Source organism: Prosopis cineraria, unplaced genomic scaffold (assembly GCF_029017545.1).
Source record: "Prosopis cineraria cultivar Desert tree isolate PC_DT_omini unplaced genomic scaffold, ASM2901754v1 PC11, whole genome shotgun sequence".
Lineage (NCBI taxonomy): Eukaryota > Viridiplantae > Streptophyta > Magnoliopsida > Fabales > Fabaceae > Prosopis > Prosopis cineraria.
In genome coordinates, this window is record NW_026555342.1 from 10,459,566 (window position 1) to 10,602,463 (window position 142,898).

General features: G+C 34.4%; 14 protein-coding genes and 1 pseudogene across 17 annotated transcripts; 5 read left to right on the forward strand and 10 right to left on the reverse strand.

Moving 5' to 3' along the window:
• Positions 1-10,879: 10,879 nt before the first annotated feature.
• LOC129287073 (cyclase-like protein 2) lies at positions 10,880-16,771 on the reverse strand. 3 transcript variants are annotated; one of them, XR_008587587.1, is made up of 9 exons: positions 16,210-16,771; positions 15,348-15,392; positions 14,962-15,034; positions 13,734-13,831; positions 13,117-13,187; positions 12,713-12,863; positions 12,539-12,610; positions 11,739-11,785; positions 10,880-11,430 (listed from the first exon to the last, which is right to left on the reverse strand). XR_008587587.1 is itself a non-coding variant. In XM_054923230.1 (7 exons), exons 1-6 carry the CDS (start codon positions 16,634-16,636, stop codon positions 12,738-12,740), a joined length of 840 nt encoding a protein of 279 aa, XP_054779205.1. In that variant the 5' UTR covers positions 16,637-16,771; the 3' UTR covers positions 12,299-12,610; positions 12,713-12,737. The 3 variants fall into 3 exon arrangements, 1 of the variants encoding a protein (XP_054779205.1); XR_008587586.1 differs by having other exon boundaries at positions 10,880-11,785; XM_054923230.1 differs by lacking the exons at positions 10,880-11,430; positions 11,739-11,785 and having other exon boundaries at positions 12,299-12,610.
• Positions 16,772-26,810: 10,039 nt separating this feature from the next.
• LOC129286593 (leucine-rich repeat receptor-like serine/threonine-protein kinase BAM1) lies at positions 26,811-28,457 on the reverse strand. The gene has a single exon (XM_054922540.1). It carries the CDS (start codon positions 28,183-28,185, stop codon positions 27,016-27,018), a length of 1,170 nt encoding a protein of 389 aa, XP_054778515.1. The 5' UTR covers positions 28,186-28,457; the 3' UTR covers positions 26,811-27,015.
• A 2,219-nt stretch (positions 28,458-30,676) lies between these two features.
• Positions 30,677-36,052, reverse strand: LOC129286080 (uncharacterized). The gene is made up of 10 exons (XM_054922112.1): positions 35,871-36,052; positions 35,686-35,787; positions 34,741-34,916; positions 33,876-33,979; positions 32,903-32,962; positions 32,639-32,823; positions 31,485-31,555; positions 31,197-31,316; positions 30,976-31,094; positions 30,677-30,845 (listed from the first exon to the last, which is right to left on the reverse strand). Exons 1-10 carry the CDS (start codon positions 35,914-35,916, stop codon positions 30,752-30,754), a joined length of 1,077 nt encoding a protein of 358 aa, XP_054778087.1. The 5' UTR covers positions 35,917-36,052; the 3' UTR covers positions 30,677-30,751.
• A 2,852-nt stretch (positions 36,053-38,904) lies between these two features.
• LOC129285461 (sodium/proton antiporter 1-like) lies at positions 38,905-44,205 on the forward strand. Its single transcript, XM_054921181.1, has 10 exons — positions 38,905-39,281; positions 40,012-40,188; positions 40,299-40,427; positions 40,763-40,939; positions 41,374-41,480; positions 42,210-42,330; positions 42,590-42,651; positions 42,742-43,044; positions 43,294-43,588; positions 43,771-44,205. The coding sequence occupies exons 1-10, from the start codon at positions 39,018-39,020 to the stop codon at positions 43,888-43,890; spliced, it is 1,755 nt and encodes a 584-aa protein (XP_054777156.1). The 5' UTR covers positions 38,905-39,017; the 3' UTR covers positions 43,891-44,205.
• A 1,239-nt stretch (positions 44,206-45,444) lies between these two features.
• LOC129285460 (D-3-phosphoglycerate dehydrogenase 1, chloroplastic-like) lies at positions 45,445-48,955 on the reverse strand. The gene is made up of 5 exons (XM_054921180.1): positions 48,327-48,955; positions 47,403-47,779; positions 47,205-47,315; positions 47,042-47,137; positions 45,445-46,393 (listed from the first exon to the last, which is right to left on the reverse strand). The coding sequence occupies exons 1-5, from the start codon at positions 48,868-48,870 to the stop codon at positions 45,722-45,724; spliced, it is 1,800 nt and encodes a 599-aa protein (XP_054777155.1). The 5' UTR covers positions 48,871-48,955; the 3' UTR covers positions 45,445-45,721.
• Positions 48,956-52,727: 3,772 nt separating this feature from the next.
• On the reverse strand, positions 52,728-54,112 carry LOC129286824 (probable carbohydrate esterase At4g34215). The gene is made up of 2 exons (XM_054922886.1): positions 53,299-54,112; positions 52,728-53,050 (listed from the first exon to the last, which is right to left on the reverse strand). The coding sequence occupies exons 1-2, from the start codon at positions 53,911-53,913 to the stop codon at positions 52,847-52,849; spliced, it is 819 nt and encodes a 272-aa protein (XP_054778861.1). The 5' UTR covers positions 53,914-54,112; the 3' UTR covers positions 52,728-52,846.
• A 2,776-nt stretch (positions 54,113-56,888) lies between these two features.
• Positions 56,889-59,911, reverse strand: LOC129286823 (receptor protein kinase-like protein At4g34220). Its single transcript, XM_054922885.1, has 2 exons — positions 57,951-59,911; positions 56,889-57,773 (listed from the first exon to the last, which is right to left on the reverse strand). Exons 1-2 carry the CDS (start codon positions 59,569-59,571, stop codon positions 57,115-57,117), a joined length of 2,280 nt encoding a protein of 759 aa, XP_054778860.1. The 5' UTR covers positions 59,572-59,911; the 3' UTR covers positions 56,889-57,114.
• Positions 59,912-63,804: 3,893 nt separating this feature from the next.
• Positions 63,805-67,495, forward strand: LOC129285332 (protein TIC 21, chloroplastic-like). The gene is made up of 4 exons (XM_054920967.1): positions 63,805-64,177; positions 64,407-64,664; positions 65,147-65,350; positions 67,166-67,495. The coding sequence occupies exons 1-4, from the start codon at positions 63,869-63,871 to the stop codon at positions 67,277-67,279; spliced, it is 885 nt and encodes a 294-aa protein (XP_054776942.1). The 5' UTR covers positions 63,805-63,868; the 3' UTR covers positions 67,280-67,495.
• Positions 67,496-68,816: 1,321 nt separating this feature from the next.
• Positions 68,817-71,569, reverse strand: LOC129285940 (reticulon-like protein B11). The gene is made up of 6 exons (XM_054921935.1): positions 71,287-71,569; positions 70,908-71,088; positions 70,428-70,569; positions 70,204-70,273; positions 69,932-70,101; positions 68,817-69,149 (listed from the first exon to the last, which is right to left on the reverse strand). Exons 1-5 carry the CDS (start codon positions 71,345-71,347, stop codon positions 69,932-69,934), a joined length of 624 nt encoding a protein of 207 aa, XP_054777910.1. The 5' UTR covers positions 71,348-71,569; the 3' UTR covers positions 68,817-69,149.
• A 3,578-nt stretch (positions 71,570-75,147) lies between these two features.
• Positions 75,148-76,518, forward strand: LOC129285939 (transcription factor MYB44-like). The gene has a single exon (XM_054921934.1). The coding sequence runs from the start codon at positions 75,311-75,313 to the stop codon at positions 76,199-76,201; it is 891 nt and encodes a 296-aa protein (XP_054777909.1). The 5' UTR covers positions 75,148-75,310; the 3' UTR covers positions 76,202-76,518.
• Positions 76,519-77,468: 950 nt separating this feature from the next.
• Positions 77,469-82,384, forward strand: LOC129287256 (uncharacterized). Of its 2 annotated transcripts, XM_054923457.1 has the most exons (10): positions 77,472-77,731; positions 78,991-79,058; positions 79,312-79,337; positions 79,865-79,955; positions 80,278-80,373; positions 80,475-80,543; positions 80,771-80,829; positions 80,927-81,049; positions 81,843-81,914; positions 81,993-82,384. In XM_054923457.1, the coding sequence occupies exons 1-10, from the start codon at positions 77,642-77,644 to the stop codon at positions 82,055-82,057; spliced, it is 759 nt and encodes a 252-aa protein (XP_054779432.1). In that variant the 5' UTR covers positions 77,472-77,641; the 3' UTR covers positions 82,058-82,384. The 2 variants fall into 2 exon arrangements, with proteins under 2 accessions (XP_054779433.1, XP_054779432.1); XM_054923458.1 differs by lacking the exon at positions 79,312-79,337 and having other exon boundaries at positions 77,469-77,731; positions 79,917-79,955.
• A 1,043-nt stretch (positions 82,385-83,427) lies between these two features.
• On the reverse strand, positions 83,428-96,100 carry LOC129285414 (cinnamyl alcohol dehydrogenase 1-like; annotated as a pseudogene).
• Positions 96,101-96,369: 269 nt separating this feature from the next.
• On the reverse strand, positions 96,370-98,167 carry LOC129285413 (probable cinnamyl alcohol dehydrogenase 1). Its single transcript, XM_054921111.1, has 5 exons — positions 97,982-98,167; positions 97,782-97,895; positions 97,445-97,672; positions 96,759-97,198; positions 96,370-96,681 (listed from the first exon to the last, which is right to left on the reverse strand). The coding sequence occupies exons 1-5, from the start codon at positions 98,068-98,070 to the stop codon at positions 96,479-96,481; spliced, it is 1,074 nt and encodes a 357-aa protein (XP_054777086.1). The 5' UTR covers positions 98,071-98,167; the 3' UTR covers positions 96,370-96,478.
• A 7,269-nt stretch (positions 98,168-105,436) lies between these two features.
• LOC129285258 (RNA pseudouridine synthase 4, mitochondrial) lies at positions 105,437-110,806 on the reverse strand. The gene is made up of 10 exons (XM_054920853.1): positions 110,320-110,806; positions 109,786-109,857; positions 109,443-109,580; positions 109,311-109,358; positions 109,143-109,223; positions 108,472-108,585; positions 108,212-108,310; positions 107,164-107,275; positions 106,285-106,331; positions 105,437-106,190 (listed from the first exon to the last, which is right to left on the reverse strand). Exons 1-10 carry the CDS (start codon positions 110,686-110,688, stop codon positions 105,843-105,845), a joined length of 1,428 nt encoding a protein of 475 aa, XP_054776828.1. The 5' UTR covers positions 110,689-110,806; the 3' UTR covers positions 105,437-105,842.
• Positions 110,807-128,267: 17,461 nt separating this feature from the next.
• Positions 128,268-130,090, forward strand: LOC129284978 (gallate 1-beta-glucosyltransferase 84A24-like). The gene has a single exon (XM_054920502.1). It carries the CDS (start codon positions 128,354-128,356, stop codon positions 129,881-129,883), a length of 1,530 nt encoding a protein of 509 aa, XP_054776477.1. The 5' UTR covers positions 128,268-128,353; the 3' UTR covers positions 129,884-130,090.
• The last annotated feature ends 12,808 nt before the right edge of the window (positions 130,091-142,898 follow it).

Genomic DNA, 142,898 nt, shown 5'->3' on the forward strand with positions numbered 1-142,898 from the left:
GCAATATGTTTAACTTGTGAAATGGTTTTGGAAAGGAAAACCTTTATCATACCACCAATTTATGATTTATGAATTTAATAATTGCATGTTATTGTGGATAGAGAATTGTGATGTGTAATGTATTGAGCAAATGGAGTATTTGAGTGTGAGTATGTGAATTTATATGCTATGAATTGGTTGTTTTGAATGCATATTATGTGTATAAAATATGCATAGCATGATCATTGGTAGGAATTTGCCTAGAAAGATAAGTAGATTGATTTAAACCCATGTAGTATTGGCAGTGTCGGTTGAAATCGAGAACTTGCCTTGGCACTGACCATTGAAATAAGAGGTAGCCTGTGTCTTATGGTTGATTCGAGACTGTCCCACTAGTTTTATGAGAGAATCAAACTTAACTAGTCTCCACCAATTCATGAGGAGGCTATATTAGAGGTACGACATCCTATAATTGTTAATATTAGGAAAAATTGAATTATATAAATGTGTGAGTTAACCGTGAATCAGTAGCTCCTCATAAGTGAAAGGTTAGGTTAGTTCGTGAAAGACATAGTCACATGATAGTCACTGGTTTCATGTTAGAGGTAATAGGAGGATATAAGATTGGCATTTGATCATGTATATAAATTCGACTACATGGTTGTTAGTATTGTGGTCTAACATGTATTAAGGGCATATGGTTGGTTCTATTATGACCCCGTATATGTGTTTTTTGGCCCGATCACATAGTTGTTAGTTTTATAAACTGTGGTCAAGTTTCTCATATGTGTTATATGTGTGGCATCTATTTACAATTGATATGCAACTACATATGTTAGGTGAAACTTGATTACTGAATAATTATACTCACCCCTTAATTTTTAATATTTTTAGGGCCTAACTCATCAAATTCAAGTAAAAAAAACACATACGAAGGCCTAGGCTTGTAGAGTAATCCTTTTTGTATGCCTTTCTTTGTTGTTTTATGTGTAAATGTTGATACAATTGTCAACTAGAATCACATGTCATTATTTTGTACTACTTGCATTACTATAAATTGTGTATTTTATACCCTAAGTTAGAGAGTTTTGGTTGTAAACCTATGAATATGGCCAAATACTTGTACAAGTAGAAGTACGTGTATTTTGAATGATTTAAAATAAAAATGATAGTTTTAATTGCAATTTTTTTCCCTCGTATTTTGTGAAAATTGGGGTTGAGTGGTGATTTTAAAAAATAAGTGTTTTTGGTTGTATGTGATGCGTTGCACAGGTTTGTTAGAATCTATTGAGTGTGGTCGGATGGTTGGGACACCAAAATTGTGCATTTTATGTGAAAAATGATAAAAATGAGCTTTGTTGTCTAACTTTTTGTAGAAAATGAATTCGAGTGTCAAACCTATGTCATCAGTTAGAGCTAGAAAAAAGCTTCGTGTAGATACCGAAACCACCTCAATCGAATATCAGACGAAGATTTAGGATGCGTTTAAAGTTCACTTCTTATGCTGTCATTTTGACAATTGATATCTATCAAATTGTGTAATACGTCGCGACACATGGCACGGAGACAAGTGAGGCCCGACACATATGTCATAGGCCACAACACATGGGTCGTTTTCTGCATAAAATTTAATTGAGATTTAAAAATTAATGTTTTAGGTCTCATGTGATTTTTTGAGCTTTCGCAGTGTTTTAAACTCTGATTTGAATATAATAAGTATTGATTCAGATTGAAATGTTGAATTTAGGATCTCATTGTAAATGATTTGAGAATCCTTCTCTTTTATAAAATTTTATAACTTTGGTAATCCTTTGAGGATTCCTTGCTTACATTAAATGTGGAGTTAAATGTGTTTTAATAAGGGAGACCTTACATTCCACAATGACTTGAGTTCTTTGGCATTTTGGGGAATATTTGAGCTATGAATCACTTGAAATAAGTTCCCCCATCCTTCCTCTTCCTTTCTAGCTTCATTTTAAGGATAGAGTTTTTGAGTTTCCCTCCAATGTGGTCATTTGGTTGATTTCTAAGACATGGGATGGTTATGGCCAAATTAATGGGATTAAATGATGTCTTGACAAGTTAATTTTTTCTCTTAGAATAATGAGTACCAATGGTCTAGGCATTGAATCTAAATTTTTATGTTTTAGACAAACCCTAGGCTCTTTGAGGAAGAAATTGGATTATATAGTGTTATAATTATTGTTATTTAAGTTGTTGCGAGCTAAATGAAGTTAGTAGGAGCTAATAAACTTATTAGATTTAAGTTTGCACTTGTGGTTTGGAATTATGGTATTGAAAGTGTGTGATTGGGAGTTGGAAGTAGTATGTTTGTCGATTATTACTAATGATTGTTTTTATGGATTATAGATTAATATTGTGGCTAGTTGTTTGAGCTCAATTCTAGCTAAGGAAGCCGTTGGTATAAGGGGTAATCTTTGAATTCTTAAAGATTTAGGGTAACTAAGGAATTCTATCTTGTGTAAATGCTTGTTTAAATTGATTAATTGTCATTGTGAACTAAATATATGTTTTTATAGATTATATTGATATTCATATGTTTTGCAAAATGATGCAAGTGCAGCCAAATTGTTATTTGAGTAATATTTATTTATTGAAATGAATATGCGACTAGAGAAATTATGTTCTAGCCTAAGATTTTAATATAGGTAATATAATGCAATGATGTTGCATTGATATAAGTTGGCATGATCGTATGTTTAGGTAAGAGTTCGCCTTAGGAGGAATCAGTGTTATATTATCCACATGGATATAACCAACACTATAGGTAGCGTGTTTGGCTTTAGGTCAAATTTTCATAAATCTCATCTAAAAATAAGTAAGCTTAGGTTGCCTAAACCCTTTGTCCTTAATATCACCTTAGATTGGGTGCAGAGTAGGGCATAATGACACCCTAATGAATTTGAGAATTGGGGGTATTTGTGGTCTGAAAGTAACCATAGCACCTTTAGTCAGGTAGTTCCTCATAATTGGTAAGCTTAGGCTAGTTCATTCACATAGATTCAACCCCATTGAATTGACAGTCGACGGATTCAGTTGGCAAATATGGAGGATATAAGGAACATTAATCATGCATTCTTTGATATCATGAGATGTGATATTACATTGAAAACTCTATTTATTTATCTTAAATGCCCACTTTACATGCCCTAATTAATTTGACTTGCATGTGCATGATTGAGAATTTTTTTAGTTATTGAGTGATTGTACTTACTTTTATCTTAACATTTTTCAAACACTAGCTTCGGGTAGACTAAGGGAAAGGCATCAAAGGCTTAGAAATTTATTATTCCTACTATATACAGTGATGAATTTACAGGGGGCCAAAAGGGGCAGTGGCCCCCCATGCTCCAATTTTTTTAAAAAAATTATTTGTAAAAAATGTAAAAATTATTGCTAGTATCCCGCATTTAGATAAAATTTTAGTTATAGCACCCCCTAAAATTAGATAATATTTCAATTATGGCACCCCATGTGATGAATTATATATTCATCCCTAACTATATACCCCTCATTTTGATATTTATATGTTTAATTTGATAATGATATTGTCAACTAAGATAATTCTTTTGATTACTTATACCATTGCATGCCATATGTGTTGGTTGGTTGTATTTAGTACCCTAGGCTTTGTTATATGAACTGTCACTACTTGATCAGGGTCTAAATACTGGTACAAGTATGCTGATGCTTATTTTGCTAACTATAATTATTTACATTGGTATTTTATGTTGATTACCTCCCCTACTTCTTTTTTATGAATATGGGGTTGAGGATTAAAAATGATATATATGTCCATTATGGTGCATTGTATAGATTGTCCTAAATGCATTAAGCTTGGTTTAGGTGGTTGTTTTGGTTATTGGCACTTTGATTAGAGTTTGGACACCTTGAAGGTTTTAAGTGTGAAAAGAAGTTATTTTGAGTCTAGGTTCCAACTTTTTGATATGATATAATTTGGAAATGGAACCAGTACTAATAGCTATTCACTGTTTGAGCTTTTGTGAACACTTAAATTACCCTAATTGGATGTTAGATGAAGAATTAAGGTGTGTTAAAAGTTTGCCCCCAAGATTGATTTGTGACAGCACAATGTTGTCCTTATGTTGTGCAATGTGCCACGATGTATAGTGCTTGCGTCGTGACACATAATATAAAAGAGGTTAAGATACAGTAGAATGTGTTAGCCGCAAAGGACTCTCTAGAAATTGTTAAAATGACATTTTTACCCATTTTCTCAATAGGATTTAATCAAATGGTATTTCACACTTTCAGTCATTTTGCAACTTTGATTTATGCTTATGTGGAGCTTGTTAATATTTGATTTAATAATGGTTCAATTTGGGACACCAATGATTTGTGAAATTGTATTCCATAAATGATAGGTTTTGCCCCTTTCTAGTATACTAGTAACATTTAAATAGTTTTAATCCTATCTTCTACTATAGGAGGGACTATTTGTTGTTGTTTAGGTTAAATTGAAAATTATGTGTTTATTTATATTAATTATAGTAGATCTTTAACATGTGCGTTTTCTTTTTCTACTATGGTTATTTTTTTAATTTTAGTTAAACCTTTTTTACCTATGGTAAGGTGATTAAAGTAGTTGTTCCCTATTTACCATAGTAATGTTTGGTTATTTGATTATGTTTGTGAAGTTAATTAGGCAATATTATAGAATATGATAGGCACAAGTAAAGTAGCATGTAGATCTTATATCAAAAGAATAAACAAGGCTAGAATGAAGTTGCATTTCTGTATTGGGATTTATGAAAAAAAACACCTCCGTCGAATAATGGATCCTTTCTTTCTAGAGTAGCAACTAATAATAGGATTTAAAAAAAAAAGGTGGATCAAAGAGGAACCCTTGGTATGAATGACATCTTTGCACCTGAAAGCCGATTGAGCTTTAGCCCCCTTTGTGCCCCATTTCTTTTCACATTTGATGCCATTGCATACAAAATCAATATGAGTTCTCCAAACTCACAAGATTTATGCCATATGAAGCTCTGCTCTGGCTTTCGACTTCAGCCTCTTCATTATCATCCCAATCTCGATTACCTAAGATACTAAGTAGCAAGAGAGAAGAGGGGAACTGATTGATTACTAGTCATTTTCACGTGTTCTTAGGTCAAATGAATAGAGGACATATGTAAATTTCTAGTCAAAGCAAATATTTAACAGTTAATAGTTAGTCTACATTAATGATAGGGTGAAATTGTACCCTTTTTTTTAAATTCAGAGGTAACATTGTTATCTTTTTAAAAGTAAGAGTACTAGTTGTTTCTTTAAGAAATTTTCTTGAATATTTTTACTTCTTAACTCTTGATTATTATTTGTAAAATTGTTTGCCAAAAGAAAAAGATAATGACACAAAATGACTGACATGTTCAATAGAGTCTAATTCTTGTTTATTCAATTTCCTCCCCTTTTTCAAAATTTTTAAACATCACGTGCATTTATTTGCTGAATACAAATAATTTAGAAAGAATGAGACTTACATTTCCAAAAAAAAAATCAATTTAATAATAATTAAATTTTTAAAATTTTACTGAAAATTATATTACAAATATAAATTCAAATAATTGTAATCACGAAAGCGGTACTTTTACATTAGTCATTTAAATCTCATAGATCATTTTAAATAATTTACAATTAAGATTTTCATACTTACAACTGTATGATAAAAGTTGCAACTCATTTTTTAATAAATTTTTTTAAACTTAATTATCCTATTAAATTGATCTTTTGGGATTTAAGTGTTTCAGAATATAAATGTCACTTTAAAATTTAGGATGATGATAGTAAAAAATAATTTATATTTCAAACCCTGAATTACTCCTAATTAAAACTAGTGATGTAAATGTACATATATGAGTACATGTATGCATTTTAAAAGATTTATATTAAAAAAAAATAAACCCTACATTACTCCAAATTCAAACAAGTGATGTAAATTTAACAGGAAGTGGGTGCAAGTGATGATGGATTGATGAGACAGAGAGATGAAAAGGTGCACGGTAAGAAGAGTGACTGCTGAATTTTTTTTCTTTTTTTTCCTTCCCAAAAGAGGAAACAGCTTGCTCCCATGCACCGAAGCTGGTGAGATCCCGTGCTGCAGTCTAGCATTTGTACATATGACACCCAATAATTTGAGAATAATATCATCATGCCTTGTGCCTTATTTGTAATTATCATCCTTCTTTTTCTTCCTTTGACCTTGTCTCACTCGTCCCTCTTAATGCTTCTTTAATTAATTAATATAATCCCATGGACTCAACCCAACTAAAGCCCTTCCATGTAATTTTCCTCTCCCTCTGCCCTCCAGTCTTTTCCTGCTTACAGCTGTAAAGTCTCGAAAACAATAAAAACAACAAAAGAGGACCATATATTTGCCGTGGGCCCCACTCTCCCGGCCTTTCAATTTCACGCCTGCAAAGACAAAGGTTTTCTTTGAGAGTATATGTAAACAACCTCCCCTACCTTCTTACCACTTCTTAGATGGCACAAGAAAAAAAAAAAGAGAAAGAAAGAAAGGAAGAAAACATGCCCTTTTTTGTGATGCTAAACAAAACACAGCTCTTTAATCTCTATCCAACTTTTCTTTTAGAAGAAACAAGAAAAGCATAAATAGAATCCCCTGCTTTCACCTGTATCCATTTCTAGCCCTTGTAGGTTGTACCCTCTGGTTCTTTTCTTCCTAAACCATCATAAAATGCTCAAATCATTGGACTCAACCTTGTCATTTATGTTTGTTAAAAAAAAAAAAACCTTGTCATTTTTGAATTATCATTTGTGTAATTAGAAAAAGAATAATGGAACAAGCATGACTGGATATGAGCTTACATTACATTCTCTTTTTGATTTTCACAGTCCCTTGTTTTATCTCCCTTCACATTTATATGATTATAAATATGCATATTAATGATTCTACGGAAATTTACCAACAAAACAAGAGAACAGACAATGTAAAATAAAAAAGATAATACGTCACATCAAATAGTAACACAATCTTTCCTCTTATGTGCGATTTCAATTTGCAGAATCAAGTCAATGCTTTAAAGTAGTTTTCAATTTAAACTTTCTTTGGGAGGTTTTGACAGAAAAATTTAAAACTCCACCAACCACAGAATTCTTGTTTCATACCTGCAATGTAGAATTATGTTCTGTATCCACACAGCTCTCATATGTCATCTCATTGGAGCCAATCTCTAGCAAATCTCCCCCTGTTATTAATTAAAGTTAGTGAATCCTTAAAACTTGACCGAACAGCACTGTGTTATATTTATGACCTTTTCAACTTGATGGAAAGTCACTGATATATCACAAGCAAATTTACTCCGAAACAAGGTTCTGAAATCTAAAAGCAGTTGGTGTGGGTCTGAAACTCTCAAGGGACTACATGGTCCCAAAGTAATTATCAATGGGATTGGAGGAAGCTGATGCATCACTATTACTATTCTTCACTCTCGTTGTAAAATGTCCCCAAGAGATCAGAAACGGAGGCCCCAAGAGCCTGTCTGTCTAGTTAGCATTTTCCACATCCAATGCGTGAATCAAATTATTATGGCTACCTTGTTCCTATCTTTTTCTGTTACAATTAATGTTGGATTCTGGAAAATCGGCATCCAATGCATGCATGGACTCGATCACATTCAAACTTGTCACCATCAAACCCAAACGTAGACAAACCAACACCCACAAGATCCATAATTTAGAGTTTCCCTTGCATTTTCTTTTACCTTTGTACCACACTCTATGTTAGGACCAGGTCTAGGGGCATTTAGAACGCTGCACAGATCTTCCTTCACTGGCTTGGCCATCAACTCAAACCATACTCATATGAACAACAAGATTTACCGATATACAAATCTCATTTCATTTAATAAGCTAGGTGGGACTTCTTCCAACTCTAAATTCACTAATATGATATGAATGAATAACCACTAGAATTAATCCTCAAAACCCTTCCACGGAAGCTTTCTTGTGCAATACTTATTTGAGAAGAAATCAGATTGGAAAAGTCCTGAACAAGCACAAGCTTCCTCAGTTAGGACTGTGTTTGAACTCTGAGGTTTTTTTTTTTTTTTTTGCAGGAGGATTTGGATTTTAGATGGGAGAGCAAAAGTTGGCTAATAAATATGGGACTTTATTCGGCAGCAAACATATTGAATGAACTGAGTACGAATTATTTATTGGTGTTTGGTTGATTACTACCTACTAAGAAGTTTGAATAACAGTGATCCAGAGAAGAATGCGAAATCATGTGAGAAGAGTCTTTAAAGTTTACTTCTTGGAATCTCACTGTGGGACCTCAAATAAATCTTCTTGGCGCTATACAATGAGCCTCCCCCATCGTATTCACGCAGTGTCATATTAGGAAAATAAAATGTTTTCATGGGAGAAGCAGACAACAAGCATTCAATACCTAAACTCGATGGCAAGAACAACAATAGGTTTAAGAGGTCCAATCCAAATTCAAATTCCCTCTTGCTAAGCTATACTTCATCCAGTCCTAAGCATGTGATGCCTTTAATTACACGTCAGAATCTATATAATTAATATTAATCTTTAATAAAATAATCTTTACAAGCTTATCCTTATTTAAAAGCAAAAATTTAAAAAAGAAAAAAAATCTAGAAAGTCGTAAACAACAGTGATTTTGGATAAAGCTAATCAATATGCTACACATTTTAATGCAAAATTGAGTAAATGACTAATAATACACGGGATCGTTAATTTTTTTCCCGAAGGTGACTAATTGAAGTATATATCTCTTGACATTTGTTTTGGAGAACATTCACTTTATACCTTATTTTTAAACTGATTTTTTACACGTTAATTATCTGCACAATCAAACAGTACATAGGAGCTGATAAACATTTACCAAAGGTGAATATCTCATCATCTGTAATTTTCATTTGAGTGGATTTTCATTGGCTCATTATATTCAAATCAGCTGATACAGAATATGTAATAATAATAATAAATCCTAATAAATGAGTATTGTGAAAGACAACAATGAAAGAACTGTAACTTTTGGAGGGTGAAAACCTAAAACAAGTGTGACAAAGTTAAGTTGTACCAACTACATATTAGACAAATTATTTCTTCTCCTGTCTGATTAAGAAGACAAGATTCAATGGGAAGCAAGCAAGTATAGGATGCTTTTTGGGTCTCTTTAGTTACTTTACAAAGTCAGTAGAAAAGGACAAGTTAGTGATGCTTTAGGCCTTAGGGCCATCGATGGCATAGCATGTCCCAAATCTGTGAAACTTGGCTGCCCTACTGGAACCATGTCCGGCTTAGCAGACAAAGATTTGGTATCTTTTTACACGGGCAACACTACGCTGACCCAACCTATATATCACCAGCTAAGGCTTATATGGCCTTAAATTTGTTACTTAAAACACACTCTCGCAGAATAATGACCTTAATGTAATGCCAGTCCAAGATATCCAGAATCATGACCCAAAAAAAAGAAAAAAAACACAGATACACAGCCAGAATATGCATGCCAGGGTAGTACACAGGGAAAGTCTAATTCTAAGGGAGTCAATGTTACAGGAAGAGAAGTATGTCGTACAGAAGACTGTTCCTACTCGTACAAAGGAAAGAAAGAATAAATAAAACTAATGGGAATAGAGTAAATTAATGATAGAGCATGTAATCCCATTTGTGTATCTCTGCCCGCAAGGCCTTTATCTACAACGTACGGTAAAAGGATAAGATGCCATTGGTCGAAGTTTCTTTTTACGCGTCCAAAATTCTCATCAAGATTGCAAAATTTTATGCAGGTTGGAATTGTTCGAATCACATTTCTTCACGGAAAGATAGAACCCGTGACTCTTTTTATGGTACATTATGATCTGTTTGTATGTATCGATCGCATGTCAGCAGAAATCCTAACTTGGATAATTGGGCCATATGAGTGAAAAGTAAAACAAGTAAAACTTGATTCTAATATATGCATTTATCCCCCCTTCCCTCCATCTTGGAATCACAAGATTCAAAAATTTGAGCCTTACAGTGATTGCATTAAGATATGTACACTGATCCTTAACCACAGGTTGACCAGCACCAGTCCAGGCTGAAACGATCACTACTTCAAAGCCGGTCATTGTTCATTTTTAATCAGAAAATATATATGAGCCTGTATGACCTTACTTGGTCACTAAAAATTGAAGGAGAATGGAAAAATGCATAGAGACGAAGGCAGATTAAAGGTAAAATGACAGTCACACCTGATAAGGGACCACCTCCCGCCTCCCCTCACTTGGCCTCCTTCACCTTTGGGCCCATCAATGTTTTCAGAAGAATATATTTTTAGTGGGCGATTCTGCTCGTATAGATATTATTTCCCTTCCTGACTTGTATGCTTATGAAAATATTCTTTTGGCAGGCAATCTCCCAATTTTGCTTGCAAATCCTCTGGCTTTTATCTTTACCTGTCTCGAGAAAACGGGAGGGAACGTATACTTTGTTAATTAGTGAAGAAAAATATTAAGAGGGAATATCAAAATCCAAAAAGCTACGATTTTTGGTAACAAGCTTCCGGTATCTAAAAGTGATAGTTCTGACTAATCCAGATTCGAGCCAGTTCAAAGTCCAAATAAGAATAGCTCTCCCAAGTATATCATCTCTATTCCCATCACCTCAAGGTTCAAACTCGGGAGAGGTGATGATAAGACTTAGACCCTTCCCATCTAAGCCTACCTACGCTTTTCAATTTATTCGTCAAGTCCAAAAAACATTTAAGATTTCTATTTGAAGTTACACAGCTTGGATATATTCTTTTCATGTGCTGCTAAACGCAAACGCAGTCTAACTGGGATTTTCAATTCATATCATAATGCATTTAAATAACTCCTTGCAGCACTCATTAAACCTGACCTTCATTAATTAAACAAAAACCCATAACATCTTTCAGAAGGTAACTCTCCTCCCTAATCCCATATCATATCAGTTTCTCCCAGTGAGCTTTATATACTATAACACAAATTCGGACGGAACCTACGGACAGAATATATAATAAGAAGTAACAATGTCTCGTCCAATATTTAACAACGGCCAAAAATTCCTGGTAATACTGTCAGTGCTGTTATTGGCACCATCAAACTGGAAGATGAAGGTGGGAGTGGAAGGGTTCTTAATGTTAACGAAAACGCATGTGAAAATATTCAACTATTTACAGCACCATCAGCGTCTGACCCTTCATTGCAAGTCAGCAGACAACGATCTTGACGTCCACCGTCTTGGTTATGGAGAGCACTATGAGTTCTCATTCCGTGCGAACTTCTTTGACAGGACGCAGTACTATTGCAGCTTCCAATGGCCTGGTGGCACTATTAAATGGTTTGATATCTACATTGGTTGGAGAGATGATAGGCTCTGCGATACGTGCCAGTGGGAAATTTGGGAAGATCGTCCCTGCATGCTCAATACTTCGGATTATTTTGGTTTTTGCTTTGAATATAACCATTAATATTTGATAATTGATCTAATATCCTATCACATGAATAATTTCTTGCTTGTTAGTTAATCAGTGTTGTTGTTGATTGCTCTTATTCATTTGGGTTCCTTCTTTCTCAGTCACAACTATAAGCTGAGATTTTTCCAAAGCCAAGGTAACTTGAACAAGGGTGAAAAAAATAAACGAGTTTATCGCTTGCTCAATCTGGGCCTGATTTAGCCGACTTTTGCTTTGTTTTCGTGTAAAGAAGGGCCAGGCTACGTACCCACATTAGGACTTGGGCTATCTATCTCCGCCAAATTTTGCCTGGCCCTACAAATGCAAAAACACAATTATTGAAAATATATAGTACAGACTAATTTTCTTACAAGGTGATCATTTTGTTGCTTTGAAATAAACTTTCTCAGTTGAATATATTTCCAAAGTTTAAATATACCACCTTTTCGCATAATTCTTGGATTATAGAAGGATCACCAAGACCATGTTTTTATTTAATAAAATTAAACTTAGGCTGCCAGACTCATTCTATATGAAATTTAATAGGATAAAGGTATATTTTTATCTTTGAAGTATTTCCTGAAATCAAGGAACATCCAGTATCTTAACATTTTTGTTGAAACAATTTTACCTCTAAAGTTATTAAAACAAATATTTTTGTCCTTTCCGTCAAAATTTCTAACAGTCAATGTTTGAGATCAATGTTGAAATTTTGATGAAAAGAGTAAAAATATTCTGTTTTAATAACTTTAAAAGCAAGATTGTTCCAACAAAAACTTTAAGATGCTAGATGCTCCTTGGAAAATATTGTAAAGGCAAAAATGCATCTTAACCCAATTTAAAATGAGACATTTACCATTCAAAATTTATAAATAATACAACTTTTAAAAAATTTCATACTAAGGAAAGTGCAATCTAATTAATGAAAATTTTAGTAGGCTCTGATTACGAAGGCAGAAGCAGCAAACAAGACCAGTGAGTAACGATTGTCGCTGAAGAGCACTAGCTATGTACGATGCTTCAACCTATTAAAATTCAAAGTAATGCTAATGCTCTTAAAATCGTCACCTCCAGTCCATCTCGCTCTATATGGACCAAACTGGTGATCAACGTCTATAGCATTTAGATCTAACCTGCTTCCTGCAGCAATTTTAGCTTTCTGTGTTAGCTCTTTTGACAATGCAATCCTTCCCTTTAGAACAAAAAGGAAATCAGAAGTACAAGTGGAAATGAGGCTTTGACCTCCTCAAACTTGCATGTTCCACATTTATTTGATTAGAATGCATCGAATCGGTGATCCTTCAGCACCAACCAACCTAAGAGGTAAGCAATGGATGGAATATATTCCTGCTGGGACATCATCAAGCTTCAGAGCTTCCACGAGAATGATTTCCTGAAGCATTCACAGTTTTAGTGCACAGCTTAAATGTTTATTCTTTTCAAATGAACAGCTATAAGAAAATTAATTTGTTATTCATACAAGGATATCCCAAGAAAATACTTGCAATCTCATCTCAAACTTCCATTCAAGTACCCAGTAATATATATTGACCCAGAAGATATGAGATATATAATCAAAAAGGTAGAAACGATTAACTAGCTGTTACTTACTAGTAAATTATTACTTAACCATAATGATTACTCACCCTCCCTTCAAGAAAAGCTAGATGAGATGGAATCAGGTCATCATAAGCAGCAACAGATAAATAATCAAGACCTGCATTCCGTTACAGAAAATGCAAGTGTAAGCACAAGAAAGTCGGGCAGAAGTGAACAAACCAATGCAAATACGTGCAACGAAACACAACAGAGATGTTCATGCTCCATAACTACACGGAGTACAAAGCCCAAACTGTGCAGGTAAAAACCCAGATATGACATTTTAAATGGAGAGGGAGGTCACAGATTCAGAGTATTCTTCTGAAAGACTAATTTATTTGCCATCTCAGATTCCTACTGAGATCTGAAAATAATGCATTCGTCATAAAGATAAGGCTACATCAAGCCCATAGAGCATTTTGATCACACAGATACTCAAAATTATGCGGAAACATTCCAATTAGTAAGGAAAAGAAATTAAATGTCTATCTAAACTGGCATGACATCTATGAAACAGTGGTATGGTCACAATGGAAACGGAACGTCAAGATGTCCGTATGTGTAAAATCAAATTGATCCAGCCATTAGACAATGGCAAAAGGACAAAGAAGATGCCTTCAGTAAGCAGTAGACGAAATCTAAAAGAGAGAAATTAATATCTTGCCTACAAGTTTGATGTCAGTGTTCTCTGCTAACCATTTTGCTCCATCCACCATGAATCCCACATAACTTGTGTCAAATTCCTTTTGAAACATCAGCCGCCTACAAATATAACAAGTTAAAATATGGCTTCCAATGAGCTGGAAATGACCTAATATTGTCATAATAAGATTCTATTTTGAATCACCAACGCAAAAATAGCAAGATCTGATCATGCATTCATGTGCAAAGTTACAGTATTTATCAAAACCTCAAGTCACGACTAAACATCATGTCTGCCCCACATTCCTCCTTTTTCAATAGCCTATTTATCACAGACACAAACGGACATCAACATTAACTGCCCGTTTGGTTATATTCATTATTCTTTTGGAAGGATGCAATGAAATTTTTATATCATTTTGGAATGGAGAGATGGTAATGGAGTGATATGAAGATTAATAGAGGAGGAGATATGAATGAGTATTACCATCATTTTCATAATGATGTGTAACAATCATTACCACAAGTCCACCTAAAAAGCTTACCACTCTCCTAATAGTAATGCAATACTAATTACCATTGCACATGTCCAATGGCATTGAACCAAACAGGTCCTTAGTAATTGTGAAAAATAGCAAACAAGTACTTGAGCCCAAGTAATGGAAAATAGAATATAATAGCTAGCGGACTGAATTGTACAAATTCAATCTGTTCCTCACAAGGATATTTAATGCTGCTTATCTAAAACATATTCAAGACTTAGGCTCGGTAGCTTCAAAATACTTCAATTCCTCTGAAAATGGCTTCTCCCTTCCTCATTTCTCTACTTTTCTACTTCTCAGTAGGTAAACTGTGCAGCACAAGTTTAAACAGTGACAATTCAGGTTTAATTATTTATTTTCTTAAGTCCTGACATCTCAATCATATTTTTTTGGGAGGGGAATTAAACTTGAATTTTTGATATGAACAACTTACAAGCTAAGGGCCAGAGAAGAGAATAGAGAAAGCATATTACAATTCCTCTTCAAATTTGATTAGAGGCAATGTCTGAACTTGTGAAAATAGATGAAAAATTATCAAGGTCGAACATAATAATCACACAAAAAATTCTGTTAGTGCTATGGAACTATCGCAAATAAGAACTTTTAAATAAACCAAAAAGGAATTGACTGAATCTTTGCATCATGCCAGACTGATTAAAGAATACGCTCCTTAAATCAGCACCAATACACACAATTTGTACAAATTACCTGTCAGTATTCAATGTTCTGAAGAGCACGCGACCTACACCCCTTGGAATATGTAACGACTTCATAACTTCAGCTGAAACGAAGTTCAAACTTCAATTTAATTACAGCTCTTAAGATTGCTTACTGGAAAACTTTCGCCCTGCTCCATAGTTGAGAGGGCTATTAAATTACATAAAATTCTTTAACAGAAAAGCTGCATTTATCAAAATAATTTATAGGCATATAGGGACAAAGATTGAACTCCATGAATGTCATAGACAAAGTAGTTTCCGCCGAGCCCAAAATGGCAAAATCGTCCTAAATTGCCACGTTATTTAGCCCAAAAGAGTAACGAAAAACAATAAAAATAAAATGTCTTGACCAGGCAAATCTTGAGTTATACATACCAGTTATGTTTGTATCTCTTGGAACATCAACCAATAGTGCAGGACCTACATACAGAAAGTCAGAAACAAGCTTATCAATTACCATTTTACTGATTTAACATGAACAATCATGCCACTCAAAAGATGGAAAAAAATAATGAAAGCAACAAAAGCCTATCAAATGGCAGATAAAGCATCTGACGTGATATGATAAGGATGAAATATTCTTGTCCGCAGAGTAAGACAGCGGGAAGAGTACCTGGCCTCCACAAAGCCAGAATGGAATTTGATGAAAAAGAAACATACGGATAGAAAACAAATAAAGCAAAATAGTGGAAAAACAACCACTTCATTTATACATTGAGGCAATTAAGAGCGTGACGAAACATGCACCCCTTTTAACTTGCGGCCTGTACGCCCCTCATTTGGTATAATCAAGTTCTTAAAGCAAGTACCAGGGCTTTTTAACATGGAAGTGAAAGATAGTTTAGATTTTTAGTTTAAACCTAGGTTGAGTCAAGTTTCATCTTCTCTTTCATAATCTGAGAATGCCTGTTCAGAACAGACAGAATATCGACAAGGCACTAGCCACAAAAACATCCCCTCACAAATGCACAATAGAACCGTAGGCTCGGGCACGCCCCAGATAAAAGATTATGCCGCAATTCGCCAACCAAAATTTTAAACAAATTTATAAAACCTCAGACAAACTCAAACAGCAAAAGTCAAAGGCTATAATAAAAACAAAACACATAGTATGAACATGACCAACAAATATCAGAGACTAAAAACTAAGAGAAGTTCGATTCAAGAAGACAAGGGGATCAAAATCAAATCAGCCAGCAAGTAACAATCAAACACAAACATCACAATTCTCACTCACCATTGAGGACTTCCAAATCGAGTGTATCGACGTCAAACCCGGCATCGAAGTAGTGGTCGAAGACGTGCCCCGGAGCGTCAACATGGGTGCCTGTGTGAGTTGGGATCTTCATTTCCGAGTTATTAGCAAGAGAACCGTTTTTCATGCTCTTTTGAAGCCAGAGGAAGTGGCCAAGGCCATCCTTAGACTCAAAAACTGGCATGTCGGGGACGTACTTGTGACTGATATCGAAGATTCGGCCATTGCCATGGACTTCTCGACGAGGAGGGATAAGAACATCGTCGGAGCCGGCAAGTGAACATTCGGCAGAACCAGCTCCCGGGGTGGTGGGGTAGGCTTCGGTGGTGGCAACGGCGGGGTGGAGTGAGATTGCGAGGCTAAACGTGATGATAAAAAATAGCAGGGATGATCGTAGCTGGGAATCCATAGCGAGTGAAGCTGTTAGAAGAACAAAACGAAGAAGGATTGTAAATAAGAGGGGGGACTCATGTATTTGCAGAAACTAGAATATTCTTTTGAGATAAGGGTCCGGATCTTCCGCGTTACGACTTGCTGGCCTACGGGGTCATCTTTGAGCAGCCGTAAATAAATAGAGCCGTGAAAACGGTCGAACCTGTCAGTATTTTTAAGCTCGTATAATAATAAAGTCAAGCCTGTATGATTCTAAAATGATAAATTAAGATTAAATGAGTTAGCTTGTTTAATTTAAAACTTAAACAGGCTAGGCCTTGATCTTGTAAGGCCAATTCGTTTAAGCTCGTACGTACATATTTTTTTAATTAATTTTTATAACTTTTATTCTTTTTTAAATTTGAAAAAAAATTAAATTAAATCTTACTCCACATCATATATCAGCCCATATCTACTTAGAATGGCAGGCTAGAAAAAAGGAAAAATAGCAATGAATAATCACTTATCAAAAATTACATCAATCAAGAATCACTTGTTATCAAAATCTGAGTGAATACTTATATATTTAGATTAGTCTTTATCAATAAGTATTCATTTAGGTTTTAATAACAACTCATTTTAAATTAATAATAGTTCATTGTAACTTATTTTTCATTCAGGTTTTGACAACAACTAATCCTTAATTAATATAAATTTCATACATAAATTTTTGGTTACTATTTTTTTAAAAAAAATACAACCTTAAATTCCCTAATTCATGTAGATTCATAATAATGATTCATTCAGTTCAATATTTACTCTTCTTTCTTTAATATGCTTCTCTCCTTTTTGTCGCTACAAATTGTCCTTCCTTTTTAGCAAGTCATTGCATCTCCATCTCCGTCCCTGTCATTGTAACTTACAAGTCATCCTTACTCTTATTTTTGCTTGCTTTTCAATTGTCCCTATTGCTCACTCTGATAGTGCTCCCTCCCAAGAACCAAATCTCAACAATGCTTGACTAGCTAATGCTTGTTGTCATCAATCTTCCAAGTCCTCTTATCATATATCATGCTCGTGTATTCGTGACTCATGAGCTAAGCTCTATCTGATGCACATATTGTGCCTATGCTCTTTGTTTTTCTCGGTCTCCCAGTCTCATATCTCAATCCTTCAAGGCTTAATCTCATGTAATTTCAGTTGGTTGTTTGTTGGCTTAGCCAATTCACGACTTATTGCCTTGCTATCATTTCATTTGTGTTTTTGGTTCATTTAGATATTATTTAATTAGTTTTTTCATACATTTCTTGATTGGGTATTATATTGGAATGAAGTAATTTTTTGTTTGATTAAAAAATTTAAAAAAAATAGTTAAAAAGGCCTAGAGCCCATAGGTATCATGTGAAATGATATGAGATGTAATAGGAAGGGTTAAGCTATTAGTACAAGGTTGTGTGTTTTGAATGGATAATTGTATAGAATTTGACCATATATGTTAATTTATGTGATTATAAGAAAAAGGGGCCTTAAATGCGTTGTAAGGGCATTTTCATGGCCAGATTTGAGTATGCTTGGGATTTTATTGTTATGTCTATTTATCAGGTAGAAAATGTCCTGTTAGATGTGGTCAAAGCCTTAAAAGCGACTAATGACACAAGGTTATGGATTTGGGATGCTCATATGTGAAAAGGCAACATAAAATGGTCATTTTTACATTTCGATGTCCAATTTTTAAATAAAATATCGAATTGAAGTGAAACTTATGTTATTAGTTAGATTATAAAATAAGTTATGTGTGGGTGTTTGAATCACTTCAATTAGATATCATATGAAAAAAATGGTGCACGTCAAAAGTTCACATAAGATGAACTATCATGACAGTAAAATACTTATGGTAAACATGCCGCGGCATATGACATAAAATGTGGACTTGTGGTTCTGTATCGTATGTCACGGCTTATGGTCCTTTTTGCACAAAAATGACTATTTTGTCTTTATTTTCCACTGCAAGGTATTGATGCATTCTTAAACACTTTTGTTGTGCATAAATATATGTGTTTGAATGTTTTAATATGTTTTCAAAATATTGTTGAGATTCCAACTATTTTAAAGAAATGATTTTCATATTTTAAATATTCATGATTTATGATAGTTTAAGAGTTTAACTTACTCTAATTATCTTTGTGTGATAAGTGTGATTACATTTTGGTAATGTTTAGAGGATATAACAGATTCAACTTCCTTCACTAGTTCAACGAAGCACCCCTTGATAATAAATTATTATTATTTTAAATAGATATCCATGAAAATATCATCAATCTAAATATAACTAAATAATAACTACTTGCAACAAAAAATATCTACTTTTTCTAAAATTTCAATAAGTAAAGAGAGGCAATTATGAATATCATATTTTTTCCAAGCTTCTAAATGTAAATTAAAAATAAATAAAGAGCCCAATAAAATTAAGTAAATAAAATAAATAAGAAAAATTGAGTTTTATAAAAAACAATAAAATAATAAAATAATATCTTCATAATTTGAAAATAATTTTTATTTTTTTATTGACTCCTAAATTCCCTCAATTTTGTTTCTATTAAATTAAATATCTTTAATAAAATTTGAAAATCTAAAATAATGAAAAAAAGTCAAAATAGAATTTTCCTTGATATAATTATTCTGTCATTAAGAGGCAAAAAAACTTAATTAGAACGCCCTAGCAATGTACTCTTGCCTTGGTGTCTCACTCCATACATTTGATCATCACATTCTTTACTTGTGCGCTCCTTTAATCCTTCCATTAAAATCATTTATTCTTGGCTTTCTCTTTACCAATGCGCTCCTTTACCTATAATCAAATCCTATACTCTTGGTTTGATGGGATTATCACCAATTCAACGTTTTTTCACCCTCTGTGTCATGATTCCCTTTTCTTGCCTTTAGTTTATATGATTGATCATGGTGTGGTTGTTTGATCTTGAAAAGGCATATGGTAAAAAAGTTTTCAAGGCGATTATTTAGTGGCAATATATTATGTCACAGAATGAGTTTGTTGGTAACTTATTTGCATCAATCCTTATTTTAGACCAATAAATTATTCACTTTTATTTTCTTAAAAAAAAAGAAAAGAAAGGAGTCTGAATAATAATGTAGTTTTAAATATTTAAAAATAAAAAAGAGAGAGATTCATGAGTGATATTAAATCACAATGGATGTTTGATATATTGTGAGTGATATTAAATCACCACAATTGTTAAATGTCAAGAAAATCCTCTTTGTATATTATTTTAAAAAGAGTAAGATTTATTGACATACTTTGAAGCTATCCCATGTGTGATATTAAATTAACATGAATATCTAAAAATATAAAATGAGACATAGTGAATGATATTAAGTCATCGTAGGTATCAAATTTTGTATGAAAATTTCATAATTAAATTATTTTATAGAAAATTCACTTTGAAAATTTCTTTAAGGTTTGCCATAAGTGATATTAAATTACCGTGTACTTAGAGTGTCAACCAGCCAATTTTGAGTAATACTAAATCACCACAAGTTCTAATACTAGCTATTTTTCTTTTATCCAAAGATACTTCCTTATGACAAATTTTTATTTAAAAATATAAAAAAATACAACCCAAAATGACATTCTCTTCATAAAATAAATTAATTAAAAAATTAATTAATAACATCCTCAAACTACGTGGACTCTGATCTTTATCACAGGATACATAGGCCCTAGGCTTTGATCTTAAGCCAAGTCCTTTTATGTAAATAAATAATTTATTTTCATTTTTATTTTTGCATGTGATTAGAAAAGGTAATCAAGATATGATTAAAAGGCCAATTTAATTTGATGCAATCAACATAGAGTAACCATTCTCATGAACAGATGTTATGAAATGCCTAACACCTTTTCTATACACAATCGACTCCCAAATCCTTTTCGCAAACTATCCTTTTTTATTATATAGTATTCTAAGATTTCTTAAAAAACTTTGGTCCTATTTTTCCTATATTTATCGACCTTCCCCTATCCAAGAAAGGCACGATTTGGGTGCGACAGAACATCAACAAGCCAACTCTAGCTGAGCATCCCATAAACCTCCATAATGATACTTCGATGTTCATGAAGCCGCCTATTATCAGATCCATGACAATTATAGAATCACAATGGAGAATAATGGATTGCCATTTACTGTACCAAGCACTTTTTAAACTAGTTGAGCAAGCCCACAATTCAATAATGAGAGCATCGCCACTTTATAGTTAAAGCATAAAGGCGTTCAAGATAACTTGATTATGATCCTTAAGAACTCCCCTACAACCCTCAACATCAGTTTGTTCTAAATAAGCTCTATTAATGTACAATCCTAGGTTGTCACAACTAGACACAATAGAAGAATTCGCGCCCAAGTTCCTTATTAAACTAATAAACTAATATTACGAAGATCTTTTTGGCATTGACTCATTTACTTCAAAATTACCAATGCATGACTAAATATTGAATTATTAGATTCCATAACATTTTGAAACACATGTGCATTCCTTCTCTTCCATAGAGGCCAACAGATACTAGCAAACTAGTAATTCCATTTAACCTCAGACCCAACTTCAGTTTTAAGATTAAGCTGACACTAGTGCCATAGTTGGAAATTAAAAAATTGATTAACAAATTTAGGTTTAACATACGTTCTCCACAAGCATTGAACCTCCAAGCAATCATGTAAAACATCTAAAATATCTTCATCAACAGATTTATACCACGAACAAAGGGCATCATTACTCATATGCTTTTTAACTCTCATATGGTTAGTCAAAAGTTGGTCATGCAAAACCATCCATATAAAGGATTTACTCCGTTATGGAATTCAAAGCTTCGGTCATGCAAAACCATCCACATAAAGGATTTACTCCGTTATGGAATTCAAAGCTTCTAAATTTTAGCCCGGAGAGGAGAGGAGGAAAGCTCTCCATCCTTTAATAAAGAATAAGCAAATTTAATAGAAAAGTGACCATGCTTCTCATGCCTCCACCTCACAAATTCTTTCCCATCCTGCATTATACATCTTTCAATTCCAGTCTAGAGAAGATCCCAAATTATTTTAATTCTACTCTATAAACATGAGCTTGGTCATTTATACTCAATTATAGGAAGTAAATTAGCTCCGCATTTATATTTACTCCACTCAACTCGAGTCTAGAGAGCTTCTCTATTATGGATAAACCCTTGACTTTCTTTTATTAAGAAGCTTGATTTTGAGTATGCATCTTATGGATACTTTAACATCCCGAGTTCTAATTCCCTGATTAATTAAACCTAATTAGAGTAATTAAGTAAATTGAAGTGGTGTGTGGCAAGAAATGACTAAAAAAATCATGTTTGATGCTATTTCAGTCTTAGTTGTGGGTCTGACATAAAGGTAGACCACCCGGGCATCAAAAGGAGAAGAAAAGAAAGAGTTGAAGTTGTTATGCCACATGTTGCGGCATGTAGATTGTTCGCCACGGCGCACAGCCATCTTTAAGCGAGAGAGGACCTCTCTGTGCCATGCGCCGTAACGCATTGTGCGTTCGCTGTGGTGTATGGCCATTTTTTGCACTTTATCAAATGTGAAATGAGATAGAAAAGGAAAGAAAAGAAAGAAAGGAGAGGCATGTCAAAGCTCTGCTAAGGTTTACTTGGAGACCATTTTGAGAGTATTTTGAAGGCTACAAACACCCAATGTAAGTATCATACTCATTAATCTCCCTTTTTCTTCCACATTTATGAGTTTATGATTAGTATTTAATAGTGAAAGTGAGATTTCAGTCCATATAGGTTATGAGCCTGAATTTGTTGACTCAAATGGAGTTAATGGGGATAGATTAAAGTATTTAAACCTAAATATGATGAGTTTTGGTGTCTTTGATTGTTGGACACCATTAATGTCCAAAAATCTCATTTATTATAGGTGGTTGGAAGTTTGTGATGCCATTAATGGGAATTTAATGGCTCATTAATGTTATTAAGGCCTAAAGGTAACTATTAAACCTAATGGTTAGGCTCCACCCCTTGTAAAGCGGAGGTTGGGAAATTTAGAAGTAGAAATTGAAGGTTTAAATGTTTAAGTTTGTTATGTTGATAGAATTCAAATTGGTTGATTATAATTTTGGCTCTTGGTCACCTATTGGAGTGGAAATTCAAGCTTGAAAGCTAATTGATTGAAGGATAAACCTTTGACCTCTCAAAGGTTTGAGGTAACCAGGAAAAAAATTTACTTTGAATAGTTGTATATTAATTAATTATTGAGTGTAAATGGTGAATGTTAGATGCATATGATTGATTTTTATGTAAAACTATACATATATATATTTCATTGAGTGTATGAAAATGGTATTTTTGACTTGAAAGTACAATATGCAAAGTCAAGAGAGTTTTAACTATGAATATTATTATTGTTGTTGAAAGACGTATGTGATGAGGTATAGAGGTAGTTGATTGTTAATGAAAAATGAATTTTTGAGAAAAGGGTGAGAATACGCACTTGGTAGCACAAGGTTGTGAACCCAACGTGGTTATGATAATAGTGAGTAAATGAAAGCAAAAAAGTAAACTCAATTAAGTAATGATTATGGCATGATCAATAGCGGGAGTTCGCCTGGGGATTTAGGAGTAGAGAAAATTTATATAATAATTAGGCTACCCTCTGGTGCACGGGGGCTATAGCCTTGTCTTACTGTTTGTCGAGGGACTATTCTATAATTTGTCAAGGGACTAAAACTTAGCTATCTCCACCGGTTCAATGAGGAGAATAGCCTAGGGTATGAGACAACTCAGGGATTTGAGAATGGCAAAAGTCATGGTCCGAGAGTAAGTCTTGTGATCTTTGACTGGGTTATATCTCACAATTAGTGAGTTTAGGTAGTTCAGTCACACGGACAGAGCTCTAATCAATGTTATAGCCCACGGTTTCAGTATGAGAAAATAAGGATGATATAAGGTTGGTTGATCATTGTCTAAGTAAATATATGACATGTCACACATGCTAAGTGGCAGCAAGTCGCAAGAGTATGGGTCTTGTCACACATCTGAGAATATGGAGACAATGCACCTAGTTATGTGAGTAAAAAAGCTATAGAGTGATAAATGATAAAATGTGATATATGAGGACATGTTTTATAAATTTGATCTCCTTGTGCATGTATTTGTTTTATAATTGATATATAACTGTATAGGATAGAGTTAATCTTAGTTACTGAGTGGCTAAATTCACCCATCTTATTTAATACTTTTCAGGCTCTAGCTTTGGTGTTGAGAGGGAGAAGACTAAAAAGGCAGGGAATTAGCATATTCCTACTGTATGCCTCTAGTTTAGCTTTAATTGTGTAATAGTATATGGCTTGCCAATTCTAAGATGCATATTACCTCACTTGCATTATTTTGGTTATTAAAAATGTTAGAATTATATTTTGGGCCCTTAGTCTTTATGTATTTTGTCATATATATATGTTTATAGGGCCAAAATATTAGTACAAATATAAAAATAAAGTTTTGAGCATGTTTTGAATTATTTGAGTTAAATGCAATGTTAATTTACCTCCCCTTTTGTTTTTGATAAATTGGAGTTGAGAAGTAAATTTTAGTTATAATGTTATTTTGATATTTGTGATGTGTTGTATTGGTAGTCCTAGGTTCATTGGATATGGTCCACGTGTTAAAAAAAGCTTTTAGCATTTGTTGAGAGTTTTAGACACCCATTTTGTATAAAAGTGTTGAAAAGTGGTTAAAATGTGTTTGAGTGTTCAACTTTCTAGTGTGATTTGTTTTGGAAGTAAAACCCATGCCATTAGTTAGTACAAGAAAAGAGCTTTCTGTACATACCCAGATCACATCATTCGGACGTTGGACAGAGAATTGAGGTGAGTCAAAAGTTCCCCTGATTCTACTGTCAAATGACAGCAGAACCAGTGAAATTTTGTGCAACACACCACGGCACAAAGTACATCCATTGCGGTGCATTGCTCTGTATTTTAGTGCATAATTTGTTTTCAACTGTTTTTGACCTCTTTCACTTTTCTGAGGTATCCCATGCTTTTAAAACTTATTTTTATTCTGATATGAAAAGGTTTTGATTAATTTTTTTAACTCGTTTCCATTTAAAAAACTTAGATCCTTTCCTTTTGAATTAAACTTTGGTAATCACTCTTCAGAGTTGATCCTTTGATTACCATGAGTTTTATTTATTAAATGTGTTTAGTGGAGTGAGAGTATTACAAATACCAAGGCCCCCTCTCTTCTTATCCCTATAAACCTTATCCTAAGAAATAGCATGAATCTTCTTCGTTTTAGTCGTTGAATCACATAAGAAATCCCAAGACTTCTTTTCCACTTCCTCACGAATAAACACAAGGAATAAAGCAGTTTGCATAGGATATAGGAATAGCTAACAAGATGGAGGAAACTAAGGTGCTTCTACCTATAAAGGAAATATTATTTGCCTTCCATCCACTTAGCCGTGACTTCACCCTATTAACCACATAATTGTAAGTGTTCCTAGTCACACACCTATGATGCATAGGAACACCAAGGTATTTTCTCAAATCTGAAGTGAAAAAAACACCCAACAGCCCGCTCAATTGTTGCATTCTCGAAGTGAAAAATGATGCATAGGAACAATTGTTGCTAACTTTTTACTCTGATGCCACACAGAATTTCTCTTAGCATTTATTAATGACCTCAACTTGGTCAAACATTGCTTCTGCAAGGATAATATGATCATCAGCAAAGAACAAATGTGAAAGAGGTTTTTTATTGAGCCTGATGGGTCTCTAGTTTTCTTTTCCAATCTCATCTTGAATTAAATGTGCCAAATTTTCAATGCAAATGATAAAAAGATAAAAAGAAATAAGATCACCTTTTCCAATCTAGTCTTGAATAGCATTAAAAAAATATATTTAACAAAACCTTATTTTTGTTCATTTGTCTTCTATTTTGAAACACCAAATTAGCTCCAAAATTGTTTTATAATTTGGGATAGGGGTAGTAGCTAAAAAAATAATAACTATATTTTAGATCAAATAAGACTTTTAAAAAAAATACCTTATATTATGAATAAGAGAGGGTATTATTTTTGAATTTTCAGTTAAAAAGGAAAGGAAAAAAAAAAAAAGAGAGAGTCCAGCTTCATGTGAAATGACACCATTTTAGGGGTGAAGCAGGCAACGAATAGAGGAGCTTGGAGTTAGCGTCCAACAGGACAAAGGATCCTTAGAAACTGATTACGCTTAAATAAATCACAGAGAAAAGGCAACTTAATGTCATCATAGAATCATAGATAATGAATCATTTAAGCAGAAGTTAAGAGAAGTTTCCAATCCTTAATTCAGACCAGAAGAAGAAGAGTCACTGTTTTCTAGTTTATATAAATTAAAGAGATGAAGATCGTCCAGTCATAATGAATGAATAATGACATGCAACAGAAAAGGGTAACTGCGTTATTTCTTTGCTTTCTGGCTTTAACATGATTAAGATAATGACCTTCCCATGAGACAATGGTCAGTGGGGAGTTGCCGACAAGCGGCACCGGAACCCTCAAAATGTGCTTCTCCCATGCTTCTCCCATACTACGTTTTTTTGGGCCAAACTTTACCTGTTACTTACACAATCTGTGTGTATGGTAGAAACCAATATTTTACATTCATAGCATGGATTGTTTTTATTATTTATAAATATTATTTTATTAAAAGTAAACATATTCGAAATACAGTCGGACTTTCTCTTGACAAGAATTTAAATTTGAATACGTCACATTGTAACTACACCCAATTCCATTAGTGTTCATGGAATTGAATTTGATTATATTTTACTTATTTGGCTGCAAGTGTTTTTATTTTCTATTTTTTTGGCTAACGGTTGAGGTAGTGTTTTGTTGGAGAGGATCCTCTGATCCGACATCTCCCACATCTTCTCGGCCTTGGCTTTGTTTAGGATCTCGGTGGTTTGTGTTTATATTTGTTCTTCAGTTTCATACAAACTACAAAGGTGTTATTCTTTCCGTAAAAGAGAAAAATAAAATAGAAGCATCAGAATTCAGAAATCGCACATTATTTTATTAATTAATTAAATAATATTCGATAATTCCAAAATTATAGGACTTTAGATGAAGTTTTTATATCATAAAACTAAATAAAATATCCCGCGGCAGTACCAGCCGATGCCCATGACAAAAGTACAAAACTGTAAGTCTGACATCTTTTATTATTAAATATTAATTCAAAAACATGCACTAGACACTCATTATCGTAATTTTCAAAGGTCTCTTATTATTCACGTAAAACACCCCTTAATCCTATTAATAATTAAGAAAAAATACAGAAGTGGTAATCTTTTCGTTATTATTTTTAATCAACGCCAGGAGACACCATGAATCGAGATCACGGTCTTCCTCGGTAAACTTTCTTGCAAACAGAGCTAGGTTTCTGGGCAGGCGTGCACAGCTGTGAACTTGCCGGGCAGCTCTGCAGACAATTATCACCCAAGCTGCCGGAAAGTGATGCCCCACCGTTACCGGAGAAAAAGCCGGCCGGCGGCTTCCCCATCAGGAAGTTCCCGTCCAGGAACAGCCTTCTCATGGACTTGCTCTGGCTGTACTCCAATGGGATCGTGCCACGTAGCGAGTTGTACCGGAGTGACAAAAACGACAGCACAGGATACGCGGCGAAATTGGCGGGCGCGAAACCTTGGATCTTGTTAAACCCCAAATTAACCGCCACGAGGTTGCTGTTACCTCCGACGGGTCTCGAGATCTCGACTCCGGTAAAGCTATTGTTCGCCATATCAACTTGCTGAAGCGAAGGTAATTGAAAGAACCAAGCCTCAATTTTGCCGGCGAGCATGTTCTCGCTGAGCTCAACCACCTCCAATTGGTTTAGCTTCTCGAACGTAAATTTACTGAGAGACCCGGATAACAGATTCCCCTTCAGCGCGAGTTCGATCAGGGTCGGCGGAAGCAACTTCGGGAGAGGCCCGGTTAGCTTGTTGAAACTCACGTCCATACTTCTCAAGCCAGCAAGCGAAATCATGGAACTCGGGAGAGACCCGGACAGGGAGTTGTGGGAGAGGTCGAGACTCTGGAGCGATTGAAGGTTAATTATGGAAGGAGGGATAGAGCCAGAGAAGGAATTGGATCGGAGAGTTAAGGATTGGAGGTTGGAGAGGGAGGAGAGAGAGGGTGGGATTCGGCCGGAGAAGGAGTTGTCGGAGAGGTCCAAGGTGATGAGCCGGGTGAGCTGGGAGACGAGTGAGGTGAGCGAACCGGAGTAGCCGGCCGGGTCGAGGGTGATTTGAGTGACGCGAGTGGAGTCAGGGGAGCAAGACAGGCCACAGACGAAGGAGCTACGGCGAGGGAGAGAGCAAGGATCATCGGTGAAGTTCCAGGAAGCTAAGCAGGAAGAAGGAGGGATAGAAGACGGAGTAACAGAGGCTTTGAAGGCTTTGAGGGCTTGGAGGTCTGAAGATAGAGTGCGTGCTTGAAACAGAGAAAGGTGTGCAAGGAGAATCAGAAAAAGGAAGAGGTGTTGCAGAAATGAAGAACATGTTCCCATTCCCAGATCTCACGAGGATTTCAGGAAAACAGAATGGTGTGAGAGGAAGAAACGGAAAGAAAAGGAGGAGGGAAGTGGGAGTTCTAAAGCAGAGAAGAAAGAGTGTAATGAATGAAAGAAGGAAAGAAAGAGGATTTTTTGGAGACAGTGGGTTGACCAAATGGTTGCAGATGATAGGTTGGTTTTGGCTGGGCTAGAGATGCAGCACTAGAAGCTGCAGAAAATTAACGTACGAGCACAAAACTGTAGATTTCCTGTGGCAGCAGGATGGACGAGCTTGATTGGGTTTATTGTTCCTGAACTTGGATGGAGAGGCTTAGTATTTGAATCACTGAAAAAATTAGTCACTTTGATAAAAAAATATAAAATATTTTTAATTAAATTTTATATTTTAATAAAATAATTATTTATTTTTAAATTAATCTTATCTTTTTATATTTAACTTTATTAAATATTCTATAATAAATATAAAATCATTTAATACTTTTAAAAAAAGACAATTATTATATTTTAAAAGATTAAAAATATTTTATATTTTTTAATATTCAATTACTCAAAAAATATGTTATATTTTTAAATTGAGGGAATATAATTTTATTTTTAGAATTACCCTTCTTTTTTGAATTTTTAATTTTTTTTCCATCATATCTTTATTCATTAGTTTTCAGTCAATAATGTTGTGAATCTTTTGCTTGTAACCCAATTTACTCCAATAAAGTCATTTGAGGAACTTAAAACTGAGCCAACAAAAGAGGATTGGTGCTCCCAATTTGGTTTACGGGAAATTATTTTGCAAGTTCTGATTGTTTTACATAATTTTCTATTACGTTTTTATTGTTTATTTTGTTTTAATCAGTTTAATCAATTAAATATGTCAATCCCTGATTATTAAATTTTTTTTAATTTTCTCTTTTAAAAAATGAAGTTAATGACTTCTTTATATTTATTAAATTATTATATAATTTTACAATTAATTTCAGAATTTTTATAATTCAAAATTCATATAATTAGGTTATGTGTTTTAAATAATTTTTATATATAAAATTTTCATTAGACCATAATAAAAATGTAAGCATTGTATTATATCAATTTTTTAAAAAAAGTCAATATTCATTAATAATTGTAATTTTTAGAGAGTAATACATTTAATTAACCAAATTATAAAGACTTGATGAAAACAAAATAAATTATAGGGACCTAATTTATAATTGAAAAAAAAATTAGATAGACATATGGATCAATTCTCCCAATTTAAACTCTATTGTGGATATGGATATTTTGTTAATAAAGAGTACACGCAGTTACTGTAGCTTGTAGTGTTTTAGGAATGCATTTTGAATTGTGAATATACTTATTTTGATTTTAACAACTCTTTGAATATAATCTATCTTTTTTCTTAAAAATGTTATTATAAATTTGGTTTGTTAAAGCTGTAGTTAGTTAATGATTAAGTTGGTAACAATATCCTGTAATTTTCAAAAAGTTGGTACTCTAACTAACTAGATTCCCAATCCCAATTCCTGCTAATTTAATTCATGTAAATAATAACACTTGCTAATCCAACCACTAGAATCTAAAGTAGGTAAATGAATGATTACCTCACGCTCTGTATTTTATACATGTAAATGTTGTATATGCATCCTCTTTGGGAAGCAAGAATTATATAATTCAAATTCACGAGTTTTCAAATTGAATCCGAATCGTTTTTAATTAGAGAACACAATTTAAAAAAGGGGATAAAAATATATATATGGAATCTTATTTGCGTGAATCAATGTCTCCTATCTCTAATTTTCTTCATCATTTCCTTCAATCACTGAAGATTTAGTTTATTTAAAATTAGTCCATTAAAACACCCACTTAAGGAAGACAAAAATGGAAAAAATCATGATTGAATGCCTTGGTTAATTAAGAAGAAATTATTAGGATTAATATCAGAACCGACAGAGATAAAATCTTACCATATCACAAGCACAAGCACATGCTCTTGTCCTTTTACCCAAATATGTCTCTGATTATTTGTGAAATTAGGCACACAATGTGTCATTAAGGATCCCATCAAAAAAAGAAGGGGGAAAAAAAGGAATATATATATATATATATATATAAATTGAAGCTGTGCTGTTGTCCTTGACAACAACTTCAGTCTAATCCTTCATAATATCTTGTTCATATATCAGCCATCCATCCTCTCCCAACTATATTATGTGGTGTAGGGTCTCTGTTTTTTCATTTTTTTTTTTTAAAGCCAATAGATGGATTGTACAAGTTATTAAAAATGCCTCAAAAAAAAAAAAGTATGGTTAAGAGCCACCAAGAGCTGTCAGATGCAAGTTTGATGGATTTTGCATTTAATCCCTTTTTCGCCTCTTCGGCTGAAAGGGATTGGCTTTTTGTTCACAAAAAGATTAGAAAGCATGACGAGTTCCAAGTAGTCACACCCTTTCATAATTACATGATTTTAAAGAAAAATTATAATTCACGCTAGAAGTGAAATCCATATATCGAAGGCTTGTCGTATAAAGGGAAAAAACATAACAGAACATTTGTGATAATTAGTGTGGGGTCATGGCCCACAGCAGAATTGTACATTGTTGAAGAGCCAATGAAGACCTTGATAGAGGCCTTGCCCAGAGATTCCTGAAGCACTCTGAATGTACCTGCACCGTCCAACCATTCAATTTTGCTGGTACTAACTAAATTGAGATAAAAGAGTGAAAATAATGTTTTGATCAAATAGTTGGCAATTGGAAGGGAGATAATAAGTGGCTAAGTAAGCCTAAGCCATACCAAGTACGACGTCGAAGACAGTGCAGGCCGAGTTTATCAGCGACCTCATTAACAGTCATGGCACCTTCAACGTCTTGCTTGCTGGCCAACACAAGAAGTGTGGCATTGCGGAGTTCAAACTTCAACAGAATACAACAATACACGAGTCAAATCCAACGACACACACACAAAAGACAGATTACACGGTATTCTTAATCTTAAACCTTGGCAAGTAGACTCACATCACTAAGAATATTATGCAGTTCACAGCGAGCTTCCGAGATTCTTCGTTTGTCATGGCTGTCCACCACAAAGACCAGTCCATGTGTATTGTGCAAGTAATGTCTCCATAAAGGTCGAATCTGTTAACGTAACTAAGTCATCGATCATCATCTTAAATAAATCGAAATTAACCTACAAGGCATTATTCCTGTGTACATTTAGTTTGTTCCTCTGTCAATATTCATGTCATACGATTCACGAGACCTGACCTAATCAAAGTGGTCAACTTTAAAATTATATTCTAGTACCTTGTTCTGTCCTCCAACATCCCAGACAGTAATGCGAAAGTTTTTGTACTCCACACACTCTACGTTAAAACCTGGTCCATATATCAGCAAAGGACTATCATTTCTGATGAATGCTATACAAGTGGCATTGCATGTAAATGTTGAGAAAACTTGTATTCCTTTTTGCGGGATTTATTGACTTGGCTTGGCTTAGTCACCTCACTACTACTAGAAAAATTAAAATTAATAAAAGATATTTAATGACGAATCTCTAATCCATCATTAATTATAAATATTAGTGATAGAAATTTTGTGACGGACTGAAATCTATCACTAATTACATAAATTAGTAATGGAAATAGGATATCATCACATTTTAATCAAATTTTATAAATTTAATGACCGATTTAAATTCATTACTAATTTCTGCCACTAAATTCTTATATTAGTAAAAAAATTAGAAAAATGAGGTCAAATATTTTATAAAAATAAATAATTTATAATATATATAGAGAGGTTCACATAAAAAATCTTTAAACTTATCAAATTAAATAATTACACGAAATTTTTTTCTTATTATAAGTAAAATATATAATATAAAATGATATAAAAATAAGAAATATTTTTCTTTTATTATGTAAATTTAAATATAAAATAAAATTTTTACCATGTGAAATTTTTTTTAATTATAACATAGATAATATAAAACGATACATACAAATATTTATTTTCATAATATATATTATTTAGTATTAAATAATATATTTATTAACTAATAATAAATATTGAATTATATATTTATGTGTTAATGTGTATATGATAATATATATTATCAACATATTTAAATAATAATATATTAAATATATAAAAAATAAATTTAAGTTAAATATATGTGTTAAATTAAGTAATATATATTAAATTTATTATATTAAGAATGAAAGGTCATTCCAACTCAACCAGTGACAAAACTTTATTAATTAGTGACAAATATTTTCTATTATTAAATTAGTAGCAAATTATTTTTGGTAACTAAATTAGTGACAACATATTCGTAATGAAAATTAGTGACGGATCACCGGTCACTAAATTTAAAATTAATGATGAAATTTGCTTAATAGTAACAGATTTGTCCGTTATTAATTTCAATCTTTATAAGACAAGGAGAACATACATACCGATGGTGGGTATGGATCTGAGGGTTTGCCCCAGTTTGAGCTTGTAGAGAATGGTGGTCTTGCCAGAAAAATCAAGACCCAGTATCAGAATCTTCAATTCACACTTGTGCAGGAAGAACCTCTTTCCAAGTCGAGATATGATCGTACCCATGAGAGGAAGAAAATTCTGAGGTGAAAGATTACTCCTTTATACATGTAGGAGAAGATGCGGAGAAGAGAAAGCGAGCATGGCTAGGAAGGAACAAGAAAGAACCAGGGGCACACGATTCCCAATGCAAGTTAGGAATAAAGTGAGAATTTATCTTCAACGTGCAATCTTCAAAACTGTTCGCATTAAGCAACGGAACATCATATTCTAAAGAAGGCTACGCTTTTGTAAGTTCAAATCTGGAGTACTTATCATTTATCAAACACGTCATGTCTAATTTGAAGTTCAACTTCAGAAAAGCCTGCAGGCGCTTGCAGTTTCCTTAATCCATACTCCTCCCAAAGTTGATCCTCCAAGAAAATATTATGCTTCAATTATTCGGGTATTTGTATTATCTCCAATTCAGCTTTTCTAGATTCATCCGCTTGATTCAAATGTAAAAATACACTTTTATTTCAAAAAAAAAAAGGCAATGTTTGTTTGGAAGAAAGTGAAAAGGAGGGAAGGAGAGATTCTAACAAATTACTCTAGTTTTTAAAAATGATTACTTGGATTCCTTAGAATCTCTTCTCTCTTCCGTTCCCCCCCATCCAATCACTAGGATATAATTAGTTTTAATGTTATGAGGGGGGGGGGCAGTGGGGAACAAAAACACTTCATTTCTAGTTTGTTCAGCATTGTAATTTTAAAATACTTTATACAATTTTTTTCAAAAAGAAAATTTTTATATGCAATTTTTTCTTCGGGCATTCTTATTTTAAAATACATAATACTGCATCGTCTGATTCAAAAAAGAAGAAGAAGAAGAAAACCCCTTGAGCCTTGACATTTCATTAAACTGATACACAATGGAAGATTAAACAGTAAAAAGTTTAAAAAACAAGGGGGGGGGGGGAGATTATAAACTACAGCCTGGATTGGATGAAAAGAAGCAAATAAATACAGAAGCCTTGTTATGATTCGAAACTTCCAATCCCTTTCTTTGCCACAAAGCAATTAGACAACGAACAAGGGTAAAATTTCATCCTAAAAAACCCCGACTTACGGAATTTACATGCAATGGCTATGAGAACTCTAAACAAAAGTGACTAGTTCTTTGAGGCTGATTGGAAGATGAAAATTGCAGTCAGAACACCAACCAAGGCTGTCACTCCCAAGGCAACTGTAGGCAGCGGAGCGGTGAGCCCAAAGTTCTGCGTAATTAAAGATACAAGAATATAAGTATTCTTTTGGAGCCATAGATTCAACTAATAATCATTCGCTGCATCACTTGCATAGTTGAATTCACTTGAATGGGTGGGAGAGGCAAAGGGGTAAGAAGGTATCAGAACTCCACAAAGAAATCATATGGTTAGTTCTAATTGACTTGGTCTTACCTTTAGTTTATATGCACCAGAAATAGCACGTGAAATAGTATACATATCACAAGGCACTTGAATTTGGTCGCCAAACTGTTCAAAAAAGTTAATACTAGTACGAAAGGGAGCCAATAGCCAGCGGCTTATGATTCATTTACTGGTGCAAATAACAAGTAGTCCCACAGCTAAGACGGAGGATGCCAATCAAGTTATTCATTCTTGAGGACCAAATATTCCATTGAGAGTGGTTGTTCAGGTTAAAAGATGAATTGGATAGCCACATCTTGCAGCTATCTTCACTTTTAAAATCATTGAAGGGATAACAAGATCATTACACAGGTCAATCTGCATATGTCTTCATATTTTTGTTGGGAAAAATTGTCTTCATTTTCTGGAAGCGATAATCAGGTTATAAAAGGTAGGCAGCTGCTAAGAATCCCTTTCATGGCGTAAATTAAAGTCATGCAAGCCTCATAAGATAGACATGGGCATGATGCATTGTTTTTTTCCCTGCTCATTTCTGCCGTGATTAAACATTACCTTAGCCATGCTATCAAATGAAAGTGACCGGCTAAGTGCAGTATAATAAGTCATACCTCAAGGAGTCCCTTCCCTGTAGCAATTTCAACAGTAATGGCCACTGCAAAGCCAACCATAGCTGCCCGGCCTAACCACACATCCAAACTGTTCCCTCCTTGGGTACTTTGTTCACACCTTATTGAAACAGGCATTGCTTTGCAAGCAGGCTGCCTTGCATAACTTCTTCGAATCACTAGAAGCAAAGCCAAATATCAGTGCCATTTAGCTCACTATCTAAATAGCTGGCATGTTATATTTACGTTGTTTAGCACCTTCTCACGCTCAACCAAAAAGGGAAAAGCGTATTTGAAAGTACATCTATGTTTCAGATGGCCAGCTAACTCACAATTTCACCTAAATATCTCCATCCATCACTTCTGGCCAGCTAACTCACAGTTTCTTCTAAAAACTTGTTATCACAAGATTGAAAGCATTTTTCCCTAAAATGAAGATAAACGCTGTTGGAATTAATTTATAGTTGAATGCTAGAAGAATGCTGATTAGACTATAATACTAGCTGAAAACATGTTGTAAGTAGGGCTATAATTAGTAAGTTTGATGACTTCACTTTTACTATTTGCCTATGAATACAGGGTCTCAAGTGGATTGGAATGACCACTTTTCCAACAAAGGGTTTTCTCTATATTCCACTTATCAGACTTTACAAATTAGCGAAAGGAAGGAAGCTGTTTCCTAGGGGCTAGGGTAATCCTATGCGACAAAATCCATAAGCAATATTCTTCCAATTTGAAGGTCAGCACTACAGCACATTATGTAAAGTGTAAATTACCTCAAGATACTTCATTTCAATTTCAAACAACTGACGCATTTGATTGAATCAGAAAAAAATCTTCAAAAGAAATAATGGTAAACCCAAAGTTGTTCAGATGACAGACGGCATAGTTTTCCCAAATGCAAGGGGAGGGAAACAAATTAACAAGTAGCAAAGCAATAATTCTTACACAGAGGGGAACCAGAGGCAAAGGAAGTTCCTCTGGGAACGAAATTGGATCGGGGAAAACGACGAGAAGGAGAGGATTTGAGTGAGCTGAAAGCACAAACATCTGCAGAATAATTGATGAATTATAGTTAAATATGAATATTTGGGACCAGAATTACCGCCAAGGGAGAAATCGAAATGGGTTACCGCGTATAGAGACGGAGAAAGAAGCAGAGACTTGAGCAAGGGCCATGGAGGCTGCTATTCTTGGGAGTGAACCGAAACTAAGCAGTGCTCAAACTTCTGTTTTTATCTTCTACTTTTGTGGGTAGGGCGACTGAGTGGGCAATGCTAGCTCCTTCTCGTTCCAAGATGACCATTCATATTTCAGACCATGGAGACAGACACGTGGCCTCGTAAGCCTAGTTGTGAATTTTGTTTAGTGAAGTACTTCCTGCTTATCCGAAGCTTTCTTTTTTTGTTTTTCTTTTTTGGCCTGAATTACCCGAGGCGTTCTGGAAGTATTCTTTAGACATTTTATATAGAATGTTAATGAGTATTTTTTTAATATTATTTTTATTTAAATTTATTAATTAAGAAAAAAATATAGGATTAAGGTTAATTTTATCCTTGAAATATGTACGAAATATCACAAATAACTTTAACTCAACTAAGTATCGTTTTTATCTTTTAATATTAGAAATTTATTCATCGGTACCCCTGACATTAAATTGTTCTGTTATTCTGTCATGAAGGTCCTACATTTGATTTTTTTAATATATTATTATTACAAAAATTATATCATGGGTCCCACCATATTTTATATTTTTTATAATATAAAAAAATACTCTCCATCTTTGTCTCTCTTCCCTTGATCCCCACTCTCCTCTCTCTCCTTCATTTCACCAAAGAGAATGTTGGTACCAACATCCTCGACATAGTGCCATACTTATTGTCCTCAAAACTTTCTTACTCTGGTTCTAAAGCAAGCAACTTGGTTGGAAGGTCATGAGTTTCGCTTGACTTTAGCATGGGACTTCTAATCCTGGTGACATTGACAGCATACATTGACAAGATACTGGACACGTATGTTATGATTTTATTGTGCAAGATAATGGTGAGAGTCCCTGACTTTGCTTGTGCTCATGAACACTAAAATAATGTTATCAAAACCGGACCGGATCGAACGGTCCGACCGCCAACCGTTGAAGAAAACGATTCGGTTTAACCAATTGAACCAATTTGGCATTTGACCCGGGTTGAACCGGCTGATTTTGAGAGAACTGGCTTTGACCCATGAATTAGACTTGGGTCAACCCGGGTCAACCCGGTCCAGAGCCAAAAAAAATTATAAAAAAAATTTAGGCTAAATTATTTAAATTCACAATTTCTCTTCTCTAATCACCAATGCTATCTTTTCTTTTCTTCTCTAATATCTAATCTCTCCTTCATGGCCCAAACTCAATTTCTAACTTCTCCTCCAACATCTGCCTCCAACTCTAAAGATCTAACCTTTAGCATTTTTGAAAAAGCTTGTGAGTCATGACATGACAATATACCTCTAGCTCCAACATTTTCCTTTAAGATCACAAGCTTGTACTGACATGTCTCTATGTCTAGCTCCAATGATCCAAGTATCTAGCTTTTGGGGTTGAGATCCCAAGCACCATTAGCAAATTAATATTTTATTTATATAATTGCACATATAAATTTTATTTTTTATTTAATTTTTATGTCACCGTTAGACCACTGGTTTAACCGGTTAAACCGTGAAAACCACGACCCGTTGCTCTTTCCGGTTTGATATCCGATCTAAGTTTCAAAACATTGCACTAAAGGATATGCTCTCTCCTCCTTTAGCCACACCTCCTTCAGCTCCTCTCCCCCCTCCTCCTTTTTCTTCGTTTATGGCCCCCATAGACATGCCCTTTCCAAAACTTTCATGGCAATCTCATTCCCTTTGCCCATGTCCCATTCCCTTTGACTGAGCTCATCTCCTTTGAATTCTTCTTCTCTATGATCTTCTAACTTCTCTCTCTCTCTCTCATGCCCAAAAACCCATGAGTCAAGCCTCTTGATACAAGGACACCTCATGCATTGAGAACCTACTTGCTTGGGGCACAATTGACAAACACACGCTTGGGTTTAGCTTGGTCGAGGATGACAGTGAGAGCACGAGTATGTTGGATGAAGTTCATAGTGTGGCTGAATCTAAATCATTAAAGGCTAACGCTATAAAAGTTCTATTTAAGAATACTATCATCCGTGACAAAGGCCACTATAGCATGTCTAGAGATGAGCGACGTTGTTTATCCATTGAAATTCCAATCCTCTTATTCCAACAGGGAGAGAGAGGAGTGAGTGGCAGAGAGAGAGAGAGCGACATGGAGGAAGAGAGAGAAAGATAGGTTAAAAAATATTAAAAAATACTAAGACCCATTAACAATGGAAGAGAGGGATTTAATCTCAGGGGCATAGAGATTCAAATTTTAAAAGTTAAAAGATAAAATTAATTTATAGTTAAATTTATGAGCACTTAATCCTTAATCCAAAACTATAATACAATTTTAATTTTTATTTAAATAAAAATAAAATTTATTTTATTTTTAGATAAAAATTAAATTAATAGCTTATCGATCTTTCTTTTTCCTAATGAAAAAGTTAATGTAACTTATAAAATAGGAGTATATATAGATACATAGATTATTTTGTAATAGTTTTTTTTGTCAAACATTTTTATATTTATTATAAGAAAGTATTTTAACTAATTCTATTTCTAGTTCTCTCAATTCTAAAATTATATTTTAATGCTCTTCGTTTCAATTTTGATAAATTATTTATTGACTTTATTCTCGTTAGATGTACTACAGATATTATTTTAACTTTGGAAACTATTTTCAAGATATTAAAATATTACTTATATTAAAAAAAAAAACTTTTGTTCAAAAACAAAAGTTAATGTCCAAAGAAAGTAAAAATGTATCTTCCCGAATTGACGGTCGTCAGCAATATATAATCCAAGGCAGATAGAGCTCCACGTCCAAAATAAAAAATAGAGTTCAAGAGGCAAATCCAAAGAGAACGATATTTTTGGACTTAGATTAAAAATAGAATAGAATGATAGTGTGACATTACTGCAGAACTTAGATTAAGAACATTCTTTTCTGAATGGACAAATTAAAAATATAAAAACTAAACTGGTTTTATTATTTTTGTAGCCTTTTGGTTCATGACAATATGAGATAAACCCATAATTATTTTGGTGAGGTCGTTGCTAGTTCTACGGAATTACTCAGTTACCCGGTTCTCCATCGTCTTCGTTGTGCTTCGCCATTTGCTCGTAATTGACAGGAAATGGCTACCTTTCCTGTTGGGACTAGTTTGCCTTCGCCCCAACATTGGCTGAGCCAAGCGGTTCACTCTCCATTTCATGGCCCTCGCACCCTCCAATCTACACTATCATTATCATCTTCTTCCTTCTTTGGCCCTCCCCGTTGTGGAATAACGGGTCTCAAGCTGCCTGGTAATCATGTATTGGCACGCGCAGAAGACAAGGCTAGAGGTTATACGTCGTCTCAAGAGCAGCAAGTTGAACAACGTCCCGAGAAACAGTTTCAGGTTTCTATTATCCATAAATCCTTCCGCGATTTTGGTAGTTTAGGAGATGAAAGATCTCAAATTTACATTGGTACTGGAAAATGGATTGAAATTCAAACTTCTGTTTAATTAAAAGAAGCTTACTTCACCACTGCAATGGATTGACTTATTGTCTCTTCCTTTTTTTTCTCTCTCTCTTTAAGGGACTTGAGTACAATTTTCGTCACTCTGATTTAATTTTTATTGATTCAATGTTTTCTTTAAACATTCAGAAGTAATGTAATTGAGTTCTTTGATCTTACTTCCTGATGGTAACGAAAAATGATGATAGTACAGTTGAACCGCATTCATGAGTGGGATTCAGTGCTCGTTAGGTTACAATTGATTATGAGATCATGTGACAAAAACACGGTTCACCTGATTACTTTTAATCCAATAGAGTTACATAGCTTATCGATTAACAAGTTAATCAAAACATCTTTTTTTTTTTTTTTGGGGTTACCACATGGATAGAACTAAGACGAAAGAACTTAATTGCATTTTTTGAACATGATAAACGACAAAATCTAATCTTTTTTTTTTCCAATACTGGAAGTTCGGAATATTTTGGGGTGTGGGGACACTGGTAAGATCAGTGTGGTTTAACCAATTGCTTCAGTAAGTTCGTAAATTTTGTGCGAGTAGCGTTTGAAATTCCAGCATCTATTTCTTAGACACTAATGTTCACACTTCACTTTGAGGTCGTATTCAGGACTTGATATCAGAATCTGGAACATGTGATCCCCTTTGTTCAGTTGACGAAACCAGCTCACTAGATTTTGAAGAAACTTACCAGCCCAGGACTGATTATCTGAAAGCTCTTGCCATATTTGCAGCAGCTGCAGTTGGAGCATTGGCAATTAACCATTCTTGGGTAGCTGCTAATCAGGTCAGGTCTATGGATCTCATTATCTGTATGTTTCATAGCGCATCCGTTTGAATTTTTCTGATTATGTTATATTCCTACTTCTTTTAGATTTACGTGATCTTGAAATACAGGATCTTGCTATGGCATTGCTATTTGGAATAGGATATGCAGGAATCATATTTGAAGAATCTCTAGCCTTCAATAAAAGTGGAGTAGGATTATTGATGGCTGTAAGCTTATGGGTGATAAGGAGTATTGGGGTAATATTCTATTTAATGATGAAAAATCAGTAATTTTTGATTAATCAAGAGCTGCCCACATGCATTATCTGGCATTTGAGATTTAGATCACTTTCAAGGTGCACTTGATGCCTCTAGTCCCATATGCCTGTATGAAATCTCCTTGTCATTGGCACGATGACAGTTCACCAATTGATCAATAAATGACAGATTTTCGTTGCCTAACTTGCATTTGGTTATGTCTTTCTCATTTGTTCTCTTCCTTCATTGACATCCTTCATGTCTCTTTTCTGCTCAAGTGATACGTATACGTTTATGATTCAGTTCATATCTATAGTTTCCTGGGTTGTTTGCAGGCTCCTTCAACTGATACAACTATTTCAGAGCTGACACATGCATCTGCAGAAGTTAGTGAAATAGTGTTTTTCTTGCTTGGTGCAATGACCATTGTTGAGATAGTTGATGCTCATCAGGGATTTAAGTTGGTTACTGACAATATAACAACTCGAAAGCCACGTACTCTTCTTTGGGTGGTGAGCGCTCTATTCTGCATCTTGTTCTCACTTCAAAAGACTTTTGTATCCTGTATTTTGTTTTTCCTTATTTATTTGACTAAACTAGTTAAAATCCGACATGCTGTTTGGTTGTCATTGGATGGTATTTGCAAACACTTCTCCTTGCAAAATGCTATGCATAAATGCAATACATTTTCCAATGTCTGATGCTCAAATTTTACATTTTTAAGGAATAAAATGCATCATTTATAGAGGAGCGGGCAGCAGTAGAACCATGCTCTTTCCTAGCCCTTACCCCCATGCACATGATGTTGCTTTGCAAATATGTTGTTTGAGACCGCATAGACTATTCGTCTCTAATAAGCTCAACTGACATGTCTGTTCCAGTGGTTATGAGATGAAGATTTCATCTAATTAAATAGTATCATGAGACATTAGTGTTATATTTGCAGATTGGATTTGTAACATTTTTCCTCAGTTCAATCCTAGACAACCTGACGTCTACAATTGTCATGGTTTCTCTGTTGCGGAAACTAGTACCTCCATCAGAGTATCGAAAGTATGTGTCTCTCTTATAACAATAGTTCAATAATGTTATGTTATAAATTTTCAGCATAATGCTATTCCATGCATCAAAGGACTAGATGTGGGCTGCTTTTCTAAAATGCCACAACCTAAGTGAGGGGGGTGTTCAAGCATTATTCTTGTTTTTGTTCTTTTAACCTCTTATACTTTATCTACCCTCCCCACACCCATTTGCAGCAACTTTATGACACTGGGTTTTTCTCACTTTTCTTCAATATCTCATAAAGAATCATTGCATAGATGCTCCAGGGATCTTAAAAATTTTTCATCCAAGATGCATCCCGCCAACTGATTCCTCTAGCACTTGATATCTGTAAGATTATATAAAATTAGTGTAAGCTCTTAAATCTTTAATCTGCAATCTGCATTAATCATTTTTCTTGATACTTTTAGCATAAGCTTTTGAATCTTGTACTCCAATATCTATAAGTAGTTCAACAACATAATAGCCGCACTTTAAACAGATACCTGTCACCCTGCCATTGTTGCATCCTAATAGCAAGAGTAGTACTGAATAAAGAGTGGAGGAGTGAGTCCCTCAAATCTGGCTTATTTTATTTTCGTTCTTGACACACCTGAACCTCAGAAACATGCTACTAGCTAATGTGGTCTTCAATGAGTTTGATTATGACATTTTTGTTAAAAGGAGCTTCTATTGATATTTGGACTTCCTGAAGAGCTACTGATTTATATTTGTTGACAGGATTCTTGGAGCTGTTGTTGTTATAGCTGCAAATGCTGGTGGTGCATGGACTCCTATTGGCGATGTTACAACTACTATGCTGTGGATACATGGTCAAATATCCACTTTGCCAACAATGAAGGTTATCTCCCTTGCAAATTGGTGCTAGTTATCTGTTTGGTTGGGTCATGGTACAATTCGACCTGAAACATTGTGAGAACTGGTAATTAGATAAGTAAAATATGTTAATGTGTTACTCAAAATGTGAATTCCATTGGTCAAACTCTTCCCTTGTTGTTCATTGATTGCAAGCAGTGCATATGTCATATAACTTGCATCAATAACTGATTCTGAGGAAGTGTTTGTTAGTATGTTCATGATGCCATTTCCTTTGCTTACAGGGACTGTTTGTACCTTCAGCTATCTCTCTAGCTGTGCCTCTGGCTCTTATGTCACTGACTAGGTACTTTCCCTGCAAAAGTACTTAAGAATATGATTTGAAATGTATTGTCTTGGGAAATTATGATGTAAATGACACTAATCTTTTGTTCAGTGAAGTGAATGGGAGGGGACAGGATTCACCCAATGTGTTGGCATCTGAACAGATGGCTCCTCGAGGACAGCTTGTTTTCTCTGTGGGTATTGGGGCTTTGATTTTTGTCCCAGTGTTCAAAGCCCTCACAGGTTTACCTCCTTACATGGGGATGTTGCTTGGACTTGGTGTGCTTTGGATCCTCACTGATGCTATTCACTATGGTGAATCTGAGAGAAACAAACTTAAAGTACCACAAGCCTTATCAAGAATAGACACTCAAGGAGCACTATTCTTCCTCGGGATTCTATTATCTGTCAGCAGGTGACTTAGAAAACATAACAATGTTTGTGCTTTAGATGACACAATAAACTTCAGATAATACCTGTGCATTCATTTCAATTTAAATCTTTTAAAAAAATTATCAAGAATTGTGCCAGATTTCCTTCTGGGAAGAGGAATTGTGCTCACATATTCTTCCATTGTGAAATATCGTATCTACATGACGCCTTATGTTTCCAACTTGCTTACTTTCACTTTTATTGAATCAAGTTTAACGTCATTGTTCTTTAGCCTGGAGGCAGCAGGGATTCTAAGGGAAATAGCAAATTACCTTGATGCACATATTCCAAATGTTGAATTGATAGCAAGTGCTGTTGGAGTCATATCAGCTGTAATAGACAATGTGCCATTAGTAGCAGCAACAATGGGAATGTATGACCTCTCCGCTTTTCCACAAGATTCTGAGTTTTGGCAGTTGATTGCGTTTTGTGCTGGTACTGGTGGATCCATGTTAGTTATCGGCTCAGCTGCAGGAGTTGCATTGATGGGAATGGAAAAGGTGGACTTTTTCTGGTACTTACGGAAGGTATGTGCCACTATAACGAATTAAAGATACTATCCTTACCTATTGGAATAATACAAAAACTTTAATCAGCCAAGCTATTTATAAGTCATGAACAGTTCATCTTATTTCTTAAACGTTGTGTAAAGCACAAGAGGCACACTAGTTAATAGCTTGGTAATATAAGCTATCCATGTCCTCTGCAGGTTAGTGGCTTTGCTTTCGCAGGTTATGCTGCTGGAATTGCTGCATATCTACTAGTTAATAACCTCCACATCTCGTTACCCACAACTCTAGCTGAGATTCCTTTTCTTTCTGGTTCCTAAATCAGAAGTTCAGAGTTCACTGGCATTCCAAATCAACTTGATGCAGTGGATGTTGTGAATAAAGATTTTGGGCGACAGAAGTATGGTTTGTACAATTCATAAAAGGTCTTCTGGGAGTCTCAAAATATTCTTGAATTTGATAAATTGTAAATGCCAGGAAGTTTCGTTAAATGTTTGACATTACAAGGAGTTAAAGTAAGAGATGTAGCTCTAGAAATTGCATATTGCCATTTAGGTTTATCATGTGAAGCATCATGAGAGATGAGACTAGATTATTTCTCTCTTAAAGGGAATGATATGATTTATGCATGGGAATTCTTCGCTAGAATTTGATGGTTCCAGTCGACAGTTCATAGAAACACTGAATTTCCAAGATGCGTATAAGAATCCAAAATTTTCCGCGAGTTCTATGTTTTCTAGTTAGCACATTCCCATATGAACACTATCCAAAGAAGCACTACAAATGTTATTTAAGCATAAAAGCTTTCAACAATTAATCCCAACCGTTAATACAGATTACAGTTTCACCATGAATATATATTTCACAATAATTTATAAGGAAAATTGGTGAAAAGGGTCTTGGTAAAAGAGAAATTGTGCTCAAGGATCAAATTAAATTTAAGGATCAAATTAAATATTTTATTCATCAAACAGTTGAAATGTCTCTTGTTTAAACTAATGAAATTTAAAAGGATGAAAAAAAAAAAAAAAGGCTGCCTGCACACCCCATACCAAAAGCCATACATCCCAATCAGATGTTTGCATCTCAAATCAGAAACCTTGCGCCCATGACTAATGCAAATTACAACTGCTTTTTATGATTTTTGACATGGGGTGCACAACTTTTGGTTTGAGATACATGTATTAAATAAGCAGCCTTTTTTTTTTTCCTTCCAATTTCATTAGTTAAATAGAGAGACATTTTGAATATTTTTTCAGGTTATTTAATAAATAAAATATTTAATTTAATTCTTAAATTCAACTTTATCTTTGAACACAATTTCTCTTGTAACAATTCCTTTTCACCAATTTTTTATAATTTATACTCGCATGGTACATATACTGTCCCCCACACGATTTGTCTAACGTGTCCACTTATTTGCTTTAAGCCGCGGGATCCCACACACAAGGACAAATACGCCGGATCTCACACACAAGGACAAATACACCAAGGCTTTCTAACAATTGATTGTCTCTGAATAGTTACATCCACAGCCTTTTGGCGAGATTTCTGCCTTGTGTCAAAACGATGTAAGTGTGACTTATCATTCATGTCTTCCGTCGACACCAGCATGGCAGTGCCAGTGCCATGAGACATGCATTTTACATCAAATCTATGAGCTACTAACATAAATTTTATATATTATTTGGACTCTTCAACATCACGAAACTGTCGCTTTATTTACAGAGCGCCTGTTACCTAGAAACAAACAGTGCTTACTGAAGATGAGCATGGAGTTTATCCCATTCCATTAATTAATACTTTACTTTTTTTTTAATGAAATACTTTACTTTTTTTTAAAAGCCACTTTACGTACTAATTTGAGCTCATAGTGACGTCGCATAATCCACTAAACAGGAAAACCTATCTCACCTGATACAAACTCGGATGAGCACCAACTCGACTGGACAATTATTCCCAAGATGAAATGCTAAACCCCGCTCCATGCTGACCCAAAACGAGAAGAACCCACCATTGCAAAATTTGAATTATTCTCTTCTCAACCCTCTAAAACTACACTCTCAACTAGTCTTTCTATAAAACGGTCACATTAAGCAGCCATTCCCAATCAAAATCAACAGACCAAAAAAGAAGCGGAAAATCAATCTCTTATAACTTGAGGAAAACGAACTCTTCAATGGCGGGAATCTCCCCTATCTTCTTCAAAGTTTCTTTGCTAGGTTGTTCATCCACCCCAATTGCCATTACAGCGTGTTTGCGAGGAGCAATCCTTCCCACGCTCATGAAGCTGACGTTTACATTCTCCTCTCCCAAAACACTCGCGACCTTTCCAATCATACCTGGTTGATCCACCTGCCTGCAGAGTATAATGCTACCTTCCAAGCTCACATCAACATCAAAAGATCCAACCTTTGTAAGATGAGGGAGACCGTCTTTCACCCGACCTTCGAGCTTAATCTCCCCAGATTCCGAAAGTGAGCTGGCAAATCTAGATTCCACATCAGCAATTTGGACCTGCATGAATTTAAGTGGATTCTCGGGGGAGCCATCAAGGATGATTCTCTCCTCGGTTATCCTGAGTCCTCTTTGCTTGGCAGTGAAATCAGCATTGACTAAATTCACAAAAACACTGGATATGGGCTCAATGAGACCCTTGGTTATCATGGCACGTAGTACCCGAGTGTCCAGGTCATCAGGAGCTCTAGCAGAAGCATAAGTCACTTTCACTGATTTCACACCACTTCCTCCCGCTACCAACTGGACAGCCAGTCTCCCCAATCTCTCAGCAAGATCAACAAATGGTTTCAACTCTGTCAACACCTGCAGTTGGGAATGATGAAATAGAAGTCAACCAGTTGTAACCTTAATTTTGCAATGAAGTTGAACAAATGATGTAAAACAACTTCAATCCATGAATCACATGATATTATACGCTCCTCAGACAAGGTTGCTGGCACTAAAACAGGATAATTTTATCAACTCCAGATTTTCAAATGGAATAACTTAAAATCAAGGGCTACAACTGATTGGTAAGCTCCCAGTATTCCCAATTACTCTTACCAGAGTTCTTAAAACAAAATTCTGAAGTGGGTAATTAATTCCACTTGAGCAAATAACGTTTAAAACTTGGGCAAAAATTAAGGAAAAAATTTGTTCCATACTCATTCATAGATAGATATTAATTCATAGATAGATATTAAGCTTGGTAAATAATATAGTACAATGACATCGTATAATTTATGTAGCCAACCCCAACTAGCGGGATAAAGCTTTTTGTTGTTGTTGTTGTATGTGTTAAGACTAACTCTTTACAACCAGAAAAATCTCATGCCGTACAGTTAGCTTTTACAAAGCAGGTTCATTTTCCCATTCAAATGCAATCAATAGAAAGAATGAGGAACTGTGGCAACAATTCAATGTATAAGACTGTTTGCCTTGAAAGGGAAAATGATAAATTTCCATTAGTACCTCTGCAGGAACCATTGGTGCGTTGACTGCCGTAGCAGCAAGCTCCCCTCTCAACGCCCCTACAACAGCTTCTGCTATTTCAACTGCCACACCTTCCTGCACAAAAGTTTTAAAGTTCATCAAACGATAAAAGGTGGGGCTCGTAACAAATTGCTCGACATACCTGAGCTTCCACAGTACTAGCACCAAGATGAGGTGTTGCAGTCACTCTCTCATGCAGAATCAATTTGCTGTCTTTTGGGGGTGGCTCCTCCGTGAAAACATCAAGCGCTGCCTGAAACAGCGAGACATGATTATTTAGCTTCCTTCACATTGAAATAGCGAACACATGGTTCTTCCAAATAAAAGAGATTCGAGAAACCTGAGCTACAATGCCATTATCTAGAGCCCTAACGAGAGCCTCCTCATCAATAACTCCTCCACGAGCTACATTGACTATCATAACTCCTTTCTTCATCTTAGCGAAAGTCTCATCATTGAGAATCTTTGATGTAGCGGGAGTAAGAGGCATATGTAAAGAGATAAAATCTGCAGTAGCAATGGCTTCATCGAAGCTCACTAGTTCCACCCCAATTGCCCGAGCACGGTCTGCTGGAGCATATGGGTCATGCGCAATGACATGCATACCAAGTCCCCTGGCTCGTCGAGCAACTTCAGAACCAACCTTCCCAAATCCCATCACGGCAAGTGTTTTCCCGACGAGGGACACTCCTACATACTTACTCCGTTGCCATTTCCCTGGATCAGCCAACATACAGGTGAATCAAGCAGCATGGACTTTAAAAGAGCGAGGTAGAAACAGAGAACATTACGATTTGTTTTGCATAAAAGGTTATAGGAAAGACAATATTCACAAGCTCTCGACTATAGTTTTCTTTGTCCTACAAAGTAAAACTACTTTAACTTTGTCATAGATACGCTCATTCCCGTTCTTTAATATATTCAAATCTATCAAACGAATCTACGAAAGCTTTATCATATCCATGCAAAGCAGACCTCATCAAACCTTAAAAAGTACGTAAACAGCCGTCCCTCCTTCATTTGAAATGTTTGTCTTCTAACGGGAAATATTCTCAAGCACTTCGATGCACGAGCACAATACCAGTATGTGAAAAGACTTCAACTTTCGTGGATTACTCAAATTCATTTAAAGCACGAAAAGAAGCATGCATGATCATAATTAAGACCAAAATCACATCCAATAGATACAAAGTATTCGATAAAATGCTCGAAAGCTTAACAACGCCCAAATCGAACACACACTTCCAATATTCAATTTACTGACCAGCTTTCACGGACGAATCAGCTTGTGCAACATTCCTAGCCATGGCGGCCAAAAGTGCAATCCCATGCTCCGCGGCCGCCACTGTGTTGGCCGTGGGTGCATTCACCACCAAGCATCCATGCTCGGTCGCCGCAGCCAGATCAACATTGTCGATTCCAACGCCAGCTCTCCCAACCACCTTGAGCCTTCCACCGGAAGACTCGAACACCTCGCGGGTGACCTTAGTTCCACTGCGCACAATCAATGCATCGCAGAGCGAAATCTTGGTACAGAGTTCTTCGGGGCTCAGATTATAGGAGCAATCAACATTGGCGAACTCATTTAACAGCTTGAGCCCAGCTTCACCGAGCTTCTCCGATACTAGAATAGTGGGCTTGGAATCAAGACCCGCGGAGACCACCACCACGAGGGGCCGCGCGGGTCGGGTCCTGCGTTGGCGGAGAGAGACGGAGAAGTGTGAGGATAGAGAGGGTTTGGAAGAGAGGGAGAGCGATGATCTCCAGAGGGACTGGGTACGGAGGGTTTGTGATGCTGAGGCTGCCATTGATGGTGGGGTTGGTAAGTTCGGGTGTAGCCTGCTTTCGGCTAAAAATTGCGCCGCCGACTGATGAGGAAGGCTGAGACGAAAATGCGGGGGAAGGGGTATTTTATACCATACCAAGGAGATCGAGTTGCACGCGCTGATAAGCAGAGTTGGCAGAGTTTGCCAGTAATATTAACCAGGAAATTGGTCACTGAACACTCACAAGTCCAAGTCTGTGTGTCCCATTTTCCATGGTTTTCTCATCCTTGTAAGCGTAACTTTGGACGCAAGCAATTACCGGACGCTCACCGAAGTTTGGAGAATTACGTCTGCGGTCTTTTTTTCTTTTTTTTTCTTTTTTTTGGGTGTACTCCACCTTGGAAGGACTATAGATATCTTTAATAACCAACACTTCAAAAAAATCTAATATTAAATGATATCGCTGATAGTTTAGCTATGCATAACTTTAGATTTAATCATGATTTATATATCTTTAATCAATTCTCACTTTTTATTATAAAAGGTGATAGTTGATAAAAATATTGTGAGGCTTTGTTTTTAAGTTGGTACTTAGTTTGTATTATTATTAGTTCTTTTTTAATATTAGTTTCCCCTTTTTTATCTAAAAAAATCTAATATTGATATACGCAATATATTAAATTTTTACTATTAATTAGGGCTAACTGCAGTGGATTTGTGATAACATTTTATAAGTAGTATTGATTTCTTACTTCAGATCACAATATAAGTCATAATTAATTATTCACAGTTTATGAATAATATTAACAATAACAATATAGATCAATAAATTAATTAGTCAGAGTCCTTACAAGGTACATAAAGATCAACGACAATAATAATAAATTTTATCCTATTAAGTGATATCGGCTTGAGGCCCATAAAGATCATCAAAATAAAAATCAAAACAGCATGTGGGGACCCCGGAACAACATGTGTTGATCGATACTATGAGCTTCCTTGGCCATGAAGTTGGCAAATCTAATGCATTCTCTGGAGGAAAGATAAAGCTCCACTTTCCAGTTCCAAAAGAGCAGAGCTCCTCCTATGATAATCAAATTTAAGGCATCAATAGAATCAGAAAAACATTGAATTGCAGTCATGCCTAAATAATGGAACATCTTCATTTGCTATTAATATGTTTGTAATGCTCATTTTCCCTTTCTTAGGCATAGGCGCCCCCCCGTAGGTGCACGTTATTGCGTGACGCTTTCCCTGGCGCGTGGGGAAAAAAACCCATTGTAATCATCCGCCGATGGTTAATTTCATATGTTCACGCAACTTGAAGCAAACATATATAATTATTATTTTGCCGAACTAAAGAATAATTGGAAGCCAGTGGTGATGAACGGAAGGGGGTTGGTAGGTGCCGTATTTCTCAAGATTTTGATCTTCTCTGTGAAAAAAAAAAAAATTCCGTACTTAGACTCATATATTTAATATTATCTTTATTTAAAAATATAGGATATTTTTAATTGAATTTTACCTTTTAATAAAACAATTATCTATTTTCAAACTAACTATATCTTTTTATCTTTATCCTTATTAAACACCGGACAATAAATATAAAGTCATTATTAATAAAAAAAATTTTAAAAAAACATGATGATTACACATCAAAAAACTAACAATACTTTACATTTTTTGACATCTAACTTTTAGATTTATACAAATAAACCCTACCTATTAATTCTATACCCCCTTAAGCTTTATTTTTGTGTGTATTTAAATCCTAAAAGTTTGATTGATATAGGAATAACCTCTATAAAATTTAAGTCATGTATAGATAATTAATGTACAAAATTAATCATATAAAATTATCGGTATAAATATAAGAGTTGAACGGAGTTCATCGTAAATTTTTAAAGATTAAAAAGGTTATATATATATGGTTCAAAGTTTAGGAGAGTAATATATAATTTAGTCAAAAATTTATTACAACATAAATAATATATAAAGATTTATTAACAAAAATTTTAAATATATAATGTTAAATACATAAGTTTCCTTTTCTTAATATCAAACGGGTGCTTCACAATTTTTTGATTCCGAAAATTTATGTGCACTTTATACAATCTTCTTTTTTTTTATTTTGCCAATTCGCATGACAAAACTGCGGCTCTACCCACGAAAGAAGGGCTCATTGATTTTTTTAGAGTGAAAATTCCAACGAGTCAGCAAAAAGGAACAAAGTAATGCAGCATAATTCAAGTTTTCATGGATGATGATAGCTCCAAAGTCCAAAGAGACGATCTGGGGACTATAAAGAAAAGGTAATGAAAAAATATAGAAAAGGAGTAAATAAATAAATATATATATATATATATATATATATTACACACACACATATAAGGAAGGAGGTTTTTTTTTTTTTGGTGCATATGACGAAGGAGGTTGGTGAAGAAAATTTGGCATTTGCTTCTCCAAAAGGCCATCCCACTTGACGGTAGGAAACGGCCCACAAATCAATGGCGGATCCATCTCACTTTCCTGTGTGCCATACGCACAGCAGAGTGGGTGTTTAACTTGTATTCCTCTTGTTCACTTGATTTCATATTCATATTCATCGTATTAGAATGGATTTTGTTCAGATTCAAAAGCAATCCAAATGAGATTTTGTAAGATGGGATAAAAAAAGAATTCAAAACAGGACGAGATACGAGATTGTCCTAAAAATATCCTGTCTCATCCAATTATTATATATATATTTTTTATTTTAAAAATATACATTAAAATTATATTAATTATGTTATTATACTTATATTAATTATATCAATTATAATTTTAATATATACAATTTTTATTTAAAATTAAAATTTTTTGCATTAATAATTTTAATAATATAAAGTAAGCAGTATATGATAATATTTTTTTATAATATATATTAATTATACTAATATAATTTATTTTTATATCTATCTATTTAATAACTTTTGTTTATATTGTGTTTCTTGCTTTATTTTCATATCTCAATTAAAGAACAAGAACAATAATTTAATATTATACTTATTGGTACTTTTATAGCCCAGAGATAATTGATAATTGCTATCATGATGTGTCATACATTTATAGTTATGATTGATATAATTTAATAATTAATTTTAAATTATTATAATTTATGCACTCATGTTATTTTGATTTTAAACTTAATAAATTATGTAATTTAAAATTTTAATAAATATTATTATCCATACATTTCTTTCACATCGTTTGATTTATCTAGATGACGATATGTCCCAATCTTGTCTCAATTCTATTATAATTTTAAATGGGATGGGACAACTTTTGGAAGGAAATGGAATAAGACAAAAATTTAATTCTTATTTTTTTTGGGTGCTTTGATTCTGTCAACCTCCTACTGCTCATCGGACTTGTACTTTAAAAAAATAATTGAATGCATTTAAAAAATCATGAAAGTAATCAGAGAATAATTAAAAATGTTAAAATATATATATAATATCTGTATCTGCGTCTGCCCCTTTATTTCTCGTGTTAGAGCACGCACATGAGTGTCAAGCATAACGTGTGCATGCGCATGGACAGAGCCAGCATAGCAAGGAGACCTCGGGGGGCCCAGTTTTTTGAAGATTAATATACATACACTTGTCTTGGTTAAAAAAAAAAAAAAAGAATACACATGTATTTAAATATTCATCACAATTATTTTAAAAAGAATATTTACAGATTTGGACTTTCTTTCCTCAGTATCCCAAAAGCTTTACAGTTGAGATTCAAACTGGAAACTGGGAAGAAACTGAATTGTTCTTTCTAATGGGTAAGTTCAGAGATTTGAATTTCAGAATGGATTTTGATCGAAGAACATAGACACCATGAATAAAATTAACATTGAATCACACAAGTCAAATGCAAATTTCCTTTATTCCTGTGCTTGAACTATCCACACCAAATTTCCCCCACACAACAAAAGGCCAGACAGAAAATCAGAAAGCTGATGAGAAAAGTCGACATAACAAATCAGTCACGGTACTGCAACAAAATGGGAAAGATAAGCACCGGCGAGCATCTGACCCAGTTGAACTTGAGCCTCCGTGGTGAGATGAAGATTATCCTCCTTCAATGGCAATCCCTTTGCATCCACACAAACCACATTTGGAAGATTAATACTCTTCTGTGCTTCCCTCACTCTCTCCATGTACTTCTCATCACCTGACGCTATAGCCACCTGTGTCCATCCCAAACTCACATTTCACTCACAATTATATCAATAATTCATTAATATCATTTCAAAGTGTTGACTTTCAGAACACATGGCTCAAGCAACAAGCTACCACGTTTGCATCCCTTTTGAATCTCCTCTTTTTTTTTTTTTGGTTGAAATATCTTGACTCTTATGTAACAGTAAAATGGTGACTAGACTTCTTGATTGAAAATAAAGAAAGTCAATATACAATTTTTTTTTTAAAAGGTCACCTGGATTATTGGAAGCGAAGGCAAATGAAGGTCTTCGCGAACATTCTGGATGAGCTTCTCCATGTGGACTCCGTAAGCCTCGGCGTCATGCGCAACCAACGTGTCGCTCTCTCCTTGGTACCATAGTAACGCTTTGATCTCGCTTCGCTTCGACTTCGCGCTTTCTCTCGCTCTCTTCACCATTTCTTCATACAACTTCTCTCCGCGCGCCCACTCTTTTATGGCGGTGCCGCCCACCGCGCACGGCACCAATGCCAATGCTCCTCCCCGTACGTGCGGCCTCACAGCGTTAGCGAACGACATGCCAGGACCCACGCCGCATACCTTCGCGGCGTCGATATCGGCGTGTAGCGGCTCCGCGGCCGGTTCCCACCGGAGGTGAGCGTTGAGGCGAACGATGGAGGGATCTGGGCGGCACTCCGGCGGAACGAAGCCGTCCCATTGCTTGTGATTGTGAGGATGCCTGATGACGCCTCCTCGGCCGGCCATGTTACTTTGGCCGGAGAGAATAAAGATTTTCAGATCGGAAGGGTTCAGATCGGGAACTGTGCTCACTTCCATGGCTTTCAACACACTAGGGTCTGCGCTCTGTCCTTGTGTCTCAATCGTTGACATGGCTTTCTCAGGCGAAGGATTCAGGATCTGTTCTTAGGAGGAGGACTTGGTATCTGAAGCAGCCTCTCGATGTAGATTTGGACCTGAAAGTTTTGTGCTTTGAATGGTTGCTTCAACCTAAATTCAACGTCAGGACGATTGAACAATTTACGGTGTGTTTGGATGAGGGGAGCCCCCTCCCCCCCCCCCCCCCCTCCCCCATCCTTCAACCGAACTGACCTTTAAAGAGATTAGCATTGGCCAAAATAAAAAATACAAAGGCAAAAAGCCCACAGCACGGTAATTTGACCATGATGCTACAATCAATTTTTTTTTTTTACCAATATACTGTACTTTTAAAAATATTTTTTTCAAATATTGCAAATTTTAAAATTTAACTTCAATGATATGGAGTTTTTTTTTTCTGCACAACAGTAATTTTGTATGATTTTTTTGTTTGAAAAGTATAAAACTTGGCTGTACTTATATTTAAAAAATAAAAAATTAATGCGACATGTGTAGCAAATTATGTCCATCATGACTACATCTCAATATATGATTGTATTTCATAATTTCTCTTCCCTTCTTCCCTTGTCATTAAAGTCGATAATTTAGGTCAAACTTGATAGGTCAACCTAAACACGCTTGAAAAAAATGTAGGGCTAAGTTTAGAAAAAATAATTTTTTTATGTTCGTGCTTATTAGTCCAAATACTGAAATAAAAAAATTTTATTTTTTAAAATATATAAAATATAATTAAATATTAATTAATTTTTTAAGTTTCAGGTTATTTTATACTAAAATATTACATATTTAAGTCATACATATCATTTAAATATCAAAAAATATTTTATATTTTTATAAAAAACATTATTAATTACACCCATAATTAAGAGTATTATTCTATTTTTATTTATACATCACTCCTAATATTTTTATCAAAATCAAGAAAAAACTTACAAATTTCATTAATTTTAAGACAATTAATTAATATTTAATTATATTTTATTGTTCAGGTATTCGGGCGCAATACCTTAATTATCTTAAATTTTATTGTCTAGATATTTAATTAATATTTTTTAGGAAGTTTTAGCTCTCTTTTAGCCTATGCATGTAGTGCTAAATATGAAGGGAAGCATCTGATAAGTGCAACACCCACGTAAACACCAAAAGAAGGCAGCGCAAGGCTGAACTACAAGTTTCTAGAAACAGAGGAAGCAAGTATCTTAATTTTCTTAAAGTTAACGAGATTTGTAATTTTTTTTCTTGATTCTAATGAAAATGTTATGAGTAATATATAAATAAAAATAAAATAATACTCTTAATTATGGGTATAATTAATAATATTTTTTATAAAAAGTATCAAATATATTTTTTGATGCTTAAATGATGTATAGGACTCAAATATATAATATTTTAATATAAAATAACATAAAATTTAAAAAATTAATTAATATTTAATTATATTCTATATATTTTAAAAAATAAAATTTTTTTATTTGGGTATTTGGGCTAATAGACATAGATATAAAATTTCTTTTTCAAGATTAGCCCTACATTTTTTTTTCAGGTGGGTTCAGATTAATTTATTGAGCTTAACTTGAATTATTGGCTTTAACAATAAGGGAAGAAAGAAAGAGAAATTATGAAATACAACTAGAGGTGAAGTTATAATAAATATAATCTATTACCCATGTCATATCAATTTTTTATTTTTTTAAAATATAAGTATAGAACTTGGCACTTTTTGAAAAAAAAAAATCGTACAAAATTTGGCTTGTGCGTAGAACAAAAATTGGAACTCAGTGTCCTTGAAGTCAACTTTTAAAATTTGTAGTATTTGAAAAAATATTTTTAAAAGCAAAGCATATTGGTAAATATTTTGTTGTCGTTGCAGTATCATGGTCAAATTGCCCCACAGCGCTCCATCAACATTTGGTCATATCTCAGGAATGCCCTGACTCAATAATTGCTGCCTTAAAACTGTTAATTTGGTCCCGGAATTACTGCATTATCTTCTACTAATAACTAACACGAATTTGTTCTGCTTTTTTTTGAGTTTCCGTTGTATCCAAGAAAAAAAAAAAGGAAGAAGAAAATAACTAACATGAATTTGGTGTCCTGTGCTTACTGTAAAGTGTTTCTGTTGACCGAAAATAAGACTAACTTGCGAATGAATCCTTCTGTGCATATTAGTTTTTTTTTTTTTTTCTCTCTCTCCTTTTGACCAGACCATAGATTCGCTCTATGGTTCCTCTACCAAGTTAACTTTCATATTGAGATTTTTTTTTTCATTTATTAAAAGGTCAAATTGGGATCCCTATTGGGTGTCACTTTCATTAAAAGACCATCCCCTCTCAGGGACTACGTGTAGAGGCACATCTGTCCATTGGGGGAGGCAGCCGCAGGTTGCCACATATCATCCAATTTGTGGAGCTTTCTGGATCTGATGTTTGTGAAGAATCCTTCCTTCGCATATGGACGCCATGAACTTTCTGTTTCTTTGACTTCTTTGTTAGTGTCTGTAAACTTAAGTTTGGTGTTTGCGATGACAGGCATTGAAAGAACACAAATCTGAATAATCTTCCAACCAAGGTTTCTGACTGCCAAAGGCAGAGCATTAGCAGGAGACTAGTTTGAGCAAGCACTTCAAACCGAAAGCGCTACCACATTATATGAGCAACCTTAAAACAGCTGTGATCCTTCAACCACCCAGAAGCCAAGCAAACACAAATTCTTCAAACGGATCTCTGTCTCATCGATGATTTGTTTAAATGTTACCTTGTTATGAACCAGAATTCACATTGTACGCGCGGTCACAATCTATAATGTGACTTGTGAGTAGTTGTAGATATCAGAAGCTTTCATCAACCACACACCATGCGTTTACCTCTGGACGTCCTAGGTCCTAACAATCACCGCCTCAGATTACAATTTTTTAAGGTTTTCCTGCCTAGCTGTCAATATTTATTGGCAGTCATTGTGAAATCCAAGGAGACAAACAGAGGAAGTTTCTTTCAGATCACAGGTTACAGACAAAGTATTTCACTCGGCAATCAAAAGTAAAATGATTTCCTCACATGGACAAATGGTCATCTTTCTTCTTCCGTGCAGGCTCTAAATCAACTTTAAATTAAACAAGAATATAGATGAAAAAGCTAAGAAATTTTGATCTAAAATTCATGCCTGGGGCTACGATACATGATTGCAATGGAGAGTCAATTAGCTACGAATCATCTTCTCTAGCATGTGTTGAGTTTCTTTCATGGAGGGTCTCTTTTGAGGGACAGGAGAAGCACAGCTAAGCCCCAGCTTGAAGCACCCCAATATAACACGTTCCTTATTTTCGATCTCAGATCTTATGGCCACGTCAGCCACCCTCAGCACCCTATTCCTCTCCTCCTCCACGTCATCACACCAAGGCCATTGGCCTATGTCCAAGTCCGAGACAGATCTCCCGCTGAGAAGCTCGAGCAAGACGATGCCAAAGGAGTACACATCGCACTTTGGGTTGGGTCTGATGCTTTGGAACCACTCTGGTGCTTGATAGGGAAGTGGGTGGGTCCCACCAGAAGAGGACGAAGCCATCGGAGGGAGCTGGTCTTGTACTTGTTTTTGTTGTTGTTGTTGGGTATGGTTGGCTAGCTGGCGAGACGAACTGTTAGCTTTGAGGTTGAAGTTGTTGGAGTTGCAAAGTAGGCGGTCGAGGCCGAAGTCGGTGATGACGGGTTCCATATCAGAGTTAAAAAGGATGTTGGAGGGTTTAATGTTGCCGTGGACATGTTTCTTGTCGTGGATGAAAGCTACGCCTCGTGCTATTCCTCTTGCTATCTTCAGCCGAGCTTCCAACGACAAGCTCAAGGGCGACGACCCTGTTCTTCCTGAATAATTTGTTCACTTTAGTATTAGTCATTATTAAATATCATGAAGAATAATAAACTTGTTTAGTTTTAACGGGGTTACAATCTAAACACAAGAATAAAATTGCAAAGCAGATTGTGCAGTGAAGAGTTACTTTAAGGTTGGCCGGAAAAAAAAAAAAGAACGAAAAGACTTACTGTGACAAAGGTTGGCGAGGCTTCCATTGGGGACATAGTCACAGATCAGGAGCTTCTCATCCACTCCCCAGCAGAATCCACGAACCCTAACCAAATTGGGATGACGAATCTTCGCGATTGTTCTGACTTGGTTTTCGAAATCCTTCATCTTCTCCACCGCGCATTCTCCAATGCCTATCCTCCTCACAGCATACGCTCTTCCATCCTCCAGCACTGCTCTGTACACTATGCTCCCTCGGCTTGTTCCCAGAATATACGCTGACGATGTTAACAACGTCTCTAGCTCCAGCCTCGTCTCTCCGTCCATCATCACCAGCCTCCCTTCTTTCCGGAGATTCTCGTTTTCGGTCGTCATCTCAATCTTCGCATTACTATTCTCTTGGTCGCTGTCGGAGCTCGTCGCTTCCGATGTCTCCTTGTCGTCATTTGCTAACCAGAAACAGGGGATTGTGGGCTTTTTGATTTCCGGGTCTTGTTTCGATGTAGTCTTGATAACATTTTCGGCGGGTTGAGCATCTTTTTTCTTTCGTTGTTGGTAGACCAAGAGAGCTATCGCGACTAAAAGGCCTATTCCGGCAATGTCGCCGACAACGATTCCAGCTATGCTGGATGGTTTGAGGCTGTTTGGAGGCTTATTATGTGACCCGTTGGGGGTTGCTGAACCGCTTGTTTCGGGGTTGGCGTCAATTGTTTTGGGTATGGCTGCGATTGCTGGGGTTGATGAAGTGGTTGCATTGGGCGGGTTTGAAGGAGTTGAAGGAATAGAACAAAGAATTTTCAGGGGCTTTCCGCAGAGATCAAAGTTCCCAGAAAGTGACTCTGGTTTCTGATTAAGCAACGCCAGAGATTGTGGTATTGGACCCGTTAGATTGTTGAAGGAGATATCCATTGTGGAGTTTCCAGGTATGTTTTTGGAAAATTCTGGTGGGATTGTTCCGGAAATTTTGTTGTATGAGAGGTTCAAGTATTTCAAGCTATCCCCACCAAAGTCATCGGGTAAAGACCCATTAAGCAAATTCGAAGACAAATCTAAAATCTGAACAGAGTGAAACCCACTTGGAACTCTACCAGAAAAGTAATTACTCCTCAAAGAAACCAAGGTAAGATTTTTCAAAGTAACGAGACTGTTTGGGACCGAACCAGCCAAGGCATTGTCTGAAAGGTTTAGAAGTTGAAGAGTTTTCAACTGACCAATCGACTCAGATAGCTCACCTGAGATGACATTGTTGGCTAGAGAAAGAACTTGAAGCTCAGAAGCGTTGAATATAGAATTGGGTACTGACCCGTTAAGGAAATTGTCGGAAAGATCAAGCTCTCGAAGGTGTTCGATCATCCCAAGGTCTTCAGAAATCGAACCTAGAAGCTTGCTTTCGGGAAGAGCCAAGCTAGTCACTCTAAACTTGCCTCCAATGTTCGTACACGTGACTCCATTCCACGAGCACGGTGACACATCGCGGTAGCTCCAATTTTCCAGGACTGAATGTGGGTCGCTGAGGATCGAATACTTGAAGGATAGCAAGAGAACCCCATCAGGGTTCAGAGCAAATGACCGAAGAAGAAGAAGAAAATGAAAGAACAAAACTTTACACCCCAAACGAGAATTCTTGGAGTTGAAGTTCATGGTTCCTTGAGATGATTGTGGTGGCAGTAGTGATAAAACATAATGGCAGAAGCTACGAGTTCATCGTGCAGAAAAAGGGAATGGAGAGAGGAGCAAAACGGAAATGGTGAACAACCGCAATTTCCTTATTCTGTTGACCAAATCTCTAGAGAATTAATGGAGAACTATTTCTACGAGCTGCTACTATCTGCATTGTACTTGGTGAAGCAGACAAAGTGGTAGTAAGGAAACCGAAATGATTGAATGGGTAGAGACTACAGAGAGCAACAGCAGAAAGAGAAGATAAAGACGAATTGAACCTAACAAATCAAAAGACAATAAAAGCAAGTTTTATGGTACAGCTCTGCCAACTCTCGCTGTTATGCTTAGAAAACTCAGATATTGGGAGTCATGACTGGCAAAATATAAAAGAGATGATGAGTCCATTTGAAACTACAAGACACCCGAGTGAGTTGGAATCCATTCCTTCCCCACCATTTGGGCGAGTGAAAATTTAATTACTGCATCAACAAATGGATTCTTAACAATGATAAATTTTCTTGTATGTCAATCCTTTCGAATTTCTATTGGCTGATTAAAGTAGTTCTTGATTGGACAAAAACATTTATGCTTTATTGTGTCATATGGGAACCATCAGAATTGCACGAGATAGCGCTAGTAGTTGGGGGCTAGTTTCCGTGCTATTGCAGATTGCAACATTCAACTCTTATTAAACTTGGAGCGACCGCACTTATGCATTATAATAATCTATAAAAAAACTGATCCACTTCTCATCCTCTTTCGTCTTTTGTGTTTTATATTAAATGGCCATCAGAAGATTTAAGAAACATGTGATGGATAATCCTGACTCCATATTAATTTGTCATGAGGATCATCAATTTAGGTCTAACAGCTATGTGAAGAAAGCCACCAGAACTTAGCTAAACGTATAGAAAAAATATCAGCCACCAGATTAACTGCCATCGTTCATTTTCACTAACTTAGACATGATTTTGTGATATATATTTCACCGAGAATGCTTATAGTTTGTGGGAAGAGACAAACCATTCACATTAGACTACCTTTTTCTCAGGGCTTGAGCTTTGTCCAAGACCAAGAGATATGTTAATATAAGCAATAAGGGCCTCTGTTCAAATAAGGCACTAGCATAGAACTTGGACAATCTCACAGGGCAATTCAATAATTTGGAAGAAGCTTAAACTGCAGAAACAGTACCATTATCATAGAAAGAAGATGAGAGGGTGTATTTCAATTTCACTTAAGTATAATTGATTATAAAATTTTTTTATTAATATGATTGATTTTAAATATAATTGATTATATTATGTGATATTATATAATTGATTAATGATATTGATTTTAATCAAAATTAAAAAATAAAATTAAAAAGCTAAATTAAAAATAGAATTGGAAATCGGATAAAATTATGATTTTGTGAAAATATATTCAAACACTTATGTTACATATTAAAATTAATTATAAATTCAAAATGATATTTTCAAAAAAAAATATCAAAACACGTGTTATTATGCATGCCAAAATTAATTATAAGTATAAAATTATGATTATTTCATAAACTATTATTACTTTCTTTGTAATTCATATTTTAAATTATATTTTTCTAAAATTTTATTTAAAAATTATATAAATTATTTTACAAATCATATTTTTAGGTTTATAATTGATTTTGACATATATATAAAGGCATTTAGAAATTTTAAAGAAACATGATTTTGAGTTTAAAATTATTTTAAACATAAATAATAAGTGTTTAAATATTTTTATAAAAATATAATTTTAGATTCATAATTAATTGTAATATATAATAAAACTGGTATTTAAGCCCGTGCAATGCATGGGGTCACTAGGTTAAAAATAATTGACAAAGTTAAGCAATGAGAAAGTGTGATAAAAGAAGGTAAAGTGTTTTGGACGTGAGATTTGTGTTTTAAATTAAATAGACCCTAGACAAGAACAACTGTTAAAATAATATATGTGTAGGGTCCACCAAAATTAATGAGAAAAATTATTGTTGAAACAACCGTTCATTCACAGTAAATTCGACGGATTTTACAATGTATATTGATTATTTGAATATATTTTTATAAAATTATGATCTTAACCTCACAGAGCCTGGCGTCTGGCAGAGGGAAGTTATGATTTCATTGCCACATTTCACACATGGAGAAGTTGGACCCCGTTTTCTCTCTTTTTTGGTATCTGTGAGGGTGTTCAGAGGAAAAAAAGAAAGGGAAAAAGGATTAGTTGTTTAGTTATCTTCTCTTTAATCTATTCATCTGTCGGAAAACAAGGGAAAAGAAATGAAAGATAAAATAATTATTTCTTTTTATTATGCACAAATTTTGTTATTAGAGGCAATCTGCAATAAAACTCAACACTCCGATATTTTTACATTAATTACCAAAATTTAACACACACACAACTGACTGGCTCTCTCTCTCTCTCTCTCACAAGGGCATGTGCATGTGTAATTCTATACATGAGTATGGATTTTCTTTCTTTGCCATGTACTTTTCTCTGTTTGAAAAGGAACGTCAGAGATGGATGAGTAGTGGGGCGAAACTATTGAAGTTCACATGCATTATTAATTTATATGATTATTTTGGAAAGATGTTGAGCCATGATTGGGCAAACTCATGTAACGTAGGACAGAAATTTTACATGTTCCTCCAAAACTGTGCAGAACTTAGAAACCGTGGTCCCCTTCTCAGTCTGTGAAAGGCCTCTCTCTCAGTAACTGTCCTTCAACTTGGACCAAATCTCCGCCCAAAAAGGATAAGGGCGAGCATCTTCTTCTTCTCTCATACGGCACAATCATTGGAAACGCCCGTAAAACAATAAGCAAAACCCTAATCCCCTAGCTTTCACATGCACTGCACAGAATGGGTCTCTGTCAGCCTGTGGTGAAACTCACAGTAAAAGCTCCTCATCACATGGTTCCGATTCCCTTCAGTGACACTTAAATGTAGTAAAAGAGAAACCGAACCAGAGAAAAGGTGAATTATCCTGGCATTTTTGAAATATATGAAAGCAATTTTTTTTTTGAAGCGTGCAACTGTGTAGAACTCATGCAGGTCAAAATTACCTATCATGGGCTGTTTACTTACCCCGATTAATGATGACGTTGGCTACATGTTTACCTGCGTCTGATCAGAGCAAGAAACAACATCAAAGATTCTGGGGTCGAAGACAAAAAGGCTTTTATTATCTTGGTGAATGGAGTTTCCCTCGTGACCCCATGGAGGACGATTCTCTTTGTCCTCCTTATCTCCAAAAAACACAGGACATCATTATGGGCAATACATCTCATGCCAACAAACTAATTTCTTTTCAACGAAGCCCTAGTTGTTGTTTACAGCTATTTATTATCGCTTTTTTGGATGAAATCTGTTGGAACTCTGTGCGATTCAAATGTTCATTCTGATCTCTGAAACGAAGAGGCGTGACAGACACAAACGAAGGAAAAAACAAAGTACTTGTCGTATGATGTGAATATTGACAATATAAGATTCAAATTCATATCATTGGCTCTAATCAAATCTTATAATAGCAGGAGGGAGCCTCCATTTCAATCCGAATATGTCTTTTTTTTTTTTTTTAATTCAATAATCCAAACATGTCATTCAACAGAAGCATTGACGGTCCAGAGGCATCTTTCCCTTCTTAATATGACGTGCTGTAGTTTAGTGTTTTGCGCTCACGTGTCTAACAAAATCCTTCATGCATCTCCGATCGCACGAAAAACTTTGGAATTTAAGATGAAGAAACTCATAATCTGGTCCTTAGATTATTAAACTTATTAACAAACGATCTGTTCTAAAGAGTTTCACTAGTGTCCTTAAGTATGAGTAGTCAATATGATAAATTTGTTTCACAAGTAATTTAATTTGCTACTAGCCCCTCAATACGTCAATATTTTGTCCTTTTATTTTATCAAATCATGTAATTTAATTTTAAAATATTTTCCAATTATATTTTAAAATTTAAACTAAACTGATTTATTTATCGTCAAAAATAAAATATAAAAGAGGGCGGTAAATATATTCGAAAATCATGATCCAGGACGGTAAGGTCAGGTTTTGGGCTTTCTGGACTATGATCTTGGACTTCAACTAAAGCCCATGGGCGTCCTTCTTTCTCTGTTTGGGCTTTAAGCCCAAAACAAGTAACAGCATACTCAATGTCGGAGATCGAGAAGCAGAACAGGTTCAAATATACTCGGGGAAGTGCCTTGTGAAGGTAGGCAACACCTGATACTTCCCTTGTCGCGGTAAGAATGCAAACGCTACTTTCGCCGGCTGCTCGCGCTGGCATTTTCACGGCGATGACGCCGGTCTCGTTGGCAGCTCATGCCAACTCGCCACCTCAGCTCCCGCGACTTGTTCGCAGGCCGAATCCGTCGCCCTTGCATTCTGTCCCCTCTTTCAAACCCTTCCAGTCGCTGGCTTCTTCGTCTTCCTCGTCTTTTCTTTTCGGTTCTGTCTATCGACTAGTGAAGCACCCATTCCACGTAAATGCTTCTTCCGAGGTTTCTACTGCTTTCACTCCCTCCAATGATGAATCAGAGAAAGCAAAACTTGCTCAGGTATTCCCTCTCTCGCACCGTCCTCTTCTATCTCTATCTCGCTGGGGTACGTCTTTGAATTCCTCGAGCTTAGTCGATGAGTTAACTGACTCGTGGTTCTGGATCATTCCATGACCAATTTAAATTCCATTTTAGGGTTGAATATTTCCGTGATCAATGTAGTTTATTTTATGCAACTGCAATAATTATTTATGTGTAACATGACAATTTTCGTGGTTTTGATCTATAGGTTTCTAAGAGACTGGAGAAAACGGCGAGGTATTTTAAGCGTTTGGGTAGTTTAGGATTTTGGGGTCAGCTAGTCTGCACCGTTGTGGCTGCTGTAATATTATCGTTTTCTGTTGTTGTTACCGGAAAGATCACATCTCCAGTTACGTTTTATGCTACTGCTGGTGGAATAGCGGCTGCTTTTGTTTCTGTGTTCTGGTCTTTTGGATATCTTCGGCTATCTGAAAAGCTTCAAAGAACTGCCAATGAGCCTACCAAGGTACTGTTTTATATGAATGGAGCTTTGATGCTTTTAAATACTGAATATTGGAGACCGTATTAGCTGCTGTATGTCATGCTTCTGAATTAACGGTAATCCCAGCAATAGTACTCGATTGTTATATAAAATTGTCTCAACTTTGCTTTCATGAATGCTTTTTAGATTGTATTGTGTAGCAGCATTCGCCTTTATGTTTGGATCAAAGCCTCCCTACATGAATTTCGTTGGCTAGCCTTGGATATACTAGGTGAAGCATCTATTTAGAGTCACCGAGACATGGAATCTTACTTTTTCTTGACATGTAGAAAATGAATTGATGAGGCAACGTTAACCTCGTTTCTTCTCTGCTCCTAATAGTCTGGTGCCTCAGAGGTGGCTTTCTTGGCTGACAAGGGATAATTTCAATGATTCTTGTCAAACATGATGTCTTATCTGTTAAGTGAGTGTCACTTGATAGTTTTACCTTTTTCTTGTGCTTTCAGGCTCCCGCTCGGGCTGATGTAGTAAAGAGCTTGAAGAATGGCATAGTACTGAACATTTTGGGAATGGGTGCTGCTATTCTTGGCATGCAAGCCACTGTTGGATTGTTGGTCGCCAAGGCTCTGACTTCCTCGGCAAACCCATATTATCAGGGAATCTCTCCTGGATACAACCCTGTTCTTGCGTTGGATGTATTTTTGGTGCAGGTAAAACTTGTTGGTTCAAGTTGACTACTGATATAACCTGTTATTTTTTTCCAAGTGAAATATGATAGTTGGAGACTTGGATCTTCAATAACAATATGATTGAGATAAAATAGCTAAATTGACATATTGGAAAGAGCATCACACATGGTTTGCTTCAGTATCTTAGATATACTTGCAGCCCAATAACTTCTAATTGTTTAAGAATTTAGCTTTTACTATCTGGCCTTTAGCAATATGAGAAAAATCTTAGCTGAAATTAGTCATGTTGCTGAACTGTGGGCTAATGGCAAATGATCTAATGACACATGCAGTTTGCTGTGTACAAATAACTATTTGTTTAACAAGTATCAACTACTTTTTTTTTTTTTTTAATTAAGTGATTAGTACAATCCTGCAAATGTACAAGGTCAATCATAGTAATAAATTACATGAAGTAGTTTAGAGTTGAGCCTAATAGGTTACAGTCACATTTATAATTAATTTCAACCAAAAAACTAAATAGAGTTTAGAAGAGAATAAAACTAACCAAGGCACTAACACATAAAATTGTGGTTCAATCATTGGCAACAGCACTAGGGAATTGGGTTCACTTAGTTGAGGGGATAGATTATGAGCTTGGACTTTTAATAGTTATAATGAGAGTCATTATGATTGTATCCTACTAATCTGTCTGCCTAATAGGTTGTGCCTAACTAATCAATAATCATCTTTCAGCTAATGACCATGTTAGTCATATCCATTAAACCGTGATCCTAAGCCATCACAAACTCCTACATCTATATCCAGCCTAAGTTGCTTATGTCCATCTTCATAGCCCTATGCTTCACTTCTCAGTCCATTGCAAACATTCTAAGAGTAACTACATGGTTGCCAGTCCTATAGTTAACAAGAATTGCCACTAAAAAGAAAAAGAATACAATAGGGAGTCTTGTTCATATGTAACTATGGATCAAAACCCACGAGTCACAAAATCATTATTCAATTAGACTATCCAAAGCTAAGCTACATTTCTGCCTCTAGCTTGGAGATTTAGCAACACCTAAATGAGAGATACCATAAAATCATAATTCTAAAATCCCTAAACATCAAATTGATGAGAAATGGAAAGAAAAACCTAGGTTTGATTGGCAGGAATGACATTTTTTGTGTGTCTCTCCTTGATATCTCCCCTTAGAAAAGCTCCAAGAGTGGCTATAATAGTGTATTTGGTCATCTCCTAGAGTTTAAAGTCGAATCCCTCTTTCTCTCATTTTGTTTCTTTATTTAGAGATACTTCCTTAGGTCAAAATCACAGAAAAACTCATCTGCACTTCTACTTCCAGCATATGTCTTATCTCAACTGGTGCTGGTTCACCTGGCCTAATTCTGCTAGTTTTGTGCTGTGGGCGTGCATGTTTGGCATAGCAAGTGCTAGTTTGAGTTACCTTCTGCTTTGTTGGCTTCATTTTATGTGATTTCGGTCTTCTTTTCATTTAGTTAAGCACCGAGGGGCTTCTTGCATGTATGGGTGAATGAAAACATATATACCCTTGAAATAGTAATATTTTGTTACATTAATGACCCAAATGGTTCTAATATGAATGTAGAAAACTAGAAATTGCAACCATCACTTGGGTGAATAAATTCCAGTGTTCAGAGCTTCTTTATTGACTCACTTGAATTCATCGGAAGCAGTAGCCATCTGCCCATGTTTGATTTATTGGTGCCGTGTATTTATTCTTTGCACTCCAATGTCACAAAGAGACTCAAAAACCTATAAGTTAGTGGAACGAGCTGTGCTGTTGAACATTTGTTTTGTCCTTGTTTGACTTGCAGGCTTCAGCAAACACAATTCTTTCTCATTTCCTTGGGCTTGTTTTCTCACTGGAGTTGTTGCGATCAGTTACATTGCCTCCTTCAGAAGGCGTTCCAATCCCCAAGCTTGCATAAGGCATGGAAGAAGACGAATACGATGTAATTACAGTTAAATATGTATACTCCTCGTTTGTAGTGGTTATTATCGTGATGAATTTTGTTACCATTTTAGATCTCACGCATTATGTCTTCGTGTTCCAACATGATGGTAGCTTTTCATGTAGAAGCAATGCCAGAACATTACTCAGAAAGTATATGTATCATTCAATAATTGATTTCATTTCTGGATCAGTTTTTCGGTTGTCCAACAAAATACGCGAGCTTTTTGGCTTTCCTGTCTGATGGGAGAGTTCTTGTCATGCGTTAAACATTTGGTAATGCCATAGACGTAATGTGCTTACCGTCTTGTGCAATTCTAGAAAATCTTGCTGTTAAGGTAGTAATCCTAAGTCCTCACTGTCGGGCTACAAGTGTGCAAATCTTCTTTTTCGGCCAGAAACGGTGGGCAATGTTACCTTCGCTTCAATGCACATGTAAAAATCTACAAAATGATGCGTTTCTAAAATGTCGGTCTACGCAACTGCATATGGAGCTCCCAACACGCTATATATTTTTCCCCGAAACGTTGGACAGGTTGTTTACTATTTTTGTCCTTAACATCGGAGACTCATTTCGCGCAAATCAATGATTGAATTTCATTTTGTACAATGATTCGTTTGACTTGCATTTCTAAGGCAGACCTTAAGGCTGAAGCAGATATGGATTTAACCAATTCTTTTAAATTCTCGCCTTTAATTTTAGTCTTTTTCACTAGCCGTTGCCATGTGATGACAAGCGTTCATCTGATGTGTAATTTTAAATTTTTGCCACGAAATTTTTTCATTAATGAAGCGTCTGAATACATTATAAATTTAGCAAAGAGTATCAATTTCAAAGATCACCTACCTTCTGAACATAATATCAATCGTAAACAACTGGAGATCCGGGTTAACTTATTCACAATGGCTGGAGCAAGCTGGGAACCGTGCACAACTCCGACTAACTTTTTTTTTTTTCCTTTTAGGTCAAGGCTTTGTAGCCAATGAATGCCAATAATAGAAGTGCAAAAACATATTTCAAGTGACTGTCAGTCTGTCATCTTCAATGAGAAAAGTAGTGGCTACCTAGTATAACTGTTTGACTGTCTAGTGCACGGAGTGGTGACCGCCGAATGTTTTTTATGGGAAATATGTGGAATATGGAACAATTATGGCCAAACTAAACTTGTGGCCAACTAAATGCGTGCTATCCTCATATGTTAAACAATGCCAACCCAAATATGGAGAAGGACCAATTTTTTTGAGCGAACATGCTTCAATTAAGTTTTTGGGTAGACCACTAAGTGCAGAGTAAAGGCACAAGGTATGATTCTTTAGCCGTACGAAAGAGATCATAAATTCAAGAGCTATATGGTGCCCTGTATGAAAAATAATAGCAAAGTCCCCCCCCCTTTTTAAGTAATGCAATTACTCAACGAACTTTTACATGATCAATTTTCAAGAACTATTATGACAAGTAATAGCCGACCCCACCTAGTGGGATAAAGGCTTGTTGTTGTTGTTGTATTATGACAAGTAAGAATATATCACATATCCAAGCCAAGCAAGCTCTAGTTTTTTTAGCCAAAGCCATGCATGTCACAGTTCTAAGGATAAGCCCAGTGTCAAAATTCATTTGAAAAAAAAAAAAAAACAAAAAGGATCTCGGCAGGGAAACATAAGCGGTCAGACAAAGAATCATCACCTATTATAAAGCTACTCGTCAACTCCTGCTTCTGAAGAACTAACACACCATCTAACCATGAATATAAACAGCAACATCCCAGCAAAAGGACAATCTATAGTACTTGATATCTTGAGCATCCATTTCTACACCCCCTAGCTAGGCTCAGGGATCCACTTGCACCCTGAATATCATTCATAAATAATGAACAAAGAAAAAAAATATCATTCATAAAACTCACACTTAACGAATTAAAACACACAGATCAGATGCTTTATTTAAAACATCTATTGCATTTAGTCTTGACAACGAGCAACTGGAAGTTACATGGATATGAAAATATATAGCATCAATTATATACTATCAAGAAATAACACATTAAACACTCACACGATCATTCTCAATTTCTAATTAGATAATGCTCATTACCCTTTTTAGACCTCTTTTACATCTTTCTAATTTTCTGTCCTTGCTACTAGAGTCATATGCTCTCTAAGTTGATAAAACTTTTATAGTGATAACAGTTTATTTATTATGGTAAGGCATCATAAAACGTATCTGAGAAAAGCACAAATTACTGGCAAAACACGAAGAGGAGTTGATGAGGTGTAAAATAGACAGATGGGCAATGGCATTACACTTTCTTTTTGTTCTTCTTTAGGTCAGACTTTGCTTAAACATCAGTTTCAAAAGCATAGAGCTGTCAGTTGAAAATTATCGTCAGAAACAGATAAATCATGATTCATGAGACTCGGTGGTCATGATACACAAATACCTAGCATGATGATTCTCCCATACTGGAGGCAAAAGTAAAATAAGATGATACATACTTGCATAGTCGCATGCATGGGCATTGCATTACTTAGTAGACAAATTGCTTGTCAACATAATCAAGCAAGAGTTAATTTTACGTTAACATGCGTTATCTGCATCAAGCACACAAGTAAACGGATGGTATGCGCTTACCTACTCCATCTTCTTTAACTTGTTTGAAGGTATAAAAATCTTGCGTAGAACACTGCCGTCTAATTTTCCACACTGAATCTGAATTTTCCTATGTATCATATACAACTTGTCATCAATATGGTCCTGGTACTTGTCATACAACACAGGAACTGACAAGCTAAGAAGAACGCCTGTATGAAAATAATTGAAATATTAGAAGCAAATAAACGTGCAGAGAATTTTCAAAATGCAATATGGATGTTTAACCAAAACTATAAAAGCAGAGAACTTACAGGTATAGACTAGAGTCAGAAAGTTGAACAGACTACCAAAAAAGGAGATAAGCAACAATGCAGCTGTAATCTGATTTCAAAACTCACATTAAAAAAATGTCAATGTAAATGCTGCACTAAAAGGGAAGTTCATCAAGTTATGGTGACAAGTGAAGGAAAAATTTTCATCCAATAAAAACAAAAAGTTGGGTTTTTTTTTTGGGGGGGGGGGTTGAACCCTGCACCTGAAGGCAAAGTATCAAATTTCTCTCAATTGCTATTTCATGTGCAATTGACAAAGCCCGATTGATCCAGATTTGCAGTTCATCTGCAGCCTTAGCAACAGACTCCTCAGAGATTTCCATATCAGGAAGAGGAGGGAGAGGTCTGCAACAGTTTTTTTCCAAAAAAAAAAAAACAATTTCAAATGAAGAAAGGATAATGACAACTTAATCTCTTGTGCAACTTTCATAACGCACCCAAAAGGGGAAAAAAAAAAGAAAAAAGAAAAAAAACCTCGGTCAAAGAAGATTCATTTTCAAAGCATCCAGATACATTTTCTTTCAAAGCGATTACATCTAGCCTACCCCTTTCAACTAAACATAGAAGAAATAGCAACAATCTTTTCCACCGAAGATATCGAAAAAACTCATTAATTTCCTTTAAGGACACCAAGACTATAGGTTGAAGGGATTGCGAATTTCAAGGAAGTAAAATGGAAATACCTATTGAGAAGGGAAGCAGCTTTGGCCCAGAAAAAGAGAATCACGACCAGTAGCAATAGAACATTGGACACAAAAGACAAGAGATTATATCCGGCGCGCTCAAATAGGTACCACATTGCCGTTGACGAAACCAGAACCATAACCCCTCCGCACCAATTCTTCCAAAGCAAAACGTCCGCAACTGAGAGAGTTAATAAATACAAATTAATCGATCTCGATTTGCAGAAAATGGTAACAAAGGAAAGCATTAAATATGAGGATGACCAATAACAAGGCAGGACGTTGGATGGAATGCAAGATCATTTCCTAACTATCTCTAACACAGAGAAATCAATTTGGTCACGTGGCTAAGAGAGAGAAAGATCGAGAAGGAGAGAACCTAGACCACCGCCGAGAGCCTGGTGAACGGATATCCGAAAAGAAGGTTCAGATTCTCCCATGGCGATTAGGGCTTGCGTGGGAGAAAAAGGAAGAAAATAAAATGCGAACGATTTATTTAATTTTCAATTGTTTTTGAAAATAGTTAGATTCAGGCAAGCAAGCGACTGTGGAAGAAGCCGTTGAGGAGTCGCAGCGTCCAGGACTCGGAACTCAGAAATGCTGAGGGCTAAAGCTGGAGAGGAACAATCCACAATTCTCTCTCCCCGATTTCTTGCCCTTTGAGGCTTCCATGTGAAAACGACATACATGCACCATGTCCGTTCAGGGCTGGATATTGGGCTTGTTCGGCCCAACGAACAGCCTTATGAGTCATGGGTGAATCCTGCTTCAAAGGTTGCCTGTTTTGAGCGGGCAACAAAATAATTTAGATATTGTATATAAAAAAAAAAATACACAGTAAGTTACGAATACTATGTTCACGAAAACAAATTATATGCACAAGTTTAATTCAGTGACAGTACAATGTATGCTTTATAGCGTTCAGGGCACGCGTTTTTTTAGACCAGGAAAAGAAGAGATAATTTGAGGTTATCACTTATCGTTGTATGTGATATTTCTGGCGAGGCAACAAATTATTAAAATTGATCAATGCTCCGAATCACGTGTCCCAAATGATCGTAGTTTTCATTTTACGCTATAGATTTGTGCTATTATTGTCAACGCTTTTTGAGATTATGCGTAATCACTATGATCAAGTAAGTCTTGACAATGTATCGGATTCATCATTGGGTGAGCAAAAAGCTCGCCTGGTAACTTCGATGCCAAACGCATGCTAATGAGAACTCTAGGTAGGTGGTAGCTTTAGTTTATCATTACCTCCAATGGAGCAATTGAAATGTGCAACTTCTCATATTATTCAGGGCTTGAAAATAACAATGACGGTGAATATATATATATATATATATATATGGGACATCTTAGAGTTAGAGATTAATTTGTTCTCACGGGGTGGACACATGTAGGGATGATTTTAAAAGCGTACGCCACTTGTTGAAATAGAGCATTTGATAGGGGGGAAAGCCATGGCCGCATATAAAAGCAGAGTGCCCTAACGAAATCAAAGAAAACCTATATATGCGTGTGCTGCTTTATTTGCCGGCTACTGAATAAATAATGATTTATCAGAGACCTAACTCAGCTGATAACCCTATAAACTATTTATTTCTACCTGTAAATGAATGCAATGCTATCCGGTGGGGATCAAATCCTGCAAGAATCAGAAGAGGTGGAAGCAAACATAATAAATTTATCTGTAGAGGAAAATTCCTGGTAGGTTCCCAATCACGTGACAATTAAGCGCTGCCCATAATCCAATGCCTTAAACTTCGAAGAAGCAGTGCGTTTTTGGTTAAACAAATTCGTGCTATTTCACTATTTGGTCAGACTTTGCCGTCTCGTCCAATTTTGCAGTCAGCCACATGATCGCGAACCTGCATTCCCCATATATATTATTACGCCATCGTCATTAATAAATCACTATTACTGCACAACTGCACCACGGGCCATGATCCTCTATCCATTTTCTTGGAGTTTTCTGTTTCCATATTATATTAGTATATATAAAAATCTCCCAACAAAATAATAAACACCACCATACTGGACACTCATTCCGGAACACAAATTTTGCCATTTTTGTTGTTTAACTTATAAATAAAAAAATACTTTCATTGTTCAATATATTATAAAGCAATTGTAATCAAATTATACCTTCAATGAATTAGTTAATTATTTTTAAAATTATAAATTATTTTTATATTTATTTTTATTTAATAAGATGTCCCACAAACCATATTAATTACATCATTTAATTAAAAAAAATTCTCAAGTGAAATTTTACATCTCAAACAACGAGCATGCAATTGATAATGAGTTGTTAATACTGGCAACCAATGATGATAATAGTTGATCAAGGTAACCGTAATTTTTAATAATAAAATGTAATGTATTTTAAAAATGAAAAGAATAAAATGAAAACAGTCTTAAAATGTTTTTATTTTTATAAATAAAAATGAGAATAATTTTTAAAATGATTAAATTTAAAACATTTATCAAAATAAGTATTGTTAATTTTTTATTGTCGAAAATATCTTTACAATTGCGTAAGACCAATCTTCCATTAAAAAAATTATATTTAAAAACAGAAAGTAAACTGGACTTAGACTCTTGGCTTCAATGGGTGCGCGCATCTCTCTCGGTTGAGCCTGCTCTCTATCTAAAAGACTGCTTTTTAAAATGAAATGACAGGAAAAAGCACGTGAGAGCCTTCGCAGTGTTTGGGCAAGAGGATATGCAATACCGTCCGTAAGAGGTGTCCGTTCGATGTGGGGGTTCAAAATCCAGGGGTAGTTGGTGACCGCCTCGTGTCGGTGAGGCAAGGCCGTTGCTGCCATCGTCCGTGCGCCTGATTTACAGCCTGGACTGACAACTTGTCAGTAATGATCCGTTCTCCAATTCCGCGTCCACTCCTGTCTTTTTCTCCACGTCATCACCACCCGCGCCCAACAAAAATCCAATCACCAATTACACGCAAACCCATAAAACCACACACGCCATTAATCAAACAAATATGCCTTCCAGCCTGGCTCGGTCAAACTCGTTCCCCGCCCCGATCCCAACCTAACCGTCCCTCCATCTCGCACCAAATCCTCGTGACATCCCTCCACACTCTCTTCAGTTACTAACTCCCATAACTGTTCCCAGTCAAGCTAGGAAATCTCAACCTTCCCGGTCGTAATTAATATTTCTTTCATTAAAAAATATAAAATATTTTTTAAAAAAATAAATTTTAAAAAATATAAAATATTTTTAATTTTTTAAGGTATAATTATTTTTTTAAAGTATCATATAAAATAAATCACTTTATATTATTAAATAAAAATAAATATAAAAAGATAAGGTTATTTTAAATACAGGTAGTTACTTTATTGGAGTGAAACTTAGTTAAAAATTTCTTATATTTTTTAACGGATGGAGTATTCCTCCAGTCTTTTTCATATTATTTTTATCAGTTTTATCAATACCAATATAAAAAAAGTATAAGAAATAAAAGTATATAAAATTTTAAATACACATCTATATAACAAATTAAAAAAGTGATATCATTTTATTTTTTTCTTTTTCATGAAAATAATTTTAAAAATATTTTTTTAAATATTACCTAAAAATTCACATCGTAATTTATAAATGAGATAAAAAAAATTTTTAAAATATGTCTTATAAATGAGATTTAAGGGGGCATTTTTTTTTTCTTTGGTGAGCTGAAACAGCAAGCACTGTAGTATACTAATCTATTAATTTAACTAACTACAGTTTATACCGCCCGAGATTTTAGTTCCTTCTCCTACAAAAAAAATTCAATATATTTTATCAAACAAATTATTCAACCAAATATGTATAACGGTGTCTTTTTTTTTATCACATATAGAACATAATATAAGTTTATTTGGCTCATAATATAATATAATATTTCATAAATCTTACGTCTTCTTCAGAAATCATGAAGAAATACCTTTCAATAAACATTTAATGGTATTGGCCAACATATAAATATATAAACATATGGTTGATTAATTATATGTATTTATATTTATATATAAAATTATATATTTCAATACCTACGTGCCTGCGTGGTCAAGCCCGATGGTTCATACAGCTGTAATGTATGGAAACCGATAACTGAGAAGCACCGGTTGCCCTAACGGCTCTAACCTGTTTTGGTTAACCGGCTGAGTCTGTTACGCTAACCCTCGGTTTATAAACCCATCTGAGTCCTCTTTGGCCCGCCCTCTTCATCAGAGGAGGCTCCTCCTCTCTTCCTCTCCACCGCTTCATTCCAGTGATCCACCAAAATTTTAAATTTAAATAAATTTAAATTTATCTTTTCGCTTACCGGAAATTATATGGTAGATTTCTGAGATTCAGTGTTAGCTTTTATAGCTGAGGCTTTTTTAATCATCGACGCGATGGATACAGATTCGGCAACAATGGAGGTGCAGCAGAGAGACGTGCATCGGGTCAAGGGTCCATGGAGTCCCGAGGAGGACGAGTTGTTGCGCAAGCTCGTGCAACGGTACGGCGCTCGGAATTGGTCTGCCATAAGCAAATCAATACCCGGCAGGTCGGGGAAGTCTTGTCGGCTGCGGTGGTGCAACCAGCTCTCGCCGGACGTGGAGCACCGGTCCTTCACACCGGAGGAGGATGAGATCATCATCAAGGCCCATTCAAAGTTCGGCAACAAGTGGGCCACCATAGCGAGGCTCCTGAATGGCCGTACGGACAACGCGATCAAAAACCACTGGAACTCGACCTTGAAGCGCAAGTACTCGTCCTTGATCACCGACGAAGGCGCCGCAATCGATGGCCCTCAGGAAAAGAAACCAGCCACCGTGGAACGCGTTATGCCGATACAGTCATTGCCGTCGGGCGGCCATTGTTACAGTCCAAGCAGTCCATCAGGATCTGATGTTAGTGATTCAGGTCTTCCTGTGGGTTCATCTTCGATGGCGATTCGTCCTGTAGCGAGAAACTGCGCAATAATCTTTTCGCCTTCACAGCGGGTCGAGTCACGCCCGAGTCCAATCTTCAACTTAAACAAAGAGCCGTGCACTGATCTTAGTCTGTCTCCTCTGGGAGCCGAGTTGAACGAGACGCAGAACATTCGGAATCCTGGTTCTAGTATCGAGGCGCCAACGCAGTCTGAGAAGTTGTCATCAATGGCGACATTTGGGCCTGATTTGCTGATGGTAATGAAGGAAATGATAAGGGAGGAAGTGAGAAATTACATGGCGGGACATAATGATAGACTGTGCTCTAATCCTGACGGTGTGAGTGCGGGAGTTTCAAAGGCACAATGAGCAGAGTGATTGGAGTTTATTAAGAGTTGATGAGCCAAAGTTCCTGAAGCCAAGGTCGAAGGAGTAGCGAAGGTGTTTGTTAAATTCGATCACCGGCGCGGAAATCGTTATTTTCAGGCTGTACAGATCAGGAAGATGGAAATATCAGGGAAAGTTGGTAGGGTTAGAACTCAAGTTTGGAGCCATGAATCATTATCCCGACAGTGAAGCTAAAATGGCAAAATAAAACCAAAGACACAAAAAAAAAAAATGTTATGTGTACTTATTTTGTTCTCGCATAATTAATTACTAGAATGCACGGGCCTCAATTTTTTAAATTTTGGATTTCAGAATTTAATGGTTTTTTTTATAATTATTATAATTTTATTACAATTTTTTTGACCAATAATTATATTATATTATAATTTTTTAAAAGCACAAAAACGAAGCATTGGCGCCTGATTTACTGGTGACCGGTGCATTACGGTACGGTGTTTGTACGTGCTGTACGACATTTGATGATCCTTTGCTTTGGTTGGGCCGTTAAGGAAGTTGTAGGTTGTGGAGTTGACCATCATGTTAGGTAGCCGTCGAAGTAACAAACTCACTTTGCGTAAAAACAAAAAGATGGAGCCCATGGACTATACGGTCCATTGACGCACATGCTTTTTTTTTTTGACCAGTACGCACATGGTTCTTTTAACATATTTGTAGCCCATATGTGGTTTCGAGATGCTTCTCGTCACGGCAAGGCCAAGGTGGGCGTGGGGGATGGGAATTGTCAAGTGCACTCCAAAAAAAAAAAAATTGTCGGGCTAAAAAATGAGATAAATGCAAAATTAAGGTAAAATTTTCTTCGAAGTTAAAGAATCAAATATATAATTTTTGCCTCTATTTAATAACAACTAGGTTCTACAAAATTTTGTTACAAATAAGTTTTTTTGCAATTTTTTTGAAAAATATTATATTATAAATTATAATTATAAATATTAAATTAAAAACTTGTATAATTTCTAAATGAAACATTTAAATTCCACGATAACTCTTCGGACAAAAAAAAAATCTCAGTCTCCCCCAATACTTTGGGATTTTTTACCTGTACAATAATTTGGATTGAGATTTGTTTATAGATTTGCTCCATAAATGTCCATATTTGTACTTTATTTTTAGCAAAATGTTCTGAGATTTAACTATGTTGAATTAAACTTGCGGCCGAATTGCCACCCCAACCCCTACAACTATATGGATAGCACTAACCAATAATGAGATTGGTGATCCAGTCCAGCTTGAATGTTGAACCAGGAAATCGGCCCATCTTGCTCTTAGTCTCCACGCCATCGTCCATTTGCCTTTTGACGCCTTCGCCATTTGAGCTCCGGGGGAAGGTCCGAGAAGGGGATCGCTGCAATAGCTTTCGAACAATCCTCGATCCTCCGCCAATCGAGAAGATAGCGAGCGAAGATGCTGCCCACAGCCTCCAAAGGACGCTCCTCGTCCTCTTCGTCTCGAGCTAATCCCATGTTACTTCAGTATCTCCGCCGAATCGTCAAGGTCCCCTCTCACTCTCTATCTCTCCTTAATTATCTTTCCTTTAGTGGATCTGATCGTCTGGATTATCCAACTGTCTTGTTCCTCAGTTGATTTCATATACTGGTACTAGCTGGCGAAATGATATTATGAATCTTGCTTTGATATGCAAGCTTTTAATTATTTTTTCTCTAAAACATAGAATTCAGACTCGTCCAACTGAAGTTCCTGGATGTGAATGATTAGGCTAAAGGCTGGTATTGTTATTTGATTTGAGGTCCGTACTTCCATATTAGTTTATCTGTGATTCAGTTCTGCTAGTTTAAACCGGCTATCGTAATCGATCATAAAAACATTGATAAAATTCTGGGTACGTGTTATATCACTGGATGAGTAAATGTTTTAGCTTATGATCTGGCAAATAATTGCTTCATCCCGTCCCCTGCTCCTCTCCTTCTCTCTTGTATTTATTGATACAAAGTAGACTATGAAATGATTTCTAGAGTCTCTCAATCTTTTTCCCGCGAGATTTCCTCAGGTGCCTTGTATCGAGCTTGCTATAGATCTGCCTTGGCTCTTCATGGGTCAATAACACAACAGAATATACCCTTCACACGCCCCCCACATTTCCTATTCTTTGACTTATATTGTCAAATTTCAAATGGAATTGATCTACAATGAGATGCCCTGGGAATTGTGGAGTAGATAAAGAACATGAGCTAACCCACCCATGCATACAATGAGCTGAACAGTATCAAAATGAACAGTTTATTCATGATTACTTTTATATTCTATTATGATGAACATTTGATTTGGACCTTGTGCTCCTCGAGAACTATGAGCATCCCAACCAAATTCTTAGAATATATTTACCAAAAAAATGCTTGAGCTCTGATCTTATTGGATTAATTTTGCTTTGTTGAATTACATTAGCTCAAGCAATTTCTATTTTAAAGTATTACTTTAGAAAGTCATGAAGGTACAGTAAAGCTGGTTTTATTGAAGCATTCTCTATGCTGCCCTCTTTCGCAGGATCATGTGTGCTCTGTACAAAATTAAAAATAATTATTAGTTGACAAAAAATCCAGCATATCTCCTCTCTCTCTCTCTCTCTCTCTGCACACACGCAGGCGCGCGCGCACACGCACATACACACACTGTTTACAATTGGGATGGCGTTACAATTGGCAACGCTTGCTTTTCTAATTTTCTTTTAATCACCTTTCAATTGAAATGATTGCTTGTTTTATTTTTTTCCTTTATGATTATTATTGTTATTTCAGTGGCAACAAATGGATATTGAATATACTTTCTGGCAAATGCTTCACCTGTGCACCTCACCAAAAGTTGTGTAAGTATATAAAATCATCTCTACTCTTTCCCCTTTTCGATTTGAAATTTATGTAAATCTCTTTTGATTATACGCAGCAATAGTATGAGCATTTTTTATGGGATAGTTGTACCTTGTCCATTGCACACATCCACATCATGATCAATCAAGGCTAAACTGCCACTTATCCCATGCATTTGTAATTAAGTTGTCCATTTTTCTGATTGCTTTTTCTGGTGCATGCACTTGATGTGGAACTGGACGATGGATGTAGTTATCAGCACACTAAATATCACAAACGTAAGTTCACTTCACATGAACATCTTATTGGTTTTTATAGATCTGTATATTTCTTTTTTCAACAATGATTGGTCCAATAATTTCTGCTCAGCTTCTACTTTACTTGGCTATTTGAATAATTTGGACTGTAATTGTTGTGGCTTATAATTTCCAAACTTGTTTGTATATGCTGTTATATCTTAAACGTTTATTAAAATATTCAATAAGTAACACATTTGAGTTACATTTGGTGATGAATGATGTTGGTGATATCAATTGTTGGTCATAATCATAAACAATGATATATGCTGTATTTTCTTTTTCTTTTTAAACTTAATTGGACTTTCAAGTACTTGGATCCAGCAATGATTCAGTATGGGGAGGAATCTTTTATCTTTTAATGCAAAAAAGAAAATGTGTTTTTATCTTCACCGAACACCTATTTTGCAGAAAGTAGAACTTCATCTAACAATTTAAAAAATAATAATAAAATAAAGACAAAAGGAAGTGTAATTGTTTTTTTTTTTCTTATTGTTTTTTGGTATCAGAAACCAAGAATCAATGGGCACGTGACGACCCTGCTTTTGTTGTGATCTGCAGCCTTCTTTTGGCCGTTGCAACTCTAGCATATTGTGCAGCGTAAGTTTGCCCTACATATGTGGTGCCACCTCTTCATATTTATACATAAGACAGCTAGGTAAAATTACTGTAATTTTCCAAACCTAAATTAATATGCAAGTTCCTGACATCTGTCTACATAGCAAGGGGCATCTGTTTTTAAGACATTCCTTTTTATAAAAACTACCTTTTTGAACTGCCACACACTTTCCTTATTTCGGAATATTTGTTGTTTCTGAAGTCATCACAATGGTTCATGACTTAGGGTTTAGACTTTTGATAACCTTCTCCCTGTTGAGATTGGTGGAACTCTGCTAATATTATCATTTCCTAATCACTTCAGGTATGATCACAGTGCCGCACATGCACTTTTTGTTGTATTCTCAGTATTGGTTTTCCACTTTTTGGTGACTGGAGTAGTACTGGCAACTTTTTGTTGGTAAAGCATACTACCCACATTAAGTATATCATCCTTTTCGTCTGAATCACTTGATCCTGATCCAATAACTAATGTATCTTTTAAACCCATGACATCTCCAGGTTCTTGACTAATTCTTATCTTCGAGAAGAGGCTCCTAACAGTTATGTAGTTGAGCAGCGTGTTGAATGGTAGGTTGGAAAATGTTGTTTGCTGCATCATTTGTCATGGCTGAAGAAGTTGATCTTCCATTACCAGTGCATGTAAATAGATTCGTTTAATTGACAATTTGGCAATGCTTATTAAAATTTTAACATCATTGATAAATTTGGGGCTGTTGAATATTTGCCCCTTTGCTTTAGAATTTTACTAATTGTTTTCTAATATCTGATTCTTCTTTTTTGGTTTTCCATGGAAGGCTGTATGCGTTTGATGTGCACTGCAACTCCTTCTTCCCTATGTTTGTTTTGCTTTATGGTAGTCCCTTACTCTTTCGCTATTATAGAAGCTGTTGTAATGTTTGCAACTGTTATGTATTGCATCATAGTGGTACTGATGCCTGATCATTCGGCAGTGATCCATTATTTTCTGTCTCCTCTATTGGTGGCTCATGGATTCATTCCTGCATTGCTGTCAAATTTGCTGTTCATGGTGGGCGCTTCATACTATCACTATCTCAATTTCTTAGGTTATGACGGTAATGCTCTCTGTTTCTCTTTTGAGTGCATAACATATTAATGATCTCGACAAAGTTTCCATCTAGCTCGACTCTTGATATTTAGATCCTGTGGTATTTCATTAATATATTTTCCTTGGGTGTGGCTGTAGCCTGGAAAATATTCTCTTTTCAGCTTTAGACTGTGAGCATAAATCTGCTCGATGGCAGTAAATCAATATTATTTGTTCAGTTATACTTGAGGTGTCAGGCATTAGGCTTTCTCACACTCTGGTTACAGTATTCGCAGTATGTTTGACGTTTGATTTGCAAAGCTGGATAACATTTTTCTTTTATTTTGTTCTGTGCTGAATTTTACTTTCTTCAGGCCACAATATAAGAGCATCTTTTAGAAATTTTGCCTGGTTAAAAATATAACGCATTGAGTAACTTTTATAATTATTTTTTCGCTCACACCCCTACTTCATTTATTATTATTTTTGATAAAATGATGCATTGGAATTTTAATTATTAATAAGGAACATATATAGAGTATTTAATGAGGGTATAATTGGAAAAATGTAAATTTTTTTAAGAAGTTAAGGTTTCAACTAAGAGTTTTTGAGAACTATGAACTAATTATCAATACTCTATATTTTGGTTTGGAGGGAGTATTTAATTTTACCCTAAAATTTAGGAGGTTCATTCTCTTGAACTGTTAGTCTTGAACTCCATCTCATATAGTGTGAAAAAAGAACTTTCAAGGCTAGGTCTGTCATCCTTAGTCAGCATGCTGAATAAAATGGAGTTAATGGATTATCATCTGTGGCTGCAGTTCTACCCTTTTTGGAGAGGACTACTTTTTTTCTGTACCCGATTGGCATCGTCATCATCCTTTCTCCTATTTGTAAGTGTTGAAGATGCTTGCCATTTGTATTTTCATGACATGTTAATATTGTTCCTGAACTCAGATTCTGATTTGCAGTGATTTTGGGTGGCTTCAATCCTTCTAAATATTTCATGAACGTGTTCTTCAGTCGACAAATGTGATCAGTCCAGCTAACACTTTTGATCTGTCATCTTTGAGGTTTTACAGCATTCGGAAGACTGCATCAACTTGAGAAGGCTATAATGTTTGATTGTTTGTCTTGTATGGTAGGGATGGAATGGCCAATAAGGCCTTCTTCTAGGTCTTCTACCACTGCCCGTGGAAGATGAATTGTTTGTAGTAAAGTCAGGATAGGAAGTGCAATTTTTTAATAGTTTATAGGGAATATTTGTTCAAATGAAACTACTTGATGTAAAAAAGAATTCTGATCTTCTCCATATCATTGTGGCATCGTTCTCCCAAAAATGAATTTTTGTTTTAAATCGTAAGCTTTCTCAAAAGTCTGGTGGCTGAACAGTGAAGTAACAAATAGAAAAGGATATATACTATACAAATATGAGTACTCGCGGTCTTTCAATGGCTGGGTTGGCTAGTGGCCTTGTGTTGAAAAATGTCGTCTTGTCAGTATGAGTAGGAGAGAAGACTTGCCAATAAATTAATTTTAATTTTTTTAAAAGACAGGCCGAAGTATGGGCTTCAACTTAGATTATTTAGGCCCCATTTGTTAATTGGAAGCATTTTTGATGAAGAAGGATTTATTGGAAGGGGAAATTGGGCCTTTTGCAGAGTTAAAATGTGGAGATTGTGCATTTAAAGAAAAATAGAGTAAGCCTCATTATGGTATGAGCTTTATATACTATAATTATCTTTTATGTGACTTTCTACTTAATACACCCTCTATATTTGGTTCGTGGAAAGGATCCAAAGTCTGGGCTACTTGGGCGAGCACGAGGTAGTGAAAAACATATTGACTATTAAACCGATCGAATCAATCAATTGGTCACGGTTTAATTAAAGGGTTATGGTCGTCATATATTTTTAATTATACATTAATTATTTTAAATGGTAAGAAGTAGAAATAATAACACTAATAATTACTTAATGCTTTTTATTTTTTATTTGTTAAATAAATAAAATAAAAAATTATTTTCATTGTTAAATTTTCTTATTTTTCTTCGTTTCAGTCAGTTCTATATAAACCACGGTCAGTTTTCTACTTTTATATTATGCCTGCTTTCAAGTCATGTAACATTCAAATATTCTCCTTAACATGCAGAAGAAGTAAAATAATCAACTTTCTTCACCCATTTGGTTCATGTTGGATATTTGTTCAACGAGTGAAGTGAGTTAAAAATACACTGACAGATTCAATTCGTTCAACCAACTGAACACACCTTTTTTTTTTTTTTTGCGAATGTTGTTAAAATTAGGTGTGGCCTCTCTCTGGTAAGCATACTTGTTCATCGAATATCGAGTTTCCAAAAATAGCAAAGTGAAATCATTAGACAGAAATGTATTTGCTTGCGAGGGCGCGACTGAATTAGGAAGGAATAGCCATTACTAACATCATTTATTCATTTTTTTCAACAACACAGCAAACAACTTTAAGTAATGACAATCATAAATTGTGCAAGGTGATGTTTAAGAATTACACAAGTGGCGGGTGTTTAACCGAGTAAGATGAGGTTTGCGGCCAGCAACGTCAACAACGAACCTATATCTGACATCATTCTTCTCCAATCTTTCAAAGGCTTTGTTGATGTAATCCATCTTCACCATCTCTATCATTGAACTCAGACCCTTCTCTTTCCAGAACTCCCAACATCTCTTCCGTCTCCTTTATGCTCCCTATGAAGCTTCCCGCTATCATCTTCCTCCCTGCCAAGAAAATAAACTTGTCAATCTCGCAAACAAGGAATTACAGAGAGATGTATTGAGAGAGAGAGAGAGAGAGAGAGAGAGAGAGAGAGAGAGAGAGTACCAAGCATGACCATGGGGGTGACCAATTGCAGAGGAGTGTTGATGACACCCATTAAGATCAACGCGCCATCAACTTTGAGCAGAGAAAGATAAGGTTCAAGAGGTTGACCCGCTGGCACGGTATCGATGATATAATCAAGTGAATCAGCAATCTTCTGCATCTGAGTTTCGTCTGAGCTAACCACATCCTTGTCGGACATGGATCATGTGCAGTAATAAAGCGTGCAGTGGTTGGAAAGTAGTCCCTCTGACCTTATTTATAAAAGAGAGAAAACAAATTTTTCAGTTTTTTTTATAATTATATCATTAAATTTTCATCATAATTTTTTTTATCTTTCAGTGAACGCTAGAGAGAAAAAATATATTATTAAAATATATATATATTTAATAAGTATAAAGTTAATAAATTATTAAATTTTAAAATAGAAGTTAATGAGTTTTAAAGTTTTTATTGATATTGGTAAAATATATTAAAAATAACTTATAAATAGAACTAGAAGAGTAAAATATAAAGACCGTGAATTTTATTCTAATGGCTAATAAAAGATAGGCGTATAAAAAGGCTATTCATTTGCAAAAATACTATCACATTTTATTTAAAATAAAAATTTATAAAAAAATATAATATTTTTAATAAAGCTGTTAATTGTTAATTTGAATAATACAGATTTTATTTGGATAGTTTAGTTTAATATTATTTTTATTTTTTTATAAATTAACTATCCAGATATACTTTAAACAATTTAATTTAATTTTTATTCATATATAAAATTTTTAACTTGTAATTTTTTTAAAAAATATTTGTTGAAAAGTTCTTGAAATGTTATCTTTATTTATAATATTGTATTTATAAAAAATTATAAAGATTATAAAAAAATTTTATGTTCAAATCTAAACTATCTAGAGTATATCTAGATTGTTAATTTATAAAAAATAAAAAAATAATATCAAATTGAATGATAAAATTTATGTTATTCAAATTAATAATTAATAAATTCATTAAAAATATAAAATTTTATTTTAAATAAAATGTGATTGTATGTTTTTACAAATGAAAACTTTTTTATCAATCTATTTTTTACCAACTATTAGATCAAAATTTACAGTCAAGATGTTTTACTTCCCCGCCATTATACGCTTTATTACTGCACATGATCCATATGTGTCTGCTCCAAGGTGCTTCAAAGTGCTCCTGCTTCTTCTTATCCGAAGAGCTTATCGCTGTCACGTGGCGTCCCATCACTTTTGCTATGTTCACACCCATGTGTCCTACTCCTCCAAGCCCTAACATTCCTCCTCTCAGCCCACTTTATTTCAGTCCAAAGTGTGACAGTGGATTGTGCACTGTCATGCCGGCCCACAACAGTGGAGCCACTTGCTCTGGCAACATCCCCTCTGGTATCTTCACGACAAAGCTGAAAACCCAATCAAGAAAGCGCAGCTTCATAATCCGTGAAAAAGTGCAAGCACTTATGATGTTTTTGGGTCAAGTGAGGTTTTGAAGGAATTTTTAAAGAGCATAAAGCATAAAACTTTGCAATTAGTGAAAAGATGACGATTGATTACTTTTGATCGACGATCATGGTTTTGGTAAAGCCACCTTGGGTGGGCCTTCCATCGTGTACGCATCATTGTAAGTCCGGGTGTTCTTTATGCAATATTGCTCGATATCAGATTTTCATGCCTTGCAATTTCAGCAACCCCCGATCCCAACTTCGACTGCGTCTCTGACCTTAAACTTGGTCACGTTCGGGACCACCTCGATCACTGCGCTAGCCACTTCATGCCTTAGATATAAGAACACTCATCAGCCCTCAAACCCACAAGCAGAGAAAGCCATTAGAAAATAATGTAATAGGTTACAAGATGTTTACCCAAGAACTATGGGATATTTGGATTTTCCAAGATCATTCTTAGTTAGATGCTAAAAAAAAGATCATTCTTAGTAAGATGTAAATCAGTGTGGCAGATTCCACAGCAGCGAACCTTGATATACACATCTTCAGGCCCCGTGTTTCTGAAAAGTATCACAAAATATCAAACATTGATTGAGGGGAAAAAAAAATGAAGAACCAAGACGCAGAAAGATGAGATTTTTTTTTATGAAAGTAAATGACCAACCTTAGAGTGAAAGGGTATGGACAGAGAATCCCAGAAGCCTCTCGTGCAGCCCATCCAATTGTTCGTTCTCCTTCTAGGGTACCCATCTTGTCTCAAAGGTAGAGAGATGAGCTGAAGAGGAAGGAAAGGAGTTAATGTAGCCACCAGCCAAAGAGTAAAGAAGAATGGCACGAGTTTTGAGTGCCTAGCATTAGTTCTTGTCGTTGTACCCTACAAATCCAGGCCTCACATATATCTTTGTTAGACGGCCCACGTAATCAATAATAGTAAGGCACAAAGTTGAATCATCGAACAAGTGTTGAATGATGGCAAGTTGAGTTCGTGGGAAAATTATGTCTCCTCCTCCTCCTCCCACCTCCACTAATCCAAGCCTCTTTTGCCTTGTATGTTTTTACAGGGTTTTCATCTCTCTGTTAACATAAAGATTTGTTTTTTACCTTCGCCAACCAGATAAGCTCAAAGATATATAATTTTTTAGACAACACTTACTACAAATGTTTCTTTTCTGATGATTCCTCTTGGACACCACCAGTGGGTCTTTAATTTTTCTGGTTTTTAAATCAACTGAAGATTTTACATGGCAATGTATTACATGACCCAATAGTTACAAGTAAATTCATACACCCAGTACAGGTTACTTGGCAAATGAAAAAAGATTAGTCAATGCACAGATCACTTCAACACTTCATGATTTGCAGCAGTGACCAAATAGTTCGCAACTAAATCTGTTGCCCATAGTGCTGATGTTCCAGTCCTAGGTCAATAAACCTGTGCTAGCAAGCAGCTCCGTGTGGGTGATGATGATGATATTTCTATAATCTCTCCATCAAGCCTATGTAAAAGATAGGATAAAATTAGATTTTAACCTAATCTAAATTCTGGTATCTTTTACAAAAAGCATTGGATTAGGCAATCTATAGTACAGTTTTGGCTAAAAAAAAAAATTCTATAGTACAGTTTAGTCCAATTGTAACTCAAAGATTAATAGGACCAACTTAATCCAGAAGATTAGGAGATCAGTCTCGATAGTTCAATACTTACTTAATTTTTATTTTTTCTTTTTTCCTATATGAGAGATAACAATTCATTTCTCCTGATAAACTCAATTAAAATAATAAAAATGCTTATAATAATAAAAAATCCATAACAATATTTAACAACAGCAACAAAAATGTTTTAGTTACAAAACAAATGATTTAAATTCATAACTTCAATAGCAACAACAACATTTAACAAACTTCAATAACATATCTAATACATATTACAATAACAATTTAATAGCAAATTAAATTAAAATTATATTAAATAGAATGGTGAAATATGAATGAAAGAAACATTGAGTTTAAATTTCAAATTATTCAAATATATTAAAATAATTAAAATTATATTAAAATAATTTGATAGCACTGGACCGGACCAAGTGATTTGAGAGCTTGGTCTCCTGTCTGATTAAACTTGAGAAATTAGTCTAGTCTTTTTAATTTCTTTAGTCCTTTAGATCAATTTTTTTACTGGATCAAGTGGGATCAAACTTGTTTGGGTTGGATTGAATTGGACAAGATAACTGACTTTTTGCACATCTCTAATCTCCATATATATTAATAGGAAGATTTCATTTAAAATTTTTTGACGACATTTAATTAAAAAGAGAGCTCCTCAAACTCTGAAATTTCACTTTAGATGAGGGTTAGTAAAGTGAAATAAAAATGTTGAGAAAAATGACAAAATTAACCTTCTTTTAAATTTAAAAAAAAAACTCCTTCAGATTTCCTTTTCCTTTACCCTCTGTCTCTCTTTAGCAGAGACATTGATCACCTTGGGAGGCAAGCTTAGCAAAAATAACGGATAAGGATGAGGATAATATTAGAGCTGTGAGAAAAAAGTGTGAATTTAAAGCACATGATGAAGGTTCTGCAACAGGAGATAAGGAGGATGATGATGGGGAGAGAGATAATGATGTTCACTTTAAAGTCAACTAAATGGAAGGTTCTTCCCAGTGCTATTCAAGATGTGGTTGAAAATGGAGGTGAGCTTGGAAGGAATGTTGCACTTCGACTGGTATGTTCAAAATCAATAAACGTTTTTTTCCCGTTTCTAATTACTGAAAGTTCATTATATTGTCTTGACTTCTTTATTTACATAAGCATACTTCTACTAAAGCATTATTTTCCAATCTTTGTAAGGTAAGGGTAATGTATAGTTTGGTCACATTAACAAACTTATTAGTTGACATACATTGAGTTGTTAATTTTCCTTTTACACTTATTAATGCAGCATACTTGAGCTGTTAGGACTTGTAAAGGGAAGTTTATTGAGTCCTCTCAATCTGGTAATAGAAAATACTTCTTTTCCCTTGCAAAGTGTGCTACCAGGTTTAGAAGAAAAGGAAGAACAACTACAACAGCAGTGCAGTGCTATAATTCTTTAGAAGTAACAAGCCCCAGAAGACCCAAAGATAAATGACTTTTGTTGTAATATTGACAATGTCAATATTGTCATTAACTTTTGTCAAGTTTAAAATATTATTTTTCTATGTATATATGAACAAGTTATTGGATGGGAATGAATGATTCTTTTGCAGCTCATTTGATATTATACTTAACAAGAAAAAATGAACTTTAAATATTGACAAGTGCAAGTACGGGCATAAATAACTTCTATAGGAAAATTAACAACTTCAATAGGAAAATTAACAACTCCTACATTGGCAATGAACAACTCCTTTTATCATGATAAGATTACTAAATAAAATCAAATAAACATATACGCACAAACAATTCATGTAGATCAATGAATAACTTTAGTATGAGTAATGATGCAACTTGTTTTATCATGATTACAACACTTGAAATAGAATTTAGATTTAATGATAACACAAACAACTCTTGTATGGCAATAAGCAACTTTATGTAGGGAAATAAACAATTTTAGTATGGGTAATAAACAATTCATTTTATCATGATTATGACACTTGAAATAAAATCAAGATTCAATAATAACATAAACAACTCTTGCAGGAGAATGAACAATTTTAACATGAGCAATGAATAACTCATTTTACCATGGGTACAACTTGGAATAAAATGAAGATTTAATAATGTCATAGACAATTCATGTAGGCTAATGAATAATTTCATGTAAGAAAATGAACAACTTAAGTATTGAGAATTTACAACTCTTTTTACCACTATAACAATAGGCTTAAAAGCCACTTGAAAATTCCCCATATTGAACTTACTCACTTCTCATATTGAAGCGATTATCCTTCATACAAGAGTTGTTTGTACACATAGATTCAATTGATTTTATTCTTAGTGTTGTTATCGTAGTAAAAAGAGATTCAAATTTCCCATACTGAAGTGGTTAATTTGCCTACTAGAGTTTTTTTGTGCATAATTTCAATTGATTTTATCCTTAGTATTATTATCATGTTAAAAAGAATTGAAAATTCCCTATACTGAAATTTTTCTTTTCCATATTGAAGTGGTTAATTTTCCTGCTAATGTTGTTGGTGCATGTAGCTTTACTTGATTTTATTCTTAGTGCTATTATTATAGTAAAAAGAGTTGTAAATTTTTTATACTATAGTTGTTCATTTCCCTACCACAATTGTTCATTGTCTCTTTGTGCATAAATGCAATTTAAACTCTGAAGCTAATATTTTCACAAAATTGATAGACAATAACAGTTCATAATAACTAAAAAAATTAACTCTTACATATAATTAATTACAAGTGAGGATTATTCATAATCAATTTTATGAGAACCGGACTAGCTATTGAATCGATAGAGGCACTGGTTCATGGTTTAATGGTTTGACTGAGGTCAAATTGGGGTTGGACCGGATGTAATTAAATTAATATATTTAAATATTATAGAGAAATTTAAATTAATTTTCTTATTTTTTTAGAGTTTCAAAATCATTGTTGATTTTTTAGGATGGTGATCACACATATTTTAAAGGAAAAAAGAAATAAATTTGTTTGAAGATATGTAAATAAATATTTGGATGAATATAAATGAAAAAGACGTTTACATGTAAATAAATAAGCCTAAAGAATCAATTAAGAAAGAGATGAAATGAGTGTATTCTTGTTTTTAATGTTGGTCATTAAGCATTTTTTATAGGCAAATTATAACCAAATTAAAATGATATCATGTGAAACAATAAGCGTAAGGAACTAACAAAAAAATGAACACAAATGAGGAGAAAAAAAATAAAAAAGCAAACTTGTTACAAGGACTAGCTAACATATATGGATATGTTGTTGAGGGAAATGGTCCCACATTGCTTGAGTGATGTGAGGCAAGGTATACTCTCATCTATATAAAGCAAAGAAGTGGTGAGACCTAAAGAGTGCTATTGGATGACAACTTGCATAAGCTGTGGGCCTAATGCATAGTATTTAATTTTTTCTCTCTCTCATGTGACCAGTTGCGTTTTGTCCTTTTTTTTTTTGCATTTTGCCTCTCCCTATTGAGTGTTATCCAAAATAATAACAAAAATTAAAATGACATCATTTTTATAAATTGGGAAAGAATAAAAAAATAGAGTGAACTATCTGGACCGTTTAAATTGCAAGTTCTTCTTGTTTAGTTTAGTTTATGGCTGGTTTAGGTGATTCACAGATTGTTCTCTCTTCCTTTGATTTTGTAGCAGTTTCAGACTAGCTACTTAGTTAGTTCTCGATTGAACCGGCCGGTTCAGTCCGATTCTAATAACCATGTTCATAATTACAAATCTTAGAACATGAAATCTAGATCATATGATCAATGACTCAGCCTAATATGCCATGAAATTTTACGGTGTGAAAATATCTTCTTGGTTGCACAAGCAAGGGAATTAAAGATGCATGAGAGAGTGAATCTCATGCAAGAGGATAAGCTCTAAGGGTATAGACGGTGGTTTGTTACAAGAAGTCTTCGATGGTTTAAATGAAGAGTTAAAGCTTCAGATCTCAAAGACATAGAGGGTGAGAGACATGGTGGAGATGGCAAGGCTATTCAATATTCAAAATTGAAAGAGGGTCCTATAGCAATTGGTCTCTCTACAACTTCTTGTGCTGGGTATGAATCAAAATAAGAGGTGTTCTTAGAGAGAGAGAGTGAAAGAAACGAAAATATGAAGAATTTTTTTAATTTAAAAGAAGGTTAATTTTGTCATTTCCCTCAGTATTTTAATTTCACTTCACTACCCCTGATATGAAATGAAGTTTTAGAATTTAAAAAGCTTTTTTATAATTAAGTATAGTCATTTATTAACTATGTTATTTCTATAGTAACAATTTAGACTTGCACATTCCATACATTCCTCTTCCAACATATTTACAAGCCCAATCTAAAGCCTATAACTTAGCAACAGTACTCTGATAGAAGCCCAAGTTACAATTAAAGCCCTTGATTCAAATATCGAACTTCATTTTCTCTATAGTTGATAATTTTAGGCAAGCTCAATGGGTTAGCCTAAACCTATATGAAAAAGTTAAGTCTGGATTTAGCTATATGAGTTTTTTTAAAAAGTTATAATACTTTAAGCCCGAATTGAATTGAACCTAATCGCCAAAATTACTTGCTTTATACACATGTAGAACCAGTAATTTAGGCCAAGCCTAACGGGCCAGCCTGAATCAACCTAAAAAAAAGGTTAGGGCTATGCCTTATTATATGGCCTTTTTTAAATGGTGGAATACTTTAAACCAATTCGAATAAGCCTAAATTGTTGGCTCTAGGATTCTCCCTTTGCATATCTTAAGAGCTTGTTAACTAATTCACATATATTAAAAAAAAGGTTAGTTAGTTATTTATAAAAAATGTGTACCAATTTTCCTAAATTAACTCTCTTTTTAATAATTTATATTAGAGTTTTATTAATATAGCTTTTACATCATACAACAACCTAACCATGGAGGTAGTTTGACAACAAATAATCAATATGGGAGATAAGATCTTATATTTAAAACTAAAACAAACCTCTTAAATATATTTAGGAGCGAAGGAGTATTATCTTGGAAACATGCTTTTTGTTGTATGCAACAGTCCTACATATGAGCTTGGCTTAACCCATTTGAAAGAAAGTCAAAAATGAAATCTTGATAACTAAGTGAAAGTTCAACCAGCCAACTTACACTGCTAATAAGAAAGCTTATAATAGATTGCCTCCCATTAATGATTAAAAAGGCTCAAATGTTATTAAATTAGAAATAGCAGGTCTTAGATTTGAGCAAGAAGATTATATTTTTATTGCTGTCACACGAAAGGAGGATCTAAGGGGTCCCATTGGTTTATCAGCTCTAATTACTGGATTAGATATTGCTGGAAAAAAGGATATAGGAATCTCATAGTGGACCTTGACTATGTCAAAAGCTTTAACTTACCAAACAGGAATTTTTCGACGAGCAATTAGTTATGTGGCTAATAGCCTTAACTAAGCTTGAAGGCTACTCTTGAGAAATTAGGATGTCTATTTGAACATTTCTTCTTTCAATAGCAATAACTTTGTTAGGAAAATTATGAAGACATGTTTAGTTAGTTCTTATTCTTTTGGTCCCTTTAATCAACCCTCTTATTATCATCATAAGTACCAAATTTTTATATAAAGTGGGGTAAATTGACTAGAGGAAAATGTCAATATGAGGAGTTAGAATAAAAAATTAAAAAAGTCAAGTCACGACTTGTCCGATCAAATTGAACTCGATGGAGATTAAAGTAGTTGAGCTACTGTTTATCAACATAAACACCACACTATGCCTCCAATCAAAGAAACTATGAAAGCTTGACAATCATATTCCCTCTTATTTAAAATATGAGCCATACTTTGGAGGATAAGTCAACAATCATGATATAGCTGCTTCTGGTGGAATCATCAAGGATTATCAAGAGAACTAGATTAAGGACTTCTTTAAATATTTTGATTATCATGGTATAGTTGCTAAATTTATGAGTATTCTTGAAAGTCTTGACATATGTTAGACTAAAAAGTTTGACAAAGTTAACATTTACCCTAATTCTATTAAAGTACTTATGTTCATTTGTAAAGAGTTTTCTGTAAATGATCCATTCATTGAAACTATTAACAAAATTAGAGAACTTATTATGAAAAAATGGATAGTCACCTTTAAATATGCTTTTGGCAAAGCAAATAATTGTGTTGATTAGCTGGCTCATTATGTCTTTACCAATAATACAAACATGATTTAAGTTATAGAAATTGTTTATACACTGAGATGATTTAAGTTACCTTTTTACATGATTTTCTAGTGGACTTGTATTTAAGAAAATGAACCACCTTAAAATTGAAAAATGAATCACATTAAAATGAATGTAAGGTGCACTGGATGGAATGCTACTAGAATAAAGGATGAGCGAAGTTATAAATATAGTTATAAATATATTTATCACCAAATATAGTTATAAATAGGAAAAATCACAACCAATGATTCCCAAAGAGACATATCCAAAGTTGAAGACCAAAGAATTCTAATTTAACACTGCAATTATAGGGGTCCTAACTATATTCAATTATGATTGTGAAAATACATAATTGCCCCTTAGTATTCATTAACAAAACTAATTGTATTTATGTGGTGAATAAGTCACCAATCATAAAATAACAACATTGTATTTCATTTGAACAAGAAATAGTTCTTACAGTGAAAAATCCAAAATAAATTCATTTCCATTAATATAACCAAGTGTTTTCACGTGATAAATAAGTCACCATTTGCAAAATGACATCACTTCATTTTGTTTTAATAACAAACAATTTTATTTTACATTGGTTAAGACCAAACTAGCCTGATATCAGTTGGAAATGATAAGACTCTACAAAAACCTTCAAGGTTTTAGAGGAAGAACTAGTAAAAGGAAGCTACATCTTCCTAGGCGTAATGGCCGAGAGGAAGATCTCATCCCTTAGCAAAGAGGTGGGTTTCTTTTTCATATCCACCATAAATAAATATCAGATGGGAATCCAACAATCCAAAACATTAAAGGTTTTTAGGGTCTGCTGTAGGGACTAATTCTGCTGGTAGAAGAATTCAAAGAAATTCTTCTTCTCATGTAGCAGGTGCACGCCTAATAAGTAAGTGAAAGGATGAGAGATGCCTGGGTCTTGGAGAAAGGGTTCTTGATGAAGCTTGGGAAAGTAAACAGTGTTATGTAGCTTTTAGAAACTAGACAGGCCCATAGAAATTGTAAAGGGCTTCTTATGCAAGGGCTCCCTCATGCCACCATAAAGATGGCAAAGAAATATAGTATCTATGGCCAAGTGATTGTTGCACAGAAGGGATTGAGCTACTCTCAGATGAAATTGCACAGGCTTTCCTCCCCCTAGGGCCAAGATTTACTGATCTAATAAAATCCAGATAAAAACTAAGTGCTCCATAGGGGTCACAGGCTTATCAGCGAATTTCTCTAAAAATAGTTCCATGATCTTAGTATAAGAAATAATACCTTTAATCTTGGATTCAAGCTCAGTAGGCAGGGTAACATAAGATTCATACTTCACAGGGATAGCAAAGAAATTCTCCTCCTTGATAATCAGCAACCCTAGGAACATCAACACATTTAAGAGCGTGATGGTCATGGGACTTAACTTAAAAAAGAAAGCATTATAGCTGGGAACTCAGAAGCTCAAAAAGGCCGTCATCAAGCTAACAGGGATATTAACATTAACTAGTTAGAGCTGGATTAGGTCATAAAGACCCATCTCCTTCTAATGCAATTTATAGTTGGCCTCAAACTTTTGACCCAATTGGTCCAAGGACGAGGAGATTAGGCCCAGTTGTAGAGCTTTTGGCAGGAAGATTTAGTAAAAGGTAATGTCATTTGGCTTAGTATGAGGTCACGAACTGATGTTAGGGGCCACAAATTTAGCTAGGTAGGTCTTACTGCATTAGAGAGGTTTCGGGCTATAGACAAATACCACACATTGCTATGGTTGGACATATAAAAGCTCTAGGGAAAAGTGCTGATGAAACAAAGTAAAATGCAATCAACATTTATACCCAAAAAAGCAAGAATCTGACCAAAGGAAAGAATCTCACTAGAAACTATTGCACAGATGGAATGATGAAACTTCTTAAGGAAAAGAAAGAAGAATATTAGATTAAGAACTTAAATCGAGACAAATGCGAGTTCAAGATGGAATATTTACCACAATAAGTCCTCCTAGAGGGCCAATGGGATTTTGGATAGTGGCTAGAGAGTCAAGCAAGCTTCCAATGAGAATAGTGGATGAGGTAACATTAGAAGTAATGTCAGCAAAACAAAAAACCATTATTGAGCAAAGAAGTGAAAGGAACAAGGAGCATAAGCTTAATAGTCAAGGAATGGTAGAGAAAACAAGAGGACTAACAAGAAAGGGGAAGGAAAAATTTATACTGTCAAGAAGGCAAATAAAAATGAAATGATGTTTCAATCCTTTTTCAAACGTGCCATGTGGCATATAGTTGCTAGCTACTAGCATGCGGGAGGCATTGTTTGGACTAAAATTAAAACATTGACTATAACATAAAATGGGCTAAATAACTAAAACATCCGACCCAATAAGTGATTTAACAATAGGGTTAGTACAGATCATAATGGAATGACTAGATTAGATAAGCACAGGTCTTTGAATCCCTTAAAGCTCGGAGCCACCATCTAGACCATTGTAATACAAAACTATAACCTCGACGGCCCTGAATCTCATAAAGTCATGGCCATTATCTACGAATATCTCGAAGACACAAACTAACTATACGTTAACAACAGAACGCGTTATGAATAGAAAAATCTTGTCATAAATCTTGTGGACTGTGCATATTGAATCCTTGATATTTCACGAACAAGTTTTATATTTCATGGGAGCAATCGTTTCAATTAAGCCATTATAAAAGGAAGAGAAAGTCACAGAGAGCAGGACCAAACAATAACACCTTTCAAATACTAAAATCTTTCAACTTCTAGTTCTTATATTTGTTAGACAACTCTCAAGTTTCATTGTAGTCTTGTAATTGTTATTACTTTGTAATTTATCTTTAGTATTAATCAAACACTTGTAATTTTAACTTCTTTTTGTCTTTTACATTTAGTAAATTGTGATAAACGAATTCAGGAACCATTTGTTATCATTTAAGACTCAGGAACCTTTTTTTGCTCACAACAAACATTTTGGGAAAAAAAAATTGGTATATATTTGCTCCTTAATTCTTTTTTTTTTTTTCCTGTTTGGAGAAACATGCTAAGCATTTAATATACATACTCCATATTCGGGTCTCCAATCATTTAGCAGGTAGATTAACAAACGTCAAAGAGTTAGTGACCTAATACCTGTACCATTTAAGTATTACAGATAAACACCGACCCACAGTTCCCGGCAGAAAATTTGAGATCCTTTGAAAACAGATCGCATTTAATATTTGACAGGAAGAACAAACATCGTGCATCATAATCATAAGTTTTGCAGAAGGTTATTTAAGAATTATAGGATGGCACGTGTTTCATGGATCAAGTTTGCTGCCAGCAACGTCAACAACGAACCTATATCTGACATCGTTCCTCTCCAATCTCTCGAACGCCTCGTTGATGTAATCCATCTTCACCATCTCTATCATTGAACTCAGACCCTTCTCTTTCCAGAACCCCAACATCTCTTCCGTCTCCTTTATGCTCCCTATGAAGCTTCCCGTTATCATCTTCCTCCCTGCCAAGAAATTATGCTTGTCAATCTTGCAAACAAGGAATTACACAGAGATGTATTGAGAGAGACAGAGATAGTACCAAGCATGACCATGGGGCTGACGAATTGCAGGGGAGTGCTGATGACACCCATTAAGATCAACTTGCCATCGACTTTGAGCAGAGAAAGATAAGGCTCAAGAGGGTGACCCACTGGCACGGTATCGATGATATAATCAAGTGAATCAGCAATCTTCTGCATCTGAGTTTCGTCTGAGCTAACCACATAATCGTCCGCTCCAAGGTGCTCCAGAGCCTCCTGCTTCTTCTTCTCCGAAGAGCTTATCACTGTCACGTGGTGTCCCATGGCCTTCGCTATCTTCACACCCATGTGTCCCACTCCTCCGAGCCCCAATATTCCTCCTCTCAGCCCACTCAGTTTCAGTCCAAAGTGCGACAGTGGACTGTACACTGTCACGCCGGCGCACAACAGTGGAGCCACTTGCTCCGGCAACATCCCCTCTGGTATCTTCACAACGAAGCTGAAAAACACAATCAACAAAACACGGCTTCAGAATCGGTGAAAAAGTGCGTCTACTTATGATTTTGCTTGTTTTGTTTTTCAAGAGGAATCTTTGAAGACCATGTATAAAGCATAAAACTTTGGGTCTCCATACAAAGGTTTCAACTTCTACGCGGGATTTGTTTTGTTGGAACTTTTCAAAGAATATAAAGCAGGGAGCTTTGGAGGAAATATTGGAATATAAGTTAAGATGACGATTGATTACTTTTGATCCACGACCATGGTTTCGGCAAAGCCACCTTGGGTGGGTTTTCCATCGGTGTAGACATCATTGTAATTCCAGATCTTCTTGCCGCAATATTGCTCGATATCAGATTTGCATGCCCTGCAATTTCTGCAGCTCCCAACGATGAGTCCTGCTCCGACCAATTCTCCGACCTTAAACTTGCTCACATTCGGACCCACCTCGATCACTTCTCCCACAACTTCATGCCTGTATATATATATATATATAAGAACTCTCGTCAGCTCTCAGAGACACAAACAGAGGATCGGAAGCCATTAGAGTATAATTTAAAGGGGTTGTTATCAGTTGTTTTAACCCGGGAACCATGGGATAATTGGACATGCCGAGATCATTCTTAATCTGATGCAGATCCGAGTGGCAGATTCCGCAGTAGTGAACCTTGATATACACATCATCGGGCCCTGTGTTTCTGAAAATAATAGGGAAGTTAAAACAGGGGGAACCAAAACACAGAAGGAAAAAAAGAAAGACAAGTTTTGTAAAGAAAGGAAATACCTGAGAGTGAAGGTGTATGGAGAGAGAATCCCAGAAGGGTCTCTGGCAGCCCATCCAACAGTTGTTCTTTCTCCTTCGAGGCTGCCCATGTTGTCTCAGAGGTGGAGAGATGAAGTGAAGAGGAAAAGGCAAGCGGAGTGAGGAGAGGAAAGGATGAGACAGGTTTGAGAGCGCGTGAGTACAAATAGGAAGTGAGGATAAGAAGACTGCCCCTGAAATAAATAAATATATACATTTAATTATTATTATTTCAGAAATGGCATGCCACTACGCCAGGGATTGATGGATACATTGGAACAGCAACGGGTGAGATCTGCAGGCGGGGTTGGTGAAGGAGTTGGTGACAATCATCTGCTTGCTTCTCTATGACTAGTCATCTTCCATCCTCCTTCCTCCAAAAATCTTGGCCTTTCATGTCGTGTCATATAGTATGGTTTTTATATCATATCACTTTGGTGCCGTGATACCTTGGGATAGGGAAAATAACATCTACCTAAAAAAAAATTATTATCAAAAAATCTTACATGTCCTCTCTATTAAAAAATATAAAATATTTTTTAAAAAGTTAAATGTTTAAAATATTTTGTATTTTTTAATATTTTAATATGTAATTATTATTTTTAAGTGTCTTATTAATAATAATTATATTTATTATAAGGTATTTAATAGGGGTAAGTATAGAAAGATAAGATTAGTTTAAAAGTAGATAATATTTTATTGAGGGTGAGATTTAATTAAAATACCTTACATTTTTTAATAGAAGAAGTATAAAATACTTTCAAATCTTAAATTTTATGTATTTATATTTAATATTTACAATTTATAAAAAATATAAATTTATAATAACAGATTATAAATTCTAATTTATTTAATTTTATATTTTTTATTGAGTTATAAATGTGTAAGATTTAAAATTTAAAAATATTTTATAAATTTTACAAAAAAATTTTATGATAATTTTTTTTTCCTGACCAACGTGTAATTGTTCCTTTGGATATGTAAGAAGCATTGCAACGAATAAACTTGAACGCGTAAAAGTTCTTACTATTACAGTCTTATACATAAATTGTGTTTTAAAAAAAATATATGATTCTTTTTATAAGTTATTTTATATATTAAAAATTAAATTATTTATTACTTTTTTCTAACTTTACTATTTCAGAATTTTCAATAAACAGGGAGCAAAAAGTTGCATGGGAGAGAAAAATGTTTTCAAATAAAAAAATGTTTTCAAATAAAGTACATTTAATAAAAATCAGTTGAAAAATTTCTTTCTTTTTTTAGACAATATTAATAATTTAATCATTTTATCTTGATTTTGGTTAAAGTAATTAGAAGTGACTTATAATTAAGAAAATAAAAAATTATGATTTTATTAGTATCTTTTATTGAATTATGTTTCTGTTTATTTTTAGATCATCTCCCATCAAACAATTCTTGTGTCAAAATTCTCTTAACCATGACTAAATTTGTGTTTTCAATCATGTTCAATACATAGCTGGACATTACACGTGGATATTTCTTTCAATAGAGTTTTTGTACCACAGTTTGCCACCCATGTTTTTGTTAGACCCAACTCTTATTAGTGTCTATAACCTTGTGTTATATATATATATATTTATATACATCTTTTGATCATATTTATAAATTACTTTTAATATGCTTTATAGAATTAATGAAAAATTTAAATGTCATTAACTCTCCAAAAATTTAAAAAAAAATAAATTTATTTTTATAAATATGCATAGTTTCTCATCAATATTTCACAAGATAAAAGAAAAAGAAATTGTTATAACAAGGCTAATGACATGACTTGTAAATATATCAAAACAATTATTTTTCTCTCTCATAAACACAACTGAGAGAATATTACATTCTTTTGAAATAAGAAATTACAGTTGAGTATGTACAAATAGTAGGCATAACCTCTAACAAACACGTGTTATTATATTTTGAATTGGAAGTGTGATAGATACAAATTTAACCAAAAGCGATGAACAAGAACCAGCTGGGATAGATGCCACATTCGCACAGGCTGGCCTACTGTTGAAGCACTAACGAATGAGGAATATTATTCCATACATAAACAATAATTAGGGGCAGACGGCATATTTCCTCAGATTCTGAGTTGCATCGAACATCATTGCGTCATCAAAACGTCATCTCTTCATGTTCACCAGGTCCAAGGAGAGTGCTATCAAGCGTCTTTGATACGCAAGCCTCAATTTAAAAAAATTAAAATTAAAATAATACTCCCTCCGATCCCATTTATAAATCCCATTTTAGAAGGTATATTTGACCCCATTTATAAGTCATGGTGCGTCTTTTTAGATAATATTTGAGAGGTATTTCCAAAATTACCCTTCATGAGAGAGAAAAAGTAACAGGACATTACTTTTTAGATTTGTTATATAGGGGCATGTTTGAAATTTTACTTACTTTTATTCCTTGTACTTTTATTGTATTGATATTGATGAGGTTGATATAAATGACTTATAAATAGGACCGGAGGGAGGTATTGATATTGAAATTAGAATTCACATTAGAATTAAGACTTTAAAAGTGATTTTGATATAAAATAATATTTAAATAGAATTTTACAATAATTTTATTTTATAATCAATTAAAAAATTATCAAAAGACAAAAATGGCCCTTATCATTAAAAAAGAAAATACAAAGTCTTGATAGATCTAAAACTCCATCTTTAACATGAACCAGATCTAAGTCCAACCACAAGTTCAAATTCAAGCATTCTCATTATATGCATAACAACTAGAACCAAATCTAAGAACCACATCTCAAACTCAATCTCGAACGAGATCTAAAGGTGAGTGAATTCGAACTCAAACTAATGGGAACCAAATCTCAAATTAGTTGATAAGAGGAGTGAAAGTATGGCAATACTAGATGGGGTGAAAATAGATCAGAGCAAGAAAGCTAAACAAAATGTAGAAATGGATTCAGCCGGCGTTATGAAACCTTTGATCTCCGACATCATGAAATCTCTAACGCAAGACTGAGAGACCATCAAAATCACCGCTAGATCTTATTTTCAATCTCTTCGACTTTTTTGGTGGCGTCGATGGGGGAGAGGCTGGTGTTGGGGTTGGCACTTGTGGAAGGCGGAGGGTAAGAGGCTCAATGAAGGTGCTCATTTAGGTGGAAAGCAAAGAGAGAGAGAGAGACAAGGAAGAAAGGATAGAGGCATTTTTATCTAAAATTATCAATCCTATCATTAATTTGGTGGGATTAAGCAATACCATAGGGGTGGTGGGTCTCAATATCCCCACCTAAATGGGATTGAGCAATCTCAAGTATTAAGGAATGCTTCATACCAAACATGATAAATGTGAGATTATTCTAACATAATCCCAATCCCTGCTCACCAATATTGTGTACCAAACAAGACCTTACAGTATTACGCTTTCTTGCTGACAAAAAATGAGCATCTTTTGAGTAGTCATTCACCTGCGCTTTGTACTATAACTCTATGAGAAAGCATAACTTTTTTTTTTAAGTTTTGGTATAGACTTTTGTATTTTTTATATTTTAAATTCTTACATTTTTATTTTTTAATATTCTATATTTCTTTATGAGTGGTGTTATAAAAATTTAAAATATGAAAAAATAAAAACAAAAGAATCTAAAATATTAAAAAAGAAGTACAGGGATCTATAACAAAATTCGAGCATAGTGTAGAGATCCAAAATTATGTTTTGTCAAATTCTTTTGCATTCATGCTAAAATTAATATTTATTTTAACTTGATAAGAGAAAAATAAAATCCTAAAAATCACATGATACTTCTAATATATTTGTTCAATCTTTATTATAAGGCCTTTTCAATTATCTCATGGAAGTTAAGGAGAGGTAATTAAGTAATTAATTTTATATAAAAAAGATAAACCTTCAGTTTTACTTCTATTTGAATAAAAAACTTTAAATTTATATTACATTCTCTTTCATAGTTAATGAATTCAAATAGAGACAATATTAAAAAAAATAATTAATACTACATCAAATGTCTTGTTATAAATAAAATATTGGGAGAATGAGAAGATGAGGAGGAGCTAAAGAACAAAAGCAATAGAAATGAGGATAATCTCTCTTATATTCTCCTTCATATTGACAATACAAATGATATGCTTTGTTTATAAGCATGGACTTATATCAAGGGTTACAAAAATGATAATGATGAATGAAACATAATTGACACTCATAAGGGTGGGAGTTTCATAAAAGAAAATGAAGATGAAGAGATAAGAGAGATGAGCATCCACATGATTCTTAATATTCATAATATGTTTTATATTGAAGATAAAAAAAATCTTTTTCAAACTATTATTAAATACTAAATATAAATATTTTGAGAATTCAAATCTTATTTTATTGCATTATAATATTTTTAATTGCTGATTTTATTCTATTTATCTAACTAGCAAATGGTAGACTCTTTCTTATGTAGGGCTGCACAAAGAATAGGATGGCATTAGACTTCACCCTAACTTGAAGTCCGGTCTCTTTTATAAAAAGGACTAAGTTAAGCAACTCATAGTTCGGTCTTATTCAATAATAACTTGAGACTAACATGACTAGATTTGGTCTATAGGATTGGGAGACTGGTCCTGTTAGTCCAATACTCACTTAGTTTTTTTTTTCTTTTTCTCTATGAAAGACAATAATTCATTTCAACCTAATAAACTCAATTAAGATAGTAAAAACACTTATAATAATAATAATAATAATAATAATAATAATAATAATAATAATAATAATAATGTTAATAATAATGATAATAATAAAATTCATAATAATTTCCAACAATAAGGAAAAAATTATTTCTGTTATAGTTCAAATGATTTAAATTTATAACTTTAACAAAAACAGCACTCAACAAACTTCAATAGTATTGCATTACAATAATAATTTAGAAAAAAATTAATAAATTTTCATACAATCATCCCCTTAACATCAATCACACTTGAAGTATTTATCAAAAATAAATTAATTATAATTATAATAAATAAATTAATTGGACTGGAACAGACTAAGTGATTCGGATGCCTAGTCTTTTGTCCATTTTAATCTGAAAAAATAGTCTAGTCTTTTTAATTTTTTTATTCTAAAAAATCAATATTTATACAGACCAAACAAGACTAGAACTATTTCGAGTTAAATTAAATTAGATAAGATTAGAGGATTTTTACACAACCCTACTCAATGACTATCGTCTGACATGATAACAAGGGACCCAGCACGTCCCCTCTAAGGTGGATTATTCGTTTGTTTATTTACTATTTTTAGTTTTGTAAAAATGAATCAATTATTATGGTCAAAAAAATCAATTCTATTTTATATGAATACTTTTTATGCATTTTAATTGTACGCAACTTATTATATGAGAATCGGGGTCCACTTTTCCGTTGAAAGGACAGGTTTGCTGGGCTCATTGTTGATTTTTCTTAAACATTACTACTCGAGTACGACTATCCCTCCATCTCATATTGTCGACAATCTTCTTCTTTTTAAACCCAAGCCATTATCGACGTCTTATTCTAATCCTACATATTTCAGCCAAAAAAGAAAACGATAACTCATTCTAAATATGATTCCAATCATGAGACAGGTTAAATAGTGGCAAAATTTATATATTCTCTCTTACGATCATATTCTTTTTTATATGATATCAAAAAATTATAATTCTCAATCTCACAAACTAAATTATTCAACTTATTCATGAATATGGTTGATTTATCTCTTCTATACACATGAATCATTATGTATTTTTATTTTTATTTGATTAATCAATTTCATTTCATTATTTTCCAACGAGCAAATGAGACCATAATGTTCTAATTCAGACTTTAGGGCCCTGTTTCTATTTTTTAAGGATCTTGCTCCATCTGATCTTTTGTTTCTATCAAATAATGGGATATAATTGAAATTAATGCAAGAATTGTTTTTTTGAGATGGTTATACTTCAAGATGCATGCGTAAATAGATACGAACTTTACTACAGTGACTGTGGTCTCTAAAAACGCAATTCAGATAGATACAAATATGAAAGTTTTATAAACATTGTATTTAAGTCTTATAAGTCACTCTCCTACTAATTTATTGAAACTCTTGTATTTTTAATTGTCTAAACTGATATTTACAAATATCATTCAACAGAAAATTAGGAGATCTTTTAAGAATGGAAAACAAAAAGGTGTTATTTTGTCATGAAGGAAAAACATTGGAGATAGAAATTGGAAACTTTACCTTCTCTTTTGATAAGTTTTATTCTATTGGGTTTGGTGAGGTGGTCAGCACAAAGATAAAAAAGATGGCTTAAAGCTTTAACAAAGGCGCACGCCATGGGTCACCAACCGCATCGATGGCTATTCGCTATTGCCACCTCATGATAACGATGTTCGTGTTGCCTAATATGTTTGACGGAGTGGGTGTGTGTGATATATTTAACTTGATATGTTTTTCTGATACAGCCCAGTTGAAGCAGTAACGTATTTCTTAAAATACATTTAAATAAAAGTATGCTTGGGCAACTAATTCATTGACTTAAAATTTGCCTTCTTTATGTCTACATTAAACTTCAGGCATAAATATTTTATCATTCAGTATTCAAATTTAAAATTTTTAGGGGTTTTGAGAAAAAAATACCACTAAAGTACTTCGGCCAGATGTCCGTTGAGTATGAAGGTGATTATTTATAGAGTAAAGATGCATCATTGCTCTTGAAGTATTCTCTAAATAGCACCCATCATTTTAAAAACAATTTTATCCTTAAAGTAATTAAATTAGAACATTTTGACTATTGCCATCAAATTTAACATTAGAAATATTAATTAGGATTTCAATGTTGATTGTTAAGAAATTCAACAAGAAGGAAAAAAAAAACTCTACTTTTATTATTTCAAGAGCAAAATTATTCTAACCAATATTTTAGGATGTTGAGTATTTTTAAGAAATATTTTAAGAGCAAAAATGTACATTTATCTTTATTCATATGAACCAAAATAGGCAAAAATATGGAAAGATTTATAATCAATTTTTCGACATTTTGTATGGAAAAAGCGTAGATGACAATACTACTTGACTTTGGAGATAAGGCTTTTTGGATGCTTTCAATTTTTATGACGGTTTAGTTTGCAAGAAAGAATAAGTATACATAAAACTAAATAAGCTATAATAATACCAACAAAGGTTAGTCTGGCTAGTGAAAATTTAATATATGATTTGCAAAACTATGAAATCAATTTTTTTGTTTTTTTGTTTTTACTTATATAAGGATCTTGTTAGTAGATAACTTAAATATATGTATAAGAACTCTTTGAACCTAAAAACATACCTATACTAGATACAGTCAGTTACGGCCAATGAGTCAGAGCTTCTATGTGTTTGGTAAAATGGTTAGCTCTCTGTCCGCGTTTCATTCACACGAGTCTCCAAAACTATACGGTAAACTATCAACTGAAATATTATTCATCACTTGAGAATTACTTGAAGCAATTTTATGAAAAATATTTCTAGATGTCCGTGAGAGATGACAAGGAAGCTAAATACCTCACCATGGAATCCAACACTTCAATGATTTTTGCCGACCAGTATACAATCCCAATTTGCTTAGGAATGAATGATTCGATGGGGAAATTGAGTTTTGATATGATTGGAAGACGACTGGGGAGCATATAAAGCCGCACACCAAAAAAACCGGGTGGCAATCTGAACACCAGAACCTTAACGTAACCGTGTTGACTAACTGACACGAGTTCATCAAATATATCCAGTAGACCATCTTCTAGGAGGAGCCATGATTGAATCCAGTGAATGTGACAAGCTGCTACCTTTCAACCATTACTCAGGATTTTGTCAGATCCCAACTTCTTTGCATGTACGGAGGGAGAGGTGCAACAAACTCGAGGCTTTCCACATTCCAAAGATCGTGGGAGGAAGATAATTGCACATCTTGCAGAGCCTGGGACACATTCGGCAAGATTACATGCTTACAATGAAGATGCAAACGAGGATGCTTCTCCGAGATACTTCCCTTGTTCATATTGAGACCGAAGGGGAGTGCTTTTTCGTCCTCACTCGAATCTTCTTGGTCTGGCACATCGAAGTGTTTCCACCTCTTATGAGCTTGCCACCCATACTTGTAGTCCCCAACTATTGGCGTTCCTAACACTTCAGCACAGTGGACCCGAAGCTATAGCACCAGCACAAGATAATAAGATTAGATGTTTCTCTCTTGTGTTTTGATAACTAAATGTGAAACCAAGATGAGATGGCTAATGTAAAACCTGGTGTTTTCTCCCAGTAAATGGCAAAAGCTCCAACCATGAGTAACCTGCATGATAAGCGGGGGCAAAAGCGGGCACTGACTCAACCGTGTAAGCTATCATTAGGAGTGCCCAATGCAAATTACCAAGCTAAAGTTAACTGATCGAACTGAAGTTACTGAGCATATGATATTGGTATTGGAGATAACAGGGCTAACTAACTCACATGCGTTGAGGTGCAAGAGAAAGAGAGCAGGGCCGTCAGAACGGAATGTATTGTAGAATAAGGGGTAAGAGTCTAAGAGAATGTAAAAGAAGAATCAATTTGACTTTAATATGTCTACAAAAGTTGTAAGAACTACCAACAGGCGATGGTCCTAGTAAAAGAAGCTATGGTCATTTAACCACGAGATCTCAAGTTCGAGTCCGTGTAAATACAAAAATCACATTTGAAAGAACTATCCTTAGTTCGGCCCCACAATGGTTGAATTTGACTCAGTTAAATAGCTATACTGACAAAAAAAAAAAAAAAGAAATTGTAAGACCTATATAGCTGAACCGTTCACAAGCCAGTGAGTAGTATGGCTATGAACTCCATGCAAAATACACAAGCCCACTATAGTTAGTATGGTTTCATAAGACTCTAGCCTCTCAAGCTAAAGAGCTTGCTCTGCTATTTCTTTTGTTTTGTGCAATTTTTTATCCGTCCGTAACGCCTTACTCTATCAATTCCTATACCCATATCTGCTACAGATAGAAATTTTTGCATATTCTACATAAATAATATCACAATCATCAGGGTGCCATCATTAACCAAATACTTACCGATGTGATCAACCCACAGCAAACTCTAAATAAGGTAAATTGGATTTTAAATTTAAAGTGACCTTCATTACTAACCATGTGATGAGGACCCAATCACTCGATATTCTGTGATTGCATGCTGCGACGATAATTCTGAAGAATTGTCAATGATAGTTATTCTATCAGATTTCCCATTGTCTACCACCACCTGAAACCAAATCAAGGATAGTACATTTCATTGCTATAGAGGTCGAGGAAACTCAATTTTCCACATGATCCAAGTTCTTCAACAAAATAATGAACATATGCAAGGTAGCAAATTCATGCCTAGAGGAATTGGAATTAATTAGTGTGTTAGAACCAACTAGTTGTAAAGCCCAAGCATTCTTGGGATGTCAAGGAATTGGAATTAATTAGTCTCCAGATACAAAGTGAAATTATCGCTTCAATGGTTTGCATGAATGCCTAGAGAATAAACCAAAGATTATCCTAGAGCTTTCACGGAAGTGTTTGGAGGTCATACTCAAGGCCTGGCATGTTTGAGCACACAAGAATGCGTTTCAACTTGGTTCTTCTAGCAGAGGAAATTCATACCTCATTATTTTAAGATAAGATCCACTAAAACCTTAAATCTTAGTCATACGCTGATACTATGTAATGATGTAGTACTACCCCAGGTCCTATATTAAGGAAAATAATTTATTTAAGCAGTGATATTAAATTTGTCAACCACTTGTATTATTTTTTAAGAATTACCCTTAAAATCAACAGGACCCCATTCTCTTGCCAATCTCTTTCCACCTAATTAATTAAGGGCACATTTGTGAAAAAATAATTAACACAATAGACATTTTGAAAAGGGTCTTATATAAAGAACCAAGACAAACTCTCAAAAAAGGTTCTTATAAAAAGGACCAGAGGGAGTAATTTTTATGACATGTCTGACATTAGCATTCTCTAGAATGTAGCCAAACAATATTGATGGATAACCACATCAATGCTAATTGCATTTTTTTTTTAAACATAAAAAGGCGTAAATTTATCAAATGCAGTGATGAACAACCAGAAGATGCGCGCAGAAGTGCAGCAATTTTGTTGGGAATTGGAAAACTTGGATAAATGAGAAATAAGGATATCATCCAACCTTACCCAGTGAAGCGGAAACCAGCCCCCTTGGACGTCTTGGACATCCAATGACCAGTGCTAAGTACCTTCTTTGTAGGATTCTCTTTTTCTTACCAATCTACATATAATTAAGTGCCAGCTGGTCAGGGAAAAAATACGCTTATGCAACTTGAGATTATGACCATAGAAGATCAATGCTCAAAAGGAATCATGGCTATATAAGGCATCTGGTGAAATAGGCAAAAAGAAAAAAAAAATAAAGCATGAAAACTCACTCACATCATCAGATGCCCTGAAAGTTTTCTCCCGGAATATGGAATGCAGAACTATAGCACTTGTGTGTGTCCTTCCCATCACCAAAATGCCTGTACAATCTCTGTCCAGTCTGTGCACCTAATATCCTGCCTAGTTTAAGTATCAATGCAGTAGCTAGTTTTTCCCATTCACAGATATTGTCAGATAGGAAAAAAACAATCCAACTAATCTCATTTATTTGCAAGTTTGGTATTAATGATACAGTTCTCATGATCTTCCACAGAATAATAATAACTAAAAAGCTTTATAATTTTTATTGCTACATTGGTACAACGTTCTCGGATAGGCCTCCTAAGTATTAGAACATTAAAATAATTTCAATCAAATTAGGAAGACCACCCAGGAAAAATATGTTTAATTTATTTTTAAAGGTTGTCCGTGACTGGTAAAGATCTTTTCTGAAATGTATTTTATAAGTGATACCCCTAAAGCATAATACCTTATTTTGTGAGCCCTGATACACAAAACAAGCAATAATTTTGCAGAGGATAAAGCATCATCAAGGGTTTCTGCTTGAGGAAGCATATCACCTCTACCTAATCTAGAGAAAGAAGGCAATTCTATCTTTAAATAGCTTCAGAAAAGAATATGAATCATGGTAAAGACGTCACTCAGAAACTTAATTGTGAACTCACCAGTCGAGGAGATTCTGAGTATTCATAAGTTAAGCATGCTGCAGCTACTTCATCTAAACTTCGGCTGATATTTATGCCACCCTTATTCAACGAGAGATTCACATTTAAGTAATGATCACTGAAGATCAGTATGACAAAGAAAATCAACAAGGAACATCAGATAGTTACCTGAACAGGCATCCCTGAAGGTTTGTTCAGAACAAGAATGGCAGGATCCTGAATTTCGTAAAGCATATAAATTTACATGCTAGGAGCACAATCAATTGAGAATCTCAAATAATGAGAATTAAAGTTGAAAACCTTATACAAAACTAGGCTGTGGATAAAGTTAACTTCAGCAGCAGTGATACCAGATTCATGCTTCTCTTGAGACGTCTCTTTAACACTAACAGGAAGAAAGATCTTATCTCCTAAGTTTAAGGTGTCCTTGGCTGTCACCTTCCATTAATTTTCAAGAATCAGAAGTAAAACCACTCCAAGGTATCCGTTAATATGAAAAAGTGAAAAACCTTCATTCTTTTTTTAAGAACAGAAAAACCTCCATTCTACATATAACAGGAAAAGGGATGAAAAGATGAATATGCACAAAAAGGTCAACTTTTTCACTTTTGCAGAATGACAATTTTATGTAGCAGTTGGGTACCCTTTTTAGTCTCTGTTTATTTTCTTGAGTTTCCATAGTTTTGTTCTCCACAGAAGCAGATTCCCTTCGAACCTGGAGTAAAGCAGTGAACACCGATTGATTAGGCCGGAAAAAAGGCAGGCATTTAAAAAATATTGTGAGCGAGTCTTATCCTGTTAGACATTGGCCATGAGAAACAAATTCAAAGGCTTCAATTTGTTTCCCCCCAAAGTGAAGCATGTACAAATAAATTACTGTGCCCGTGTGCCATAGGGAACAAGGTAATTTTTAATCACAATATGTGCTATACTCATGTTGTATGAGTGCCTGGCAATAACATAGTTCATCGGAGCCTAAAATATTCAATTAAGGATGCAATTACCGTCCATTATCCACGTTCCATATGGAGGATGAAAAATGAGAAAATAAGTAAATAAAACCTCAGAAAGGCTACACCAACTGAGAGTTTTAAAATTGAGCCTTTTACCATTAACATAACCAACACCAGCAAATTGTGGTCTCTCATAGCACCAAAGAAACGAGCAATGGAGTTACCTGTCTAAGACGAAAGAGTTTCTGCACAAGGCTTCGAGGTAGCTCAGGGCAGCACCTCAGAACCCACTTGAGCGCCGTAGTGGAGGACGTAGCAGCAAGGACCTGTTTAACTTCGGACCGGCAACCGGAGAGTGCCTTTCCGAGATCATCGCCGTTAACAGTGGGAGTGAAAGGCGGCAGAGTAAGCCATTTGGCGTCCTTCCTCCGCCCTTTGACTTCGTTTGAGCTATCAAGAATGCTGGAGTAATATTTAGTGTGCCACGATCCGAATCCAGACAAGCGAAGTGTCCCACCGACATCGGCGGTAGAAGAGGATGCCGGCGATAAGAGTTTGATTTTGATGAGACGGAGGAATATGAATTCCCTCATGGAAATGGAATTTGAGTGACCCGGTTAGCCTTGAGGGTTTATCTTGATACAGACTTTCAGTGGCCAGTAGCAGGTTTTACGAATCTCCATTTGCTTTTCCCTTTGGTATGAACTGAGATTTTGGACAGGGTTAAAACGCAAAAATACTGTGTAATTTGATGAGGGGCTTTTGATATATTAATTTTTTGTTTGTAACAATTTCACCGAAAACTTTTAAGAAGCTTTAAATTTTGGCCCACCCAGTAATCCAACCATGGGTTGAGCGTTAAATCCTTACGTTGACCAACAAATTTACGCGTGTTGATTTCTTAGCCGTTAATCAAATTTATGCGTGCTCTTTCTTTCTGACTTCTCCTCCCTCCCTTCTTCCCCCCTGCCCCTTCGTTTCTCACTATCATCTACCTCTTCAATGTGCTCAAGAATCAAACCTATAAAGATCAAAGACACAAGATCTCATTTGCCAAGAGTGTGTTTGATTTGAGAAGAGGGAAAGAATTCGGAGGAAGAAGAAGAATTTTATCTTGTTTGGTTTAAGAAAAATGGAAGAAAAAATAATAATACATGAATAATTTTATCCTCATTTTATTAGTATTGAGATATTAAAAAAATGTATCTATATTTTTTAAATTTATTGCAAAAGGCATATTGATCAAGGTATGCAAATTTTACCTCTCCCTTCCCAATCCCTCAAATTCAAAGTGGAAGATTTTCCTTCCCAATCAATTTTTCAAATCAAGGAGAGTAAGCAAAATCCCTCCCTAACTCTCCTTTTTTCAAGGCAAATAAGGGGAGAGGGCAAAATCCCTCCCCTCCCCCCTCTTCTAACTAAATATCCTCTAAAGTTGGCAGGCTATCACTAGTTTGTTGTCCCTTACTTCTTGTCTCCCCTAAATCTATTCACCCAAGAACATTGGTTCTCTCCAGATCCAATCATTGAAGCTTTCTTCTTTATGGTCTTGTCTTAACATCATTGAAACTCATTGGTTCATAGACTTGTGGTCACTAATTCATTGTCCCTAACTAGTGCCAGGCACAATATCAATCATTAAGGGCTCTTGGACTTTGAGTAGAACTTGGGTTCGTTGTTGTCGCTACTACAAGATGATGAGTTGGGAAACTCATTCCTCCTCTCTTTCATTCAAAGACTCACAAGAATCTAAGTTTTACATGTATTGGTCTCATCGTTAAGTATAAAGGTTATAACATCTTAAATTAGTCTTCCTGTGGTGCAAAGTACAAGTTTGATTGGATTCTTTGGTTGAAAAACACTATGGCTATTTTAACATGCTTATTAATAATAGGATTGTGCCTTTGTATTAGTGAAATTCCAACAAGGTTACTATATCATGAGGAAGTGATGGAGTTAGATATAAGCAAGGGTGTTAGAGATGTGGAAGTGGAAAGAAATAGCTTTTGTGTAAGTTGGCTTGTGCAGCTCTAATGTTGTTTTCGTTATTGGGAATTTGTTTTTTTGGGTTCCTTTTTAGATCTCAGGTAGCATTTTACTCACCTCATTTTACTCATGATTTGGTTTTCTGGGCTCGCATGGCTCTGATATTATTTCTAGCTCTGATATTTGCTCATGATTAAATAAGCACGGACTCATGGCTAATAAACATTGAGGACTAGAACGCAAATGAATTCACAATAGAATGAAGGCGAAGATAGAGGGTTTTGCAGCCGATGAAATTCTCTAGGTTCATAGAACACTCTAGGCTCACAGGCAAAATCAAAAAAGAAGAAGATGAAGAATAAGAAGAAAGAAAAAACAAGGACATATGTAAAATTATGGGTCAAGAGAATTAATGATTAATTGTTTGATTGAATTAACGGGAGGGTATTATTGTATTCTTTTTAAAAGTTTAAGGGTAGCGTTGCTCTAAAAAAAGTTTTTAATTCTATGACATTTTAACTTTTTAACCCTTTTAAAGTTCACATTCATTTTTCTAAGTATAAACTAGGATATTGCTTTTTTTCCCCCGGTTCTATGTTAGAATTATGGGATTCTTACCAATTACTGGCCGTGGCCTTTGTCTAATGGCCGTGGCCCAAAAAGGCTACATTTACGTGACCATGAAGTTCTTTCTTTTCGTGAGAGAATATTTTGAATCTACTTCAATTAAATAATTATATCAGTTCATCAATTTTCCAACCATGCCACTCATAATTTATATATCAATAAAGTATGTGTTCAAATTTTATCACTGATATTGTTAGCCAATAATCTATAAATACACCTATGAATAGCCACTATGAGTTGTGAGGCCTGTCTTCTTCTTCTTCTTCTTCTTCTCCTCCTACTATTATTATTATTATTATTATTATTATTATTATTATAGACACCTAGACATATATCAGTGTCAATAAATAAATATAACCTTTTTACCCAAAAAAAAAAGGATGAAGAACATTGTCTTTTTCTTTTGGGCTTTAAGCCTCATTCTCTTATAAAATCAGAGAAAGAACATTGATGCCAGTCCATCACAGAGCAAAGCTTTTTCAGCTGGTCGGCTATCATATAAAGAATTTATTCAAGAGCTGCTCAAAATTGAGAGGGAGAAATGGAAGACTTATCAGACATTAATAATTAAATCGTTACATGATATTAATAACAAAACCTGTGGAACAAATATGGAAGAAAAAGAAGGAGGGAAACATTGATCTGATCTTTAAATTAAAAGACTAAAACTACATATTAGCATTTATTCCTAACCAGATTCATCAGTGATTTAAAGTTATCTAAACAAATCATACAACAAAAGGACAACAAAGAAGACTCCAAACTGTCACATGAACGCATCTTCAAGATCATTTTTCAGTTCAAAATGGCAGTCATTGAGGTGCTAGCTAGCTAGTGTCCCACACCTGGGCTTGGACCCGAATTGTTAAGCTGTATTAGAATTCTGGCATCTTCAACACTTGCGGGCCAATGGGCTTGATCTCCACCGTGGCTTGGCCCATTATGCTTCATTTCTGCAACATTAATGGAGGTTCTTCTTTCCATCTCCTTCAATGCCCGAGCTTCAACCTCAGAAAGTAAATGAACGTGAAGAAGAAGAAAACACAGAACTAAAACCAGAACACCAACTGGGAAACGCCTTTTGTTCCTTCCCATTCCATCTAGAGAGATCATAATTTTGGAACCAGAGAGAAGTCTATTGTAGGAGTGTACGGTGTTATTAACTAAAGGAATCAACTTTTGTAGTTTATATAAGCGGGAGCGAAGAAGTGGAAGTGCACACTTCAATGAGAAGGAAATTCGCTGAGGAAACGAGTAAATAACGGAAAGAGGTCCTTAGGGTTTGACTAAGTTAGAAATAATGCCAAAATATCAGATTGATATAAAAGTTTGGTCACTTGGTCTACATTCAGAAACATGCAAGGTATGGTGAATATAATATATAGAATTACATGCTTGAATTTCAGCCAACTTAAGTTATACAGAATTTCCTTGTACAATCTTAATCAACAGCTAACACACAATCTATCTATATTTCAATGGACTTTAAAAAAACCGTAGACCTGGTATATTAGTGATTGAAAACGTTGTCTAAGTACATTTATTTGTTAAGAATAATATAAGACATTTTTTGAGGAATTGAATGTTAAAAAATGTAAGATATTTTTAGTCTTTCGAGATATAATTATTGCCTTTTTTCAAAAATGTCTCTATTAATAGTAACTTTATATTTATCAGAGGATGTTTAATAGATATAAATATGAAAAGATGTGGCTAGTTTGAAAGCAGGTAACTATTTTATTGGGGGATAAGATTCAGTTAAAAATGTCTTACATTTTCGAATGGAGGGAGTAGTTTTTAAAAATAATAAATGAAAACAGAAACCAAGCATTACCATGGACTTTATTTTCTATTCACGTGTAAACTAAACAACAAACATTATATATATAAGTAGTTGAAGTGGGAGAATTATTTTAGACTGGCGAGGTTCCCAGGATGCAAGTTGCAGCATGGAAGGGTTAATGGTGAAGGATTTAGTGAGCTGGTAGATTTGTGAGGAGCAACATGGAGAATGGAGATGGCGTACATTAAGTCAAGTCAGAGGTTGATGAAATTAAAGAAGCACGTGTAAATCCAGATTTCTTGCTTAGAAAGGATAGAAATGGGAGGGTTTTGAGCATATTTGTCTAGGGTTTGAACACCGTGAACATGCATTTGTTGACAAATTATAATATGGAGATTAGAACCTGACAAATCAAGCCAGCTGGCTAACACTAAATCTTGTGCTGCTCACCCTTCAATGCTACTTTGTCACCTTCAATTTTTCAACTTTCAAAGCAACATTTCCTTTTGCCTCAAGCTGTATATTAGATTCTTTAAAGAAAGGTCTTCAATCTCCCCTTTCTTCCTTTCTTAACCTACACGACACTTGAGAAATTTGAATCCTATTTACCTATATTAGGAACAGGGAGACTGAAATAGGAGAAGAAAACAAATGGACAACAATAGTAAAAAAAAAAAACACACTACATTTTAATTTAAAACTTCAGTATTTAAATTTATGAATTTTTCTCCATTATTATATATTAATTATTAAATACAACTTTATACAATATCACACTTTTTTTTCACATTTACATTGATTCAAGTCCATTTACATTTAAATAACCTAACAGCTTGCAAAATACAAACTAAGAGCAATCTATAAGAATAATAATTAAATTTTAACATGAAAATACATGTTAATATATGTGTCTGTGTTTTGGTACATGAGCTATGCCAATAGTATACACTGAACATGCATGATAGGATGATTTTGGAGAGAATAAAGCTTTGAAGATTCCATTTAGTTTTCAGTTTCACTATTGAAAGTCAAGGGTTAGTTTTACTACAATCTAAATTCTAGATGCACAAGAAAGTGAAGCTGGCTATATATTCTGAAGTCATTTTCAACATTTTTGCGTCTGATTTGATTCTTCTGTAACATTCTCATGAAAAAAAGAAAAGGAAAGGAAAGACTGATAAGAGCTTTTCATTTTCTTATATAAAGAGAAGTCAAAGAAATGGCCTCTTAATTGATTCACTATCTGCCACAATTTCTTGAAGTTTCAGAATTAGGCTCCAATAGCACCCAACCGTGAGCTCTGAAAGTTGATGTTTGTTTAAGTGACAGCGACCAGCACAGTGTGGACTGAATTAATTGGCGTGAAAAGTTGCTTCACCCAATTGATCATTTCAAAGGCACTCATAGAAAGATGAATAACTTTATACACTTTAATCTAATGATTGCCTTTCTTTGTTAGTTTGGCAATTTGGAGTTACTACTGGACTGAGTAAAACTGTTCTTAAAGATAGATTTTGATCATGTCAATTCCTAATTGTTAGGCACGTTTACAGTTTAAATTTTCAAATATCGTTTACCACAAAGTTGTTAGCGTGTTTGTTTTGGAGTTCCAAAAGTCTTTTGCTTTCGGTTTTTAAAAGCTGTTTTTTATTTATTTTTAAAAATAAAAAAGTTTAAAAACTTGTTTGAATAGGTATTTTAATTTAATTTTTTTAAAATTATTTTTGTTTTTAAGAACAAAAAATAGAAACAACTTAAAGTCACTTTTAGTTATTTTTTATTTTTAAAATACGTTACATTTAATTATTAAAAATTACAGTTTTTTTGACTCATTTCTATTATAAATTATCATCATTAACCACTTATAATCATTACTATCAATCTATTTTTTAATTTTAAAATTATTTTTAAATTAATATAATCAAATGAATTTTCATTTTATTTTTTATTGAAAAGAAACTTTTAAAATTGTATTATAAAACAATTTTTAAAAACAAAAATGGAAACAGAAACTAAACAAGTCCTAAGATTCTTTATTCTAAGTTTTCTTTCTTTCTTTGTTTTTTTTTTTTTGGTTGATATCAGACAAGATACAGAAAAATGATGTAAATTGTACACGCATTTTTGCTTCTTGTGTTCTTTTTCCTTATAAACTTTTCAAGAATTTGATCATGAGCTCTAGAGAATTTCGACATGCTGAGTGGTGAACACGTGTTGATTTGTCTTCATAAAATTAGTGTTTTATTTTTCTTCATGGTGCCAAATTTGGACTGTTAGAAAAGAAAGTACCAGGTAGAGAAGTGATATGTGACCATTTATAATTTGGTGGGTTGATCCTGTGCCATTTTCAGATCTAAAATACTGCACCGTCTGAATCTCTAAAAGATTTGATTAATACTTGTGAACCTGGCACACTTCCTCTTTGATACTTAGAGCTTTCAAAAAAAGGTGCTTCTATTTTCACGCCTCTCCACTAATTTCACTTTATGATTTTCCTAGTTTTGGCAATGCACTTTTTACAGAACATGCAATGTACTTAATTGCTTGGAAACTTGAAAGTTCTGGCTTAGCATGCATTTGAGAACTAATTATCACTGTGTGTGTGTGTGGAGCAATCTGCAGCATGCCAAATTAGACAATGATCTGCAGAAAAAAGTCCATCTCAAAGCACCAACATTGCTTTCAATATAATATTATTCATCTTTAAGTTGAAGACTTTGATATTATTGAAATTTTCTCATTGAAGTTTAAGATGCAAATATGTACATGCAAATTTGATGACATGGATTGTTGAACACCATTGCTGACAATGGTTCTTTAAAGCACGAGAGAGAAAGAAAGTAGAAAGGGGGTATGAATGTGTGTGGACAACAATTCCTTTAGGCTTAATTGGCTTCTACTTATTTCAAACATTCAATGCAACTTAAATTAATGATTTTTTTAAAATACAATAAAAATTCTTGAGTATGGGGTTACATTTCAAAAATTCAAGTCAAAATAACAATGGAATTTATAAAATTATAATTTAGCTTTATCTCTTCTGCATTCAAAGTAAAATTAGGTGTGAGAATCTTTTAGAAAAAAATAAAACTTGATTCCTTACTAAAAAGACATGTTATGAATATAGATAGTTTTTTATTAATCAGCACTTTTTTTATCTATTTTTTCAACCAACACCCTACCTTTTTATCAATGGTCACTAAAACTGTAAAACAACATTTTCGTGAAAATTAACATGCTTTAATGCACATTGGGTTTTCACGAACTAACACTTTCTTTAACCATATACATTTCAATTTCATATATTTTTAAAAGTATCTTTAATTTAAAGATATGAATCCTTATTTGATCTTTGAAAAAATTAATCATTCGATCCTTATAATTTTGATCTAATTATAACTCAATCTCTCAACTTTGACTCGTTATAACTCAGTTTTTGAAGTTTCAATATCTTAAATATTGGACACTATATTTTAAAAAAATTATAAAGATTAAAAATATTTTAAAATTTTAATATTTATAAAGATTAAAAAGTTTTAATAATTTAAAATATTAGTAACAAATTTTAAAATATTTTTAATCTTTATAATTTTATTTTTTAAAATATAAGGATCAATATTTAAGAAGTTGAAATTTCAATAACTAAATTACAAGAAGCAAAGTTCAGTAATTGATTTATAACTGAGTCAAAATTTTAAGGATTGAGTTATAACAAATTAAAGTTTAGTGATTGAGTTACAATAAGTTAAAATTACAAGGATCAAATAATTAATTATTCCTTTATCTTTTATAAAAACACATTGATTTATAGGATATGACTAGAGACACTTCACACAAATACAGATTAATTATTCAAATGTACATGTTTTTTTTCCCCAAAAGCGAATCGTCTGTTCGCCGACTAAAAATGGAAGGAAGACTAAAATGGGGAGAGATTTGCAGAGGAAATATTACTACTGCAAAGGTAGTGTGAATCTGTGAAGCGGGACTGACTTATATCTGAACTTTGGTGGCTTCTCATCTGTGGTCCACATCGTTTAATTACGTGCATGAGCTAAATGAAATTGACCATTGTACTTTCTCGTGCTTGTCATTTTCTCACGAATCCTTCCTTTTTAAATTCAATAAGGCCCTCTTCTTCGCGATAAAAATCAAGGAAATTAAAGTATATTTTATTAGAGCAATATTTCCGGAACTGCAAAAAAAAAAAGTTGATTATTTTATCTGATGAATCCAAGAATCTAACTTAGAACGATGTCTCTTTATTTGTGAGTGCAATAGCATATACCGTGATACTTATCTCTTAAAACTCAGACTTTACCCTTTGGAGGTTAGGTTCAAAGCCATCATGTTGAGACTTTTCTTTGAAAGAGTTTGATACACGAGATTCTTCCAAAGGGTCAAATTAATGAAATATATATGAGAACGCAAAATAGGGATTGATATTTTTAATGAATTGCATCAAATGTTATCCAGTTTAGTCATATCTCATGGCGGCATGAGAAACTAACACTATAAAGCCATTTGACTGGTGATTATAAGATGTCATTTTTAGCTACTATCATTTTCAAATTCAACTCCAACTTCATTTTCCAATCCGAGAACCTCGCTAGTGGGTTCCTAAGCAACAAGAAAATGATTTATCTGGTTTAGTTCCCCGAGCCATTAAGCGACTATAAATATGATCTCCCACGAACCCAGTCCAGCAACAAAATCAAAGCCTGAGACATATAGTTAAACAAGCTTTGATTTTCAACATGGATGGAGCAAGATTCAAATCCATGGCCTTCTTCATTGTGGTGGTCGTTCTTCTTCTGAGTGTATCAGAAGGAAGGCCATTAATGATGAAACCAGAAGAAGAGGTGGTTGGGATATTCAGGACATTGAAGGGGTCAGGGCCGAGCCCTGGTCCAGGCCACAGGGTGACGAAGGTTCAGAATTTGATGGGAACCGAGAACTCTGGTCCGAGCCGGGGTGAGGGCCACTGGCTAGAAAGGGGTCATGAGATTGGAGTGGTGAAGCATTCAGGTCCAAGCCCTGGTCAAGGACACAAGGCCGTCGCTTCTGCAGAAAACCGCTCGTAAATACGAATATGAATTGAAGACTCTCTTGGATGGCTCTCCATCTTCTTAGCAGGGGATTGAAACTAGAAAGTATCCCATAGATCTTTGCCTTTCAACTCTTAATGTAGTTTTAAAAATTAGTACGAAGCACATATGAAAAGTTTTCAGTTCTGTTGTTAGATTGCACTTTATTATTTGTTCCCCCTAATTTTAATACTTTTGTTCCAAAATAGAAAACAGAATCTGCATCATAAGAAGAAGCATTTTATATACTTTCAAAATAATAAGGAAGTGTTGGGATTCTCCGGATTGCCAATATTAAGCGGGCAAAATATAATAATAGTCCCTCTACTTTGATTGTGTTTTTGTAGTTCATATCATTTTATTTTGTTGTTCTCAATTCTTTTAGTTTGATCCATTTGCAACGTTAGTTTTCATATTTTTAAAAGTATGTAAGAGAATCATGAGCTAGAGCCGATGAAATTAATTTTGGTGAAGTGTGTACCAACTCTTTTAACCTTTTTGCTGACCTACAAGTCATCTCATCCTCATCTCTTATACTCAGTTTGATTAAGCTAACAGTACACGTAAGCTCTTTCCCCCTTTACCTTTTATTTTTAATCATGCAAGGTTAATGTATTTTCATGTCAGCATATTTTCCATTAAAATATCACACAACGTAAATAACAAGTAATTTATAAGACAGTGACCACTAAATTCTATTTCACCAACCTTTGTCTCCCTAAATTCTACACACACACACACACACACACACAATATTTCACATTTATTTATCAAATAGTTTTAATGGTTGTCCTCTCTTCAATGACCGGCGCTCGTTTCATTTTCTCAGTCGGTGTCTCATACGTGAAGGCTGGGCATTAGGGTAGTGGGCCATTTCGGCCCAACACTTCGTCGGAGTCTTTTAGTCACCGTGGCGTCAAGGTCGTACCCTTGGGCCTGTGAAGTGTCAGTCCCACATTACTGTTGCACGAGCGCAGTTATCAGATATCAATCATTATATTTATTTGATAGGTTTATAAATTTCAAACATAGGAAAAATTAATCATTTATTAATTCTTACAATCCTCAGTTGATTACAACTCTCACTGAAATTTTATTTGTTCAACATAACCCCTAAAGTTCCAGTAATTTAATCCTGATCCCTATAAACTTTTAAAAAATATCTAAAATTTCAAAGATGAGGTTGTAATCAAGTCATGAAGTGTAAGAACCAATGAATTAAATGACTTAAACTGAAAGAATGAGTCACATCAAGTTGAATTTAAAGATTAAGCTATAACTGTGTTAACATTATAGAAATTAAATAATTAATTTTTTTAAATCCACCTATAGATAGAGAAATTGGCGCTTTTGCTAAGCTAAGCAATTTTGAAGTGAAAAAGCCCAAAAAAAAAAATAACATTGTCATATGTCATGCCAATTACATACATAGTTTTGATAATTCTCAACATGAAACCAAACACGTTTTAAAATCCATTGGATTGATAACTACACCTGCAAAATAATGGTTGAAAGGCTTTTGCTTAAATTGTGGTCGAAGTAATAGTTTGGCTCTTTTTTTGTTCCAAAATAAAATGTTGGGTAAGTCTTGTAAATGGAAAAATTATTGCCATGACATGAGAGTTTTATGCTCATATGATCAAGCATGATTATTAAGTTCTGACTTCTCAATCGGATATTGACTTGGCTTTTTATTTTATTTGTGACAGGGGAGAGAAAAGTTTGGGAGTTGGAAAGGGACAAAGAGGGAATATAAAAATCAATCCAAATAAAAACTTTATGATTGCCAGGACAAATGGCCTCCGAAGAATTGCATTCAAAGACATGTGGCTTCACTTCAAAACGATTACTGGATCATTCCAAATTATTATTATTTTTTACCGTTTGTCACAATTGTCATGTGGGGTCACCCTTTCCTCGAGGTCCAAGGTTCTGTTTTAAAACACTATAGAAAAAGAAAAGGAAATGGGGTCAAGGCAGGGACTGGGAAGATTAAATTAGTGATAATGAGCCTGTTTAAAATCCTATTTTTAAAATATTTTTCGTTTTGAAAGATAAAAAAATCTGTTTAAAAATGTTTTCTTTTTAAAATCTGTTTAAAGTAAAAAAATTATTTTGAAAAATAAAAAAATCATGATATCTTTTTTTATATCTTGCTGCTTTTTATTCTGTAAAATCAGAGAATACATATAAAACATCAAGTGTTTATTGATAATAATTATGTTAGTAAAATAAATCACTCTTTCATTTTTATTTCATAACTTTTGATATGATTTTCAGAATGATGATAAAAAAAAAATTATTTCCAAAACTTTTTCTAAAAAGTTATTGCACATAATTATTTTAAGAACATAAAAAAAGAAAATATAATCAAACAAACCCTATATTGGGGGCAAAAACATATACTTGGTATAAATATGAATAATTATTTAAAATATAATTTAAAAATTTATTAAATTTATATGATAAAATTCATTACAATTAAGAAATTGATATAAGAAAAAATTAGACAAATATAATGATGTAAAAGATGAATATAAAGAGGGACAGGTTATTATTTATAAATACTCCCTCTATTCATAAATATAAAGTATTTTTTGAGAAATTAGATGTTAAAAAATGTAAGATATTTTTAGTCTTTCAAAATATAATTATTATATTTTTTAAAAAATAAGATAATAAATAGTATGTTGTCATTGTTTTGAGTTTTGACAACTTGAACAAATTGTACTAACCTCGAACTGATCAAAGCTAATGCAACCATGGTTGAATTGGTTACTTTAAATGATCAAAATGCCTTAACCAAATCCTTTCCTCTTTCCTCATGATGCTCATCATGATTCTAGCAGCGACTTCTTCATCCTTGACTTACTCCTTCATCGTTTATCTCCTTCATCCCTGATTATTCTTCTCCATCCTTACCTCCTTCCTCTCCTTCGTTCTCCTCTTTGAATTTGTGTGGAGTGCAAAGAGGGCATATCAATGGTGTCAAGGGCTTCTTAGTATCAGTAGTACTACTGCTAAGCACACCGCCCAGTATTGTAACATCCTAGATTAAGTGAACTAGTCAATATTTATTAGATAAAAGTAAGTACCATTAGTTTGAGGATAGTTTAAGATGAATAATGGGCCTATTGGATTCATTTACAACATTTGGATTGGGTTTAGAGATGTTTTGAGCAACGTAGGCCTAAATATTGAAGCAAAAATAGGATGGCCATCTTTGTACCATCCACTACCATGGCTATTCCATGCATTATGGCAGATGGGTCTAATTGTGAACTAAATCATGCATTCTTAAGTCAAAGAGTAGAGGAGAAAAAATTGAAGGAACGAAGGGGTTTGATTTTTTTTTCTATCAGGGCTTCATTCCTATAGCACTTTGGAGCTAATTTAAACCTGTTTTCATCTATATAAAGCTTTCTTACCCTTCACTCTTTTCTCTACATGAATTTGGAGTAAGATTTAAGGTTGTATAATGATGATTTTCAAACCTAGAGCTATAGGTATTAACTTGTTGGTCCAAATGAGAGTAATAATAGTTGTTTAAGCATTCTACACCTAATTTAGAAGTTTTTACAAGGTGGTGAGCTTGGATTATCTAATATGGATGAGCCTTGAGCCTCTAAAGGATAATTTTGAATTGTTAAATGCCATATTAATGTTTATTTGAGTTATTAGGGGCTAAAGTAAATTAATAAGAGTTAACAAACTCATTGGTTATGAGATTGAGCTTGTGGTTAAGAAAATTTGGTTAATAAAGTGTGAAATTAGAAGTTGAAAGTGTTTATTTTGATGATTATCAGTGATGGTGGTTAATCCAAATTATATATTAATCTCGTGAAGCATCAAAGAGCTTGAGTTTACCTCTGACGCAAGTGATATTTGTGGATAACATTTGAATTTCCAAAAAATTGAGGTAACTAGGGGAATCTATTTGTTATTGCTTGTTAAATTAATTATAAGTGTTTGTGAACTTTGAAACTATATTTACTTTATGTATTTATATGTTGTTTTCATTTTTGAAAATAGGCAAGTATGGCTTTATATATTTATGTAATTGTGAAATATTAAAATGATGACTTTCACTTCTTGAAATTAGAAGAGTTACTAATGAAGATGGGTATGATGATGATAATTGAATATGTTATGTGATGAGTTGGCATGATCATATTGATGGTAGGAGTTCGCCTTAATGGAGTAGTGATTTATATCTATATGAATCACACTATCATCATGAAGCCTCAATGTTTAGTTCCTTACTATACTCTTAAACCCCGCCTAGCAAAGGTGGTAATTGGGCCTAATAAACTCCAACTAGTGAGGTTAGCTAGAGGGTTTTGTGACATTCTTATGTTTAAGTTGGGGGAAATTTATGGTTTGAAAATAAGTGTAAGGCCTTATTGAATTACCTCTCATGATTGGAGAGTTTGGGCTAACCTAATCACATGGGCTAATTCCTAATTAGTTTGTAGCCCATGGATTCAATCAACAATGATGGAGGTTTAGAGAAAATGGATGATCATGCCTTGCATTGTGAATTGTGATTAATGATGTTAATTTTTTTTATTATTGCCCACTTTGTATATTTTTGATTATTTGACTTGTATGAGCATGTTTTAGAGTACCTTAATTATCAAGTGATTGTACTCACTTCTCATTTAATGTTTATAGATGGTAGCTCTAGTCAAGATAAGGAAAAGGCAATTGAGGTTTAGGAACTCAGCTTCCTACTATATAACCTTGCTTTTTAAATAATTTATGTGTAATTGCTATGATATTGCCAACTATAATGATTATTTTGATTACTTGTACCATCATATGCATTTATGGTTAATTGTTAGTATTTTTTACCCTAGGTCATGCTGTATGAATCATTCATGTTTTATTAAACTAAAATACAAGTGCAAATATGTCATGAGTTATTTTTTAAAGGTTGTAAATGGTTACTTAGTGGATTGAATGATGTTTACCTCCCCCTTACTTTTTGATAAAATCGAGGTTAATGGGTGAAAATGAGATCTTGATTGTATTTGTGTGTTGTAATGTGTTGCACAGGTTGTCTTAAGTCATTTGAGTATGATTTAGGTGGTTGTGTGAGCTATTGTCACTTGGAATGAGTTTTGAAGACCCACTTGTGAAAAAAGTATTTAAATGCTACTAGTTCGTGTTTGGGTGTATAACTCTTTAGAATAAAATAATTTAAAAATGAAATTAGTATCATTAGTTAATTCATTGAATAAGCTTTCAATGGACACTCAAATCACCTTAGTCGAATGTCGGATGTAGATTTGGAGCTCATTGAAAGTTTAGCCTTAGATCTATCATATAACAACTTATTACTATTCACAACAGCAATGTTGAGTAGTTGAACAATGCTCATAGGGCAGGAGGCCCGATGGCAAGGTGGACTTCGGCAGGCTCACGGTGAAGGAAGGAGACTAAAGAAAATCAAGAACGGTGAGAATGAATCCAAAAGCAAGATTCCATTTTTTGTTTTAAGAAAAAATGAATATCTAGAATTGAAAATGGTAACTCGAGAAAGAGAAAGAGATTTAGGGTTTTTATAATTTTTTATTTTTTTATCTGACCCCTGAGATGACGACATTTTAGGGGCTAAATTTTTTTTAAAAAATATCAACTTGTCTAACGCCACCTAACCTGCGAGGTTAGGTAGGCTAACTCGTGTCAAAAAAATCCACTTCACATTAGAAAACCAGATCGAACACACAGTTGGGTCGCTGGTCTGACAGGCTTGGTCTAGTTTTAAATACAATGTTTATTCGAATATATATTTTGTATATCCTAAAAATTTACACCTTGCTTGATATATTAACATTGAAGGACCTTGTTTAATATATTGACAATGAAAGACCTTGTTTAATTGTCACTAAACTATTAACAACGAAAGATATTGTAACATATTAATAGTAAAGGACCTTGTGCAACATATCAATAGCGAAGGATCTTGCTTAGCTTTTATTTTTTTAATCATAAGGGCAGTATGGTCATTTGAAGCCTCGAATTAAAAGGACTCAATTTGAAATCTCTCCTAAATCCTTCTCAACAAAGTTAAATTTGGTTAAGTCTTTTTTTAGCAACTTTTCCACATTTTAATTCATATTTGTAAACTATAATTTATGTATACTTATACCTAATAAGCAATAAGTATTAGATATGACAAAAATATTGATGGATGTTATCTGTTTTTACTATGTATTATTTTTCTTTGGATTTAAATATTCAATTTTATTGTTATGAATGGTCATTTTATTTTTATTTTAAGTATATTTAATTTAAAAATATATTTATTAATGAAAACTTTCAATGGCAGTTTGAGAATGACAATAAAATACTCTTGAAATATACAAATAATGAATAAGTACTATATTAAAAAATGTGACAATAATTTTTTAGTTCCAATGAACTCGTCTGACATTTTAATTTTATGTGAAATGACATATTTGCCTCTAGCTTAAAAAGAACCCGTAGGTTATAATAATATTAATAATGACCATTGGATTACTGAGTTTTAATTAATATATTCATTAACATTACAGCTAAGGTGACTAGAAAAGATGACTTTGTGAAAGGTCATCCGTTCTAAGATTAATTTCTCACAACTAAAACTAGTACACCAAAAGGTTAAAAAAATGTTTAACCAGGAACCTATGAATCCCATGCAATTCTAACTACCTTGTAGGTGAAATTTTGACCCCAGAAAAAAAAAGAAAAAACTACTTGTAGGCGAATTGGCAATTTAGGTTGCAAATAAAATAAGGTAAGAACGAGCGTTTGGGTAAGTGTGCCGCTGGTAATGTTGGTTAAAGAATGGCAACCATTGTGCTTGCACGTACCCTTAGAAACCAGGAATGATCTTTGATTAATTTTTTAATCACGATAGCAAAGCAATATTATATTATATTTTGTCAGATGCTGATTCTTCCCACTATTTCGACGTTGAAAAGAAAGAGTAAGAAGGGTAAGAATAAGTTTAGTTGGGGAACATCCTCGGTGTTTAATTATTTAATAAGTTAATGCATTCTCATTAAATTATTTAGTCCTACTAGCTAAGTATTTCAGCCGCTAATGAACTCGGCAAAGTTGAATCTCCACTTGGTGCACGCCGTTGCTGTTGTGTAATTAATGCTAGCTTAACCCAGCAATTCACGTGCTTAATTTATACTCCCTCCGTTTTTATATATAATAAAAAAAATTATATCACACAGTTTAAAAAAATTAATTAATTATAATAATTATATTTAAAAATAAAATAATTAAATTAAAATATCTTGTATTAATCAATATAAGTATACATTAATTATTTTTTATTATGTAAATTATAAAGGATGATTTGAAAAATATGTAATTAATGCTTATTAAAATTAGTAATTTTACTTAAAAAAATATAAGTAAAAAGTAATAGTTTCTCTAACAGTACTATATTAATCAAGTGATAATGAAATATTTCATGGGTTACTTTTAACATATTTTATTAAAATTAAAGAACATATTAAACATAATTAATTATCTTAAAATTTAATAAGGATAACAAATTATTTTCCAATATTTAATAAATATAGAAAGGTAAAAATAAATATAAAAATAATAAAATAATTTATAAATAAAATTAAAATTAATCATCTCTCAATCTTATAAACATATCACATGAATTAATCAGAAGTGTAATTAATGACTTATTGAACAAACCCGTGTTGCGGCGCGCTTCTGATGAGTCGGGGGACATTTTCGGACTGTATTGGGCACAGACCTTGCAAAGGAAGAATTGTAGGGAGGAGACGAATGGTTGAACACTGTACGTTGGATGTAAATCACGTGCCTGTCCTAACTTCCCTTCCCGGGGTTGCTGGTCACGTGACAACATCTCTTTTTCTCCCTCCGGCTTCTTTCCCCAAGCTACCCTCTCACTTACTTCCTCCTTGGCCCTTACCATTTTCTTTTTCGTTTTTTTTTCTGAAAATTAAATGAAAAAACAAGAGCCATGATAAAGACCAAGAATTTTTTTTTCCAAATAAGTGTCTTACCATCTTAAAGAACTCTAATTAAAACTATAGCTTCTGTGTCAATGTTTTAAATAAAGCAAGCAGTGAAGTCAGCACAGATATTAACTTCTTTATATATATAAATATACTTATAAGAAATATCTTCATATCGTATCAAATGATTCATAATATCTTGAGCACGTTATAACTCGTATTATTGATGCCAAGAATGGTCATTATTTCTTGAATAACTTTAACACAATCAGTGCATAACTTAATCTTTCTGAACTAATTAGGATGAACAACTTCCCTGTCCATTATATATATGATTGAATGTTTTTAATTAAAGTAGTCATTATTTTTCACTTAGATGTTTTGTTAACAGATTAGCTCTTTTCTTTTGTTTGTTTTAGCAAAACGCACGTTAATACTCATTTATATATAGATTTTAACAGGTGATCAAGTGCTCACAAGTTAATATTGTGTGTGGACTGCGGCGGTTTGGTGAGCAAATGCATCCAGATCAGAACCCACCGGTACAAAAAGCCGAGTCAGTTGACACTATGACTACCTAGCAGTCTTCGGCTCTTCGCTTTAGTCTCCACTCATTTTTTTAATTTATGAAATTTATCAAAAACGCATTATTTTTATAAATCAGTGCTACTATATATTCAGCTTCACTTGCCATTTATTCCATCCAACTTCTCATAAGCCCTGAAACATCGTTAGCTAGCTCCGATACCTCTCCAAGAAAATAAGGTAAACCACAAAAATGGGATCCGAATCTCTTGTCCATGTCTTCCTTGTCTCCTTCCCAGGTCAAGGTCACGTTAACCCTCTTCTCAGGCTCGGCAAGCGCATCGCCTCCAAGGGTCTCCTCGTCACTTTCTGCACCCCTGAAACCTGGGCCAAACAGATGAGAAAAGCCAGCAACATCACCGACGAGCCTGCTCCCATCGGCGACGGCTTCATCCGGTTCGAGTCATTCGACGACCGTTGGCCCGAGGACGAGCCCAGACGCCAGGACCTGGACCAGTATCTTCCCCAGCTCGAGCTCGTCGGCAAGGAGATTCTTCCTCTCATGCTCAAGGCTCACGCCGACCAGGGCCGGCCGGTCTCTTGCCTCATCAACAATCCCTTCATCCCTTGGGTCACAGACGTGGCCGAATCACTTGGCCTCCCTTCTGCTATGCTGTGGGTCCAATCCTGTGCTTGCTTCTCTGCGTATTACCACTATTATCACAAGCTCCTTCCTTTCCCGTCAGAAGATCAGATGGAAATCACCGTGCAGCTCCCGAAGATGCCACTGTTGAAGCACGACGAGATTCCGAGCTTCTTGTATCCGACAACCCCGTACCCTTTTCTAAGAAGAGCAATCATGGGACAGTATAGGAATTTGGAAAAACCTTTCTGCATCCTAATGGACAGCTTCCTAGACCTGGAACACGAGAACGTGGAATACATGTCCAAGATCTGCCCCATTCGAACCGTCGGACCGTTGTTCAAGAACCCGAAGGCTCCCCACAGCACTGTGAAGGGTGACCTGTTGAAAGCTGACGATTGCATCGACTGGCTCAACACGAAACCTCCTTCCTCAGTGGTGTACGTTTCATTCGGCAGCGTGGTGTTCCTGAAGCAGGAGCAAGTGAACGAGATAGCTCATGGGCTTTTGGATTCTGGGGTTTCGTTCATCTGGGTTATGAAGCCACCGCATAAGGATTCTGGGTTCGAGCCTCACGTGCTTCCGGACGGGTTTTTGGAGAAAGTAGGGAACAGAGGGAAGGTAGTTCAGTGGAGCCCGCAGGAACAGATCCTGGCCCACCCATCCGTGGCATGTTTTGTGACTCACTGTGGATGGAACTCCACCATGGAGGCTATAACTTCGGGGATGCCACTGGTGGCGTTTCCTCAGTGGGGGGACCAAGTGACGAATGCTAAATACATAGTTGATGTCTTTAAGGTTGGGGTGAGGATGTGCAGGGGTGAGGCTGCAAATGAGTTGATCACGAGAGAGGAAGTGAAGAGGTGTATTTTGGAGGCTACGGTGGGGAATAAGGCCAAGGAGATGAAGGAGAATGTGTTGAAATTGAAGGCTGCGGCGGAGGCCGCCTTGGCAGAGGGTGGCTCCACTGACCAAAATATTCAGGAATTTGTGGATGAAGTGAAGAAGAGGAGTGTAGAAATTTTGAAGAAGAGTAGCAAGATTGTTGATGGTTCTGTGAACAAGGTGGCGTCACTGTTAAATGTCGCAGGAGCAGATTTGCTTGGTGCCAAGTCGAACGGAAAGGTTCAGGTGGCTTGAAGTTCTCATTATTCCAGCTGAGAAATTGCGTGTGTTAAAAGATATATAATTGTCTGGGGAATGTGTGGATTTCAAGGCTTCCAGTTCTATGTTCTGATTATGATTATTAATTCGGCCTTCACATGTGTCATGGCAACGAAACAATAATAATGTGTATGAATTCTTATAGTTTTATTTCTGTCCAATGAAGAAATTTGCATTATGATCCATCTTGACTCATCAGATCGATCGTCTTGTAGTTATGGCGGGCGAGTCTCCCATGGATCTTTAGGTAGAATAATTTTTTGACTGATACGTATTATAACGATCCGTTCATGATTGTATATATTTAAATCATCTTTAAATAATTATTACTTATACTTTTTAGTTTTTGATAGAGAAATAATGACCCTTTCTATTACAAAAAAGTAAGATATTTTTAATCAAATCTCACCCTCACCCTCAATAAAATAATAATTATCATTTTTTTATATTTACCCTATTTAATGATATATATTATTTTAAAATAAATATAAAATACTTTATATTAAGAGTCCTTTTGAAAGAAAAATATGTTAATTATATTTTAAAATATTAAAAATATGTTACATTTTAAACATCAGACCTTTTAAAAAACATTTTAACCGCCGGAATGGAATCTAACATATGTTGGTTATATTGTGCAGGGCTTGCTGCGCCATGCAACTTTTTGATGAATCCATGAGTTAATGGCATTAATTAATTACAGGCTGCGACGTCATGTTCAATATTATATAATTAGTCATGCACTGCGGAATAATAACTTGGCTCCAAATTAGGGACAGAGTGATGATGTCATGACTAGAATAGATTATAAATTATTAATTAATTATTGTTTGGTTAAAATTAATAATCCAGAATGCCATCCATATACTCCATCGTATCCAAAATATAAGTCTCAAAACTTTCCTGGATCTAAAATATATAAGTACAATTTAATAGTATTTAGGATATTAAATATTTTTTCTTTTGATTTGCCCTTTTTTGCAATTAAATGCAAGAAGAGTTGCCTTTAAATTTAATAAGGATACAAATGGAAAGTAATGTAATTCATTAACAAATTTAATGAGTCAATTACTTTTTAACTCCTTTATCTTAATCCCCGTAAATTAATTAGCCAAACTAGATTTATATTTTGGATTGAAATGAATATAAGTGAGGATTCGGGTAATCTCAAATTGAGGGAGATTAAATTGTGATTCGACAGTGTTGAGGTAAAGACATTTGTTTATTATGTTAAATCAGATATGGTTACCATTGTTCAATTAAGGCTCCATTGGACGAGTGTTCAATGAAGCTTTAAATGTTGCACGTGGATGAGAGGGGAAAATGACATCCACGGACTCTGCGAAAGCAGAGAAATTACACGGAAGGACTTCAATGTTGTAAAATATGATGGCAAAGGACTTGGGTCCTTACTCCTTAGTTGAGCCAGAAAGATTTTTGCCCAAGATGCCTGCCTCTCACTCCTTTTCTTCTCCCTCTCCAATCCCATGCTTTCATTCTCGCATGCTCTTCTTGCATTATTTATATGATAAAGAGAGTATTTATTTTAACGTATTTCAATAATTATTATATCTTTGGTTTTTTACCTTTGTTAAATCCCGAGAAGGTTATTAAATGTTATAATATTTTATTTTTAAAGTATGGTTTTTTTAATGAAAAAGGGATTAAATATTAATAAACTAACTAGAGTGCAAAATGAAGACTACAAACCAAAAGCAAAAAAGCCATGCACCTTTCACCATCCAACTCTCTAAACAAACCTAAAAAGGTTGATGGTTAAAGGAAAAATATACTTAATTAATAAAGATAAACTTAAAAAATTTGTTAATTTTTTGATTGAGTTAATGAAGTTGGTTTTCTTTGATCATACTAAAATATGTCGAAAATAATTTATAAATTGATAGGAAGGAATATTTTCATTTGAAAATTGCCAGTTCTATTTATCAAACTTGTAATGAGAGATGAGGTTTCGTTGGTAACTTCATTGATTGCATTTATACATTTCAGATAATCACCAAGAAATAATTTTTAGTTTATTAGAAACACTAGATCATTAAATTTTAAGTTAGGAATGCCTCTTGTAAATAATGTGGAGGTAATATTAGAGAAAATGAGCTGGAAATCATTAATCAAGAGGAATCGCTGAATATCTAAGAAGCCTAAAAAATATAAATAATAGGACCTCTCACTTGCAGGGATAAAGTGAAGAGGGCAGCGATTCCCACACGCAAGAACGGGCTTTTATTTGTGAAATTAGTTTCAATGGTCATTATATAAATTAAAAACTCTTCATCTTTAGATCATTTAAATTTAATTATCATGATTCATATTTATAATTTTTTAACTAGCATTTTTTAAATAAAAATTATTTTTTAAAAAAACTTACAGTTAAAATATTATTTTTATTATATATTCTGTATATATTAAAATATTTTTTTAAAAAATAAAAGTAAAAAATTATAAATTTATACCATGAACTTTCAACCGAGCACTGAATTTGGTTCTATTATTTGCGGCTCATAAATGCACGTTGCTGTCAAGTATCACCTCAATGTTAAGATTTAAGACAGCCTGCTTATACGGCATTGCTATTTTAACAGCAGTGCATGCGTGGCAAAAATAAAGCATGGTGATCACATTCATTATTTATTTATTTTTTTGGGGGGGGGGGGGGGAGCGACCACGTTGATTTAATATGTTTTGCCAATTCAATTTTACACGGAGTATTTTGCATCTTTGGCTGGTGATTCCAAGGGCTCCTTTCTGTGCTTTGATGAAACGAGTCACGTGAGCTCTTCCGGAATGTAATTTTGTGCCTTGGTGGATATTTCTCAGGCCTTGAAATTACAGGGTGTTCTTACTTTTGCTGATAGTTATGAGTTCGAGTTTAATATTTATTATGAAAGAATCCATAGGATTTGTTTTAACTGTCATAGGGCGTGTCACGTTCATCAGCAGGGTAACAAATCTTTTTCATCGTTTGTCCACCTCTGTCGCAAGATCTTGGTTTTTAAGGCACCTTCATAAGGACTCTGTTCGTGTCAAATTTGACTAGTTTCAATTTCAATATGAAGTTATTGATTGGATAACTCTCCTCCTGCACAATCCAGCTGGGCCAATGAATTTTTTTCACAAGTTCAGAGCATTCGTTTTCATCAGCTTCTGCATGTTCAAGTTCTTGGGTTCTGAAGGTGGAAGACAAAAAATGATGCACTTCACCCGATTACAGGGACAAGTGTTGAGTTGCATGAGGATTGGCACATGCCTTGCTGTCACAAAAGGAAATACTCTGATTTTATGGACGGCTCTGATTTGTTTTCAACTAAGCGTGTTAAATCAGAACAAGAAATCCACTTTGAACCTTCTGATCAAGCTTTTCCGAATGTTTCTTCAGACGTGTCTATTTATGAAGCTAATCAGGTTGATATTTTAACAGTTGGTCATTCACTCATCTCATCTACCTGCCACGTCTCTCCTTCGCCAGAGTTTCTTAGCTCATCAAGGACGTCATTTTTGGATTTCACTGGTCTAACTTCCACATTCACTCGACTACTTTTTACCGCCACTTTTCGTTGAAAAACGGTGGATCGCCTGATCACACCTAAAAAATATTTTAGTACGATTTTGATTTATTGAAAAATACCATTCCATAAAAGCAATAACCTGATGCAGCAAGTATATATACATAATAAATTGGGATAAGTGATAAGTAGCTGAATGAACTAAAAGCACGAGACAAAACGACAGGCACACATAGGTTTATATATCTTCAATACTCCCGCTCAAGTTCAAACTATGTACATCAATTGTTTGGAACTTGCTAAGGAATCTGTCATAAAGCTTCTTTTCTAAAGCTTTGGTTAAGACATCTACTTTTTAATCCCCTGAACGACCATGATGAAGAGAGATCAACCTTTGTTGTAGTTTTTTTCTAACAAAATGACAATCAATATCTTTTTGTTTCATTCTCTCATGAAACATAAGATTGTTTGCCATGTGTATGGCTGCTTTATTATCACAAAACACCTTAACAGGTTCAATATTACAAAGATCTAAGTCTTTCATTAATCCTAATACCTAAATTATCTCTGAAACAACAACACTCAATACTTTATACTTAGCCCTTGCTAAGATTTTTGACACAATTCTTTGCTTGTTAGTCTTCCAAGAGTTTAAGGAGTCTCCCATCTTTAAAAATATAACCAGAAATTGATCTCCTTATTGTGTGACACGTAACCCAATCAGAGTCACAAAAACATCTTAATGTTGAATCTGCTTTCAAACCAAGTAGTATCCCCAATCTTGGTTTGTAAATTAGATACCTTAACATGTTCTTTGCTACAGCCATGTGGGTCTTTGTTAGATTTTGCATAAATGGGCTTAAATTTTGCATAGAAAAAAGATATGTCATGGTGAGTCATAGTCAAATAAATCAACTTACCTATTAATTTTCTGTATTCTCCAAGATCTTTCAGCAATTCCTCTTTCTTATTTCTGCCTTCTTCATAAGTTGAGAGTCTTAGGTTGGGAGCCATAGGTATCTTCAATGGCTTACACCCACTCATACTTGTCTCAAATAATAAATACAAAGCATATTTTCCCTAATTCATTATTATTCATTTTCTAGATCGGGCTATTTCTATTCCCAAAAAATATTTCAAAGCCTAAGGTCCTTTATCTTAAACTTATTATGCAAAAAATCCTTGGTTTGTTTAATACTAATCTCAGAACTACTAGTAATCACTAATCAATAAATCATTCACATACACAAGAATCAATACAATTCCATTATTAAAATGTTTGACAAACAGTGAGTAATCATGTAGGCTTTGATTAAAACCACCAAGTTTAAGTGCTTGTATCAGCTTATAATTCTATTGTCTTAAAGCCTATTTTGATTTATATAAAGACTTATTTAGTTTGTAGACTTTATTCTCCCCCTTACTATTAAGACCCTGTGGGATAATCATATAAACTTCCTCATCAAGATCTCCTTGTAAGAACATATTATAAACATCTATCTGATGTAAAACCTAGTTATGTTAAGTAGTTGAGGATAGTATGGTCCTGATAGTAATCATTTTTATAATAAGGGAAAAAGTTTCTTGATAATCTACCCTTTCCTTTTGACTATACCCCTTTTTTACCAATCTAGCCTTATATCGCTCAATATTTCCATTTGCCCTATATTTGATTTCATATACCCATTTGGATCCTATTGGCTTTTCACCTTTAGGTAAGTCTACTATATTCCAGGTCTTGTTATCTTCTAATGCTTGTAACTCAGCATTCATTACTTCTACCCACCTTTTATCTTTAATAGCTTCTTGACAACATCTAGGTTATAGGTCAGAATCAATGGATGAAAGAAGGAACTTATGGGATTTAAATATACAATCATAGGAAACTTGCTTCTATAAAGGATATTTAATGTTAGAGTATCACAAGTAGAGCAAACATGGTCTTTAGACTAAACAAATGGCCTCTTATCTTTAACAATCTGATTCTGTGTTGTTCTTGATCATTAAGTTCAACTATGTCATTATTTTCAACAATATGAGGTTCTCCTAATTCATTTAATTTGGGAGATATTTTAGGTATGGGATCATATATATTACAACTATCATTTTCATTTTAATTTTCATGTTGGAGAAAATCTGAACCAGACCAGAAAGTTTTATCAAATGATTGTTGTGCCTTATTTTGTTTAGAATCCTTAACATTCTTAAAAGAGAACTTGCTTTCAATAAATCTTACATGTCTAGACATTAACAAATGGTTGGTTCTCAAATCAAGCAGAACAAATCCTTTTGATTCTCAGGATAACCAGAAAAACGTATGAAAAGGATCTAAATTCAAATTTATTAGTAACAGTCACGGCAAAAGCAAGTGAACTAAAAATCTTTAATGCACCAAAATTAGATGACTTGCCATAAACTAATTCATATATGTCTTAAACTGTAAGATTCTTGATGGTGTTATATTTATTAAGTATGCTACCATATGAATATACTCACCCTAAAATTTAATTGGTACTCCAAACTAAGGAATAAGAGATCTAGAAACTTGTAAAAGTGTTCTATGTTTTCTTTCAACTACTGCATTTTGTTCTGAGGTATAAGGACAGATTGTATCATATATAATGCCTTTATTTTTGAGAAAAAATTTCAATTAACTATTCAAAAACTCCTTACTATTGTCTGTTCTTATTCTTTTAACAGGAATAGAAAATTGATTTAAAACATATGCCATGAAATGCTTAATATGATCAGCAACCTCATACTTATGTTTTAACAAAAAAAAACCCAAGTTGCTCTAGAAAAGTCATCAACTATTGTAAGAAAATATTGATAACCTTAGTGTGTGGGTTCTCTATAAGGTTCCCATAAATCCATATGCAATAATTTAAAATACCATTGAGTTTTAATAGAGCAAGAAGGAAATGGGAACTTTGTTTCTTTAGATTGAAGATATATCTCACAAATTTTATTATTCATATGAATACCAGCTTTTATCAAGTAAAGGTTTTTCAAGAAGTGGGCTTGAATGTTTTCTCCAAGCCTTGTTTTCTTTCAAGACTATGTATTAAAGTTTGCAAGAACTGGACTGGCTAACCAAGAAATTGGATCCATAAGCCTCAAGAATTCTATAAATATAAGAGGTTGTCTGATATATGCAAAATGCTGTATCTCATAGAACCTAGTGGTGTATTACTGAAACCTCTTGAAATATTCTTGATTCACCTTCCCCGTTGTGCATTTCCTTTGATTAAGCCCTAATCCTTCTTATTTCTTTCGCCTCACATCCTTATTGGACCAGAAAACTACATGATATGGAGTATATCTATAAGGATAGTGTTACTTGGAAAGAATAAGGTAGGGTTTATTGACAACACTTGCATAAAGGAGTCACAAGAACCATCACTTTGTCCACAATGGGAATGATGCAATGATGTTGTTTTGTCCTGGCTACTGAGCTCAGTGTTGAAGGATATGGCAAATAGACTCGATACATGAGAACGCATTCTATGTGTGGACAAATCTAAAAGAGAGATTTGATAAGGTCATTGGATCAATAATCTTTGTTATACATCGCGAGATCAATTGCCTTGTTTAGGGTCTATGTCTGTTTCAACCTATTATACGAAGTTGAAAGAATTAATAAAAAGTAAGAATCAATAGCAAGAGATAAGAAGGATTAGTACTTAGTCGAAGGAGACGCACAGTAGGAAAGGTGAAATTAGGAATCTTTTAAGAGGCTAAAGCAATACACCATTAGGTTTTGTAGAATGCAGCGTTCTGTATATATCAGATGGCCTCTTGCATCTTTAAGATTCTTGGTTACTCAATCTAGTTCTTGCAAAATTTAGTGCATGGTCTTAAAAAAATAAAGCTTAGAGAAAACACTCAGACCCAATTCTTGAAAAACAATTAGAGTTTTTCATTTTCAAGGCCCATACAAACCTTGTTCTGATTCCATGTTAAAAAATGGTGGATCACTTGATCACACTTAAAGAAATATTATAGTACAATTTTGACTTACTGGAAAATACCATTCCATAGAAAAAATAACTTGATACAACAAGTCTATATGCATAACAAACTGGAATAAACAACATGTGACTGAACTAACTAAAACCACGAGACCAAACGACATGCATACAAAAGCTTATATATCCTCAATACCTTTCACTCTTACTCTCTAAGTTTATTTACAAATTTCATCAATGTGTCTTGCCACGTCACACTCAGGTTTGTTTTAGCTGTCATTCATTGCTCTACTTTGTCTGCTTCAGCACATTAAAAAAGGAAATTTACCTTGTTTTACAAACAAGAAACAAAGCATGATTCTTCCTTTAGGTTTGATGGAGTTTGAGCCAAAAAAACTTTGTCTTCATACATGATAACACGAGGGGCCTTCATGAATCGTAGCCTCATAAAGGTCCATTAACCATTGTTTCAGCTTTTTGGAGCATGTTCATATATCATCATTTGGTTTTTGAGTCATTGTTCTGGGTTTCTTGTTTTTGTTAAGATGTTTAATGTTTTTTAGTCCTTCCTTGCTTTGTTATGGTTCATGTAGATAAGGTTCTTTTAAAACCAAAGCTTGTACAGCTTTAGAATTTAAAATCCTACGGGATGTTTCTTATCAATTTAATTTCTAGGTTTCAAGGAAATCAATTTTCTCTCTTGCTCACTGGGCTTTTCAAAACTTATCATGGATCACACTTTGACTGCTTACTTATTTATTATGTATGAGTATTAAAAAACTTTATCTACATGTTTTGGAAATATTGCAATTGTGGGATCCATCTCGTGTTGTATGTATGTTTCTATAGCCTGTGTTGTATTTTTCTTTAGTTGTTTCTCTTTGGGTTTGTCTTTGGTTTTCAATGTTGGTTTTACAAGTTTGTTTGTTCTTGTGAGCTTTTACACTATCTTTGGTTGAAGAAGAGGGGATGAGAGGAAAGGAAAGATGAGAAATTTTAATGGAGGTGAGGGAGGGGGAGACGTTAGTGTTTATTCTAAAGGGTAAACCTTATGGTTGTATTCATTTGACCGTGTTCATTTAATTTGACTTCATTTCTGAAAAAAAGCTATGATTTAAAACTAAATTGTTATATTAAAAAAAGGGAAAAAAATATCATTCATTGATCACTATAGTATACTTATATTAGTCAAAGATTATAAAATTCTGAAATTTTACAATAGTTCTTTAGTCCTTAATTAAAATTAATTTTTTTACATAAAATGATCGAATTGTCTCAAAAGCTTAAAATAATAAGAAAAAGTCACATCTATTGTTACAAGTGTTGGCTATTGAATTTTTGTTGGAGACCCTACCACTAGCAAGGTGGCTAGAGCCTCGATGTTAGTAACACTTTATTGAAGAATAATTGGTAAAGGTAGCTAGAGCCTAGGTGGTTTGATCCCGTGATTCTTTAGCCACCTAAAATGCTTGGTGGTTACTGTACTACGAATACCATTTAATTATATGTGGCAAAAAACATATATGTAATAATTTAAGCTTTTAAACCACTTCCATGTCATAATTGTTAATTCCAAAAACATTTATTTTTTTATTAATGTCACTTATTAATCTGACATAGTTTATTACAAATTAGGAGCATTTTACTTATTAAAGTTTAAATATATTGTTAATCATGATTGACTTGTTGTCAAAACATTAAAGGATATTTGTAATGAATAAATAATAATTATATAATTAAACCCATCTTATTAATTTTTTTTAAATTAAACTTGAATGGATTATTGTTAATTTAAATAAGAAGTTGTTAAAACTCGAATGAGTACTTGTTGATAAAGAACTAACACTTGTACAATTAAGTTTATCCTATCTATTTTTCTAACTTGTTAAAACTTGAATATAATAGATTGTTGTTAATTTTGAATGTGTTATAAAAACTTAAATGGATACTTGTTGATGAATGACCAATACTTATATAATTAAGCCTATCTTATCTATTTTTTTAACTTGTTAAAACTCGAATGAATTATTTTTGATTTCGAATGCATTTTTGTCAAAATCCGAATGACATATTGTTTGTATATTTGTTTTATCATACCTTTGTTTTCAATCATTAATAATAAGTATGTATTCAAATTTTAACAGGTCATGAAAATGGATAGATCGTTGGGCATGATAATTTCTTGCATATAACATGAATTTCACTGATTAGTTATTCGTGTGACTAGAATCCAATGTTTTGAAGCTTATCCATAGCTTGTCCTCGTTATCCCGAAAGATAACCATTCTAATTGCAGCAGCGTGATAGAATTTGTCCTCGTGTGCTGAATTTCCATGTAGTTATATGTGGTTGAGAACAAGCGTAGGTTAGGTTGAGGACAGCGACGTGCATATATATATAAGAAAGGGTTCAAGCCCCTCAATTTTGTCTTGCTGCTTCAAATTCGATTCCCTTTTTTTTTTTTTGGGTTATAAAAGAGGGTTAAGCCTGATCAATTAAAAGTAAATTATACAGAAGAGAATTGAGATCCCAAACTATCAAAAGAAACCAAACTCATGACAAACGAAGGAGAAATCTCAAATGAGGAGGAGCAAGAGATCCCTTCGTTAGCTAGTCTATCAGCTAGTCGGTTTTGCTCTCTCTTTATGCGCTGAATCTTTACCTCCCAATTCCAATGAAACATATTTAGAATCTCAGTAAATACCAAGGCACCAATAATTTTGTTAATTCTGGTATTAGTTAGGTGGTTTATCAATTCCTTGCATTCTGATTCAACGATCACCTTCTTGAAGCCAAAGTCTCAAACAAAACAAAGACCCTTCAATGTAGCCCATGCCTCCGCTTCATAAGCATTGCACAATCCTAAACAGTGGCAAAAACCTACTATCCAATATCCATTATGGTCTCTAAGAACGGGCCCACGTCCTGCTTTCTTGCTTGACAGAAACATCGCTGCATCTAAATTTAATTTCACCCAACCACTTGGAGGAGGAGTCCAAGTCAAGTTACTGGGTTGAGTATTGGAGTAGCTAGCTTCTACCAAATTACCGCAATCAACAAATGATTTCCAGGTAGCACAAATAACAGATATGGGGTCATCTGGTTCGTCAATATCTGAATAAAAAACACTACTGTTCCTCCATTTCCATAATTTCCATCCCACAACTCCCCACAACAAATCCCAATCCGGATTATTATGAGTACAAGTTTCCCCTTTCCAATAGAAGCAATCCAATCTTTCAAAAGTAAAGAGAAAAACAGAGAGTGATACCTTAAGGGCATAAGTTGTTTCCATATCTTTTGTGCATAAGTGAAATCCTGAATGATGTGGCGTGCACTTACTATCTCCTTTTGACACCAACTACAGTATGGAGAACTGTTAGACCATGAGTTTCTCCTCGCATTAGTCGGTAAATGATCATGATACAGCTGCCACAGAAAAAATCTAATTCGTTCATCAGCTCCTCTCCACTTCCGAATAGCTTTGAATGTATGATTATAGAGCTCGGAAGGACTTCTCTCTATCATAAAATAGGCACTCTTAACAATAAAGAAACCATTAGAATTTCCTTTCCATGTCATAACATCATTTCCCATTCTTTGATTGGGTGGCATTACAGCAATCAATTTCTGCATTACCTCCACAAGTACAATAGTATCTAATATGACGTAATCCCACTTTCCATAGGTAGTCCAATCAACTACTTTACTCTGCATCTCCTCTCGTGAATATGTGAAATTCTTTTATGATTTCTGGCTTTTTCTAGATAAAAAATTCACTTTTAAACTTAACAAAATATGAAGGATTGTTGGGGAAGAATTACAATCAAGTTTTAGGCCCATTTGATTCAATGGAAAGGAGTCCCAGGACAATAAAATGAAATTGTGGCAGGAAAAAATTATCTCTGGAAGCCAAACTCCATGAAAATGGAGACATTTAGAAGAGGAGAGAAGGGGTAAATTTAGCACTGTGAAGAGATAAAAGAACGTTTGGTTTCTATTTTTTAAAATTATTTTATATTTTTAAGAAAATAAAAAAATTGTTTGGATAATTGTTGTGAATTTAAATATTTTTAAACTGTTATCATTTTTTTTAAAAAATGGAAACAACTTAGAATTGTTTTTACTTTTTATTTTATTTTTAAAGTACATTAAATTTAACTATTGTAGATTATTTTCAATTATAGTTAAGTACTATTATAGACATTAATTAGGGATTATCACTATTGGCCCTTTTTTGACTCTAAAATTGTTTTTAAATTAATATAATTAAACATATTTTCTTTTATTTTTGAAAACAATTTTTAAAAATTAATTTAAAAAATAGTTTTTAAAAACCAAAAGAAAATAAAAACAAAACCAAACAAACCCAAAGTTACCTGTGAATGTAAGTTGAAGCTAGATGAATGTGGGTCTCACTAGCAAATGCGATTCGCGGATGGCTTCGACAGAGTTTGGGTTGAACTCATGCTTACGTGTACATCAACTCAGGACTCCATAAAATTCATGAATAATACCAATACTTAATTCATGAGGAAAAATTAATTATTAATTCAATCAAGATTTAAGTATTATAATTAATTTTTGAAATTGATTGGTGTGCCTCGGATGGCGGCGTGCTTGCGGTACCGAGCCACGCATGTTTGTGTTTTGAGCCTTGGGTTTCCCGACCGTTGTGATGCCTTGGCGACAACATTTGGGTGTTGCTAAAGTAAAGCTTATAACCAAATACTCTCCATATATTCACACTATTATTTATTTATTTATTTATTGTTCCTATCGAAGTAATAACAACAGCTATGTATACTAGCTAGCTAGTACTATAGAAACAAGAGTCATGTACGTGAAAAATAAGAATCCAAGGCGTCAATACTCAACAAGAAACATTCAATTCTTCGAAGAAACAACAAAAATAGAACAACCCGCGCACAAATTTTAATTGTCACAATACTGTATCTACATAATCTCAGAAACTATATATGTATACACACAGACAGGCAGATGTACATGCATGCATGTATGGCTATTGTCACTATGGGATAGGAAGGTAATAAAGATATATGTTGCGCTATTCTGAGCGTAAGCACAAAGGTAAAGATATACGTCAATATCTATGAAGAAAACAATCCATCTTATTAGAAAAGAGAAAGAGAAATACACACAGAAATGAAAAATTTTCGAGCTGGCTAGGCGTAGTCATGTCGACATATATACATATACAAAGAACCAAAGCATGCCAAAAAAGCATTCATATTTCTTAGTCCTTATGAAACGACTCTCAGAACCTTAGCCTCCGCTTAGCCGAGGCATCGTCCAAGAGAAATATATTCATTCGAAGGTCAGTGACCACGTCCGCTGTGGCTAGGCCCAGAATAAGCTTTGTTGATTGTTAAGCTAATCGTCGAAGAAGAAGAAGAACCAAATTGATGTTTCACAGGTCTGAAGGCCTCAGCACTCGTGGAGCAGTACGAGAGCAGCAGAAGGAAGAAGATGAGAAACATG

Excerpts from the sequence above, each read along its gene's own strand:
- LOC129285939 (XM_054921934.1), top strand. The coding sequence starts at position 75,311 with ATGGATACAGATTCGGCAACAATGGAGGTGCAGCAGAGAGACGTGCAT.
- LOC129286824 (XM_054922886.1), bottom strand. The coding sequence starts at position 53,913 with ATGTCAACGATTGAGACACAAGGACAGAGCGCAGACCCTAGTGTGTTG. Across the intron at positions 53,051-53,298 it reads CTTCGCTTCCAATAATCCAG|GTGGCTATAGCGTCAGGTGA; the intron begins GTGACCTTTTAA and ends GGATGGACACAG.
- LOC129287073 (XM_054923230.1), bottom strand. The coding sequence starts at position 16,636 with ATGGATTCCCAGCTACGATCATCCCTGCTATTTTTTATCATCACGTTT. Across the intron at positions 13,188-13,733 it reads CACTGACATCAAACTTGTAG|GTCTTGATTATTTATCTGTT; the intron begins GCAAGATATTAA and ends AACGGAATGCAG. Across the intron at positions 12,864-13,116 it reads TAGCTTTTCTTGAAGGGAGG|GAAATCATTCTCGTGGAAGC; the intron begins GTGAGTAATCAT and ends TGAATGCTTCAG.
- LOC129286080 (XM_054922112.1), bottom strand. The coding sequence starts at position 35,916 with ATGGCCCTTGCTCAAGTCTCTGCTTCTTTCTCCGTCTCTATACGCG. Across the intron at positions 33,980-34,740 it reads CAGGGAAGGGACTCCTTGAG|AACTTTGGGCTCACCGCTCC; the intron begins GTATGACTTATT and ends TTAATTACGCAG. Across the intron at positions 31,095-31,196 it reads TGCATAATATTCTTAGTGAT|TTTGAACTCCGCAATGCCAC; the intron begins GTGAGTCTACTT and ends ATTCTGTTGAAG.
- LOC129287256 (XM_054923457.1), top strand. The coding sequence starts at position 77,642 with ATGCTGCCCACAGCCTCCAAAGGACGCTCCTCGTCCTCTTCGTCTCGA. Across the intron at positions 79,059-79,311 it reads TGCACCTCACCAAAAGTTGT|TTATCAGCACACTAAATATC; the intron begins GTAAGTATATAA and ends CGATGGATGTAG. Across the intron at positions 80,830-80,926 it reads TATGTTTGTTTTGCTTTATG|TGATCCATTATTTTCTGTCT; the intron begins GTAGTCCCTTAC and ends ATCATTCGGCAG.
- LOC129285413 (XM_054921111.1), bottom strand. The coding sequence starts at position 98,070 with ATGGGCAGCCTCGAAGGAGAAAGAACAACTGTTGGATGGGCTGCCAGA. Across the intron at positions 97,896-97,981 it reads CCATACACCTTCACTCTCAG|AAACACAGGGCCCGATGATG; the intron begins GTATTTCCTTTC and ends TATTATTTTCAG. Across the intron at positions 97,199-97,444 it reads ACCATGGTCGTGGATCAAAA|CTTCGTTGTGAAGATACCAG; the intron begins GTAATCAATCGT and ends TGTGTTTTTCAG.
- LOC129285258 (XM_054920853.1), bottom strand. The coding sequence starts at position 110,688 with ATGAGGGAATTCATATTCCTCCGTCTCATCAAAATCAAACTCTTATCG. Across the intron at positions 109,858-110,319 it reads AACTCTTTCGTCTTAGACAG|GTTCGAAGGGAATCTGCTTC; the intron begins GTAACTCCATTG and ends GCTTTACTCCAG. Across the intron at positions 109,224-109,310 it reads CTTCAGGGATGCCTGTTCAG|GGTGGCATAAATATCAGCCG; the intron begins GTAACTATCTGA and ends TCGTTGAATAAG.
- LOC129285460 (XM_054921180.1), bottom strand. The coding sequence starts at position 48,870 with ATGGCAGCCTCAGCATCACAAACCCTCCGTACCCAGTCCCTCTGGAGA. Across the intron at positions 47,316-47,402 it reads ATAATGGCATTGTAGCTCAG|GCAGCGCTTGATGTTTTCAC; the intron begins GTTTCTCGAATC and ends TCGCTGTTTCAG. Across the intron at positions 46,394-47,041 it reads CACCAATGGTTCCTGCAGAG|GTGTTGACAGAGTTGAAACC; the intron begins GTACTAATGGAA and ends TCCCAACTGCAG.
- LOC129285332 (XM_054920967.1), top strand. The coding sequence starts at position 63,869 with ATGCAAACGCTACTTTCGCCGGCTGCTCGCGCTGGCATTTTCACGGCG. Across the intron at positions 64,178-64,406 it reads AGAAAGCAAAACTTGCTCAG|GTTTCTAAGAGACTGGAGAA; the intron begins GTATTCCCTCTC and ends TTTGATCTATAG. Across the intron at positions 64,665-65,146 it reads CTGCCAATGAGCCTACCAAG|GCTCCCGCTCGGGCTGATGT; the intron begins GTACTGTTTTAT and ends TTGTGCTTTCAG.
- LOC129286823 (XM_054922885.1), bottom strand. The coding sequence starts at position 59,571 with ATGAACTTCAACTCCAAGAATTCTCGTTTGGGGTGTAAAGTTTTGTTC. Across the intron at positions 57,774-57,950 it reads CCTCGCCAACCTTTGTCACA|GAAGAACAGGGTCGTCGCCC; the intron begins GTAAGTCTTTTC and ends CAAATTATTCAG.
- LOC129284978 (XM_054920502.1), top strand. The coding sequence starts at position 128,354 with ATGGGATCCGAATCTCTTGTCCATGTCTTCCTTGTCTCCTTCCCAGGT.
- LOC129286593 (XM_054922540.1), bottom strand. The coding sequence starts at position 28,185 with ATGGGAACATGTTCTTCATTTCTGCAACACCTCTTCCTTTTTCTGATT.
- LOC129285461 (XM_054921181.1), top strand. The coding sequence starts at position 39,018 with ATGGCTACCTTTCCTGTTGGGACTAGTTTGCCTTCGCCCCAACATTGG. Across the intron at positions 42,652-42,741 it reads GCTCTTATGTCACTGACTAG|TGAAGTGAATGGGAGGGGAC; the intron begins GTACTTTCCCTG and ends TCTTTTGTTCAG. Across the intron at positions 43,589-43,770 it reads TTTTCTGGTACTTACGGAAG|GTTAGTGGCTTTGCTTTCGC; the intron begins GTATGTGCCACT and ends TGTCCTCTGCAG.
- LOC129285940 (XM_054921935.1), bottom strand. The coding sequence starts at position 71,347 with ATGGGAGAATCTGAACCTTCTTTTCGGATATCCGTTCACCAGGCTCTC. Across the intron at positions 70,570-70,907 it reads GCTGCTTCCCTTCTCAATAG|ACCTCTCCCTCCTCTTCCTG; the intron begins GTATTTCCATTT and ends AAACTGTTGCAG. Across the intron at positions 70,102-70,203 it reads TCTGACTCTAGTCTATACCT|GCGTTCTTCTTAGCTTGTCA; the intron begins GTAAGTTCTCTG and ends ATTTTCATACAG.